We start from the raw sequence: 125,591 nt of genomic DNA on the forward strand, positions 1-125,591 counted from the left end.
TCTAGACATCTAACTTGTATTCTAGACATGTAACACTGCTGCCCTGGAATCCCTGCCCAGTGGTGGACAGTAACAAAGTAAATGTAATTGATTACAGTACTTAAGTAACTTTTTCACGTATACTTCACTGAAGTATTTCCATTTGGAGAGACTTTAACTTTACTACATTTGAAAGTCAAATATTTGACTTTTTACTTAAGTTTTTTCGAAATCAGTCATTCCTTTTTATTTATGTGGATAAAAACTTAACTAGTCAAACACGCAGCAATCCACCAATCAGGGTAACGCTAGCACTCTGCTTTGAACTTGTTTTAAATGCTGCTTGGTGTATCTTCGTATCACCAACATACAGTAGAGCAGAACATTTTGAGAGGAATAAATGATGGCCGAAACTCCTGACTTGCCACAACACCCTTACCAAAAACTTTACCTATGTTTTTGAACTAGTTAAAAAGAAGGTTTGACACATTAATACCATTCTATTAATAGAGAAACAGTTTTTGAAAGAGTCTTCTGACAAAAAATTTTATAGGAACATTATAACCATAATTAATCAAAGTACTTTGTAGTACAAAGTATCTCAATCTTCAAAGTATCTTGTACTTTTACTCAAGTAAAAATTTTAAGGGAGCTTTTTTATTCATAGTATCTCTACTTTAACTCAAGTACAAGGTTTGTGTACTTTATCCACCACTGTACCTGAGTACCTATAAAATGTTTGGACGGTTGTGGTTTTTTATAGTCCAAACCTACCAAAATAATTTACTGCGTATGGATTTGAAAGTTTTAACCTGTAAATCAAAGGGAAATTTAGCATGGTGAAGGTTTGGGGTTTCGTACAACATCTAATTGGTTCGGAAAAAATCATGTCACTATGAGCAATAGACCTTTCTACAATGTAAACCGAAAGAAATCCACCTCGAGATCCCTATTCAGTGAACCAGAGAAACTGCGGCATATTTCTTAACGAGACATAAAGCAGGAATGATGAGAGGATGTCGACTCGAAAGCCCAGCCCATCCTTTTGTCCGTGATGCCGTAGTGTAATCATTCCTATCAGATTTAAATGATTCTGTTCCAACCAGTTGTACATCCTGTGTGACAAATATGCCACGAATTTCCTACACGTTATCGAGTGCTTGTATATTGTTATTATTTATTCAGCGCTATTGTCCTAGCAGGGTTCTCCTGTGGATTAAGAATTGTCAAATCGACCTTCATTACATAACCTTTCCTTTTCAGCTGCTGCCAGAGCGCACAGGTAAAAAACACGAACACTAGCTTAAGGAAATCCAGTACAATGATGGCTTTATGTTGGAAACTTGTGCTCAAATGCGTAATTAGGAACACATTCATACACAGAGTGTGTTTGTGCGCTAAGAGGGAGGAGGCTCAGGGATCAACCAGGCTTTTTACCGGCTCGAGGGAGTTGTTAGATTTCCTCCTTAGATCCGCCTGCCAGTGATTGTGATACAACGACCGAATTTGTTTATCAAATTGCCAGATTAAGACACATTTTTTGCATCATATATTGGTTTCCTTTTATTGCCTTCTTAAAAAACTTCTTAAAGAAATTGAACTGGATGTGCCACATAACCATGGACACCTGCCCAAAAGTTTGGTGCATGCTTTTACAACATCCCATTCCACATTTCGTCCTGATTTGCTGTTAGAATAACATCCACTCTTTTTTGGAGGAGTTCTTTTGAACTTTTTTTGTATAGATTTGTGCTAATTCAGCAACAAGGTACTGATGTAGGTGAGGTAAAGAGGCCTGAGCTGCAGTTAGCATTCAAATTTATCTCAAATGTGTTTAATAGGGTTGAGGTCAGGGCTCTATAGCAGGCCACTCAAGATCTTCCATTCCAACCGATGTAAAGCATATCTTCATGGAGCTGTACACAGGGGTATTGTTAGACTGGAACAGGTTTGGGTCTCCTAGTTCCTAGGGAAAATTTAATGCTACCTCATCCGAAGACGTCCTATTCTTTGTGAAACAACCACATATGACGGGAAGCGTCAGGAGTCTCAATACTTTTTTTTCATTAAGTGTGTGTATTAAGTAAAAAGAAGAGTTGTCCAGAAATTCAGCTATAAGACAACAAAGTGGAATATTCAACCACCTCAGAACATCCTTGAAAGTAATCCCTCAGGCAAGTGTCCCAAAAATTCTGTTCATATGGTGTCTTTAAAACTAAAACATTTCTTAAATATATAAAAAAAAAACATCTCGTCTTGCAGTAACCTCTAGATCATTCAGTTAATCCACTTAATGCCTATAAAAAATATTATTACATTATAAATAATGCATGATTCTGATTGGTTAATCTTGTTGTTTATTATAGCTGCCAGTAACCAATAAAATGATTATTAATAAAGGTCACGGTGATCGTGCATTCAGGATTCTTTTGGAATAATCCACCTCTGCAGTTTTTTTCATTTTATTAACTTCGTTATTACTTTTATTACCTTTTCTGCACGTTCTTCTTTTTCTTCGTCTTTTCTTTTCTTTTATATATTCTGTTCATTACGTAAATGTTCTGGGACACTCGACTGTTTGAGCCGTATGTAGTTCTTTCAGAAACTGCTACCACAAATTTGGAGACACACAGTTGTACAGTTGTTTAGAATTTTCATTTCACTTGAACTTGGAAACACAAACCTGTTCCAGCATGACAATGTCCCTGTGCCCAAAAACAGCTCCATGAAGATATGCTTTACATGGTTTGGAGGGAAAGATCTTGAGTGGCCTGCTATAAAGCTCTGACCTTAACCCTAATGAACACTTGGGATCAATTTGAATGCCAATGGCTTCCTCAGTACCTGACTTTACTAAACCTTGCTGCTGAATGAGCACAAACCTCCACAAGCGCAATCCGAAATCTACTGGAGCATCATGGGAACTAAATATGGAATGGGATGTTCAAAAAGCACAGACCAATCTTATGGTCAGGTGTCCACAATGTCCACTATATATATATAGTATAATGTTGTGCTATATGATATGTTAAAAACTCAAGTAAACTTGTGGAACTTAAATGAAATATTAAATTAATCCCAGAATTCCCTTCTCAGGTTTATAGAACATGGTTACATGGCTTTGCATGTGTTTTTGTGTTTGCTGTTGTTTTGTTATTGTGCACTCAGGAACCACACACACACACACACACACACGCACACGCACACACACACGCACTTATACTTGTAATACCTGTTACCATTTTAGTTACTATAAATAACTTTTATAAGCAGCCACACCTACACCACATTCCTAATAACACCTCCCCCCCTTCTTAGCAGTGCTAATTATTCTCCATCACCTCTGCCTCTGCCTCTGCCTCTGCCGTGCCTTTCACATGCACTCGTTACGCATTCAGACCTTTAAAAACCACTAATCACTCTGAGCTCTCTTAATCGCTGACGTCAACTACCAATTAACCCACTCCTTTTTCTGTCACTGGCTGCAAACAATAGTATAAAAAAAGAAAAAAACAAGCTCTGGTTGTCCCGCATGACAACTGATTGCCATCCAAACAGCATCATGATCCAATAGCCACCGGCTGATAGAGGACACAAAGCCTGGGCCGTGAAAGTGAGCGTAAACAGTCGAGTGGGAGGGGGGGGATTACATGACCTCTCAGGTCAAACGAGACACTGGGGTGAAAGCCTTGCTACCAAGAACTCCTGAATACTCCAAAAGCTCCATGGTAATGTGTGAGTTTGGGAGCTTATAGAGGTCAAGGTTCAGCTGTGGTTTAGAGATGGAGAATAGAGCAGGAATTTCAGGGTCAGTTTTTTTCCACACTTTTTTTTTTACACATTCCCACACACATTTTTTCCCCTCCTCTTTTTCAAAGAACAGTAGCTAAAGACAACTCAAGGGATTATAAGGTCGGGTTTGAATCCTGAAGAATGCAATCACCATTTTAGTTTCTCCTCATCACACTTTAAATTGAAGTCCTGCCATTGATGTAAATAGAGTGAAATCAAACTATGTAACAGAAACTTGGGAATATTTTAACCTTATAGCTTTGGGTCAAGTCACAGGCATAAAACTATTACACACACTTTAAAAATCAGACAGGTATTCATTTACGTGCCCTAATTTAATTATTAGTTTTATTCCTAATCATATTGCGTTTTGTCTCTGCATGGCCATAAGCCTTATCTTTTATTAAAATCCACACAAACCATGTATTTCTGTTTTGTGTTGTAGAACTCCTACTTTAATTGGAAAATGAGTGCAAAAAACAAAAACTAAACAAAAAAAACCCTATTGGTCATTTTTCTTTTTTAAGGGGAAGTAGAAAATTACTGGTGACATTCAAATGTCTACTAACAGTTACCACACCGAGCCCTAAATCTAGTTCTTAACAGTTAATATTTTCTGCCTAATTTGTTAATAAGTTGCACTTTGTGAACATGCAACTAGTTTTTGTGAAAATGCAACTAGGACTTGGCAAATGTCCTTATAAGCACCAAATGTCCTTGTATTTTTTTGGTCTAATTGTGTTGTGGAGTTTCCACTAAAATCTTCTGCTTCTCTTTCTCTACCCATCCCAAAGCATCCAGGGATTGGGCCAGCTCCAGTGGTGAGACATCTTATTAAGATTTCGGACCTTCAAAGAAAAGATGCCGACCCCACAAGGATGCTGAGCCACCTAGAGATGTAGCAGCGCCACATGGATCCCACTTCATGAAGATTTTTACTTAATTGTAATATGCGGTTTCTCCATCATTTACCATTTAATCATCTTAGTGTTAAAACTATAATGATCTCAGATGTCGAGTTAATTTATGAGTTGCTCAGGAGCTCCTGGTTCCACAACTCCAACTGACTGTGTAAGACTATAGAAAAGACATTACTCATAAATCACACACTCCAGCGCTCACGAGTTCTCTCATTACACTCTCCGCTGTTTTTATAATTAATAATTACACATTTGTTGTTACCCAGATGACGAAGGTTCCCCTTTTGAGTCTGGGTCTTCTCAAGGTTTATTTCTCATGCTATCCAAGCGAGTTTTTCCTCGCCACAGTCACCCCATGCTTGCTCATCGGAGATAAATAAAACTGCTTTTAGACGTCCATTGTAAGCGTTATAAAAAAAAGAAAAGAAAAGTGAATTTCCCTGTGGGAACGTTTCGTTGTCCTGCGCACTGTACTGCCTATGGCTGAAATGACAGGAACAGTCACTCGTCTTGGCTCCTTTTATACTTCTCTCATTATAGTCTTCATAAAGAGCTTATCACACAATTGACACAATTTGGGGGGGGGAATTCCTTTCCTAGGAATACGCTCCAAAATCGTAATCTATACAAGAAACATAGTCGTCGCTCTGGATAAGGGCGTCTGCTAAATGCCGCAAATGTAAAAGCAAATGCAAACAGTGACGAAGCAACCAAAACGATTTCAGGGAATCTGAAATAATAATAACAGCGCCGATGCTTACGGAATAAAAACAGATGACTTGAGTGGGAGGTGTAAAGCGAATATACACCGCAAAGAACTGATATCACACATTTATTTCGAGCTTTTTTTTTCCAAAGTAGAAAAAGACATGAAAGAACATTAAATACCAAAAAAACACATTTCTATATATATATAAAAAAAACAAAAACAAAAAAATACAAGCCGAAACCCTTCATTTTGTACATATTTTTAAAAAAAAGAAACGACAAAACCAGATGAAAATAAATAAATAAATTATTTTCTTAAAAATTATGTACAAAAGAATGATTGCTTACAAAGTTATTGTGATCGCCAGGATTTTCCAAAAAAAAAAAAATGTAACCAGCACGGATTAAATGAGGTCTGAAAACAAGCAGACGCTTAACACGTTGTGGTCGCTTTGGTTTTTACGCACTGGGAGTTTTGGTCCCAATCACCTTTTTCTCCTTTTTTTTTTTTTTTTAAGTTCTGAATGTTTACTCTTTGAACGTTTTGCAGGTCTAAATGATCAGAGGATACGCCCAGGGTTCTTCATGATGTACAGGAAATAAGCTCAAAATGTCTGTATAAATACTATCAGGAATCGACCAGGTGAACAAAAGGAAATATAGATTCATAACACAGTTTTTCAACATTTCACAGTGAACAGTGGAATTAACTCCTGTCAGTGAAAAAGTTATGGCTTATTCACCAAATAGTTATACTGTAAGCACTCCCAACATTTGAAGCATTTTCTAATAACTGATGATTGGGATCAACAGATATGGCGTATCCCATTATGTTTTTGCATACACTCATTTTTGATTTGTTCATGGTTTGAAGGCATATTCCTGGCGTCTAGACTGCAGTCTTTGGATGTGCATGTTAGTCCGAGTCCTCATTTTGCCCTGAATAAATCACAGTTTGCTCTCCTCCTCCTCTAGAGCTCGGTTAAGACCCGGGATGTATTTGAGCAGCCTGCGTCTGATGCTTGTGCGTTTGGGTTTCCTCTGCAGCGAGCTGAACGCGCCGCACTGAGGCTTTTCTCCGCCAGGCACCGAGGAGGAGGAGGACGTCGTCGACGAAGACGTGGACCCCCTCAAGTAGCTGCGTGTGCTGGCGCTGCGGCTCAGTGACATCTTGGCCGAGGCAAATAACTCACTGGTGGGACGGAGCAAACGGTTACGTGTCCGCTGGGGCTTGTCCTCGAGGGTAACGGAGCAATCGCTGGCGTCCTCGCCGCCTTCTTTGCTGCTGTTGGGCTGGAAGAGGCAGGTTTGGTAGAGCGGGTCGTCCTCGCTCAGGTGACTCGCGCTGCTGTTGGTGCTGCCTGTGAGGCAAAGGGAGCGGGTGGTCATGGGGCTTGGAGCGCCCAGGCTACCGTACACGCCGGCCGACTCTAGAGACTCGTACACGGTCACGTCGCTCATCACGATGCCTGTGAGAAGAGAACAAAAAAAAGAACGGATTAAAATCGCGGTAAATTCTTAACGTAAATTCTTGTTTTGTAATTCTTAAAAACAGGAATAAACATGAAGAAAAGTGTTTTGAGGATATGAAGGATGTGAACATGGCAAACAATGTACATAAGTTGAGAGGTGTGATCTTAACACACACACACACACACAGCATGTGGCTGACTCACAGCACTTTTCTCATCAGCCCCAACAAGCCTGCGTGATATAAATACACACGAGTCTATGTACAGACCAGGCACCAACACAAGACGCCGTTTCGTGACCAGCACATGCTGAGGTAAACGCTACTGAAGTCTCACCGTGAACGAGCCTCTGCTCCTGCACCATCAGTGATCTGTACTCATCCCACTTCTCATGCAAGGTTTGCTGGGAAAACAGAATGACAAAGTGGTCAGAGTTAGAGCAGACATCTGCAGAAGCGCATTTTTAGCATGACGTCGAGAACTCATGGTTGCAACCACAAGGCTTTTGAAATACGGCAAAAAAAACAGAAGTGGCGAGTTTTTAGCTGAACACAATGTGAAATATGTCTTGCCGTGTCTTCCTCTTACTTAATCGGTTGAAAGTCGGTGCTTAGTTCGGAGGTCTAGTTTGCCCTAAAGACACATTCTCAAATCTGCTTATGATAAATAAATGAAAAAATTATAAAATTCGATAAAAAAAAAAAAAAGCAGGGCTCTACAAACTGAAATTAAAAGTAAAACCTGTATTCATCCTTTTGGTATGATCAGATCTTTAAGCACGAGGCAGGGCTTTGTGTCTTGGCGCTAAAGCAAAAAAACAACTCTGCATTTCCAAGATGGCCGCCTCGCACACTTACACCCGACCTTCTTTCCGTGTTAATAGAAATTCTGATAGTAGCACCTAAATCAGTCTTGTTTTTAAATAAATAGTCACTTTGACAGAGTTTAAGAACGTAGGCATGAATTACTGCTGTTGCTGAAACTAGTTAGTTTCCATCTTCAATTAGTTTAATGTTCCTGTAGCACCACATTCCGGTCCTTTATTCCTCTCAAACAGCATATGCTATTACAATATTGTATGACATTTGTATACTTTTTTGCATTTGAAATGTGAAATAAATATTGTTGAAACAACATTTACAAAAGAAATTCCTGGTTTTCAGTTGTTGTATCTCCGGATTGTATCTTCCCTCACAAAACTCTCAATTTCAGCTCTACCTTTTGAGTGCTAAACAAAATACGGACACTGGAGACTCTGAAAAAAAAATGCTACATAAACATCTCAGAAAACTTCACTAGTCCAAAGATTCCTCAGCTGAATCCGTGTGTGTTAGCATCTACCAAACAAGACATACGCCAAGTGGAAATGAATAATAATCATCTGCCTAATCATCAGTGACAAATCTAATATTTGTGTATATAAAATTAAATATAATTTCTACTCAAATAAAGTAGAAAAATTCTCGCCTTTGAATAGAATAAACGTAAAAGCAGCGACAATAGAAACTTCTGGATAATGGATGCAGGTCAGTGTTCCAGTCTTCTACACACCAGACCTTTTTTAATAAGAGTTTTCTCTATAGTTACAGACAGACTGTGACTGTGACTCACTCCAAACACACCCCGTCACCAGAACTGTGGGCTCTCACCACAGCTTCTTATTTAACACCATGTGCTCTCTTTGAAGTACTGAGGAACGGCACGTTTCTCTGAAATGTAGTGAAGTGTAAACAGCTTCCAAAAAAAACGTGAAAAATGTACTGACGTGCCTCCTTACTGCCATCACTGCCAATCATGTTTGAGAATTTATCAACGTGTGGTAGAAATAATTTTTTTTCTGAGGTGGTTTTTGCACACGGAGATCGCTATCGTCGACAACGTGCTAAACTTCTGCTTTAGCTTTCGCCAGAGCAGCTTGTGCTGAGAGGAATGAGTGTCTGAGCAGCACTTCTGTTCTAAAATGTGCTCCTTCAGCTGTGTGCCAGGATGCCGGGGGATTAAAAGGGTATAGGGACATGGCAACAGGTGGGGTGTGAGGTGGACGGGTGGGGCTGGCATGTGTGCATTTGTGTGTGTTGACCTCATGTGCATTGCAACAGACAGTCTCAGGCTTTTTTTATAAGCCTTGTGTATTTTGTGGGTTTGGTGTTTGGGTTTAATCAGAAATCGTGTGTGTTTGTTTTTATGTTACCTTTAAATACTGTAGACGAGCTTCAAGTTCTGCTTTCCTAATAGTGTTACTGTATATGGTCTCCAACCTGGAAAAAAAAAAAAAAAAAAGAGACAAATTACACACAAGTGCACACTGTGACAAATTGCTTTCCGTCTTCAAATTCATCTTTTTTTTTATTTTAATACAGCCGTGTTTGATTCCTCAGCTTTAACACCCCCGGCGTCTGAGCCCCGAGTCTGAGCTTAGCCATAGCCATTTACAAGCATCTACTTCACTCCTACACATGTATTTGATTTCAAGACACGGATATAATATTGGGGGACTTTTTTTTTTCTTTTTACTTCTTTCAACCGGGTTGATGACTTTCTACTTTACAACACCGCTGGGTGCCTTTATCAGCTGAGCAAATTGGGTTAACAATCACACGCAAAGGGAAGCCCTGCACGGGTTCTCGTTCATGTGGTCCGTCCAAAGTTCAGTTTCAGCTTCCAGTTTATAAAACACGGGATCGCTTATTTTCACAACTCTTTTATCTTTTATGACCCGGGGAGCATGTGTGTGTTTTTAATCAAGTCCTAATAAACCTACAGAGACTAAATAAAGTAACTTGGGGCTGAAAAAAAAACAAAAATAAAAACCATACGGTGCAGATTTTTGCCTTGCTTTATTTGAAAGAAAGAAAGAAAGAAAGAAAGAAAGAAAGATAGATAGATAGATAGATAGATAGATAGATAGATAGATAGATAGATAGATAGATAGATAGATAGATAGATAGATAGATAGATAGATAGATAGATAGATAGATAGATAGATAGATCTTACATAACGCTGTTGCCAGATGATCTGATGAGCTGGACAATGTCCTTATGGCGAAATCCTTCAACAGATGTTTCGTTGACGCTGGCGATGGTGTCACCTGTGAATCAATTAATCAGAAAACCAGTGTAAAAAAACCAAGCAATAACTTTTTATTCTCTATAACTATATTGCCAGAAGCTTGAATTCGGATGATGCTATAGCTAATCCATGACCAGGAGTCAGAACTAGCCATGTTGGGGAGATGGTATCTAAGTGGTTAAAGCTTTGCACATTTGGCTCTGAAGGTCACGATTAAAGTCCCAGCCACACCAGGCTGCCACTCCGGGACCCCTGAGCAAGGGCTTTAACCCCATAGCTGCTCAGAATGAGGTCTGGATAAGTGAGTCTTGCCAAATGCCATAAATCCAATCTCAATGCAAGTCTGAGAGGGGGAGGGACCCATTTTCATGTTGCCCTGTCAATCAGCTATGAGTGGTATGTGGAAGAGGGCAGATAGCCTTGGTGTTACCCTGCGCTGCCACAGCTGACTAGCCTCACATATCTTGAATTATGCATGTTATTATTTTTCACTCTCTTTGCTTGCAAATAAGGAATGGATACCTTGCAGATATGCATTTAATTTTACACAAAATTGTTCCCTTTTTCTTTCTTTTCTCGCATTTTTTTATGTTGCTTTTTTGTTTTTTATTTCTGTCGTTTTTTGTTTTCTCTCCAAGAGAATCAGCTCAACCCAAACTTTAGTTTGAGGTCTGGATATTTGGACAATAATTTAATTACTGCTTGTTTTGTAGGCATGTTAGATGAGAGTTTTCAATTTAATGTTACATGCCTGTTACATGCTGCCTAAACATGACTTACCCGCTCCCAGACACTAGTTTGCTTTGAAACTAGAACAAGATGGCAGATGAATTTACAAACATCATGACTGACAAGCAGGAAGCAGGAAGTGATAAAAGTGAATGTGGTGGCGGTTATTTTTTTAAGCTTTTTTTTTTTTTTTTTTTTTTTACTGGAGCCTGGAGTGTTTGAGAGACTGGAGTTTATTCCCTAAAAGTCGAGTTTCCCTAAATATCATGTTATCTATCTATCCATCCATTCATCCATCTATCCATTATAACTGCAGATTGTAGACAAAAACAATCTCAGCTGATTTGGTCAGTTGTGCAAGTAATAATTTAGAGGTATATGCCCCCTATCCCAACCATAAAAATAAAAAGTCACTTTGTACACTTCGTAAACATTTCAGAGCTGCAAGAAGTTGTAATGAAGCAGTGTTGACATGCGGTATTTGTCACGTGAGACTGTTTTATTCTCCTTATGGGAGTCTCTACAGTCAGTTTGCTTTTGTGTCTGTGAAGGCCCTGTTTTTTTTTTAGTAGACGTCTCTCACATACACACACGGTTGATTTCACCAAAGTTTCGAAGATTAAGATATAATGTCAGGCTGCCATTCACGCCTGAAGCCTTTCTTGCTGAACACGATGAGGTCATGAAGGTCCGAGAGGCGGGCCATGGAGGACAATAGCACGAAGCATGCAGAGAATGTAGGAAATGAAACTCTGCTTGGTGAGCTGCCTCACAGCTGAGCGCCGATCCTGTTTGCTTATAATGCGTCTAATGCGTGTCCACATGGAAGAACCAATCCCCCCCCCCCACCAAAAAAAAAAGCTGATTCTTCAAAAGCACAGACGCTGCACATATTAGATTTTTTTTTACCATGTCAGCACTCTGCACCAGCAGACTGACATCAAAACAAACTCTTGTCTCTAAGGGTTCACTCACTGGAACATGTTTATAGAAAATAAAAGTGAGCCTGTCTGCTGGGACAATGATAACAATAAGATAACAATACCTAGAGAATCACAATCATGATCAGACCTCCAAACAACCGAGATCATCTGAAGTGATTGGTATTAACAGCTGAAGCAAGAATCAGGTTTGCGTATAAATATGCGGTTAGCCAAAAGGGCTGTTTATTTTGAGTGCCCAAGTGACTCGACTCATTTCGATGCTCCACTTTTACTTAGAACAACTGAGCTGCATGAATTAAAGGATGGATAGAAGGACGAACGGTTGGATGGACAGACAAATGGATGAGTATATGGTTTGCACTGTACAAACCAATAAATCAATACTTTATATTATTTACATTGTAATAAACATATATTTAGAAAGCTACATAAATAAGGCTATTGGCGATTAATGCACATCATTGCTATTGAGAAAATATTGGAAGAAATTTGCTTTATATTAAAACAAAGGCACTAATGGGTATAAAAATCCAAGTCAAATCTATTTGTTCACCAAAAGGTGCTGCTTTTAACAAAACCTGAGCTTTACATAAACAAGCTGTTACACTGCAAGTGAAATAATCGGCAGATAACCGTGTTTGTGATGAATAAGATATAGATACGAGGATCTGTGCCTCATCCCTTCCCTTTGGAGATTTCCACAGACTAAAGGGTGAATGGAAATGGATTGCTCATTGTTAATAAACGAATGGGTACCTGCGTGCGCTAGTTTTACACATTTTTTTTTATAGTGAATGCATAATTATAAAGCAATAATTATACTTTTCTTTTATGAAATCACAATTACTAGTGGGAGGCTACAGGACAAAGTGTCTAACCTTCATCTAACTCTTACAGAAGGAAAATAAATCATGATGTCATGAAGATTCCAGGACACGAAAACCATGTAGATTTTACTTTCTGGGACGTGTTCAGAAGATGGCTCGAGCTGCCAGTGGCGCCTGGTTTAACTGCGTTACCGGGCGGTAAGGGGGGAGGTCCTGAACTTCATGTGGCATTACTACTACTACACTGCCGGAGGGCTTGTTGACCGAAAAACAGGTAGCACACGTTGGTGATATTTGCCTTTCCCTAAACAGTATGCTGACACGCATCTGCTCCAGTGTTGACACAGTCACATAAGGCCTCCGGGGAACAAAACAAGACGGGGTGGAGCACAACGTAAACCAGTATAAGTTCCCTCATGGTGCTGCCTTTAGCGATTCTGCGCTGGATCTCTACCAATTTGGCCGACAGAAACAAGTATCGGTGTAAAAGAGTGTCCGCTAATACGGGAAAGGGAAGTGGTTATTTGCATCAGCTTTTTAGATTGCCTTGCTTCTTATCACTGTTATTTTGAATCTTGGTGCCAAATACCAGATAAAAAAATTTCAAACCAAACACAAACAGTGCACGAGGTGTTAATGTCCTTTTCACACACACACCCATTTTGAGGCCGGCGAGTTTAGCCGGACTGTCTTCGTGGACTTTGCAGACAAATGTGCACATCTCTACAGAGTTCTCATCCTGGTGGTGCAGCCCGTATGTCTGTAACAAACAAACAAGAAATAGAGAAAAAAAAATGCATTAGGTTAACTCATGCGTGCCAAGAACATTCGCTATCCAGACAGGAATAAACGAATCAGGCATGTAAACACTGAGAAAAGAGTTTGAAAAGTACGAAGGGCCTGTCCACTGCATAGTTTTACCAACAAAACCATGACTCATACACACTTGCTGTAGTGCAGATATATCTACCGGCATGCTAACACCCTGTTTTTTTTTATATGCAAGAGCCACTTTCAGGACATGCTGCTGGTTATCAATGAAATTTGCACATTTTTCTTATTAGTCAACATTCTCTCACAGCAAAAAACAGGACTGTATGTCTGAAGTGTGCTTCTTTGCTTTTGCACTGGAGCTATGAGGATAATGTTGATCTATTAAAAAAAGGTGAAGTGGAAATTGTGAAGTGGAACACGACACAGCTGCATATATTTCATTCAAACCGTAATGTTATTGCCCGAGGTGACGATATGAGGAATATGAATATTGTTAAAGTGCGTTGCATATAAACAAAAAAACCGAGCATGCATAAGTCTCTCAAAAAATAATTTTATGGGTTTACAAACTTGACAGGAACTGAATATCTGGAAATAGGTTGGTTTTTTTTTCTGGTTTTCCATCAGAGTCCATTGAGGCAAGAGGCTAATAATTAATTATACTGACTTCATATCAAATGAATAGAGAACTTTTTTTTGGCTGATTGACTACATTTTCTGTAGAGAAAGAAGTGTTTCTTTACCAACACTAGAGCTCGAAACTTTGTCACATTTCCCACAGATTATCTAGTCAGAAATTTGTGTGACAGTTTCACCAGTATGTATGTTGTAAGTAACCTCAGGATCTGGGTCGAACAGAAAACATCCTCATTTAACAAGTCAACCTGAAACTTGTTCAGTCTTCTTTTCTTCTTCTTCTGTTCAGGGTAACAGGAGACAAAGTATTACAGTAATTTGACCCACACTGACAAACAGTCTGCAGTTTGTTGCTTAACTGGTGGAAGTTGTGGATTTGGTAAGGAACAGAAACAGGATACTGTTAAAACAGCAGATCCTGGGATCAGTGCTTGAAGCCATGTGATCAGATCAGAAAAGCAAACCAAGAAGGACCGAAACGTTCACCATGTCCCCATGAGTCACAGAGTTCTGCGTTGTTGTTTTTTTTGTTGAGGAAGCTGAACACACAGAGATAAAACTATCGCTACAGGAAGACATAGCAGAGTACTTCCATACGCAAATCAACAACGCTGCTTCAGAGCGGCTCTGGTGTGATGACACGCGCGTTAATGTCTCACCGAGGACTTCGCAGTTTTATCAGTGAGATGGTTGTTAGACTTATTTGCTTACCTTCCTGTTTGGTATCAGTAATATTTTACAATATTTTAAAAGCTTATTCAAATGACCGCCACATCTTTTAACGATCATTCACCTGACCTTTGACCTGGCTGTTTTGTTGAGCGACTACGACTACATTTTGCCGGTTATCATTGGTCTACTACAGTGAGTAGGTTATTTAGTAAGTAATATTCAGTATACTGAAATTAGTTCTGGGAATGCTTGTAACTATTTATTGCATGATGTATAAAATGTATTTCCGATACTAAGTTATTGTTACTTACTGAGTGCTGTAGTTACTGTAAGAGTGTCTCAGTCAAGATCCAAAACCCAGCCCAAACAAGACAAGTGCCACACCAACAAAGACTAAGACCAATCTAAAAGGCTCACCAATCAAGACAGTAACAGTAGTGTTACTCCGAGGTTTAAGCAACTGTGGGGATCTCCCTGCTTAAATATGTAATAAACAATAAGTTTCTATGATGCACAATAGTAAAACCACAATGGTATTACAGTTTGATCTACAGAGTCACCATATTACCAGAGAACAACAAACTATACAACTTGGAACGTTTCAGAAATACCCAGATAGTACATAAACCAGTTAAGTTGGAAATGGAGAACACGAACTATGTCAGAAAAAAAAACCCATGCCCTATCTGTCTGAGCTGTGAGTAAAAGTCTCATGTATCACTTCCTACACATAAACCCAGGCAATGCACTTGAGGTTAACACGTGTGGCAGCTGAGAGAGTCTTGAAAGTAAACTCAGTCATAGACAGAGGTAAAGCTGACTAACACCTTTATTTTGTTGCCTCGATTGCTCCGAATAAAAGGTAAAAATGTCACAGAAACACAAAAGGGAAAAGTCATTTTTCACTCACAAACGTCAGAGAACTGTAGTGAAATTCTTCACCTTCCAAACCAGAGTGTGTTGGCTGATGCAACATCTCAAAAGCCTAAACCATATTGACTAAAGATGCGCGGAAACATGGAGATCGTTATGAATTATAGCATGAAATTTAAAGCATTTCCAAATGTTACGACTGTTCTGACTCTCAACTTTCCTCTTTTACTGTGGAGGGGTTTCAGAGCAACGGATGCTTCACAGGATGTGAAAAACACCACTGCGTTTTTTTTTCCCCTCACAGACTGTGAAAACCAGCCTAATACTCGAGCTCACACGGTGTCCCGATGTCACGTCCTGAACCAAGCAGGAAAGGAGGGGTCCAACCTCCTACAATAGCCCGAGCCATCCACCACTAAATATAAACCAAATATCTGGCATACGCTCAATGAGACAGTGGTGTCATGACCGTGCTGGACAGACACAGGTCTCCATAAATGCTCTAAGGACAAGCCCTCACAGAGGTGGTATTGTTAGTGGAGAGGAGGAAACAGTAAAGGTAGCTACGGTTCCAAGGACCAGAGGTGAACACTGTGTGCCAGCAAGAAGAAATGAAAGAATTATGGTTAAGAAGCATGAATAAAGAACCTTCTCTGACTGTGTGCTCTTTCTCCAGAAACAAATCTTTCCTTAAATCTTTAACGGTTATATTTACAGGACATTGATATTACTAAATTGAAAAGAAACGATTGAAGCTAATACAAATCTGTCATTTACAACCTCAGATTACAAAGATGAGATTAAGCCCACCATTAGCTTTTCTTTTAAACAATTAACCCAACCAAGCCTTTTAGCATGCTAGTAAACATTAGGCTAACTGTCATTAAGCAGGCTACTAACACATCCTAGCCTAGCTATACTATTCATTTATTAGAAATATTAGCCTTTTAGCACAATAGTAAACATTAGGCTAAGTGTTTTATTAAGCAAGTTACCCACTATCCAACTTACACCCTCAAGCTAACCAGCATCATAAAACCAATATTAACTTTGCTATCAAACTAGCTAACTATTATTTCTTAACTGTTACCCACCTTTTCTAAATGTTCAATCCTAGCACTAAACTAACTGCTACTATATACCTTCATGGAGAACAGGGCAACTAAATCCAGTTTAAACACTCTCCAAACAAAACCCTCTTACCTGAAGCTCAAAGCCAAACGCTCCATCCTCGTTCTTCTCCAGGAGGACCGTCTTCCTGTAAAGAGAAGCTTTAGATTAGTTTTAAATTGTTAAACTGATAAAAAGGCTTAATTTGTAGATTAGGATTGAGATCTTTGCTGTCAATCACGAGATCAAATAAAGTCCCCCCCCCCCCCCCCCCCCCGGTCATATAACGTGCACTTCCTGCTAATTTACTGTAAGTCATGAGATCAAATCGAAAAAGTCTCTCGACTTGTTTCAGCTGATTTTAACAGATGAATGACTACAAAATATACAAATCAATGTCAAGGCATTGGTTCTTAGTCATACAAAAAAAATGTATAAGTCAATGAAAGACGCACAAACAGGACATAATGGTTTTGATTAGGACTAAACAATCATGGGTGTGCCTATGAAAAAGGTCGGCTCTCCTCACTGAACCACGTTTCCTCTTTCTCATAGCTTCAAAAGGCATCAGTGTCCATGGAGAGCATGGGGAACTGTGTAATATTCAAAAACTGTGTATATTTCCAATTTCATGTTCCTTTTCAAGCGAAGGCTGGGGACCAGGAACAATCAGGTGATTCATATGTGATTTACGATCCTCTAAAGTAAACGAGCGACAGAAGGGTCTCAGCATAGTTTATATGGGTTTATATAAGGAGGGTGCTAATCAATTAAAATCACATTCCGAGTAGTTTGTAGAAAAACTAATCATTTACTGGGAGGCGTACGGTGGACATTTAACTTCATTAACAGTGACAAACACTATGGTGTTTATTCACTACAGTTGAAATCTCTATGGAGACATTTATTTACTAATTATAAAACGAGTCTCCAGTGTCAGTGCTTTGTAAATCCCAGTATGTAAAACCTTAAATAAGGCTTTCTTGGGGTTTCTGCGCCATGACAAGCTGTGTTTTGTTGGCTTAACAACTTCAATAGAGGGAAAAAATGAGAAGCTGGTGAGAGAATGATTTTTTTTTTTATAGCTGCTCAAACATAATTAAAAACAGGAACTAAATTGCCTCATGAAAAGTTCCAAAACAATAAAATGTACTATAAACAGTGTTTTATTAAAAAGTCAGCAGTTTAATAGAAAATTTAATACTGTTGGAAAATGGGTGTGGTGTATAAGGAATTAAATGCTTTAGGACACGTTGTTGTGAGGAAATGATCCACTTTGGGTTGGAAATAATTTTGTGTCTGTACTCATCACATTATCATTATTTAGCCATAATGATATACAATGTTTACGGATAAGCGGAAGAAAATGAATGAATGAATGAATGATATACAATGTTGCGTGTTATTCCTGCCTTTGAGTGCCATGATGGCCTTACGATGAAATATTGTGGGGAATCTGACTCTACTGTCTGGGACGCATCCAGACAATAACGATGAGAACACAAAGTAAAAGCAAGAGCAGAGATGAGAAGATAGAAGAAGGTCGATGTACCTTTCTGGCTCTGGTGGTAGCGTGAGGGGCTTCCACTTCTGCAGCCCTGCATTCTGAGGAAGACAGAAAAAGAGAGAGATTATAGTCAGATCGAACTAAATTCTAACACAAAGCCTGTCTTTTGGGTCAACAGTTTCACCAGCGATAAAAAAAATTCATGACAAAAAAATTGAAATGCGTGTCTGCCTGCTTTCGCCGTTTCGTGAACTTCATGCTAGTTTCATTAGGTTTGAGATAAGTGTTATTTCTTCTTATTTTTTGCCCGAGCTGTCTGCGGCGATCTATCACTCTGAAGTGCGCTATATTGCAAGTGTGTGTAGGCAACGAGCCGTTCGCATCTCAGCACAATAACAGCATTGAGGTACGAGCCAAATCCACACGAGACCCACCCGGGCCTCCGCCGTGTCAAAAAGCTGGTAGTGTACACCCTTGTGTTTTGTCTGTTTGCACCAAGGTCAATTCACCCCTGTTTCACCTTCAATGGCCGAGAGGGCTGTTACCGTGAAAGTGTACGTTGTACCCTAAGCCCTTCTGGCCTAGTAAAACGGTGCCTTTCTTTATTTTCATACACTTGCAGAACGGCCTTCAATGACTTCATTTATTTCCAAGTGGCCCAGAGGCTCCCTTGGGGGTGGTTGTACGGGGGAGGCAAATCTGACGAACACACAATACGCTGTTGTGGCTTAGAGGGTGGTTTGGGTGTAGGAGGTGGATTACAGTAGACTCTTCATAACTGGCAACTGGTGGCTCTGTTCCTTCACATCAAGTCTTATAACAGACACACACAAGCACACACACACACACACACACACACACACACACAATTGGAGTTTGACCCTCCCCCAAGACGCTCTTGAAACTTAAAAATGGCACCTGTTGTGTAAATTTAATAGTAAACGCACTTTAAAACGCCATAAATAAACTTGCATGTACATACTAAGTAGAAAACGTATCACATATATAAAAATCAGTGATTTGTTGCCTAGTTTGCAGTAAGAAAAAGCAGAGTTTTGCAAGTTGTGTGGGTAAATGATTGCTATTACCAAGCAACTAAATTGTTTCTCTCAGTGTATTAGCACAATCATACAAGTACAAAAGCTTCTTGCTTTCTTTACTAGAAGTTGTTAGCTAGAACATAGCTAATTAGTTCAATTACTTAGCTAGAACGCTGCCAACTTCTTTAGTGTTGCTGGAACATGTGACTAGTTATTTGACTACATTAGCAACTTAAATGATATTCCTACCACTTTAAGTTATTTTGTTTTTGTTGGACTGTTTCTCCCAGGAAACTAGAACAATCAGTTAAATAAAGGGTTTGTGTCATTTACTGAGTAGTATCTGGTTACTATGACTTAACTCGAATACAGTCAAATAGATGTCTTTGTATAATTTACGTTCTCTGTGGTAAAATATGTACTGATGAAAGTGCAGCAAATTTGGATTCACTTTAATCCAGTTTAACTCTCAACTGCCACCGGATACAAAACACCTCAAGTATGATTTATGTAGAAATCCTTCACTGATTCACATCAAACCTTCTTTTGTACTGTGGGAGTCTCAGGCGTCGCAGTCACGCTTGCTCGAAATCGCGCAGCGTAATTGGGTGGATGGATTTAAACCTCTTTAAGGAAGTCATGGTCAATTGTCTGACAAATAATGAACCACTCTGGTTGGATAAGGCTGAAGATACCGATCAGGTCAGTGAGCCAGTGACTTGTGCAGCCATCTTGACCCGTGGTCACTCCAATGACGAACCAAACCGTACCAAATGACGCAAAAAAACTCAATTTCAGAAACAATACAGAATGCGGCTACTGTCAGTGAACAGCTTTGTAAAAAGGCTGAGCAGAGACACAGTGGGGGTCCATTGTACTACAGGCTTCTTTCTGCTTCCAGTGCATCAAATGAGCTTTCAAATGAGGGGGTCAATGCTTTGGTTAGGACAGTGTATGTGTGTGTGGGTGGTCTAAACAGGAGGCTGCAAGGACACCAACACTATGTCTGAGCATAAACACACTTCCGTATTTGTAGAGGCCAAATGAGCAACCTTCTAGCATTACAGGTTTGGAAAGGACACCAGTTTCTCTCATTTAATACGACAGAGAGCCGTTCGAACCAATCGAACCTCGCAAGTAAAAGATTTACCGGTGTCGAGTCGTGAAACTTGAGGCCTGTGATGCTCTGAGAATTTCTGACAGTGCAAACTTAAAAGATTTTAAAAGCGTATAGAAGGAGTGAAGCACTCAATTTATAAACCAGGTCAAATTTCCACTCCGATTCCTTCACCCCTCTGACCTGCTCCTCAACCTTTGCTACAGCTATAACTTGTTTTTGTTCACTTCCTGCTCTGAGGTTTTTCTTTAAGTCTTTCTGGTCTGGAACAGCAGCAGCAGACCTGTTCACTGTTCACTTTGTCAATGCATCATACATATGATGGGCCATATCCTTATTTCTAGTTGGGGAATACCAATTACGGGACCATGTCCTTCCAACCAGACAGTGCAGAACAAGACAAACTATTTCGAACCTTTTGCCTGGAAAGTAGTGGATTGTTCTAAATATTATGAATTTTGTTTGCATAATTGTATTGTGCCGCAAGAGGAACGCTTTAATTGTAGCCTTAAAACTTTCAACTACAACTTCTTTAGTTCTACTTGTTGCCTTGGAAGCGGTGACACTATATTGATAGCACAGGTTTCAAGTTGCACCAAATGCAAATGTGTGTCCTGAAAGTTTTCAATAAAAAAAAAAACATGCAACCATATTTCCACTCCATGACAAAGGTGACCAATAAATCATAATATATATTAAAAAAAAAATTATAATTAAAAAAAAAAATGAAAAATTGTCCTGTAAGACATTTTTTCCAGTTTGAGCCTTCATGCATAAAATGTAGGACTAAAGCATGCCTGAGTTATGTTTGTCTGGAGGGGGTTGTCAGGGTGGCGAACAAGCTGCCATGTGCTGCCAACGTATGCAAATAATCAAGCAGGTGTGAATGCCCCGGATGGAGGCGAGAAATAGTTTTCTGCTCTATGCAAATAAGACGGGACAAACAAAAAAAATAAAAACGAGTCATTTGATTCATTGATCTTATAAATGAAGTTTTTCCTCGGGGTTTTTATGTAAACTGAGAGCGCGCGCGCGCGCTGGCGGTTCTTGTGTTAATTGAGCAGGTCATTCGCACGCGCTCTAATTAAGCTACAAAATACACAATCTCAGGGTTTTGTTTCTACTGTTGCTTTTGATTATAATTATTATTGACTGATTATAACAACCACTTCATTGCGTAAACCAAGCCAAACTTTGAACACACACACACACACACACACACACACACACACACACACACACACAACCTAATGGCGGTTTGCGTCTTAATTTATAAGACATATAATAATAAATACATTAATTTCCCAACAAGGAAATGTTCAGTGGCATTGAAAGAATTGTTTATATTTTATTTTATTGCAATTTGAACAAAAAGTTTTTGTGCATTTTTTAAAACAAATGTTTCACTCTTAGAAATGGTTCGTCTGACTTTAAAAAAAAAAAGTTATAATAAAAAAGTGCTATATATTTTACAAGTTATGTAGAAGACTGTGTGCTACCTTCTTGAAGTTCCTGGGCAGGGTTCCTCCGGAGTACGCCAGGGTTTTATAATTGTAAACGTCCGAGGAGCCTGAGGGTAAATCCATGCTCCTACAGCTATCCGATTTGGAGGAGGTGAAGTAGATATCCTGGCCGCTGCCCGTGCCGCTGTCCTTAACACGCCGGAAAGTCATGTTCTTCATGATCCTATGCGGCCAACGCACGCGCTTCTGACTTTATTATGGACCACTGAGTGCTGATAATAGTGCCGCGCGCGCGCGCTCCTCGAAGAATTACGGATACACTACAAACACCAGACCAGCGCTGGAGAAACCAGAAGGGCTTGGGGGGGATATGCAAATAAGCAGCACGCACGGGGCGGGGCTTTGGTTAAGCAGAGACGTGATTGGACGGCGTGCTCGACAATCGTGTTTTTGTTTTCTTTCATGTTGGGTGAAGTGTAGTGTGACTCGGCGCACGCGCTGATTCAGAAAAGAGAAAGTGTTTGGAAGATTTCCTTCAGTTTTTATGATAATTATAAAAAAAAAAAAAAAAAATGCTATTATATGCTTTTCTATGTTTCTTTTATACTTATTAATGAACGTCTTTTATTATTTTATGCCTAATGAATTCAGTGAAAATCGAATTATTTAAAAGGGACCCCTGCCAATAGACACAATCAAACATAAAAAATGTAGAATTATATCTAAATACTCATAGTAATAATAATAATAAAGTAGTACTGATTATCACTATAATTATTTTTTTTCCTATTCATGTTCATATTGTCCTCATTTTGTTTATATGCCTTTTGCTTGACTGAATTATCTAATTACTTATATTTGAGTTTTCAGACTATATATTACAAATATAGATAAATAAATCTTTGACTCATAAACTTTTTTCCCCCCAGTTAAATTCAGTTCCAGATACTTACAAATAATCTACTTAATTCATATGTAATATAGGGATGTATATGAATATATGCTACTGGCATATGCTATACAGTACCATGTATTATATAGCAATAAAAATGCATAATAAAAAACACTATATGGAAAGTTTGTGGACACCGAACCATGAGTCGTGTGTGTGTGTGTGTGTGTGTGTGTGTGTGTGTGTGTGTGTGTGTGTGTGTGTGTATGTGAACATCCTATTCCACATTTAATCCCCATTTGCTGTTATAATAATCTCCGCTCTTCTGGGAAAATGTTTTACTAGACTTCAGAATGTGTTTGTAGAGATTTGTGTGAGATTCATTCATCTACAAAGTGATAGCTAAGTCAGGTAGTGATTGGTGAGGTGAGGAGGGCTGGGGTTCAGTCAGCATTTACATTCACCCCAAAAGTGTTCAATAGGGTTGATGTCAGAGCTCTATAGCAGTAGATCTTCCACACCAGGCCATTTAAAGCATATCTTCATGGAGCTGGCACTGTGCACAGGGTCATTGTCATGCTGGAACAGGAGACATTCTATACAATTGTATACCTCCAACAGTTTGGGGAAGAACCACATATGGCTGGAAAATTCAGGTGTCCCAATACTTTTGTCCAAATAATGTATCAATGAATAACAGAATAAATAGAAGTCTACTCTGATTCGGAGTGTGATTGTCGAATAGAAACAGTGCCATCTAGTGTGCAAGAGAATGAAATACACTTTCATGCTAATCTATTTCACAAAAAAAATCCTTAAAATGCAAGAAAAAAAACGCATTACACATTTTGTGCCATTTATTCAGTCATCTTTACAGGCAGTAATCTGAAAGCTCTACATTCTCAAGAAATAAGCAGGAGAAAATGGCAGAATGACATCAACTCTTAAAAGGCATGTGACTTCTCACAATCTACTTTTTTTTAAGCATGTGTGTGTTTGCAGGATTAAGATCTATGTTTTTAAGACATGCATCAACACAGTTAAGTTATAAACTTGAACATGACAAGCTGTTATAACGTACTAAATCGTATAATCAGATGATCAGCTCGAAGAGATTGTGTTATCTAAATACTACACCTCAAACTGTGGGTGTAAAGACGATCACAGGCTGCTTTGGCAATCTTCGCATGCTCAGATATTTGCTCTAATCCCTAAGGCCTAACACCTAACACAGCCAGTTTATACCTTGATGTTAATAGCGATTAGTATTTTTAGAAGAAGAAGATTTAAGCAGACCAAAAAACAAAAACCAAAGCCGTAATGTATATCCGCTGTGATCTTGACCTTCCGGTTACTGTGAAGGACGACTGAAACGGCACGACGTACGGGGATCAAGTTCAATTAACACTGCGTTCTTGATGCACCACTGAGGTAAATGAAAGTTTGAACAGTAAGGGTTTAAAATAAGAAACGAAGCATCATATTCTATGTATATTATCCTTTTCGATATATACACACACACACACACACACATACAGTTTGGCCACATTGTTTTCAGCATCCATATATAAATATAAATTGCTATATATGGACCACATATACACGTCAGGTTGCTGATACAGATGCAGGCGCAGAGGCGAACGCAGGCACAGACACTACTTCAGGTTGAAAAAGCCGGAGGATTTGGCTTGAGGAGCCATCAGCATACAGGCTTGGTTCTTGTGTGTGATATTAATCTAAGGAGAGAGAGAGAAAAAAAAAATATGACTTCAGAACACTGATCAAGAAGACATTTAGTATAATTTACATACATACATACATACAGTGAGGAAAATAAGTATTTGAACACCCTGCTATTTTGCAAGTTCTCCCACTTAGAAATCATGGACGGGTCTGAAATTGTCATCGTAGGTGCATGTCCACTGTGAGGGACATAATCTAAAAAAAAAAAATCCAGAAATCACAATATATGATTTTTAAACTATTTATTTGTATGATACAGCTGCAAATAAGTATTTGAACACCTGTCTATCAGCTAGAATTCTGACCCTCAAAGACCTGTTAGTCTGCCTTTAAAATGTCCACCTCCACTACATTTATTATTCTAAATTAGATGCACCTGTTTGAGGTCGTTAGCTGCATAAAGACACCTGTCCACCCCATACAATTAGTAAGAATCCAACTACTAACATGGCCAAGACCAAAGAGCTGTCCAAAGACACTAGAGACAAAATTGTACACCTCCACAAGGCTGGAAAGGGCTACGGGGAAATTGCCAAGCAGCTTGGTGAAAAAAGGTCCACTGTTGGAGCAATCATTAGAAAATGGAAGAAGCTAAACATGACCGTCAATCTCCCTCGGACTGGGGTTCCATGCAAGATCTCACCTCGTGGGGTCTCAATGATCCTAAGGAAGGTGAGAAATCAGCCCAGAACTACACGGGAGGAGCTGGTCAATGACCTGAAAAGAGCTGGGACCACCGTTTCCAAGGTTACTGTTGGTAATACACTAAGACGTCATGGTTTGAAATCATGCATGGCACGGAAGGTTCCCCTGCTTAAACCAGCACATGTCCAGGCACGTCTTAAGTTTGCCAATGACCATTTGGATGATCCAGAGGAGTCATGGGAGAAAGTCATGTGGTCAGATGAGACCAAAATAGAACTTTTGGGTCATAATTCCACAAAACGTGTTTGGAGGAAGAAGAATGATGAGTACCATTCGAAGAACACCATCCCTACTGTGAAGCATTGGGGTGGTAGCATCATGCTTTGGGGGTGTTTTTCTGCACATGGGACAGGGCGACTGCACTGTATTAAGGAGAGGATGACCAGGGCCATGTATTGCGAGATTTTGGGGAACAACCTCCTTCCCTCAGTTAGAGCATTGAAGATGGGTCAAGGCTGGGTCTTCCAACATGACAATGACCCGAAGCACACAGCCAGGATAACCAAGGAGTGGCTCTGTAAGAATCATATCAAGGTTCTGGCGTGGCCTAGCCAGTCTCCAGACCTAAACCCAATAGAGAATCTTTGGAGGGAGCTCAAACTCTGTGTTTCTCAGCGACAGGCCAGAAACCTGACTGATCTAGAGAAGATCTGTGTGGAGGAGTGGGCCAAAATCCCTCCTGCAGTGTGTGCAAACCTGGTGAAAAACTACAGGAAACGTTTGACCTCTGTAATTGCAAACAAAGGCTACTGTACCAAATATTAACATTGACTTTCTCAGGTGTTCAAATACTTATTTGCAGCTGTATCATACAAATAAATAGTTTAAAAATCATACATTGTGATTTCTGGATTTTATTTTTTAGATTATGTCTCTCACAGTGGACATGCACCTACGATGACAATTTCAGACCCCTCCATGATTTCTAAGTGGGAGAACTTGCAAAATAGCAGGGTGTTCAAATACTTATTTTCCTCACTGTATATACATACATACATGTTTGCAGACACCTGGCCATAAGATTGTAATGTGCTTCCAGAGCATCCCATTCAACATTTATTCCCTATTTGCTCTTTGCACTCTTCTGGGAACAGGTTTTATTATTTGCATGAGATAATCGGATTTAAATCGTTTTAAATGATTTCGTCTTCTGTGAAACATGCAAATATCTTTTACCAGGCTCTTACTGAGAATCAGTAAATATTTACACCTTACATAATCATTAGAATTAAATGTACAAGTCCCTCAGCTGTCCCAAGTGTAAAAAAACATGCGTCTCAAAATCACGTAGCTGCGGTTCGAAAGGGCTGAAACATGCAAAAGATGCTATTTTTTGTGTGTTATTTTTCTTTTTTATTATTGTGTTTATCTTTTATAAAAATATGTGCAACTTGAAGCTTCCTTCACCAAAACAAATTCCTTGTAAAAACCCTTGTAAATGCTCTTTCTGATACTGAAACACAAATATGCAACTCCTAGAAAATTTGTCTTATAAAGAATGTGCAGCTCAAAGCAAACGATGGAAATATAAACAGCCCAAAACCCTAATACAGCCGGGATCATCCAAGGTAACAACATACATGTGTGTATATATATTAACATCTGAAAAGGGTTATTCGGGGGCATAAGTCAATAAAATGCGATCGTTCAATCGTTATTAAATTTGGCAGATTTTGCAGGGCGTACGTAAACTTTTGACCCCAACTGTACAAACTTGGATGTAAAAGAAAGTTTTGTTTACTTTGCAAAAAAAAAAAAAAAAACTGTGAGTCATCCCGTGAATATTTAAATACCCCCAGGTCCATGTACACACCCCTCTAAAAGGACACTTAAGCATAGAAAAGCAGATTTATCACATTGATTGCGCTGTGGTTTATAGACTCTTTACTTTATAGTCCCTTCGGTTTATACAAAGACATTAACAAGTATAATGAGCAATTAAAAGCTACTGCACACTTACAGTACACGGCGGCTGCATCCACGGCTCTCCGTCGATCTGCATGGGCATAGGCTTCTTTGTCCTGTCAGCAAACAACACAATTTCAAATACAATTCAAATGTAATTATAGGAGACAACAGTCTTTTATTCTTCTCTAAATGAATCTACGCATGACAAAAAAAAACAGCACCATCTAAAAGTGTGAACTAACGACTATCCATTATATGTAGATGAAGAAGGTGGGGGTGAAGCTGACACCAACCTTCAGGGTGTCCACATCCTGGACATGTCACAACATGTGCCACAACATAAAGTAAAATACAAATAAAATAATATTATATATATATATATATATATATATATATATATATATATATATATATATATATATATATATATATATCTTCTATTTCTTTCGGGTTCTCCCATTAGGGGGCGCCACAGCAGATCCTCTGTCTCCATACCCTCCTGTCCTCTACATCTGCCTCTTTCAAACCCACTACCTGCATGTCCTCCCTTACCACATCCATAAACCTCCTCCTTGGCCTTCCTCTTTTCCTCCTTCCTGGTGGCTTCACTCTCAACATTCTTCTTTTATTTATTTATTTTCTAAATGTGATGGTTACGAACTTCACGGCAAAACTCGGCTGTAAATAAAACGATATCCTAAACAGTCAGCCATTTTGGAATTGCAGGATCACATGACGATCATATGGCAATGTTTCTTGCTTCATCAGTGCGAGACCGGGGTTTATTTCTTTGTCGTAATGCTACATCGTTACAGAGGGACTCAGACTCTTACGTCATCCTCATAATATTCACTACAATTGCTCTGAACCAGATTTCTTTTTTGCATCACTACATCCCGAAGCCATCAGCCAATACACAGAAAGATATCTACACTACTACATTTACTTTTGTACTCCACATACTATATTTTTATAATTATGACATATACAGTATATAATCTTTTTATTCACTTTGGAGAACAGATTTGAAAAGGATGAGTCTTCATGGCATAATAACACTGTTTTACTGTAAGTGTGTGGAAACGTAAACCTGATATGGAAGAATCTTTTAAATGTTGTGCCATTTTAGTGTGTACTAGACACCTGTGTGCATGTCTGTGTGTGTGTGTGTGTGTGTGTTAGTAGTGGACATACTCCTATACACAGGACTCCAGTAATATATTCCATAAATACAAACACAAACTTCAGTATGAAAAGTTAAAGTAGTGATAATAAGGAGAGAGTTTTCTACAGTTGAAGAGAATCGTTACGCTAAACAGTCTCTCACCAGCACCGTGAGCTTACGCTTGTGCTCCTGCCACAGCGTCTTATTTAACTCTAGGTATGAATACTTAAAATGCACCTAAGCACAATAATAAAGAACAAATATTTCTTTACTATCTACAATTTCTTTACTGTGTGTGTGTGTGTGTGTGTTTGTGTGTGTGTGTGTGTGTGTGTGTGTGTGCGTGTGTGATGGCTGACCTAATGGTGATCTGGGAGGTCTTGGCGAGCCGGACAGCACTCTTGAGCCCTGTGTAGATTTGTCCCATTTCCATGGCTCCTTCCAGACCCACCACCTCCAGACGCTTATCACTCATGTCTAAAGGCACATAAACATTGATGATCACGGTGCCTGATTCATAATCATTCCTTATTGAGATTCAGAACTGACCCTTGGCAATATATATATATATACATATATATATATATATATATATATATATATATATATATATTTATATATATACATACACAGTGGAACCCGGTTATGTCGATGTCCTAGGGGGTCGCCAAAAAGCATGGAGGTAACCGATGATCGAGATAAACGAAAATCAAAATGGCGGCAGTATATTAACGTGCTTGAAATTTCTTTATGTACATGATTTAATAAATGAGAATGTGCATGCACGTGTTTTTTGAGGGTTTTTTACACAGCAGCGTTGCTGCGATTTGTTTGATGAAGTCATGTTATAAAAACACATACAGTACATGTTTATCTGTCAGGAATCCACCTGCCACGCCCCCTTCAGCCCCCTTCAGCGTGTCAGGTGTTTTCTCGGCCGCTTTCTCTGAAGCTCCCGGCTTCAATTGCGCACATATGGTGCTCGTTTATCTTCATCACCAGCTCCTATTTAAACTTCCACACTCTCACTGTCCGTTATTGTTGGTATATGTTGGTTCACGGCGGTCGTTGTTATCGCGCATGCGTATCCCGGTACGTGTCTTCCCATCGGCACTCTCCCCCCCCGGCTTTTGCTGCTCATCCCACGTTCGGCCAAGCGCGGCTTTCGCCTCTCGTTCATCGCATAACATTTAACAACAAAAGGCATATGTGCACTAACTAACAGCAGAGATTCACCAGTATACAATACAACATCTGGAGCAGCTGTAAGGTTTGATTTTTCCGCCACTTCCGCGAGTTCTTCTGCGGCTGCACCGAGATAACCGACGTTAAATGGCAAATTTTTCGGCGACATAAAAAAAGTCGACATAACCGATAAAAAATGCTGAGAAAAAGCGAGAATTTGGCGGTTCCACCTCAAAAACGTCGACTTAATAGGGTTGTCGAGGTAACCGAGGGTGAGATAACCGGGTTCCACTGTATATATATGTATTTTGTATGTGGCCAAGGGTCAGTTTTGAATTTCAATAAGAATCACTTTACCCATCAAAGATAAAATGACGTGTGCCAGACTTATTAATCATGGCTTACTCAGCTCCTCAATATCTTTGAAAAAATATTTATTAGAACATCCTCCTGATTAAAACCGAAAAAACTGGCTAATAAGACATACTGGGAAAATTACAATTTTAGCATAAGGGAGAAAAACAAAATTCCAGTGCATATCGTGTATAATGCAATAATGTCCTTTCTACTACATCACAGCCATATTCAATTCTTTAATCTGATTGGTCAGAAAGTTTTGATTTCTATAACAGAAGCTCTGATATACATGAGACTTCATAGTAAATGACACAGGGTATATTTATCCTTATAGGAAATAGTCTCCATTGTCAGTTTTTCAGGAAATTCCCTCAGTTTCTGTCATTCATTTGAAATAGAAATAAAAAAAATGCAGTTTACGGTTGACGGCTAAAAAAGTATGACGTGCGACGATCCTCAGGAAAATTATTTTCTCCTGCTTTACATCACCACCATCACCAGCCTGTTCATTATCTTCCTATAATAGATGCTCTCGTACTGCATAACACTTCAGGTAGCTTTGGCTGCACTTCTGTCTCTTTAGATTGATGCAGTTGCGAGTGAAAATTTGTCCCTTAGAAAAAAATATATATAATTTGAAGGTTGTACAAAGTGACATTAACTTGTCGGAAGCACAAAAGTTGCAGTATTATGTCTTCCACCATCTTGGTTGTGTTGAGCTGAATAGGTCAATTGACCGTACAATTCAGCATGAACTTGATTTTCAGATGTATTTTCTTGGGAGATTGTTTTAAACAAGAACGCTGAAAAAAGATACGATTTTAAACGCATGATTAAAAAATAGTAATTGATAGTAACTGCAGTGATACGGTACGTTGGCCTCCATGTTTACGGACAGTCTGAGTAGAAACACTGAAAACAAAAATAAAATGTTCTACCTTGAGGGCTAACTTTAAGGTCTTCAGGATCTACGATAACCTCGGGCAAATCCTGGCTCGTCCGGTCGCTCTTTTTGGCTTCGCCCCACAAGTTCGAGCCACCATGCATGCTGGGAATGTTGAGGACAGCGATGCCTTCCAGGGAAAGGTTACTGAGGTCCAGGGGAATGCCACAACACTGTGTGGGAGAGAAGTAGTTACGAAAAAAGTATTAATATATAAACAACCACTTATAACTATTGACTGGTATGTTCAAGAGATCATTTGTATTTAGTTTGCTTTCCTTAACTGGGAAGGTTTCAGAGTAAATATTTTATAACCTCAAGGTAAATACTGTATGTGTCTAAATGATTGTTAAAGGTGTGCAAGCACTGCATATCCAGATAAAAGGTATATACTAAATAAACTAAATACACAATCCTGAGTAGGACATACTGCATACTAAACATGCATAAAGTATTCGGACCAATCTATTGGGACTTGACTTGACTTTTTCAGCCATATGTGGTTCTTCCCAAAATGTTGGAGGCACACAATTCTACAGGATGCCGATACTGGATTTTACTGACACCGATTGCTAGGTTGGATCGTACTTGCCGATAACCGATTAATCAACCAATATGGATACTGGATAAAAAAATAAATAAAAATAACACTCAAATGTGCTAAATTATTAATAAATAATGAGGAAAATAAAAGAGGTGCATTCAAACTGAAACAAAATGTAACACTCCAAATAAATAAAAACTTCCAAAATTAATTTAAAAAAAAGACACTTCAAATAAACAGCACATGGTGTCAGTGATTCACCTCTAGAGGCTGCTCTTGCACGGTATACTGCAACCCGGAAAAACTATCGGTAGATTTTTGACGATAGCCGATAGTTCCATCAATCAAAAGGCAAAAGTAATCAGTTGACCTCTGATAGGATGCCTTTGGGTGTGCATTACATTTTCCCTTTACTTGAACTAGGAGACCCAAACCTGTTCCAGCATGACAATGCCCCTGTGCACAAATCCAGCTCCATGAAGATAGTCTTTACATCGGGAGGAGTGAAAGATCTTATGCTATAGATCTCAAACCCTAATGAACACCTTTGGGATGAATGTGAATGCTGACTGCACACCAGGCCTCCTCACATCACCTACATCAGTACCTGACTTACTAACACTCCTTGTGGATAATTGAATCTCACACAAAGCTTCACAAATACACTTTAAAATTGAGTGGAACATCTTCCCAAAAGAGTGGCGGTTAATTAATACAGCAAATGGGGAGTAAATGTGGAATGTTTAAAAAGCACATCAAATGTTATGGTCATGTGTCCACAAACTTTGTGTATTTTCAAAGAAGTGCATTTCTATTAATAAGGTCTCAGCCTTACCTCTATAGTGAGGCACTCCTTGAGTTTCTTACAGGACGCTGAGATCGTCTCCGAGGTGGCAAACTCAAAGTACCACAGCTTGTTCTTCATTCTAAAAACAAACAGTGACGTTTACATATGAACAGAAGCCATTGAAACACGTTGAGAAGTAACGGGTCGTGCAGTTCACACTCTTAACAGCATGCAGCGCTATTAGTACCTCATTACCTCAGTACCCAGTACATCATGCTGCATCCTGGCAGGGAAGGCTGTAAACTAAACTGAAACATTAGATGAAATTTATATTTATATGTATTATTATATTAATTGAGAAGGAAGGGCAGTTCAGGTGCAGAATTTCGGCGCTTGCTATGTGACTGACATAGAAATAGTCTAATTGGTGGCTATATAAACAGACAAACAGACAGACAGACCTGTCTGTCTATATAGCCACCATTCTGTCTGTCTGTCTGTCTGTCTGTCTGTCTGTCTGTCTGTCTGTCTGTCTGTCTGTCTGTCTGTCTATCTATCTATCTATCTATCTATCTATCTATCTATCTATCTATCTATCTATCTATCTATCTATCTATCTATCTATCTATCTATCTATCTATCTATCTAATTTTACCCACAGAGCTACCACTTCCAAACATGACCAATCACTTGTATTCCTCAACTATAAGTTGCTTTTCAAAAAAGCATCTGGCAGATGAACAAAAATAAATGAAAATCTAAATAAAGACATGAATTGTGCAACACATAAGGACATGCTGTTACAGGAAAATACTCAAAAACAGGGGTGGACTGATGTTACCACCCTCAAGCTGACTGTTTTTATTCGTCTTAGACACAACTTCCCAATGCATGCAATTTTTTTTACTTATTAAAAAGTTTGCTCATGTCAATAAGCCCACAGTTACAACTGACACTAGAGACTCCTATAACGTTACAGGATCGCCAAGAAATCATTAACGCAAGTTAAGATACAAATCTCGGCAAACGAACTGTTGCATCAGAAACGTTAAATCAGATTTTGCAAACCTGTGATCTTGAATTTCTAAAGTCTAGAGTCAGAGCTGCTGTTATAAAAAAATATCACTTATTTTCCGAACAATGACAATCAGTAATGAAAGATTAATGATCTGATTTACTGCAGTGTCGTGATATTATCTGTTATTATAACAAGATTATCATTTTAGAATGATAGATCAATCATTTCTTCATCCCAGAGAGAAATTTATAGCAAGGCTTCAGCTTTGAACCATTGGAAGCAGGTCAGGTCACATTTTTCACCACACCAAATGAAGAGTCATTTCGGAATTAATCATTTTTAAAAGGGAATCGAGCAGAATTTGAGTACAATCCCACCTGCTGTTGAATTTCTGTGGATGTTTTTCACGCATGGTATGAAACCGGTGAGCAATCGACGCATCCTGCAAAAAAATAAAAAATACATTTAATGGCAACTTAATTGCACATTTTTTATAAATGTACCTTAAATTAATACTTTTCAAGTTTTTAATACTCGAATCAAAACGGACAAATATTGATGCTTTAAACAAATGTATGTTAATTATTAGTGAAACCAAACTCAACATGGAGCATGAAGACTAAATATTCTTGTAAATGTTTTAAAGTAATTCTGGTGTTTTCAATTAAAATCATCAGGACACCAAATGTTACTTCTGTTACAAATATTTCCAGACGGACGGATTTAATTGCCTCTCCAGCGTGTACCTCCACCTCTCAAGGCTCGTCTCAACCTGTTCCATGCGTGTACTGTCACCACAAATCACAATATCCCAAAGGCTTATAGAGTACATTACTGATTTGAATATTCATTAATGAAACGAATGAAAACCCTGGAGAGGAATACTGAGGATTTTTAATTCTTAGTTTCTCAGCTCTAAATACTACAAATCATAATCCTGCAATTAAATGCAGACCTAATTGATACGTTAACATCTAACATGTTTTGACTTCATTGTCGTGCTGTGCATTTAGGAATGCCATGAACAGTTTTAATGGGAGTATAGCCTCCTCCTTTCATAATGAATGTTTCCCTGACTTAATACATTTTTCAAGAAAGACGAACGGACAGACAGACAGACAGACAGACAGACAGACAGACAGACAGACAGACAGAGAATGGGTGAATAAGTTGATAGATAGATAGATAGATAGATAGATAGATAGATAGATAGATAGATAGATAGATAGATAGATAGATAGATAGATAGACAGACAGACAGACAGACAGACAGACAGACAGACAGACAGACAGACAGACAGACAGACAGACAGACAGAGAATGGGTGAATAAGTTGATAGATAGATAGATAGATAGATAGATAGATAGATAGATAGATAGATAGACAGACAGACAGACAGACAGACAGACAGACAGACAGACAGACAGACAGACAGACAGACAGACAGACAGACAGAGAATGGGTGAATAAGTTGATAGATAGATAGATAGATAGATAGATAGATAGATAGATAGATAGATAGATAGATAGATAGATAGATAGATAGATAGATAGATAGATAGATAGATAGATAGATAGATAGATAATGGGTGAATAAGTGGATAGATAGGGATTCTCTCGCTCACCACGCCGATGGAGAAGTAGTTATTGATGATCTCGTAAGGCACGGGGTCTCCTTTCTCCTGACTGTCTTCCATCACCACCTCCACACTCCAGCGGTCCATCATCACCGGAGCGCTGAACTCCAGCTCCTTCAGGATACGGGTCAGGTCCACGCCGTCATAACCTGCACGTACACACCGCAATTAATCCTTGTGCTGATATTCAATACACTGACATTCATTCCACTACTGTGTACCAGGGATGGTAAGAGTCAGCAATTCGGATCGGTGCATCGGCATATAAGTCAGCGATGTGATGCATCGATTATAGGTGTGCCATAGGATACAAGTTGCCACCAGTATCACAATGCATCCTTTTTGACGTATTTGCATCGGTAAAAAACTACTGATGCAGTAATTCACAAAAAAAAAAAAAAAAAAAGAGTACACCCCTCACATTTCAACAACCATTTTATTATATGTTCTGAAGGGACAATACTATAGAAATGAAACTTGAATATATTTTAGAGTAGTCAACGTGCAGTTTGCATACAGTACAGATTTACTGTCTTCTAAAAAGAACTTAACATACAGCCAATTATTGTCTAAATAACTGGCAACAAAAGTGAGTACACCCCAAGTGAACATGTCAAAACTGTCAAAAGTGTGAATATTTTGTTTGAGCACTGTGTTCTCTATCACTGCCTTAATCCTCCTGGGTATGGAATTCACCAGAGCTGCACAGGTTGTTGCTGGAAACCTCTTCCATTTCTCCATAATGACATCACAGAGCTGGTGAATGTTAGACACATGGTGCTTCACCACCTTCCGCTTAAGGACGTCCCACAGGTGTTCAACAGCGTTAACGTCTGGAGACATACTTGACCACTCAATCACCTTCACCTTCCTCAGCAAGGCATCTTGGGGGTGTATTTGGGGTCGTTATTATGTTGAAAAAGAGAGTTCATCATTGAGGGAAACATGGATTCCAACATGAACTGTGACATTCTAAAACAGTTTCCCCTCAATGAACCGCAGCTCCCCAGTACCAGCAGCACTCATGCAGCCCCAGACCATGATGCTACCACCACCATGCTTGACTGTAGGCAAGACACAATTTTCTTGGTACTACTTACTAGGACATCACCACAAATGCTGGAAACATCTGAGCCAAACCAGTATATCTCAGTGTCATCAGACCACAGGACATGGTTTCACTAATTTATGCACTTGGATAGGTTTTCTTTAGCAAACTGTTTGTGGGCTTTCTTCTGAGCAGCTTTAGAAGTGGCTTCCTTCTGGGATGGTGGCCATGCAAACCATGGGAGAGTGGTAGCTCAGTGATTAAGGTGCTGGATTTCTGATCAGAAGGTCAGGAGTTTAAGCCCCTGTATCGCTAAGATGCCACTCTTGGGCCCTTGAGCAAGGCTCCAGGGGCGCCCTATCATGGCTGACCCTGCGCTCTGACCCTAGCTTCCGAGCAAGCTGGGATGTGCGAAGAAAGAATTTCACGGTTTTCTAAAGTATATGTGACAAATAAAGGCTATTCTTTGCCAACCGGCTTGTTACAGTGTGCGGCGTCTGGTCTGAGCACTGACAAGTGGACCTAGTGTGAGGGGTGTACTCACTTTTGTGAGATACTATATATATATATTATTTGCTATACATTGATTATTTCGATATGAAGATAGATTTCTTTTCGCTAAACTGTTTCTCAAGCGCATGAATATGACATATCACCACACTACGGAGACCCAAAAGTGTCCTGAGAGTCACATAGAATATGGATTACCATGGCAGAGGTAGAGCTGCGTCCTCCTGGTACCTGAACAAAAACATCTGTTTTTTTGTTTATAATTTTTTCTCTCTTATTTTTTTAAGAAATAAAAGTGAACTATTTGTACCTTATGGCATAGCATCATATTTTTTTCAATTGCATCATATTGCATTGAATTGCATTGTGTTAAATCGAATCGAAATTGGATCGCACTGCATCATAACAGGGGTGAATCGTATCGGTAGCTGCTTCATATGTATCCTATTGTTGGCTATGCATCGAAATGTGAATCACATCGGTCTTAGTTATGGAGATCCCTCTACTGTATACTGTGTATTAAGTGACCAATTATGTCACGTGTTACTTTCTTTACTGTCTCAATCAGTCCAGTTCAGCTCTGAGCAGGAAGTCGCTCCATTAAATAAATCCCATGATGCCATGCAAAAAAACAGGGAGCCTCGGTTCTCATCACGTTCCTTGCATATGCAGACGTCAAATGACATATTCTCAGTTTGAAAGAACATAAAAAGTGAACTCTCAGCCATCTCGAGCTACAAGAGTAATTTACTTGTTAATGCTGATGTAGTTCTCTTATTTGACGAGATGGTGTTCTTACCTCCTCCCCAACGCAGACATCGTGCAAGGTCGTTTCCTGTGCCGAGAGGAAGCACGCCCACCGGGGGGCGCACTGGCAGGTTGGCCTTATCTACAAAATAAAAAAAAGATTATTTCATAAAGGGCTGCTACACTTTAATAGTGATTAGCTATATATTTAGCGCTTTACCTTCTGATTTTTTTTTTGCAAAAGGGGATGATTATATTAGTGATTACAAACTGAAGAAATGAGTGAAAGCGCCACCTTCAATTTTTTTTTTAATGCAGACTGCCCAAGAATTTACACCACCACCAAGCAGAACATAATACAACTACAGACTGGGAATAGGATTGTGCCATCTAGTGGACATGTCTAGATTTTTTATTTTTTTAAAGGAGTATACGGTATGTTTATTTCTAACCTATGGCGTCAAGGATCCAGCCAACGGTCCCGTCACCTCCACACACTAATATTCTGTAATCCTGAAGATCCCTGAAGAAGCTCAAGCTGGTGAGAAAAAAAATATTAAAATCAGCCAGATATTTATTAATTCAATGAAATGTAAATTTATTGATTACACCCAAAATCTACAAACTAGGAGAAAACACAACAGACTGCCCATGAAGAAAAAGGAAAATTCAAGAAGGGACATTTTAAGGGAAACAGGTCGAGAACTCTGTATAGATCAGACCAAAACAAGACGGTTATCAGAAATAGGCCAAAATACAATAGAACCCCTTTAGGGTTCCCCTATTTAGGCTAAATAGAGTGGTGGCATTGTACAATGGTCATTCATGGAAACTAAATTTTTGCGAATAATATTGTTATCTTAAGCTAAAGAAGATCCGAGTGTTATTTTAATATCTGGCTCAGCTCCTCATGGCTACATCTTGCAAAATTATCTATGGAACCAAACTGCGAGGAGCTAATCCAATGTCCTGATTGGTGGAAATGAGACCGGCAGCTACACCATTTTCTCAAAGTTTTTGTATTTGTTCTTTTAGTAGTCTTGTGTCGTATCTGGTCGGCGTTCTGGAACGCTTCCCTGTATGCAACGTTCAACTTGATGAGCTTGACCGATCTTGCAAAACGTCACAACTGAAAATGAAAGATACTCGGTTTTAGACTGGTGACCCCTTTAACTCGATAAAGGTTTAAAAATAGTTCGTTCGCTTTCTTTTTCTGGTAGAAAAATCTGCAGTGAGCTGGTTTGTTCTGCGTCAGTATGTTTTATATCTGCCACCGCTTGCACTTCCTCCTGCATTTCCAGCGGTTCCTCTTTACGAAATACTGCACCGAGAAATCCCTGTGTCTGCACTTTTATTAGCATCTCACGTAAAAATACTTTAAAATTTGGTCCGGCTTTTTCGCTGTAAAACCTTTTATAAGAATGACGATACTGTGAATTGTTGTCACCAAGGGAATTTTAGCGTTATTACCAGTTAGGACGTCGTTATTGTCCGATTACAACACTGGTGCGCAATTTCCACGAAGTCCCCAGGTGGCGATGGAACGGCCCACCAGAGAATATTTTGTCTATTCGAGCTGCCGTTGTGAGGGCGGAGCCCTCGCCGCCTCATTCCGCGACACGCATCGTCGATACATTCGGGTTGACGAATCGTGCAAAGAGTTGAATTCAATTAAATTTTATTTCTATTCCGCTTTTCAGAATGGACATTGTCTCATAGCAGCTTTACAGAATGTAAGAATTATAGAACAAAAATTCCAATAAGTGAATTGTGTGTAGTTAACCCATCCTTATGTGGGTGGAACCAAGAGTGTGATTATAAATCACGAATACAACAATACAAACACTAGAGAGTGAGAAATATCATGATCACTGGAGTTTAGATTTTGATTTAGATTCAATTTGTCAAAATTGATGACAATTTTGAGCTTCGCCTACATCCATCACTCAGCACTAAGGTTACAGTATGGTATATTATCATCACAGGGTTTCACAGGCGGTTACTTCTTTAAAAATTAACAACCGCTGTTACACTGTATGTTACTTTGCTTGAACCTTTTTTTGTGCGGATGTTGCAAAACTTCACACATCTGAATATTAAAAAACATGTGGTTCCAACATGAGCCACTTCGTCCAACAATCTATTGCAACGGTGACTTTTCATGGTTGCCGAGATCCCCGGATCTCCGTGTCTGCGATTTCTATCTGTGGAAACATCTTAAAAGCCAAGTGAATCGCACACGTCCTGCAACCACTGCTGAGGAGGATTGAAGTGGAAATCGCTGGCATTCCTACTGACGTCAAACAATACAGACTTTCCACAACAGGCTGTCAGAATGTAGAAAAACACCTTGTTTTCTTCAAGAAATTAAATAAATAATAATTAGGGGTGTAAAGGAGAACGTACACAATACACTTGATCGTACCAAACCATTTCGTTACAGAGCTTTCAGTACGATGCACGTGTACCGATTCTTCTTTTACATTCGGAACATCGTTGAAATCTGAGTTCCCTCACAAACATAATATGGGGCAGATAGCAAGTCTGTGTAGTCTCCGCCTCGCACTTTGAGCGCAGTGTTTCTGGAACTGAAACACTATTTGAACTGCGCACGTGAGAAACGCGCATGTCGATGACGTCCTGTCATTGTCAGCGTTTTTTATGACAGTCAAACATCATGGATTTGTTTGCGTTTTATGTACAGCTTTGAGAATGAATCTTAAAAATTTAATCCATTTATTTAATTGTATTCCAGCAATTTAATTTGTGGCAATTTAATCAATTACTTAATTAAATCAATATTAAAAAAAATATTTTGCCATTAATTTGATTTAATCTATTTTTTTTTTTATTTACAACAAGCCGGCGTTTTATTTTAGAATCTGAAAACAAAAATATAAGCCGTTGTTTACAAATATTCAAATGAACGAAGCATGAATTTATAGAACATTTTAATCAATATCACAACCCAATTTAATCAAAAACAAAAATGAATAAAGAAATAATTTAAATAGATGTAGCTATTATGATTATGAGGTCTTTTCCCCATTACCATGCTGGTAAATTCAACAAGCAGCTATGTGACGTATATCACATAGATGTGTAGAAGCAGGTATGGGTATCTGTAGGAGATCTTCGAATTAGCGCTAAATTACCCGAGAATTTCAGGTGGGACTACGTGCATTACCACGTCTCCGGTTTTATCACGGACAGCGAGTTAGAAGAAAAACGCAAACGTAAAATCCTGCATGAAACTGGCCAAATCTGCCACGGAGACGTTTGACGTGTATGGCGAGTCGTTGGAAGGTGTTTCGAGCGGCATGCGCGCTTTAAGAGCTTTGCTGAAAGACGACGAGAGATCAGGAAGACCTTCGACCTCTGAAAAAGTCAAAACCGTTCAGCAACTCGTGCATAAAGATCGTCGGGGAACAATTCACAAGTCCGCACGCACCCTACTGGCCAGATGTGGCTTCTGCGGTCTTCGCCCTCTTCCCGAAAATGAAGATCTGGCAAGAAGGTCACCGTATTTAATACCAATGCGGAGATCTCAGAAAGTGAAGGCTTCAAAAAGAAGACTTCCAGGACACATTCCAGACGTGGCAGGAACATTGGGAGCGCTGTATTGCTGTTCAAGTGGACTATTTTGAAGGTGATAGTGTGTAAACGTAGATAAATAAAGTACTCTCTTGTAAACTGGGAAAGTCTTAAAAATTCTTGATACCAAGAGTTTGAGAAAAAAATAAAAAACTTATAGTATCAGATTTGAAGCTATAAAAATAATGAAGGAGGTATGGACAGCAGGTCATATCTATGATAGGACAGCAGGTCATATCATATCATGGGAAAGTCTTAAAAATTCTTGATACCAAGAGTTTGAGAAAAAAATAAAAAACTTATAGTATCAGATTTGAAGGTTGTCCATTGTATGGACAGCAGGTCATATTTCATTAAGACTGTGTTGTTTATAAGCACATATGGAACAACAAACTTTTCAGTTCACCTGAAAAAGGGAATTAACTAGACAGATGTTGTAGGTGAGGAGGCCTGGAGTGAGTCACTTTCCAATTCATTCCAAAGGTTTTCAGTAGGGTTGAGGTCAGAGTTCTATAGCAGCCCACTCAAGATCTTCAACTTCACCTCATGTAAACCATTTCTTAATAGAGCTTGCTTTGTGGTTTGGGTCTCCTAGTTCAAGTGAAGGAAGAATTGAATGCTACTACATTCAAAGACATCCTACAGATTTGTGTGCCTCCACATGTTTGTGGCAAAAGTTTGAGAAACAACCACAAATATCTGGTGATGTCTGGTCCTAATCCTTTTGTACATATAGTGTAGATAGATGAATATAGATCGATAGGTAGACAGACAAACAGAATATAAAAATAAAGAAAAAGAACCGAATTTAAACATTTTCTCTCATGGAGAAGGAAAAGTCTTACCCTGGTCCTGGTCCACCATTGGAGAGGTTATAAACCTGTCGCGGGTTTAACAAGTACTGAAACTTGCGTAAAACTCTGTAAAACAAACAACAAAAAGTGCCCTTTATGAGTTTTTAATCATTACAATGTTTTATTGGATGAAACGATTTCCACTGGTGAACTGTGTATAAAATACCAAAAAAAAAAAAAAAAAAAAAAGACTTTTTTATAAATAAAAAATTAATTCAATAATAAAATTCAATCAATTTTATCATGACAAAGAATGTAGAAATTTTTTTCTTTAATCTAAACTCAATTCTACACTCATTGCGTGTGCCACAGTGGCTGGACTGAACCCTAAGGATTTCTAATCTAAGCTTTTCCCCTGAAATATTTGCATCTCATTCTAAAAACATTCAGCCTTCTCCCTCAGGAAGTATAATTCCATATCGCAAACCCTTTTTCTTTTAGGACTAAGATCCCTCACTGTTTCATTATAAACGAAACATGGCGTCAGGTTTCAGAGCCATACTCGTTAGATGCTCCTCGTGTTGCGCTTCTGCTTTTCCAATTGACACCTGACCGCAAAACAAAATGCAAATGGACAGGTGAAAGTAATAGTGTGGCCAAAATGCAATTTACATTTACACTGAACATTTACATTTTCCACCTGTCAGCCGTGACACGTTCGACGTCTCAAGTTTGATTAGTTTTTCGCTGGAGCTACGAGGTAAAGAAACACCCTGCGACCACTTTGATAGAAGCACTGTGATTATCCTGTAAGCAAAATGTGTGGCTGCTGTGCATCAAATCCTGTTTGTTTGCAATTCGCGCCACACACCAGAATGGGGAACAATGTAATCTTGGTGACTTTCGCTTGAGGATTGGTGCTGTATTTGAGTATATATCAGAAACTGGGATTTTCACAAACAGCCTTTAATTAATGAGAACTAAACACAATATGCTTCAAGTGGTAGCTTTCATTAGGAAGTGGCTATGATGGTCTATGATGTTGAACTTCATGAGTTCGAACCTTAGACTTATTTCAAATCTCCCATTTATGTCTAAGATTTTAGAAAAGATTGTGTTTGCCCAGTTTGTTCCTACTTACAAGAGAACAATATTTTTGAAGAGTTTCAGTCGGGTTTTAGGCCCCATCATACCACAAAAACTGCTATGTTAGTTAGTATGTCTAGTTAAAATCACTAATGACCTGGTTTTAGCTTCAGAGCAAGGCTACATCCCTCTGTTAGTTTTTCTTAGTGCTGCATTCAACACTATAGATCATAACCTTCTCCTAGATCGCTTACAAAATTACATCGGCATTCAGGGACAGGCATTAAGCTGGTTTAGATCCTACCTGTCTGAACGTCACCATTTTGTAGACTTAAATGGAGAGCTATCCAGGGTAGTACAAGTAAATTATGGGGTGCCACAAGGTTCAGTTCTAGGACCTCTGCTTTTCACAATATACATATACATATATAAATTCTGATAAGACAGAGATTTTGCTCATCGGCCCAAAAACCAGTACACAGAAGCTCCAGCATTTCAACCTGCATTTTAAAGGATGTAGTGTAACTACTAGTTCAACAGTAAAAAAAAAAAGTTATTTTTAGACAGCAAATTGTCCTAAAAAAAATATCACATCAACCATATTACAAAAACAGCTAAGCAAAGCCCTAAATGTTTTGGCTCCCATGTATATATCCAGTCTTCTTAAAAATCTCAAAACTCCAGACTTCTAGTAGTTTCTAGAATAGCAAAGTCCACTAAAGTCTATCACTGTAATCTGGACACCTTTAGGTCTGGTCACGATGGTCACAATGTTCACAAAGTTCCTAATTTGCTGACAAATTCAAACGGCATTCAGGCAACTGATCCATCTTTCATTCCTACTATAAATCTGAGTTCCCTCACAAATATATTAATATTATGCTAATTCTAGTGATACGGAGTCTTTTGCGTTTTATGTCCAGCTTCATGAATTTTTCTTTAAACGAGAAAATCCTCACAACTCAACACTTCAAGGGAGTGAATGAAAGAAGGATGGAAGGAATGCTGAAATAAGTAGAACAGTTGAGTAGGACATTTAAGAAAATTTGATAAGTTCATATGAATTTTTTTTTGTAACAAAGCAAACTTGGAAATTTCATTTGTATTATATTGATTTCAACGATTACTCAATATAATCAATATAATAAAACCGTGTATTTAATTTATTATTACATTTTTATATATTAGATTTTATAAATAAAATATAATGTTGTGAATGATTTAACCAAGGAGGCATTTTATTTCAAATTGTTTTGAAAATGTAAATTGATGATGTTCACAAATGTTAATAATAAGAAACTGCGATAATAAAAAAAAAAAAAGACAAGCAATTTTAGGTTTTGCATTTTTTCCGCCGAACTGTACCAAAATGAACCGAAGTGCGATTTAAAAACCGGGGTACGTACCGAACATTTAGTGTTATACAATTTTAAGGCTTGTGAAAGTTTTGAGATGGTGTCAGGAGTGGTCTCACCTCTCCCCCTGTTTGCCTCCACTTTTAGGGTTCACAAACACCAGAAGAGGATGAGTGTCACGGATTGGAATTACCTGTATAAAGACAGACACACAAACTCTAAATATATAGCACACACACATATTGGTACCTTACTTGCACTACGTATCTTTGCATACTTATGCACACCTACTCTAATAAATACACTTTCTTCTTGTTTTTTTTAGACAATAATGGCTCTAAGTTCGTTTTAGAGGACAGTAAATCCGACTGCTATACAAACTGCATATTGATCTAAAATATGTTTCATTTCTATAGTATTGTCCCTTGAGAACATATAATAAAACGGTTGCTAAAATGTGAGGGGTGCACTCACTTTTGTGAGATACTGTATGGTTTGTGTACTTTTGTCCACCATTGACGTTCAACACATACAGTGAATCATAGCGGTAAAGTAATCAGAGACTAATTTGTTTTTTAAACAGGCCAAACTTCACGTGAAAAAAGCAGCAACAGATGTGGGCTGGTCCAGCGACGCGAAATATGTTTAAATACATGCAAAAATTTTTTTTGCCAAACACTTACAGTTCCACCTGTTACTCCACAAACGTTACTATGGCAACCGGTAGCAGAAACGCCTAAAGCCGAAAACAATTTGTGCACTTCGAAATATAAAATCACAGCAATATCTGCATTTGATTCACAGATGCATTGCTCTTTATTTATTACACAGCTAGTGTTTATGAATTGCAGTGGTACAAAAGGGAAAAACATTTTGGAACATGTTGGGGGGGGGGGGATTCAGGAACTTCTGGGTGGTATTAGGAACCCTGCCTCAAACATCATCACCCTATCTGTCGTTAGTTATTCCTCTAGAACAGCAAGCGCTTCATTTCTTAGACGAAAATACAAATTTCGTGAACCCTGAAATGTTCAGCAGTGGAAAGGTGAAGGGTTATAAAACGTAATGAAGTGCAACTCACCTGCAGTACCTGTCCATCAGGTGTAGTGTAGTACTCGGTGTCATCTGCTGCACCGTTTTTCAAACAGTTCTGCCTCTCCTAATGAGCCCAAAGAGAGAATATTGGAAACAATAGATTCGAAGTTGTATGTTAAACTTTAAACTGTCCTGCAACAAGACCACTATTCAAGACTTTTCGACTTCTAATGCTAAAATAATAATATTAATAAAAAAAAAAAAAGCGATATGGAGAATTCAATGAAACGTGATAATTTACTGATACCTTAATGACGGGGTAAATGGCCCATGGGGGTAATATGTGGTCTTTCAGCGGGCCGCAGCTACACTCCAAGGGCTCCAGGTTTGCGCATTCGTTATGGCGCTGGAACGGGAAGCAATTAAATAAATCAGCTTTATATTGTCATGAAATCCTGAGGCAAGACATTCAGTAAACTCTGTCTAGAACTAAGGCTGTGTACTGGCAAAAATCTGGGGGTTGCGATACGATATGTTGCGATACACTGCGATATATTGGGATATTTCTTATTTTAGAAATTAGTATATAATTTTAGGACAAAGTACACAAACCACTCAAATGTGCAATAATAATAATATATATAATAATCCTATTATCATTTTTGTCACAGGACTTTTGCTTAATCAACTCAGTTTATGTGAAAAGACTCGAATGTTACTCTCTTAATAGAATGAAATTAATGAGTCAAACACTGATTGATATCTATTAAAATTATCATAAACCCAAATCCTTCTTTTGAAAACTACTTAAAAAAAAAAAGCACGTAAACAAGGCCAAGCGTGTTGTGGCGAGTTCGAGTCAGGGGTTTCTTCCATCAGTTATTTCTCTCTAAATGTTTTGCTTGCTGTTGAAATGATGCTGAACTGTATGTTGGTGATAAGTAGAAACCACGAATCGGCAAAACAAGATTAAAACAGAGCGCGCTCGACCCTGATTGATGACTTAAAGCGCGTTTGACCGGTTTTTATAATAAAAAAATGAACGACTGATTTTGCAAAATGAAGAGTAAAAGGTATGAAATTTGTATATTAAATGTAGTGAAGTTAAAGTAAAAGTCTCCCCAAATGAAAACACTTCAGTAACTTCGGATACGTGAAAAAGCTACTTAAGTACAGTAACGAATTACATTTACTTCGTTTCTTAAACCCTTAAACTAACCCATAATATGAAACCTGCGCCAGTTTCACACCTCAGTGTTTTGCAATACATGAAATTAGTATGCTTGTACCAAACATGATATTTCCTTTTTTTTGGTTCTTTAACATATGCATAGTCGTTGATGATTATTATTGTAGTGTATTATTATTATCACCATAAGCATTAGGCTAGTAGCGAAAGCATGATCTGAGCACTAACCAGTGTTTTATATATAAAAGTGACAATCCTACGGAGGAAAGAAAATAAAGGGTAAGAAAGACTATAAGACAGGCATGTCCTAAACCCTCGCAAGTGCAGTCAGCTTTAACTTTAAGTTTGTGTATATTGAGCCCGCCGGTTATAAGTGTGTACAAAGTGCAACCACCGACAGCACATGCTTCTCAGCTTTTTAATACCATTCTAAATTTTTTCCCGTCTGAACAAAAAAACGCACATAAACAAAACAAATCGCTGTGAGCGCAAGACACTGCTATTACTTCCGGCGAGTTCTTCCTATCAGTGTTGAAGTTGAGAGATAAGAAGACTGTTACATATCTAGCGGTTGAGATGTAAACTCAAAGCGAAACAACTGCCATGGATCTTTAGTATTGAACTTATTAGATATCAGAAAATTAACTGAATTAAACCCTATTTAGCCTACATCTAAAAACTCATGTAACCTATTTACTCCAAGTACAAAAAAATAATAATCTGATACTAATAATAGAGTAAAATAGGGCTTGACTGATGCTATGAAATGTGCAGGTGAATTTATGTTATGCATGTTATGAAGCTGAATAAGAAGAAACTCACAGTGACTAGATATAAATTTGGAAATCATAATGATTCTCTCTATGAGCTCATCACCCTGCTCTCAAGGCCTACGTGACACAGTCAGATCTAAAGTGTGTATGACCTAGATACTAACATGATTCAGTAGAACAATACAGTTAAGCATATATGCATATAGAATCTAAGGAAAAGGAATATTGGCTTGATTCAATAACAGTAGCATAGAGAACAGCATTAAAAATGAGAATTGGCTTTCCAAAGAAAAAACACATTTTCATGCAACTCACAAACTTTTTGATTCATTTCACAAACAATTACAGTTAGTCAGATTTCTTTCAGAAAGAAAGAAAGTCAGTCAGCAGATCATCTCTCTCCATAACCCCTTTTCTTCTTCACCTGCTACTTGGTTTGAAAAAGGCAGATGTAGAGGACAGGGGGGGTATGGAGACGGATGATCCGCTGTGGGGACCCCTAATGGGAGCAGCTGCAAGATGATGATAATTTTTAAAGAATGCATCAATCTCCTGGTATGGCTGCTAATTCAAGTTAATCATTTTTCATACAGCAAATTGATTATGAGAAAACCCTTTTGCAGTTGTGTTGTACAGCTGAGAACCGTTGTACCGATGGAGCAAACAAGAGAGCGTGGCGTTCTGTAGGTTACTTTAGTATCTGAACATCAGCAGTTGTTTGTTTGCTTGCAGGTTCAAAACGGCCAGAAAGAAAGAACTTTCATTGGAGACCAGTCAGTCTATTGTTGTCGTTAGAAAGGAAGCCTTCTCAGGTTTTCCTTTTTCATACTGTTCTTACCGTAGCATGGCACCACACACAGCTTTTTCCATGCACACCTTTGATCTTCTTCTGACATTTGTCACACTTCCCGGACTCACAGTTCCCAGTTATCCAGTCGTGGGTTGAAATCTGGGGGAACACACACACACACACACACACACACACACACACACACACACACACACACACACACACACACACACACACACACACACACACACACACACACACACACACACACACACACACAAAGAAATCAAATTGTGGACTTTCGGGAAAGACAAGAGCAGACAAGTGGTGATGTTTTGCTGGAATGCAGTCGCCCGGTCGTCCTAACAAACACTGCAAAACAGTGGAACTCTGCAAAGTATAGGAGTTTGGGAAATCAAATCTGCCTCGATTTCCCACGTTCTTCTGATGGAAAAATGCTTGGTTGTCACGAGAATCTCCCACCCACGTTCCCGTTCTAACAATGTAGCGTCTGTCTGTCAGTGTGGTGTCATGGAAAATCCCGTTTCTTAGTGGTTTCTGAACGTTTCGGTTTTATATACGCAAAATGAGTAATATGATCCGTCTGACAAAAAACAAAAGCTTGAAATTGCTGCTTTTTGCTCTTGCTTTTTTATGCCTTTGTGTCCGCAGTGGTGTCCTCCTGGGTCTCCTACCCTTTTCATTCAGATGGTGACGGAGAGTGCGAGCTGACACTGTTGCACCCTGTGTCTGCAGATCAGTTTGAATTTGTTTGGAAGTTAATCAGGGTTCTTTATCCACCATTCAAACAATCATTCGTTGTAATTTTTCATTAATTTTGCTCTTCCTTCCACATCCAGGGAGGTTCGCTACAGTGCCAGGGGCTGTAAACCTCTTGATGATATTGTGCACAATAGACACAGGAACATTAAGATCTCTGAAAATTGACTTTTCACTTTCAAATCCACAGACAACTCTTTACACTTCTTTCTTTTCTCCATCTTCAGTGTGACACACAACACAAAGGTTAAGTCAACATTTCTTCATTTTAATTGGTTGCAAGTGTGATTACTACATTGCCCACACCTGTTACTTGCCACAGGTGTGTCTAAATACAGATTTCACATGCTTAAAAAGCAGTACAGTTACAGTACACGCTACAATTTTGACAAGGTGCCAATAATTTTGTCCATTTCATTTTTGAGTTTTGTGTGAAATTTTTCACGGGAAAAATAACAGTATAACAATTACAAACATTTCCATATTTTTGATTGTATATAAGAATAAATGTATGTAATGAATGGACAATGATTTGGGACAAGTCTATTGTTAAATCTGCTATATGAACAAAACCAAATTAAATAGAATTTAAGGGTCGTTGTTTGTCGACTGTCAGGTGGTGTGTAAAGTAGACCAAGTTAATGCTAGTCTTATGGTTAATGCAGGTTAATGCTAGCAGGTTAATGCTAGTCTTCCACCAGAATGCTAACATTACTATGTATTATTATACTTAATTTCAGGTTGCCAAATCTTTCCGGACTATAAGCCACTACTTTTTCCCCACGCTTTGAACCCCGCGGCTTAAACAACGAAGCAGCTAATATGTGGATTTTTCCTGTTTTTTACCCAGTTTCACAAACTTCAAGCCGCCAAAAATCTGAACCCCATAACATTAGACCAATGAAATTGCTGAACGGGTTCAGGTGAACCGATTAAATTCTTTATATTAAATCAGATGCGCTCCCACTGAATCGGGCCGCACCACATCATAAATATGGATGATGTTCCTCTGACGTTTGACCTGCTGCTCACTCGGACTGTCTACAGGAAATGCGATTCATTCGTCACGCTGAAAACAACCGGGCATGAAAACACACTTCACCTGTGTTCTGAGCTGCACAGCACGGATGGTGATTTTTAAACGCATGACGATGCCAAAAGATAAACTCCCGAGAGAAATAGTTGTGAAAGGAAGGAGGAAGACAGTGAACAATAGCTTTCTTGGTAGGCTACTGTTTAGATACAAGCCGTGTTACAGACACTGTCTTTTATTAAAGCCTGTGTAAAGTTCATTAGTTTCAGTGTAGGTACGACTTATAGACAGGTGCGGCTTATTTATGTTCAAAATCAAAATCTTTGTCAAATTCAGTGGGTGCGGCTTATATTTGTGTGCGCTTAATAGTCCGGAAATTACGGTGTGTGTGTATATATATATATATATATATATATATACACACACATATATATACATATACACACACACTGATATTATGTTTCTACACCGCTATGTTCAACTGCTGTCTGATTTACCATGACCACATGACCAAGTCTAGAGCAACCGAGAGGTTCAAGTAATCTTACCCCAGCGTCCTTCTTGGATTTGACGTAGGTGCGAGTGCATGGAGCCGGATTCCTGTTGGCACAGCGCCCGTGGACTGTGTACCTGCAGCCTGCGGGGGAACAGAGAGCCGATGATGAAATGTACGCTTTATTTACCAGAATTAGCTGAGAAAAGGCGAGACTGCGAGATACTGACATGTGCAGCAGAGGCCCTGTTTGCGCAGGCCCAGGAGCATGCTCTGACACACGTTGCAATACGTCGGCTTGTTGAAATGCTTCATCCTCCACAGGTGCTGGCCGTCCGTCTGGGTCATCTGAGGAAAGAAAGAGAGAGAGGAAAAGTTGTGAAGACCATGACGGGGCACTTGCAAACCAGCGAGAGATTTTTTTTTTAATGAACTAATTCATTCATTTTCTTTTAATTCTTGATGACCTGCTTTACACTCACTAAACTGTCTCTTTCTGGTCTCCAGACATGCCAGCTAATTTCTGTTTTCCTTCCTCTGGATGGAGTTTTGGATGGCTTCTCATGAATAACTTCATAGATAATATAGAAGATGGATTTGGACTGTATTTAATATAAACAGTTTGCCTTAATGTCTGAGGGCTACAATTGCCAGAAACAGTTTTGCATTCCATCACTTGAGGAAAAGTGGTAGCTCAGTGATAAAGACTTTGGACTTTTGATAGGATGGCTGTGAATTCAAATCCCAGCGCATTCAAGCTACTGGGCCCTTGAGCGAGGCCCTTAAACCTTGATAATTGCTCAGTTGTATAAATGTGATGAGGGCATAAATGTAAACATAAATCCCATCAGTAACCAGTTGATCAGTAAACTATAATTAATAGGCATTCTGTTTTTACCCAGATGAGGAGGAACCTGGTCTGGTTCCTCTCAAGGATTCTTCCTCATATCATCTCAAGGGGGTTTCCTTGCCACTGGCACGAACATTAGGAACAAGCTCAGAGGAACAATCAATCATTTATTTAAACTGTATATCTGTAATCTACTGATTTCTCTGAAGATGTTTCAGGAACATGTTTACTGTCCACTGTCCACAAAGTGTCATTTAACTAAAGCTGTTACTTTTTTCCATCCAAAGCAACATCCACCCCAATTGTTGAGGTTTCTTGATCAAGAGCCCGGACAGTGACAGCATGTCGAGATTTGAACTCACAACCTTCTGAGCAGTCACCTGAAGCCTCTGACCCCAAAGCTACCACTTATTACTTATAGTGGATCTGGCATGAACATGGAGCTTCTCAAAAATATAGCTTTAATCTACAAGGTGGAAACAAAAAGCTTCGTTATTTATTTACGTTTACACACTATCACCTCCAAACTAGTCCCTTTACACTGCAATACAGCGCTCCCAGTGACCTTTGAGTAGGATCTTTATCTTCGGGAAGAGGGTAAAGTCCACAGGAGACAAATCTGGCGAGTAGGGTGGGTGTGGAAGTGAGATTATGTGAATTGTTCTGATGGTGACAATCATCATGCAGAAGTTGGCGAAACGATTTCGACTTTTTCGTTCACGTTGAAGGTCTTCCTGATCTCTCGTCCTCTTCCAGTGATGTTCTTAAACTTTTGAGATGTGACTGCCACTCAAAACACTCCTTAAACGGATCATGGCAGCATCGCCGTATATCAAATGTATGTCAACTCGAACGTAGTTTGAACTATGAGGTGGCATAAAAAAAAATCGTTTAGTAACACGCCAACAGATGGCAGCACAAGGCTGCAGGCACAGTCACAGGGAGCACCGACCTTCATAAGTCAGTGGGTCAAAAGACATCGTTCTGTTTACATCGGAAGCTGTGCAACTGGTGCTATTTAAACCTATTCAAATATCACTTGTCGCCAGATTTGGCTCCCGTGGACTTCGCCCTGTTCCTGAAGATGAAGAGTCAGCGGAAAGGTTGCTTCTGACACCATTGCGGAGATCCAGCGCAAACCGCAGGAGGTGCTTGCCACACTTCGAAAAGAAGACTTCCAGGACACATTCCAGAAGGTAAAGTTGGAAGGTGAAATTGATAGTCACAAAAATGTTTGATTCCACCTTGTATAACTTCCATGTCATCTACGACTTATAATAAACTTAGTATAGAAAAAAACAGTGGTGTTTTTGATAAAGTGTTTAACGTATAGAGTTCAGGAGTCTCTTCAGTGCTTTGTAACTGAGGTGGTAGCGCAGTGGTTCAGGCATTGGACTCTGGATCGGAAAGTCATGGGTTCAAATCACAGCACCATAAAGCTGGCACTGTTGGGCCCTTAAGAAAAGGCCCTTAACCCTCAACTGCTCAGTTGTAAGTTGCTCTGGATAAGGGCGTCGGCTAAATGCTGTAAATTTCAGGATGCCTGTGAAATTCTTCAGGATAAAAGTTTTGGTTTCTGGGTTGCAAGGTGTTTTTTTTAACCTGACCTTCAAAAGAACAACAACAACAACAACAAAAGAAAAAGAGGGTGGTGAGGGAAAGATGCATGGGTTAGAGAACACGAATGATAAAAGGAAGTAACTGGTCTAGTTTACAAAACACGCAACTATTTTTAGCATGAATTTGGGATGTGACGTTTTAGAAGACTAACAACAGGAAAGCAAACGGTAAATTCGCTCTTACACACGACACCAGCGGGTCTCGGCATATTTTCCTATCGCAGCACTTCCTGAATGGTTTTATTCTAAAAATATAAGCAAACCTTTGGTTTGTTTTTATCTGGAGATGGAAATCCAAACACGAACACAAAGCAATGTGTTACTAAATGGAAAAAAAAACTCTTTGTTTAAACACATTACTCATCGAGATCGTAATTTTTTCCCACTGGCCCACTGTTCCCTCCGCATACGTGGCAATTGTTCGTAAATGAGAACTCATCTTTGCACAAGAGATGTTACACACTGTTTATTGGAGCTCGGTTCTATTTATAGATCGTTAGTTACTAGAGACTGCCGATAGCTGTGACTCAGAGAGCTGGAAGCTTCAAAACACACCGGAGGAGATATGAAACTGTGAGCAGGCCTGCGAGGGCATGGTACACTGCCACGCTCAGGGCTGGAAATAGACTGAGGGGAAATCCCTGCACATGCTTCGCAGTATGCGGTAGAGATCTCAGTGCTATGTGCGACTTGAGAGCCCGTGTGTATCGCTCATATTTATAAATTGTCACACAGATAATTGTACGCATTTCGGCCAGCGGTAAAATTATTTAAACGACCGTAAAGGACTTGGGGGGGGGGGGGGGGGGGGGGGTTTGGTTTACAAAATATATAGCAATATAATAAATAAATAAATAAATAAATAAATAAATAAATGCATTAATAATATATAAAAATTAATTAAAGAAAAAATGTATTTAGTAATTATTTAAACACAAAAAATGGAAGTAAAAGAACAATTTTACAATGAAATAAACATAGAATCCTGACATATGTATATTTAACATAAATAAACAGCGTTTAAAGTCCAGAGGGCAGAAAACACAGACATTTCCGGACTGATAGATCGCAATTAGTTTCTTTCTAATTTGTTTCGGAATTCCTTTGGATTTCGGCATGATGTCTAGCTTTTGAGGATCTTTTGGTCTACTTCACTTTGTCAGCCAGGTCCTATTTAAAAGATTTCTTGATTGTGAACAGGTGTAGCAGTGATCTGATCTGGGGGTGTGGTGAGAAAAAATTCAACTGATAAACCACAGTTTTAACAGGGGGGCAAACACTTTTTCACACGGGGCCATGTAGTTTTGGATTTTGTTTTCCCTCAATAATAAAAACCTTCATTTAAAAACCGCATGTTGTGTTCACTTGTGTTATCTTTTACTAATATTTAAATTAGTTCGATGATCTTAGAAATTAAAGTGTGACAAACAAGCACAAAAATAAGAAATCAGAAATTCACACCAGTTTATATGATAGTCCTGTAATACACGAAAGATATGTTCAGTTGTCTCTTTCTTAGTCACTAAACCGCTAGGATTTGTTTTTATCAAACATGTCACCCCTTCGCTCAGAGTGTAGCTGCTTTTTAAACAGGAAAAAAAGGCCAGTTCTGACTGTTGGTAAAGAAGATTGTATGCATAAATTGTTTACTATAATCAGCTGAGCTTCGGTTGTATGTGGGTTTTTTTTTATATCCAGGCACAAAAAATATGGGGTTCACAGCCAAAATACAGCTTCCTAACCCACACACAGTAGTGTGACCTTTATGCGGTGTATGTGTGTGTAAATATATATATAACACACACACACACACACACACACACAGCAGGTAAAAATAAGTATTGAACACGTCACCATTTTTCTCAGTAAATATATTTCTAATTGAAATCACCAGATGTTGGTAAGAACCCATGCAATCCACACATACAGTACAAAGAAATCAAACCCTACATGTCCATAAATGAAGTTACCGGTATGTATAATAATGTGAAATAAGTCGGAGAACTGGACACATGAATAAAGGCAGGTGAAAAAAGGCATGGAAAGATAAGACACCAGCTGAAATCAGTCAGTAATTAGAAAGCAGTCCTGCCCAGTGTCAGTGCAAATGAATATCAGCTGCTTCAATCCCAACTAATGGCCTGTATTAAAGTATCCCATTACCAAGGTCTCACGCAAGAAACATCTAATGATGGGTAAAAGCAAAGAGCTCTTTCAGGACCTTTGCAACCTTGTTGTTGCAAAACATACTGATGACTTTGGTTGCAGAAGGATTTCTAAACTTCTGAATGTTCCAATGAGCACTGTTGGGGCCATAATCCAGAAGTGGGAAGAACATCATTTCACCATTAACCGGCCATGATCAGGTGCTGCTCGCAAGATTTCTAACAGAGGAGTGAAAAAATATCAGGAGCCAAGGACCACTTGTGGAGAGCTTTAAAAAGATTTGGAATTAGCAGCTACAATTGTTTCAAAGAAAACAATAAGTAATGCATTTTACCGCCATGGCCTGTGTGCACGCTCACCGAGCAAGACTCCGTTTCTGAAGATAAGGCTCGTTGAAGCGTGTTTAAAGTTTGTTTTAAGACAAGCTTCTGAAATACCGGGAGAATATAATCTGGTCAGATGAGACCAAAATCGAACTTTTTGGATGCCATAATACACACCATGTTTGGAGGACAAATGGCACTGCACATCACCCTTAAAAACACCATACCAACAGTTGGAGGTGGGAACATCATTGTGTGGGGCTGTTTTTCAGCATACAGTACTGGCAAACCATATAATTGAAGAAAGGATGAATGGAAAAATGTGCTGAGACATTCTTGATAAAAATCTGCTGCCAACTACCAGGATGATGAAGATGAAACGACGGTGGACATTTCAGCAAGACAACGATCTCAAACACACAGCCAAGGAAATTCGCAATTGGTTTCAGAGAAAGAAAATAAAGCTGCTCGAATGGTCCAGCCAATCACCTGACTTGAATCCAATTGAAAATCTATGGAAAGAACTAAAGATCAGAGTTCATAGTATAGGCAGAACCTTCAAGATTTGACAACTGTCTGTGTAGAAGAATGGGCCAAAATCACTCCTGAGCAATGCGTGCCAATAGTTTCTCCATACAGGAGGCGTATATATATATATATATATATATATATATATATATATATATATATATATATATATATATATATATATATATATATATATATATATATATAAAATATTGTATATTCAAAACTACACACATATCTATCTATCTATCTATCTATCTATCTATCTATCTATCTATCTATCTATCTATCTATCTATCTATCTATCTATCTATATATAGATACATATACGTAGATACGTGTGTAGTTTCGAATATATATATATACACACACACACACACACACACACACACAGTATATATATTTATATATAGTATATTAAAAACTACAATACACTGAAGTGTGACTTTTATACAGTGTATATATTTATATATGTGTATGTGTATTGTATATTTAAACCCACAATACTGTGTAAACGGCAAGTGCAATAACCCACAACTTCCTGAGTTTCCGATAGTGATATTGGGTGTTATGGTCTAGACGGGTGTGACTGCGCCTCGGACCTCCACTGAAGTTAGCTCAAAATCACCATTTACTTAAGCATTAGGTGGAAGAAGAAGGACAAGGAGGCATTAAAAAATTAGCAACGCTTTCCTGAAAAAAAAAAAACACACAAAACTGAACTCTGACCGTGTGTGTGTGTCTTACCTTCAACCCCAGTAAGACCAGTAGAGGCACATTGTTCATCCCTCCTTCCACCCACTCTTCCAGCGACACGGTTCCACTGCTGTCCGAGTCGATCGCCTTCATCATGTCCTTCAGCACCTAGAAGACATAACGTAAAAAAAATTGTGTAAATGCAAATAAAGCACAAAGTCTCCGAGCGTTCTGTTCTATTGTAGTGTGTAAGCCTTTTAAATTATCGATTCCAACACGTTGTTACAATCATTGTTTACACATCACACATCATGTCATATTTATCACTAGACATTAATACACTGAAGCCAGAATTATTACATGATTATTTAAACACTGTTACACTCTTCATTTTGAACCGCTTCTATTACTGGAGGCTTCATAGGCCATTGTGCAAAATCATATAAGCATCCATGAGTCTCAGAGCATGTCTGAGCTTGTCAAATACATTTCGAATAGAGAGGGGGTAAAACACTTTTTGCTTCCATCCTCAAGGGTAGATTTAGAGCAAGAAACCGATGTAAACTAGCACGCTACAAAGACACGTCACACTTGCTGCTAGCATAACACACACCCAATCACGCTTGACACACTCACACAGAAGATGAAACACTCACAGGTCTGAGCTCTGACACGTCCCAGCTAAGATAATCAGCTGCATGCATCATTTGAGCGATAATCCGGTCCACTTCCTGTGACAGGAAAAAAAATGGATACACGATTTAACAAGCTGAGTAGACCAGAACAAATACACAAAGAACTGATCAATTAAATCAGAGTAAATAAACAGATAGGTAGGCTCATAACAGACACAAACACACACACAAAGAGAGGCAGACAAAAAAACACAATACAGTCACAGAGACAGACAGACCAAATATTAACAGAGAGGCAGGGCATAAGGGCAGACAGACAGACACAAACAGATATAGAGGGAGGCAGACAGAAAGACACATAGACAGACATATAAACAGATACCGAGGCAGGCAAAACATTAGACAGACAGACAGACAGACAGACAGACAGACAGACAGACAGACAGACAGACAGACACAGTCACAAGAGAGGCAGACAGACAGAGACAGACAGGCACATAATCAGACACAGAAAGGCAGACAGACAGACATATAAACAGACACAAAGTGAGACAGACAGACAGAGAGAGACAGTCACAGACAGATACAAAGAGAGGCAGACAGGCATTTAGAAAAACAGACATACATATAAGCAAACAGAGACAGGTGGAGGCATAAACAGAAACAGAGAGAGACATTAAAAAACACAGAGACAGGCATGACATCAGGCAGACAGATAGACAAATAAGCAGACAGAAAGAGAGGTAGACAGACAGACAGACAAACAGAGAGACAGACACAAACATATAGAGACAGGCAGATAGACACATAAGCAAACACAAAGACAGGCAGAAAAACAAATACACAGACACAGAGACAGACAGGACATCAGGCAGAAAGACAGACACATTTTCAGACACAGAGAGAGGCAGACCGACAGAGAGAGACAGTCAGACAGACAAACACAAAAAAAGACAGACAGGACATCAAGCAGACAGACAGACAGACAGACAGAAGCAGGCAGACAGACAGACAGACAGACAGACAGACAGACAGACAGACAGACAGACAGAAGCAGGCAGACAGACAGAAGCAGGCAGACAGACAGACAGACAGACAGACAGACAGACAGACAGACAGACAGACAGACAGACAGACAGTCACAGAGACAGACATACAGACACAAACAGTCACAGAGAGAGACAGACAGACAGACAGACAGACAGACAGACAGACAGACAGACAGACAGACAGACAGACAGACAGAGTCACAGAGAAAAGCAGACAGAGAGACAGATACAAACAGTCACAAAGAGGTTGAGAGACAGAAAGACACTCAGACAGACACATAAACAGATACAGAGGCAGGCTGACCATCAGACTGACAGGACTTACTGAACTGTCCAGGACTCCGTTACCATCTCGGTCATAAAGTCTGAAAGCGACTGAGGAAAGAGATTTCAATATTTAGTCTCGTGTGAAGAGAAACAGTGGCGTGTAAAAGGTGCTGAAACTCACATTCTAGTTTGTCTCGAGGCGCCCCGTCCTCCAGCAGAGAGAAATAACACGACACGTCTTTAAGAAAGACCTCCCCTTAGAGACAGAACAAAACAAACAGCGTTCATCTCGTAGGTAATGAACAAAGTGTGGATGAAGATGCAGGACAGAGAACGATGCCAAGGGTCACAAATTCAGCAGGAGATTCAACAATCTTTCCTTTCATAGACACTAATTTGGAACTCATTTTGGAATATTGAAATGCTGGGTCAGAGGTCAAGGACCTTGGAGCGTTCTTAATACTAATATTTGGGAATTTTCAGATTTTTTTTCTCAGATAGAAGCAAAGTTAAACAGACACACACACTCCTGGTTTTTAATCAAAAAGTATGCAGGGTTAAAAACTTCTGCACACTTTTATCACTGATCACTTCATCACAGCAGAACATGGGGAAACAAAAGAGAGACAGAGGAGAGACAGACAGGAGACAGAGGAGAGACTGACAGGAGACAGAAGGGAGACAGAAGCGAGACAGAAGCGAGACAAAAGGGAGACTCACTGGCCTCGTCGGACGTCTTGAAGCTTTTGAAAAGACGCTCACAGAGATCCTGAGGAAACTCGTCCACCTCCAGATACGTGTTTAGGAAGAGACGGAAGCCTTCCTCATCAATACACTAAACAAGGGAGAAAAGAGAAAGTGTCCTCTGAGTAAGAAACGGCTACACAAACTCCCAAATTCACACACACACACACACACACACACACACACACACACACACACACACACATACACACATACACACATACACACACTCTTACACAAACATACACACACTCTTACACAAACATATATACACACACACACACACACACACACACTCATGCACTCTTACACACAAACAGAAATACACACACACACACACACACACAAAGACACACTCTTATGCACTAACGGGCACTTATATACACACACAGACACACACAATAATATGTTCACAATTTATGGAAGCCCTCCGTGATGACAAATCATTATAATATTTCCATTTAAATGCAGTCGCAGTCACACACACACACACACACACACACACACACACACACACACACACACACACACACACACACACACACACACATATATATACAAACTCACACGCACTTATACCATCTCTTACACATTCAAACAATCATAGACTCAAGCACACACACACACACACACACACACACACACACACACAAACACAAACACACAATTACATGTTCACAATTTTTGAAAGCCCTCAGTGATGACAAATCATTATAATGTTTATTATATTGCATACACAATTGTTGAGAAATGCTTAAGGTACAGTTGTTATAAGGGATAGTATAACTAATATAACTTATTTTAACTTATTATAAATAACTATTATAGTAAGTTATTAAAAGGAATAAAATCATGAGGAATTGAATCTCAAATGCATGTGCACAGGAATGGTTATAACTCGGTTACGAGCAGGTCACCAAAAACACAAAAAAAAGCAGCTGAAGCATAGCACCGTAACACAACAGCATCCCTCCTGAGGCAGCCTACGGATTCCTCCCACCGGTGCTGCACTACAAACCCAAACCCAGTTCCGTGTCTCGGTGATTACGCCGTCCTCTTTTCTGACAGACGCACTCGGAACTTTAAAGCCCCGAGGACACCTGTGCTCGTTTGGTATAAAAGTCGGAATAAATTATTGCGACGCTCCCGATGGCCACCATTCGCTGTTATAGTAACCTCCAGTCTTCTGGAAACATGTTCCACTAGATTTTGGAGTGTGCTTGTCTAAATCTGTGCTCCTTCAGCCACAAGGGTGTTAGTAAAGTAAAGTTAGTAAAGTCAGGAACTGATGGAAGTGAGGAGTCCTGGGGTGCTGTTTAATAGGCCTTAAAGGTTTTCAATAGGGTTCAAGCTCTATAGTGGCGTGTGCTCATCCTTCTTCATTTTGTGCCTCTCAATACTGTAATAATCTTTAATCTCACTATCTGGCAACATGTTTAATTCTGGTTTCGTCTGGTTGCGACTCGTCTTGGCTCAAGCGATCTCAACACTCTCTGGCTGCGTAGCCGAATGAAATCGATTAGGGTCTTCCGATTCAGCGTGTTTTTTTTAAGGAAAAGTGAAGCGTGTCGGAGAGTGGATTTGGTCAGGCCTCTGAAGCATATAAACAGGAAGTGAGCTGTAATGCACCGCTCAATAAGAGCATTACCTAATGAGCTCACTTCAGCGAAGCTCACCAGTTTTCACAGTCGATCGATTTGGGTTTAATAAATCGAGGACTGTAATGATAGAAAAATGGTGTGATGTAAGAGAGAGAGTGTGTGTGTGTGTGTGTGTGTGTGTGTGTGTGTGTGTGTGTGTGTGTGTGTGTGTGTGTGTGTGGACTGTACACACTGGTTACCTCTCCATGCCTGTACTGAGCCAACTGGCCATCTGCGTCAAATTCCCTCAGCACATCTTTCACCTTCAAACTGCAGTCTGGAGAGGCAAAAACACACACACACACACACACACACACACACACACACACACACACACACACACACACACACACACACACACACACAGAGAAAAAGAGCAAGACAAAAGTTTGAGATTCAAATCCGCTTTGAGATTCAAATATGCCACTTTTACACACAGGCACACACCCTGCACATGCCAACCACACACACACACACACACACACAAACAGTAGCCTGCACACATTCACATTAGTGGTGTGAAGTGAGAGAGTGAAGCAGGGATCAGTTTTCAGTGTGTGGGCGGCTCAGCACTCACAGTCCATGTACTGCTGCAGCTGGATGAAGTCCACTGGACTCAGCTCTTTCCCTTCCTCCTCCATTCTGCCCCAGGACAAGAGACCTCACTGCAGTCAGAGAGAGAGAGAAGAGAGAGAGAGAGAGAGAGAGAGAGAGAGAGAGAGAGAGAGAGAGAGAGAGAGAGAGAGAGAGAGAGAGAGAGAGAGAAGAAGAGAAAGAGGTAGACATTATTATTTCATTGTAGCGAGTTGCGGCTGTAATATCACTACATTCTCATACTACACTAAAGACATGGACAAGAAATCATGTGTTTGAAAGGAAGCATAGATTCTTTTTTTCTTTCTTTTAAAAAAGGAATAATAGAGCAGAAATGATAAATGGGTGGATAAATATCCAAAAAAGAAAGAAGCATGGGAAGAAATAAGGAAAACTACGGAAACAAGGATGCTTCCATACTTTCCTGTCCACACTTGCTTCTATGGAAGTAATGAGAAAAGATTCAAACTCGTAACCGATACCAGGGTCCATATTGATACGTCCCTAATCTCTATAGTGAATGTTTATTCTGAATATCAGATTAAAATAGATCAGTCTGCCAGGGATCAAGGTGTCACACTGAATCGTGTGATCCAGCAGCCTCTTTTCGGCGTTCCCTGGAAGAACGTGTAGGAAGTGAGTCTTTATCGCGCTGTCGCTCTGCCAGCTGTTTACAGAACTCTGTAGGTGCAAGACAGAATGACAGCGTGTTAAAGACACCCAAATATCCTCCTCACTCCTCCAGGGGAAGCCAAAAGAAGCATCTGGAGCTAATTGAGATTAAATTGGGTGACCCAGTTTAGAAACAGTCTGGACCGTCTCAGAGTCCTGGTCATATCATTTCCTCAACACAGAACCTTTAAAAAGAATCAAATATGAAAAAAAAAAAAACAGCATAATTTCTGACTTTACAATTTAAGATTCAAATGTCAGAGTCGATTAACGTTAGTGTGGAACAGGGACAGCTTCCTAAACTCTGAGCATGAATACAGCTGAAGAAAAGCAAGCAGAAGAAGAGGGAGAAGAAGTTAGAGGAGAAAAAGAAGAAGAAAAAGAAGCCAGGAGGAAGAGAAGAAAAGGAAAAAGTTGGGAGTAGAATATGAGGAATTAGTACAAGCTGATCAAGAAGGGGGAGAAGAAAAAGAATCATGGAGGAAGAGAAGAAGAATCAAGGAGAAATAGAAAAAGAAGAAAATAGAGTAGAAAATGGAGCAGAATACGGAGAAATATTGAAGATCGAAGAGGAGGAGGGGGAGGAGATTTCTATGATTTCCAATTCATCCCAAAGTGTTTTTTGGGGTTGAGATCTTCCTCCTCCAAACTTAACACACCATGGTGACCTTAGCGTGGCGTCACGCTGCCTGTAGCTGAGAGATCCGCGTAAAGAAATCATGGAACGATCGAACTGAGAGAAGAAAAGAACGTGGCGTGAGTGGTTTATTCCTCAATGAGCAAACTGAAAGGAAAATCGAAGATTATGACTCGTCTCCACCTTAAAAACGTTAGGAATTAGCGAGAGCGTGCCTTCCGAGGCGGTAATAAAGATTATAATGATGATGAGGTAGGAAACACTTGCACACACACCATACACTTACACACACTGTCTCTTAGGTTATGTAAGGAATGACAGGGCGTCACTCTCACCACCCTGAAGCTGTTTTGCATATAACAGCGTGCCCTGACGTGTGTCTTACGCCTCATATACCACATCACGTCATCCATTGTGCTCCTAATTTACCGGTTTTACCATCATGCTTTTCATCTGCCAGACTGTTTACTTCCTTTCTTCCTTCCTAGCAGTTAGAACAACTATGATAACATTTTGACAGCCCTAATTAATATATAATTATTATATTATAAATTGTAAATAGTATAAAACGCTCTCTGTGCAGCGGAGTTTTTACACGTCTCACGTGTAAAAACAAAACTGATTCGCCTCTAGAGGACGGTCTCGTAATGACATCGGACCTTCTCAGCCGCTCCAGCAACAAACACGAGCCGGAAAAACTATCTTTGGACTTGTCGGACTGTACGAACATGATGTCACACTGTAGGATCTCTGTAGATCTGTTGTCATAATGACAAACTGACCTAAGATAAAGACTTGTGCGATTGTAATCAATCCATGACGCGCTCAGACCCGCATTCTCTCGCTAACGGTAGCTAGCAGCAAATAAAAACAATCTGTAGTGTTTATTTTGTTCATGCTTTTCCCTCCGGAACTCTATAATGCCATGCTAATACGTTTCTTGTCTTGCTGTGCTGACCACCTGACTCGTTTCGGCATTTTCGCAGAGGTGGTTTGAAGCCGTCGCGCTAACTGCATCATCAGGTTCGGGGTTCCTATTGGCTCCATCATACCGAAGGAAAGTTTCTGAAATCTTCTTGCACTGCCAGAATTTCAATGTCGGTAAACATGTCAAACCTGCGAATAAAGACTACATATTTGAGCCTAGGATTATAGGAATCTTTTCGGATTTTAAAAATAAGTCACGGACGAAAAAATTGTGGCTTTTCACAAACAGCTACTACAAAGTTAAAGACAAACAAATTGTCTTTGGATGAAATCATATCAATACGCATTGCGATATGATATTTCTGCACTGATTGACCCAGCCGTACTTTACTCTACCTTCTGTGACAAAAGAAAAAATGTAAAGAAAGCAAGAAAAAAAGCAAGAAAGAAAGCAAGAAATAAAGCTATTCGAATGCTGTGGGCTTCTCAGAAACACTACATGTGTTTGGTTTGACATTTAGTGAAGGTTTCACACTTGTTCAAGTGATCTGCTGACTGGTGTGTGACAAAGTGTTGCAGAGCCGCTCTCGCTCTCTCACCGCTGTGTTCTTCTCGCTATTCATGCACTCTGACGCTGAATCGAGTCCATGGCGAAGATCTTTAAACCGAACCATAAAAAGACTCTGAGGAGATTCAGGAATTTACTGAGCTTCCTCTCTTCTACCGTAAATGGGGGTGTTTGAAATAAGCAGCGGAAATGACTGGCAATTAAGTGCTGAAATGATCGTCTGCAAATTATTATTTATATTCACTATATTGACAAACATTTTGGGACTTTTCCAGCCATATAGCGCTCTGACCTCAACCCTATTGAACACCTCTGGGATGAATGTAAACTGCACCCCAGGCCTCCTCACCTCATATATAAATATATATATAAAATGTGTGTGCTTGTGTGTGCATGTGCGTTTCATTACTTTTTTCTCGAAAAAACCTCAAGACTAGGAAGGTATTAGCCTTCTTTGGGCATTTCTGCAAAAAAAAAAAACTGGGGGAGTGTATAGACGTCTTTTTGTGGAGAGAGAAAAAAAAAAAAAACGCCACTCCACCTTGCAAGCAAAGACGCAACCGGTATCAAACATCCTGTATAAAAGTTGAAAGAAACTCCGTAGCTTGAAGATGCTTAAAAAACCAATAAAGGTTCTGTTCAGAACAGAGGTAAAGAGCTGAAAAGGAAACAGTTTAACAGCCTCTTTAGTGCCACTCAGTACAGGAAACCAGCTGATGGGCTGCTCTGAGCATCTTCGAGAACATGCACTGTGTCTGATGCAGTTCTCGCGGAATGTGACCCAAAACCTGCTGCTTTCACAGGAAATGGACACTCGAGTGTCAAACGGCAAACCGCAGTCACACCCTGAACAAAACTCTTGAACATGATGTCATTGCTGTCTTGTGAAGGTTTTCCAATGAATAGAGTGGTTCTGAAGAGGTTTCCCTGTATATGTAAGAGAAAAGATCCAATCAGATTGCGGACAAATTACATATTTCTATCATTTAAAGATTCTGCTCTAGTGGCTTATTAGTCACAGAGGCTTCCTGATTATGGAAGCTCCAAAACAGCGGGGACTCCGTTTGATTCTGACAGGAAGTGGACGAAAATGTATATTTCAGCAGTTTTGCGTTTGCTTGCAATACTTTTGCGTTCTGTCGTCGAGTTCGTACGAAATCTACACCCTTCCGACATCAGGGCAGCGGTTTAGATATTACGCATTAACATAGTGTTTTGAAAAGTAGACACGAGCTCCTGTCATGTCCACATATTTTACAGACGTTGCTCTAGGTAGGTTTTTTTTTCTTGAGACAGCACAACAGGTTTTACGTGAAGACGCAAAAACGATAGCGAAAGAATATCTGCAAATGTTTTGAAAGGGACCATATGGAAAAGAAAAAAAAAAAACAAGTTTTTTTTCCAGAGAACACAAGAAAGAGAATGTTTTTCAAAAAAACAAAAAACCCCACAAGAACATAGATGTCTTTGAAGAGAACGTAAAATAAAAACACCAAGAACGCAACCACGTTTTTAGATTGCAAAAATCTCTTTTCCGAAAAATAACGCAAAAAGATATATAATGTTTTTTTTTCACCAGGATGCAAAAAAAGAAATAATTGCAGGAGAGTGCAAAAGAACGCAATTTTTTTCCCCTTAAGAGCAAGAAAATCTAGCAAATCTAGTATTAGCTAGCTAAAAGTCTTTCAGCGTTCCCTCCAAAGCAACGCCCACAAAACCCATGTAGCCCCATTTGTCAAATCTGGACCATCTGACTGTTCCTTATTGACAGGTATTGAGGCGATTTTTATGCGATGCGACCACAAAACCAGCCCTTTAAACCCATAGTTCAAAGCCGCTAAAACCAGAGGACAATTTGAATACTGAATACAACATAATACACCGTTTTGTTTTTTTTTAACAAAAGATTGAAAACTGAGCGAAGGTGATGAGCTGCTGTAATGAAAGACAATGTGTGTGTGTGTGTGTGTGTGTGTGTGTGTGTGTGTGTGTGTGTGTGTGTGTGTGTGTGTGTGTGAAGAATGAGCTGATAGAGTATGTTAGTCAGTAAAAGGGAAATGTGATGACTGCTATGGAAAATTTAGTTGCTAGCGCGGTGGCGTGCTGCAGTGGTTAGCAGCAGGCTGCAAAAATGGGGGTTTCCTTGTGTTATGAGTTGCAACATACGTCGCTCCCCTGATGCGGTCACAGATACAGGTGGAGGTGTTGGTGTAAACAGGTAAAACAATCGAAAAACGAAAAAATGTTATCTACTCAACTGAAAGAAAAAAAATAGGTTAAATAGTGTAATCAATAAAAACTCAGACAATCCTAACAATAATCCCAGAGCTTTTACTCATTAAAATACAATCATTAAGAAACATGCTCATTTCTTCCTTCAAACAATACCACAATCTTTATTAAACAACAGCACACTCTTACTAAAAGCGGTTATATTTGGCGCACACACTCTACACCCCTTTACAATAGGAATAACAACATGGAAACACTCCATCAACCTCTGCAGGACTTTGCACATGGCTTTCTATGATATTAAATTAATGTTGTTTTTTTTGTTTTTTTATAAATATAAAGACAAAGCAAACCAGGAAAAGTGCTAGTTTAAGTGTTTCAGAGAGACGTAGGTCTTCAACCATTGCTTGAAGATAGCCAGTGACTCAGCTGTTCAGAGACCTAGGGGAAGTTCATTCCACCACCTCGGTGCCAGAACAAAGAAAAGCCTTGAAACTCTTGAATCTAACACACTTAATTAGCGATCCTTCAGAATCTCATGATCCTCTGATCATTGGTGTGTCATCTGTGATTGGTCCCAAACAGAGGTGGCAAAGGTACACACATCCTTTACTTAATCTGAAGTACAGATGTTTAAAAAGACACTGGTAAAAGCTTTAGCCTTTACTACTACCTGTTTTAGTGTCACGCTGGTAACTGGACCTTAAATTATATTAATATAATACAAAAGAATTTCAAATGTTGTTACCTAATAAATGCATCCAGGCTGAACATCCACCATATAGAACACAAGTAGAGATAAGATGATGATGATCAGGAAAGTCTCTGTTCTTAGTCATGTTAACATCACTGACTCCCTCTGTTTCATCCACGTTAACCCCAGACGTCTTGCTGCCTTCTGCCCGCTCATTGTTAGCTAAACTAGCCTACGTCTGTGGTGCGCGAGAGCCAGGAAATGATACACCAGTGGTATATGACAAGAAATAGGTTGATGGGCTAAAAAAGGCACACAATGAGAAGAAAAATATCTGTATCATGCAGTAACGGGCGGTCAGGGCCAGCAAAGCCTTCTCTGCTGGCCTAAACACTATTAGAACACTGACATACATTTACAACCTACATTCTAATATTTGTTCCATGAAATTGTATTAATTTATTCCCAACAGTTTATTCTCTTCATTTCGTAGTGTTTCTTTCTTTTCGTCACTGCTTCCAGTACGTGTATGTGGATGTTAGATTTTTTCGTACAATCAGATTTCAGCCTCTTTGTGCTGCCATGTCAATCTAATCTGCCCAGGGCCTTCAAAGTCAGTAGTGCTGGGTGATGTACCTTAGACTATATTAGCAATTGGTCTGTTTCTTTAATCAGTCAGATTTCAAATTCGCTTCACAGGGCAGCTCGCTGGCCCAGTATAGCGTCAGCATTTTTACGTCCTCTGATTGGCTGGTCAGAGGGAAATTGAAGGGTTTGTTCACCACTTCCAGACCCGTGAATACGAGCGGTACCACTGGATTACAGCCTCTGACGAACGATGCAAATTATGAGTCTGTATCTCTGGTGAGTAGGTTGTATTTTATTTACATTTAAAAAAATTTGTCATGTTATAACAAATATTGATTCTGAACTGCTCCAGATGTTGTAGGTGCACAGTTGTGGTTGTAGTGTGGAGGTTTGGAGTCTTAACTGGGTTTCTTGCTTTAGTAAAATGGTATTCACCTCCATATGTGAAATGCTTCTCTCTCTGTAATGCCACATGTTGTTATATTGCGTTTTTGTATTGAATTGATGGTTTCTATAATTGCGACGTGATAGTGGTGGTATTAAGAGGTGGATTAAGTCGGGTACGTCCCCACTGAAGGCCCAGGTACCAAATGCACAATATCATGTCCCAAATGCCACTGATATCATGACCCTAAATAGATTAAAATTAAAGTAACAAGCCTAAAAAATGTAAGAAGTAGAAAGTACAGATATGTGTACAAAAATGTAATGAGTAAATGTAAAAAATGTGTCAGAAAAATAAACAGTGAAGTAAAATACTGATACCAGAAAAATCTACTTAATTACAGTAACAAAGTATTTGTACTTCCCGTGGGCTCACCACCTGCTGTGAGGATTGGGCAGCAGTCGAAGGCGGGGGCCTGCTTAGACTGCTGCCCCCGCGACCTGAATTACGGATAAGCGGGAGAAAATGAATGAATGAATGAAAGTATTTGTATTTTGTACTTCCCACCTTTGGTCCTGAGCCCAAGTGACATCACAACCTAAGGCCCAGGATCGTTTTTCAGGAAAAATAAAACTGTCCATACTGCTGGACATGAAATTCTTACAGTTTTAAGCTGAGATACATAAAAAAAAAAAAAAAAAAAAAAACAGAAGTATTGGGACACCTGACTTTTCCAGCCATATGTGGTTCTTCCATAAAACTGTTACAACAAAGTTGGAGGTACACAATTATATAGTGTGTCTATGGATGTAGTAGCATGAAATATTCCAGACCTGTTCCAGCATGACAGTGCCCCTGTGCACAAAGCCAGCTCCATGAAGATATGCTTTCCATGGTTTGGAGAGGAAGATCTCTTGCTGTAGAGCTTGGACCTCAACCCTATTAAAGATCTTTAAATATGAATATGAACGGGGCTGACTACACCCCCGGGCCTCCTCACCTCACCTCCATCAGCACAAATCTCCACAAGCACACTCCAAAATCTGGTGGAACAAATTCCCATAAGAGTAAATGGGGGCTACACTAAATGTGGAATGGGATGTTCGAAATGAGGTGGTCAGGTGTATCAAGGAAAGGAAAAAGAAATCAACTGTGAGCTTTACAGCTCTTTATTCCCACCACGTTAGTTGAACAATAACTAAACCTCAAATATTTACAATTGAAGTTGTGGTCAGGTTCCAAGGTGCTCCTGCACATGTCCATTACCATCCAATCTGAGAAGGACAATCACACTATATTGCACTATATACACAATAGTATTGAGATCTGAGTTTTCCATGCAAATGTGTTTCTTCTCCAAACTGTTTTGACCAAGTTGTTTCCTGTTCCAGCATGACAATGCCCCATGCACAAAGCCAGCTCCATGACCATATGCTATAAACATGTTGGAGTGGAAGATCTCCCGCTATAGAGCTCTGAACAACTTTTTGAACACATTTGGAATAAATGTGAATGCTAAAGGCACCCCAGGCCTCCTCAGCTCACCCCTCGTCAGGGATCTTTCTACCACGCCTCCCTCCGTGGCTCTCTCTCAGGCTAATCACTCTCAGGCTAATCGCTAATCGCTGACACCTGTTCCACATTATTATTCCCCTTTATAAGTTACCGTTTCGACCTCACTCGCTGTCGGATCTACTCTATGGCTACAGTGATCTTCCTGACTCCTGACCACCAGCATTCCCCGCTGGTTCTTGCTCCTTGTTCCAAACTGTTGGATTATACTCGCTTTACGGATTATACCCGTGTTCTGGAATATTATCTCCGCGTCACGATTCGTAACTCTCCTGTTTGTGCTCTGAACTTTAATAAAGTATTATAGAGTTACTCCCGTTTCCTACGCGTGGTCACTGTCCTAACACCCCTACTTCAGTACCTGACTTTGCTAACACCCTTGTGGCCGAATGAGCACAAAACAAAATGTAGTGGAACTTCCCAAAAGAGTGATGGTTGTTAGAACAGTAAATGGAGACTAAATGGAGAATGGGAAGTTCAAAATAAGGTGGCCCACAAACTTTTCAATTTCATTTATTTTTATTTGTATAGCGCTTATAACAATGAATGTCTCAAAGCAGTTTCACACAGATAATGTGGCAATAACAATGAATAAGATGTTCGTTTTTGTTTATATAGTATACATCAAGAAAAAAAATGAAAGAAACTGTAAGCTGTACAGCACTTCTCATCATGTAAGGTGAACTGTATTAACTAGACCTCAATTTAACTAAATACAATTTAAGTTTTAAAAGAAATCGGCACTCAAAAACGTTGTTTTTTTTTTTTAAAGGAGACGATGTGAGAAAGTCGTGGTACACAAGTCGTCGAAACTAATGAAGTCGTCATCGGCTAAAACTCACACGCAGACTACTTTACTTGTCAAATTTACGATAATCGAGTCAAAAGTTCAACCTCGACCTTACTGTCTACTCCAATCTTCCCAAAAGAGTGGAGGATATTATAAACAGCAAATGGGGACTAAATGTGGAATAAAATGTCCAAAAATCACATAGGAATCTTTCTATCTTTATTGTGTATTATGTCAAATATTCATGATGCCAAGAGTTTTTCTAGTTTGTTTTTCTACAAACACATCATCATACTGTAATTGTGTAATTCTGGGATACTCCAATTTGGGTTTATGACCACTTAAGGATAAACTGTTACACCCTTTTTGCAGATCTTATCTCCCATAATCACCTGCACACCCTTCCAATAAAGCAGAGGACTTAGCCCTTTAACGATACTCTATCTATGTTCCACAGTGCATGTGAAAAGACCATAAGTTCATATTTGGCTGAATAAGAAAACAGTAATTGGACTGTAATTAATATAAACAGTTTGCTACAATGGTTTTCTGCAATTGCCATTAACAGTTTTGCATCCCTCAGTGCACATTGAACATTTCATAACCTTAACAATGATGGAACTATAAAATGAATGGATGCTCGGTTTCACCCAGATGAGCATCATGAGTTTCTGGTTTGCTTCGAGTTTTCTTCCTTAAATCGTCTCAAGGAGTTTTTTTCCCCCACCCACAGTCATCTTTTAATTTAAAAAGTAAAATTTTGTATTTGTAATCAGTTTATTTCTGTAATAAGCTGCTTTGGGACTGTGTTCATTGTTAAAAGCACTATACAAATCAAACTGAACTCGATGAAAAAGACTTGCCGCTCGACACTCGGGAATGAAGGCTTCCCCGTCAAGTTCACGCAGTAAAAAAAATGTTTTCTTCTCTCAGAATAATTGCTGTTTGCTTTGTCTTGCTGTGTTTTGATGAAGTCTCGCCCACATGATGATTGTGTCAAGCCTCCTTGCTCTTTTGTAATCGCTTGAGTTCATCTCCTGGCTTTTGAAAGAAAGAAAAAAAGAAAAGAATAGAAGAAAAAAAAACAGGCGTGGCTCTTTTGCTTCGGTTTATTGGGCTGTTTATTGAATTTTGTCGAAATCAGTACGCTCAGATAAAACCGTGTGTATCTGCGAGGGAGAGGCCGAGCTGCATCTGGTCAGTGGAGAAAGAGGAAAACCAGGCCTGGACTCTATGAAAGGAGGTTCACCCTTCTCGCACTGTGTTGCCAAGAGCGACTGCATAGCACGATGGTTTGAGAAAGAGAGTGAGAGAAAGATAGATAAAGAAAAAGAGGGTTGAATGGGTCTTCCCCTGGCCTCCACCCACACTGTAACTCTTGTGGCCTTCAAACAGCCTGGTTTGCATTCCACCTGCAGATATGAGTGTGATTCATCTTCCTCAATAAGGGGGTGCTCCATTTCTATAAATGGACAGTGGGCTTTTGAAACACACAGCATGTGTGTGTGTGGGGGGGGGGGGGGTGATTTTCCTGGGGACTATGGATAAAGAGAAAAACTGACAGGTCTGACATGACTATAAGAAAAGAAACTGTTATACAAAGTACTTTTATAAAACTGTTATACAATGGAGGTTATAGCAATTAATAGAAAATGTCCCCACAAAGATAGAAATAAACGTGTTTTTTTGTACAAAATGTCCCAGCAAGAATATGAATAACAAAATACCAGTTAAAGGGCAAAAACTATTCATATTCTTGCTGGGACATTTTGTGTATATATATATATATATATATATATATATATATATATATATATATATAAAAACTAAAAAAAACAGGTTTATATGTGCTTGTGAGGACATAGACAAAATACCAGATAATGGGCAAAAAGTCTTCAGAAGGCTAGAAAGTCAAAATGTGTGTGTGTGTGTGTGTGTGTGTGTGTGTGTGTTTGTGTGTGTTTGTGTGTGTTTGTGTGTGTTTGTGTGTGTTTGTGTGTGTTTGTGTTAATACCATTTAAAGTACAAAGCGGGCAAATATTTCTATCCTTGTGGGGACATTTTCTATTTATCGCTATAACATCCTTTGTATAATAGTTTTATACGAGTACTTTGTAAACCAGTTTCTTTTCTTCTAGTACTCTTACCTTTTCTTTTCTTCTGTCCCCGCAAAAATATGAATAACAAAAAAACAGTTAAAGGGCAAAAATTATTCATATCCTTGCGGGGACATTTTGTAAAAAAAAAAAACCAAAAAAAAATAAATAACTTTTTACTTTGACGTTCTTATGAAGACTTGGACAAAATACCAGATAATGGGCAAAAAGTCCTCAGAAGGCTAGAAATTAAAAACGTGTGTGTGTGTGTGTGTGTGTGTGTGTGTGTGTGTGTGTGCGCGTGCATGCATGAGTTCATGGCTTCTGGGACATTCTTTTGCATGTAAAATGAGGCCACTGCCTTGTTCAACCTCGTAAAAAATTCTATATTATGACCTGGACCATTTTACTTCAAAATCCCTATTTCGGGGGGGGGGGACACTACACTGCTGAAAGTGTAGCACGCAGACAGCCGGGATGACTCACATCTCTTTGAAGGTCTGCTGTTTGTTCGCTGCAGTGGCAGCCATGTGCTATGAGAACAGCAGATGCAGCGTGACAGGAGGAAACCCGTTTAGAGTCGCGCAAGCCGACCACAGGCACGTCTGAGCCTGTTCACACCACGCCTCAGCCTGCAACGATGCCTTTTCTGCATCTTTTCTTACCTGGAACAAGAGGAAGCATGCAAAGCAGAGAAGTGCCTTGACGCGCTCAAATGTTCTCTCTTTCTCTCTCTCTCTCTCTCTCTCTCTCTCTCTCTCTCTCTCTCTCTCTTTTCTCTCTCTGCTCACTCCTACACACATTGCAGCAGACTACAGAACGAACACAGCAGGATGCTTCACACTCTTCGTGTCCTCGGGTTCAGTCGAAACCACCGTGTCAATTCAGTTATATGCTTCCAAGCCAGGTGAACACGCTCTCCCTTTGGGGATGTGTACTTTAATGAGTTCAAGAAAGCAAAAATGCGTCAACATTCTGACTAAACGCCAGCGACTGCCGATCTTCCGATTTGCCTAGATTTACGTAAGCATATGAAAAAAGTTTAGACGTAAAACCAGAGCAAAGGCAACATCCATTTTTATTACGCACAAAAATACGTATCAATAATGAACTATCGGTTACTGTGAAATTGATTTTGTTGCCAAATCGCGAGAAGCAGCTTTTAAATAAATTACGCTAAATGATTATATTATTCGTCTTTTTTCTTTCTGTGATTAGTCTAAGCAGGACGTAATAAGCGACTGAGCGACTTTATATAACACCAGTTTGAAATGTCAGTCTGTCAGAGAAATCAGGGGTTAATTGAAGAGGCGGATGAAGCAGCCCGAGCTCCTGCAGCTCGATTGTGAGTGCGCGAATGGAGCCGAACTTCAGAGCCGGAACGAGATAGAAACGGAAATCACAACACGGCGTAACAACGTCAACAATCGCAACGTGCACGTAAAACTACACTGTAATGAATATCATCTTACTATTTACTCCACATTCGGTCTCAGAGATATTTTGGGTAAAAAAAAAAAATAATTAAGCTGTGGTGAAAACACGAGTGTAACCTCAAGGTTCTGCTGAAAGTGTGTGTGGAGAACGAGGGTTCTCTTACAGTGTGTCTGCCACTAAACTCTTTAAAAAGTCTGAGGTCCCGGACGATGAAACGCTGACATACACCAATTATTTACACAGAATTCTCATTCGTCATTACTGTTCATTTCCATACTGAAAGTCTGTTTAGAATTTTTGAACTTTTTCCTAAAGTAGACATGTAAGGAGTTTTACTTTTACTCGACTCACATTTAGGTAGGGGATTAGTACTTTTACTCTACAGGAAATCCATTTACTATATTTTTATTAGGGCTGTCAATCGATTAAAATATTTAATCGCAACTTAATCACACATTTTTATCTGTTCTAAATTTACCCTAAATTAATACTTTTTAAGTTTTTAATACTCTATTCAACATGGGCATGGACAAATATTGATGCTTTATGCAAATGTGTGTTTATTATTAGTAAAACTATATTCAACATTTAACATGAAGACAAAATATTCTTGTAAATGTTTTCAAGTAATGATGGTGTTTTACGTAAATCATCAGGACACCAAACTGAACTTTTACTATGTTTCTACACAGATGGTTCTAATGGCCAGATGTGTGATTTTGGTGCTTGATTTGAGACAAAAGAAACAATACTATAGAAATGACATTTCAGATATTTTAGAGTAGTACATGTGCAGCAGTATAGCAGTACAGATTTACTGTCCTCGGAAAATAACTCAACATACAGCCATTATTGTCTAAATAACTGCCAACAAAAATGAGTACACCCTAAGTGAACAAAAGGGTCTCCAAAGTGTAAATATTTTGTGTAAACACTCTGTTATAAATCACTGCCTTAATACTCCTGGGCATGAAATTCACCAGAGTTGCACAGGTTGTTGCTGGGATCCTCTTCCACTCTCCATAATGACATCCCAGAGCTGCTGGATGTTACACACATGGCGCTTCTACACATTCCGCAAGAGGGTTCAGGTCAGGAGACAAATTCAGCTACTTAATCACCTTCAGCTTCCTCAGCAAGGCAATGTGTTTGGGGTTGTTATTATGTTGGAAAACTGCCGTTCGGGCCAGTTTATGAAGGGAGGGCATTGTGTTCTGCTTCAAAATGTCACAGTACATGTTAGAATCCCCAGTGGCAGCACCACTCATGCAGCCCCAGACCATGATGCTACCACCACCATGCGTGACTGTAGGCAAGACACAGTTTTCTTGGTCCTCCTCACCAGGGTGTAGCCACACATGCTGGACACCATCTAAGCCAAACAAGTATATCTTAGTCTCATCAAACCACAGGACATGGTTCCAGTAATTCATTCTCTTGGACAGGTTGTGCGTCAGCAAACCGTTCGCAGGCTTTTTTGTGAGACAGCTTCAGAAAAGGCTTCCTTCTGGGATGATGTCCATGCAAACTGACATGTTGCAGTGTGCGGCATACAGTCTGAACACTGACACTAGGACCTTCCGCTTCTGCAACCTCTTAAGCAATGCTGAAGCATTAATGCGTTTGTTTTTTGAAACAGCTTCTGCACCTGACGCACAGCAGGAAGACTCAACTTCTTTGATGGACCCTTGTGAAGTCTGTTTTGAGTGGAACACGTCTTGGAAAACCTCTGTATGACCCTGGCCACTGTACTGTAACTCAGTCTCAGGGTGTTACTGATGATCTTATAGCCTGGGCATCTTTGTAGAGAGCAACAATTCTAATTCTCAAACCTTCAGAGAGTCTTTTGTTTGAGAATTGTACTCAAAGCACCACATTTTAACTGCTGTAATACCAGATACACAAATTTGTATGATCCTGTCAAGCAGACTAAAACATGAACATCATAAGATAGGACGTGTTGATTGACGACTTACAATTGTTATCACTTAGGGTGTACTCACTTTTGTTGGCAGCTATTTTGACAATAATGACTAAGTTATTATATAGTTATGTTCTTTAAAAGCTTTACAAGCTTGAAATGCTGTGCTGAAAAATCTGAGAAGTTTTGAGTTTTTCTATATCATCCACTATACTAGGAAATTGGACTTTCCAGGCATTTGTGGTTCTTCCTCAAACTGTTACCACAAAGTTGGAGGCACACAATTGTATAGAGCGTCTTTGGATGTGGTAGCTAAAAATGTTCCCTTTACATAAACCAAAGCTGCTCCATGAAAACATGATTTACATGGTTTGGAGTGAAGATCTTGAGTGGCCTGCAATAAAGCTCCGACTTCAATCCCATTGATAACCTGTGGGATAGATGTGAACGCTGACTGCACCCTAGACCTCCTCACATCCTCCTACATCAGTACCTCACACCCTTGTGGCTAAATGAGCACAAATGTCCACAAAATCTGGTTAAACATCTTCCCAGAAGAGTGGAGGTTATTAAAATAGCAAAGGGGTAATAATTGCGGATTAGGATGGTTGAAAAATTGCATAGAATCTTATGATCAGGTGTCCACAAACTTTTGCCCGAATATACACTATGAGACAGATGGCCATTTCTATGTAAACCTTTTCCTTTTTTCGAAGCCCCTGACATCCAGAAAACACACGACCCGCTCACATCCCCGAAGACATGACATTTAACGCTTCTTATAAATTACAGCCTGCTTTTTTTATACATCCAATGAATCATGTCCATAAAATGCAAAGGAAGAAGTAAAGCCAAGAAAGGAAACGAGCTCCTCGCATACACTATTATATAACTGTGCGCTGTAAGCTCCATACAAAGCCACAAAAAAGATTTTACGATAATTTTTTTACATGGTTAAGACCATAGCGCTGTTAAATGCTTGATTCTGATTGGTCAGAAGTTGATACTTGATCACCTATAATCATTTCAATTCTTTTTGAATGTAGTAACTGATTCACGGGGACTTGCAGGTTAAACGATTCACAGATCAAACCAGATTTTGTAGTTTTCTGTCAGGAGATTTAGAGGAGGGGTCTCAAACGTTAGCATTTTGTCAAACTGACATCTTCGGGTCTGAAGAGTTTGCGATTTGTGATTTATTTTTCTTGAACCGAAGCTGCAATTGTGACAATAGTATTGAGCGTAACTTTCCGAGAAACATACGTTGAAAAGGAAAAAAATCACAAACTGAAAACTATAAATTTAATAGCGAAAATTGCACAAGGTCCTCGAGTAAACAGCTATCTTCATTAATGGTCTGCTGAGGTTCCTTTTAGATAGTCACGGTTTCTAAATGCACTGCCCGAGTTTCCATTTAATCCTCGACCACAGAACCACATTCTAGCACAGACCTCCCTTATGGGGCGGGGCTAAACAATGCTTTCCTCTCATTGGCTAGGGGGACATTTCTCAACAGCTGCCTGTACCCAGACGTGAAGACTGGCACGAATTTCGTAGAACGTTCTGGTTACAGTTCGTTAAGTGATTCATTTAGTAATAAAACTCAAATGTTACCCAAACCCTCAATTATTAATGATGAACTAAAGTACTAAGTAATTAAGAACGGAAGGAATCCATTTTTATTCCAATGTACAAACACGAGGACTAAACAAAAAACTGCAAAACTCGATCCAAATGGAACTAGCCAATCACAGTAAGGCATTGCGTAGCCCCGATTAGCATGAGTTTATAGATTTCATTTACATTTTTCTTTGTATATGTGTTAATTTTTTTTTTTTTATTAGTTACGTTCAGTATTTTTTATACAAACATAATTCCATACGTAAATTTTTCTTAATTTTGAAATTAATCTTCATTTTAATTACAGCTGCTTTAGTAGAAATGCTAACAGGAACATTTGCAATTCGAAACATTTCACAACATCGAGATGTGAGTATAACTAGATGCCTATAAGTTCATGCTAACTAATGAACCAATTCTTACATTTGAGTGAAATAAGAGACAAAACCCTACACAATGTGCCAGAATGTGTTCCTGGTGGTAACAGTAATGCCGTTTTTTTGTCAATTGCCGAACTCAGAAACCAATAATAAACTGGTGTTCGAGTGTATACCTGTATTCAAATCATTCAGATTGTAATAACGGTGTTCAACAGGACTATAATTTACCTCAAAGCAAAAAACAGTAGTTGTATAGTCCAAGGCTGTGATTAGCCGAAGCTCCTGCAGTCTGGAGGGATTTGAAAAAACTCTTGGGGGTTTCTAAATCCAGAAACACTTCTCCCGTTTTAGAGCAATAATAAGATCATGTGCAGCCTCAAGCTAGCGAGAAGGATCTCTGGCATGGTGATTATCTCCCCAATAACTCCCACAAGGCCTGGGTTTTTCCACTCAGTCATTCGGTCGGACCGCGAGCTTCGTTTTAGGAAAACCTCAGCGTTGTTCTTACAGGACGATTTTGATTTCCGTGCGGTTATAAATATAGAAGCCGAGGGAATTTACCCCGAACCGACCGACCAGACTTGCGAGGGTCAGGATTTCCTCTGAGGGAGAACGAGAATGAGCAAGAGAGTGGAGGAAATGTATCATCCAGCCAATTTGTGTTTGTGACACACTCATGATAATGAAAGATTAAAATCGGAGGCAGAGCACAAGCATAAACAAGGCTGAAAAAAAATCAAGCGGGGCAGACTTACATTCTTTCCACTGTGTGGAAAATGTTTCAAATGAGAACTAAAACCAAAAACATGCCCAAGGTTTGAGTCAGGAGGTGAGAGAAGGAGAACTTTCACATTGTTTCAATGACTAATCCACATCCTGCAGATATAATCAGCTATACAAACTACACACTCAAACTATTTTTTTTATTTTTTTTTTTTGCTAAGTCTAACCTATCCGAGCGACGTCCTCTCTCTTCACAAACCGAATCGAAAAACCTGCAGAGTTTTGCCTGGTTTCGTTACCATACACACATGGAAATTTTTTGGGTCACGTGACCAATCAAACTTGACGCAACAACAAAACACGATTTACATTGAAACCAGAGAACTGCACGCGGCTTTTGGACGTGATAGGTGACACCCGTGCCGACGACGCGCATTAAAACTTGTTTATGTTTTGTTGTGGCTCAAAGAGTTTTCCATATAATGCAATATCAGGATGATGAGGAACGAGTTTGGCAGGAACGCCTCAGCCTTGGGAAAGCCGCCGCACCATGGTTTTATGGTTCCTACTGTTCACTTGTCAGCCACAAAAAGTAGCACAGAGTAGCGAACGGCTGAGTTGAGTCACGTAGAGCTGACGAGTTTTATGAAGGAGGTGAAGGCAGGCTGCAGGCAATATATATATATATATTCAGCACAGTGAAATTCTTTCTTCACATATTCCAGCAATGTTAGAAAGCTGAGGGTCAGCCATGATAGCAATGAGGCCTGGAGCACAGAAGGTTAAGAGCAAGAAGCTTGGTGATGTCAGGTCTTGAACCCCTGACCTTCTGATCTGTAACTCTTAAGCACTGACCTACCACTTGCCCATGGATGTGTAGACAGACAGACAGACAGACAGACAGACAGACAGACAGACAGACACACAGACAGATACACGATAGCTACATAAATACATCAGCGATAATCCAAAAAGTCGGTGTATATGTGTGTATAGGTGCGTGTGTATATATATATATATATATATATATATATATATATATATATATATATATATATATATATATATATATATATATATATATAATATAAAAACCATACATACACACATTATAATATTAAAAAACATACACAACTTATATAGATATAAAGTTGTATTATATTGTATATACACACTAAAACATCTTGGTTGCCAAAAAAAAATTTAATCCTCCAGATTTATTTTTTTTCCTATTTTTTTGTGTATCTACCAGAGAAAGGTCTTGGTGATCAGGTCCTGCCATAAGTGAGAACAGGAACTAACACGTTTTGTTGTCATTCCACATCATTACCCAGAACTACAAAACAAGAAATCGTCCTTTAACAGCGAACTGCTGTGGTTTAGGAGAAAGAAATTCACTGTTGGAAAGGAGTGAACTTCAGGGTGCAGGATGAGGATCTCGGAATCATCTTGGGTTCCCTCACGATCGTCCAGGATGTTGATTCAAATCGTTATATATTTGATTTTCGAGTTCAACTTCTTGTCAGGTTGAAGTGCATGGTTTGTTTAGTTTTTTTTTTTTTTTTAGGTTTTTAAGCATGCATATGTGATACTTTTATGTAGGTGCCAATTACACAAAATATATATTGTATATATGAGGTTGTGTGACGTTGTAGCGCAAAAGGATGTTTGTTTTGTCAGATTTTTTAAATGCATTATACAGTTGCAGAGTATATAATTTAAAAAAAAAAACATTTGTGCACATTTTTTTGCAGCTTGATCCCTTAGAAGTGATTGAGAAAGGTACTAGTGCATGTCACTGATTGTGTCAGGACTTCTTTAGTACCTTTATTATGAACAACAAGCAGGAGATCTATGCATGCTATAAACAAAGAAAAAAGTAGGAAAAGTACACGGGAATCTAATCTAATGCGAGTTGAAATTATTGAAAATTTTGACAATAATTAGTGTTGTTGTTGTTGTTGTTGTTGTTGTTGTTTTGCACATTGGGAAATTAGTCCAAAGAACAAATCAATACATCAGAGTCAGCTTTCAGGACTTCAGTAGCGCTCTGCACTTCTCCCGGACATTCCACACTATAGATAAACGATCGAAGTAATGCAAAATAAAGCTTGTTTTTTTCGTTACCTGGTGCAAATCCTCGGCAAATGTTGATGTCGTGGAGAAATCGCTGGAGCTCGCGCGCTGAAACGCTCCTGCACGCAGAAACACGCGGACACACACGCACGCACGCACGCACGCACACCGGAGCGCGCGCGCATTAGAGTTTGTTCCTTCCTCGAAACACCCGAGTTTAACGCCACGACATGGCTGAGAAAGTGTGTGTGTGTTGTGTGTGTGTGTTTGGGTTGCGCTCCCGGTTAGTTTAGTATGGCGCTCGAAACGGCCTGTCAAACCCGCCCTGATTGACTGACTCATCTGCCCGCCCACTCCGTGCCAAACCCCGCCCATTAAATATACAGCTCCGCCTACCGTGTACACCCCCGCCCACTGTGAGAGACGAAAAAGAGAGAGAGAGAGAGAGAGAGAGAGAGAGAGAGAGAGAGAGAGTGAGAGAGAGATAAAGGAGAGAGAGAGAGAGAGAGAGAGAAAGGAGAGAAAGAAAGAGAGAAAGAAAGAGAGAGGAAGAGAGAGAGATAAAGGAAAGAAAGAGAGAGAGAGAGAGGGAGAGATAAAGGAGAGAAATAGAGAGCGAGAGGAATAGAGAGAGAGAGAGAGAGAGAAAGAAGAGAAAGAGAGAGAGAGAGAGAGAGAGAGAGAGGGAGAGATAAAGGAGAGAAATAGAGAGCTGCTTTACAGAATATGAGTGAAGGTGAACGATGTGTGTTTATCCCTGATGAGCAGCCGTGGTGACTGTGAGAAGGAGAAACTCCCTTAGATGTTATGAGGAAGAAACCTTGAGAGGAACCAGACTCAAAAGCGGAACCTCATCATCATTTGGGTGAAATCAAGAGTGTGATTATAGACTTTAAACAATACAGAACACTGGAGAGTGAGAACTAACATGAGAGTGTAAGATTATGAGTAATGATTTTTCTACAGTCTTATACAGTCATTGTGGTTATAAAACTAGGAGCTACTGAGCAACTCATAAAATAGATCAACATTTGCGATCATCACAGATCCAACACCAGCTTCTCCATGCCAGAGCCTTCAAACAATCAAAGAGGAAGGCAGAGCGAGAGAGAGAGAGAGAGAGAGAGAGAGAGAGAGAGAGGGAGAAAGAAAGATGGAGAGGTAGAAGGAATTAGAGGGAGGGAGGGAGGGAGGGAGGGAGGGAGGGAGGGAGGGAGGGAGTGAGGGAGGGAGAGAAAGAAAGACTGAGAGAAAGAGGTGGAAGGAATTTGATGGAGGGAGAGAAGGGGGGATAGAAGGAGGGAGGTTGGAGAGAGGGAAATTGAAGCATTTGGAGCGAGGGAAGGTGTTAAAAATGGAAGGGGAGAGGAAGAGAGGAAAAGAGGCAACAATTACCACCATGACTGATCACAAATTCACACAGCCTCAATCTAAACTCTAGTGGGGAACCTTCCTGGAAGAGTGGGATTATTATTACAGAATAGAGGGATTCATCCGTAAAGGATGTTCAGTAAGTACATATGGGAATTTCATATGCCAGTAAAGCAACTTTTGATCGTAAATTTGAAAAGAGTGAGAGACAGACAGAGACAAAAAGAGAGAGAGAGAGAGAGAGAGAGAGAGAGAGAGAGAGAGAGAGAGAGAGAGAGAGAGAGAGAGAGAGAGAGAGAGAGAGAGAGAAAAACAAATAGAGGCATCTCCATTTTCCTCCATATGGATTACTGACTCTAATTTACCACAAGGTGTGACTGAGTGTGTGTGTTCGTGTGTGTGTGTGTGTGTGTGTGTGTGTGTGTGTGTGTGTGTGTGTGTGTGTGTGTGTGTGTGTGTGTGTGTGTGTGTGTGTGTTTGAATATAATGTCCTTGAATACCATCCAAGTATCCAGGATGTTTTCCCTCCTCACACCCAGTGTTCCTGGGGATAGACTACACATCCAACACCACCCTGAGCAGGATGGAGTGAAGATGAACAAATGAATGAAAAATACATCTTTTAATAAGAATATAAAAATTTTAAATGATTTGAAAATGTATTTATACTTAAAGGAAAAAAAGATTGCAAAGGCAAAAATATCAAAACAAAAAAATTACTCATATTATTGAAAAAAAAATGTCGTCATATAACATTCAATTCTACTGTCAATAATAATAATAATAATAATAATAATAATAATAATAATAATAATAATTATTATAATAATTATAATAATTATAATTATAATAATACAAAAATACAGAATGGGTTTCATCCATCAGCTAATGCTTCCTCTGTGTAACCCTAATTATTAATCATAATAATAAACAAATATAAAATTAACAAATAATATAAATATTAAATTATAAAACATATTATTGTATATTTGCATTTTGTATTCATTTTACAGTTTTTATTGTACAGGTCTTTTTTTAATCTATCTATCTATCTATCTACTTATTTTTACTGTGTGTGTGTGTGTGTGTGTGTGTGTGTGTGTGTGTGTGTGTGTGTGTGTGTGTGTGTGTGTGTGTGTGAGTGCGTGTGTGCATTCCATCACACAGTGATCCAACAAAAGAAGGATTTGAACAACTCACTGGAATGAACTGTAAGCAAATATTCAACGCAAGGGGATTAAACCTGTTTGCATGTGTGTGTGTGTGTGTGTGTGTGTGTGTGTGTGTGTGTGTGTGTGTGTGTGCATGTGAGATGAAACAATAACAGTAAAAAATAACAGTAGCAAAGTTTTTGTCTCTGTTTTGTCTTTTAGATAAAAAAAAAAACCCACACAAAATCTTTGTTTCCTCCGTGCAGTACAGTGGTGTTGGGACAAAACCGGGGACATCAGAAAACCAAGGACCAGGGAGGTCACACACAACATAATCCTCCCTAAAAAGTCTGTGTCTATTATTAACGGGAATAATTATGAATAATAATAATATAATATAAAGTTGTAAAGGGTGGAATATTATATACTGACAAAATACAAGTTACTGGAAAACAATTGACCGCTAACAATAGTAACATGTTAAGTACTAATTCAAGTACTAATTAAGTACTTATCCCTTTATTGTGTTTGTAATTAAGTACATTTCCCTCCATTTTGAATTTACATTACATTTACATTTGCGGCATTTAGCAGGCGCCCGTGTCCAGAGTGATGTTCGAAGGTGTTTTGAGTCTCTAGCAATAAATAAATCTACTTACTCAAACTGAAGAGAAATCAGCCTTTTTTTAACAAACTTGTTAAAGTGTTAGTTTAAGTTATGCAGGAAGAAGAAGGTCTTCACCCGTTGCTTAAATATAGCCAGGAACTCCACTGTTTGGATTCCACCACCTCGGTGCCAGAACAGAGAAGAGCCTTGAAATATGCTTGACCTCTTACCCTGAGAGAAGGTGGTACCAGTCGAGCAGTGCTGAAGGATCTCAGACAGCGTGGTGCAGTGCGAGGTGTGATGAGGTCTCTGAGGTAAGATGGTGTTGGGTTTATTTTTCTGACTTGTAGCCAAGAATCAGTGTTTTCAAGCTAATGCGTGCTGCTACTGGAATCTAGAGGAGGGGGCAGCAGTGGGGTGGTGTGGGAGAACTTTGGCAGATTGAACACAAGTCGCGCAAATGCGTTTTGGATCGAGTAGTCGAGTCTTGAAATGACAGGAGACTGAACAAGCACCTTGGCAGCCTGTGTGGTCGAATCTTTCAGGATGTTGTAGAGGAGGAATCGACAGGAACAAGCCACGTTAGCAACGTGTGAGGAGAAGGACAGTTGATTGTCCATAGTTACCCCAAGGTTACGAGCAGTGTCTGAAAGGGAGAGCAGAGAGTCATGAAGAGTTATTCTGAGAGCCTGATCTGGAGATTATTCACCTGGGATGACCAGCAGTTCTGTTTTGCTTTAGTTTCAGTTGATAAGCACTCAACCATGAAGATATGTCTGCCAAGCATGACGAAATCCGAGCAGAAGCTGTGGTATCTGAGGGAGGGAAAGAGAAGATGAGTTGAGTGTCATCAGCATAGCAGTGGTAAGAAACCCCATGTTCCAGGTAGGAAGAAAAACATTCCCAAGCTGCTCCACGGATACCAAAAAGGTAGACAAAAGAGTCTTGTGTCAGATGCTGCTGAAAGGTCTAGGAGGATGAGTACCAAATGTAATTAAATACTCATCCCTTCATTTAGAATGTTATTCTCATCCCTTCGCTTGTTTGTAATTTAGTATTCATCCCTTCATTTTGTGTGCAATTTAATACTCATCCCTTCATTTTAAATGCAATTAAATACTCATCCCTTCATTTTTGGTGTAATTAAATACTCATCCCTTCATTTTGTGTGTAATTAAATACTCATCTCTTCATTTTGTGTGTAATTAAATACTCATCTCTTCATTTTGTGTGTAATTAAATACTCATCCCTTCATTTTGTGTGTAATTAAATACTCATCCCTTCATTTTGTGTGTAATTCAGTACTCATCCCTTCATTTTGTGTGTAATTAAATACTCATCCCTTCATTTTAAATGTAATTAAATACTTATCCCCTCATTTTTGGTGTAATTAAATACTCATCCCTTCATTTTTTTATTCGTAATTAAACACTCATCCCTTCATTTTGTGTGTAATTCAGTACTCATGCCTTAATTTTTAAATGCAATTACCGGTAAGTACTCATCCCCTCATTTTTTGGTGTAATTAAGTACTCATCCCTTCATTTGGTGTGTAATTAAGTGAACTGCTTTTTCTGACCACCATTTTATAAAATAAATAAATAAAAACCCCATGGAATTTCCGTACCACTATAGACCGAGGTAAAAATGATCTGTAAATATTGGCACTCCTGCAAAAGTGACGATAAACACGATGTAGTGATGAGATCACTAAGAGACTCGTATCATGTTCGGAAATAAATATCTGTTTATTAATGTTGTCAAAAAAAAACACCACCACACAACACAAAGAGCGACAGAGGTAAACAGCGCCACATCCATAAAGACACTGCACAGCAAACAAAATCTAAATAAAAAATTTAACAGAAACTGAAGCAGTTTGGCCTCAACAGGACACGAGACGCGAACACGAGGCGGTAAAGCCTGCAGTAACACAAGGCTTCAGTCTCACATCACAACACATCTCATCATCACGGCTATACACCAGCTCCTTCTATTAAACCATGCTTCGGGGAAGAAAAGCGTACAAAAACGTGGTTACGGGGACAATTATATGACCGCAAACATTAATTATTCATCAAGATTGTTAGTCAGGATGTAGAATTCACAGTATGTCAGTATTCCTGACTCATCAAATCATTTCTGGGTAATGAGCATTGTGTGTGTGTGAAAGTGTATAAAGCAGAAAAACACAAGAATTTATTGATCATGTGATTGCGTTATTGCATCAGCCAATCAGATTGCAGATTATGGTCGAAAGCAAATCTGTAATTTACATGCAGTTTCTATATAAACAAATAAATATAGATTTTTTTTTATTTGTCATGTTTAACAGGGGCAATTGTAAAACACTGGGGAAGTTATTTTTCATTCAATCAATCATTATTATTTATTTATTCAAATTTGGGAGGTTTTGTTGAGTGGGGTTCACTAGAAAGGCATTACAATTTAAATGTATAAACAATTAAATAATGAAAAGTTAAATTTTAATTAAAGTGAAAATTCTTTTATTTTTAAATTAATTTATTAAAATTTTTAAACCAAATTCTGATAAACAAGAAATTTTTGCCAAGAGAAATAAAATAATCTGTTTTTTTTTAGGTTTCACTTATTTTGTTTTATAAATTTTTTATTTATTTAATTTTTTATCAGAATTATTTATTTTAAGAATAATTTTTTTATTAGAATTAATTTTATAATTTATCTTTAATTTCTGGTAATTTTCCCTTCAAATTCTGATCTTAGTTATTGCTATTTTCTGGTACTACAGTTTACTGTATGATCTTAATATTGGAAAAAAATGTTTTTCCTCATTCTGGGAACCGAAGCGTGTATGAGAAGTGCGAAAGGTCAACAAATTCAATTCATTTACTAATCTGAACACGTCAGATTTCTATAAAAAAATAAAAAAATCCTAAATGTGTTGGACATAAATATTAATTTGATTCAGCTTTAATTTATATGAATTTAACAGATTTTTATTTTCATTCATTTCATGGATTTACACAATGCAAAGGAGTTTATTTTTATTTTTTGATCATCTTTATATTTTCTTTCCTCCTAAGATTAAGATGCAGTGGTGCACGTGTCACACGTGGACGTGCAGCCCTCAAACATTACCCAAAATTCTGTTTTACAATAAAAAAATGGCACACTTGACCTTCGACTATAAAGAACTGGATTTTTGCAGACGAGGAAAATATTTTTTTAAATAAATAATAAAAAAAAGAAAACGCACACCAAGACACAAAAATATATGCAAAATAAATTCTCCAAGCAGGAAAACACAATGAGCACAAAAAAAATCCTCAGTCACAGAACACTTTGGTGGGTTGAATGAGACGGGTGCAGCACGAGGGTTACACCAGAGTTTTGTTTCAAATATACAGCAAAAAAAAAAAAAAAAAAAAAGACAAAAATATATGCAAAATAAATTCTCAAAGCGTCACTGTTATTATTTTTAAACAGACTGATCAATTCCACAAAATACAAAGAAGCGAAAAACACTAAGTGGCATCGAGGCAAAGGAAAATCAAGAGTGTCAGAATTTGATCGTCTTATTTTGCAGTCAGTAAAAAAAAAAAAAAAAAAAAAAAAAAAAAAAAAAAAAAAAAAAAAAAAAGGAAAAAATGTAATCGTGCAGGTCGTCCGTCCCGTCTGAGACCTCAGTCGTCTCTCGGTCATCAGCCGATGAAACAACGGACCACCTGGAGATGACTCGAGAGCGAATCTGCTAAATCTCCGCTGATGATGGAATTCTCTGACGGCGTGAGACCGGCACGTTCGCGAACCTCGAGAAAAACAAACATCAGTAGGGTGTAAAATAAAAAAGAAAAATGCTTCAGGATTGAGTGAGGGATGAATGGAAGTGTGCGCTGATCGATTATTGTGGAATTCTCTGGCGTCTCCTTCCTCTCGCTTAAGTGCTGGCGGATGTGGAAAGGTATAATGTTCTGAGGTCTGTGATGTACACGTGAGTTTTTTCGGCCTTAACGTGGGATTAAAGCTGGCGCAGAATATCACGGACATAAATCGCACGAAACGTCGGGTTTTTATACACTATAGGGGCAAAAGTATTGGGACACCTGACAGTTCGTATGGGGTTCTATTTCAAACTGTTACCTCCAAGTACATTATGTTGCCGTTTGGATGCATGGGCTTGAAATGTTCTACTTTCCAATGGGTTGGACTGGAAGATCTCCTGCTATAGAGCTTCTAAACCCTAATGAACACCTTCTGGACTTGCAGCCAGCCCAAGCCTCCTCACCACATCTCCACAAAACCTAGAGGATCATCTTCTCAAAAAAGTGGAGAGACAGAATCTTATGCTCGGGTGTCCACAAACTTTTGGCCATATAGTGTACGTTAAAGATGAGTCACGTCTAGGACGTAGCACACACGTAGGCGTGGATATTAAATAAACTGTTCCCCCGATCGGAGCGGATCTCGGAGGATTTACGATCCTCTTGTACTGGCACGTTTATCCTCGAGGGAATAAAAAAAAAAAAAAAGAAAAGAAAATCTTCGCTAGTCTACGATACCAAGAATAGATATGCATATATGTTTATATTTCTTCCATAAATCTGCCGTATTTACAAAGATGGGTTATATTACAGGATCGGAAGAATGTTTTTGCAAAACAGCGACAGCATTAAACAAACAAACAAACAAAAAGAGCTGGTACAGAGACTTCGCTCGGTTCAGTCAGTGGTGATTAATGATAAAGCTCCAGCATTTCTTCGTGGTTTATGTGCCCCCCCCCCCCCCCCCCAGGGTCTGCTTCTTCTTCTGCTTCTTTTAAGGCAACATGACGGCTGGAGGTTCTCGTCCCCGGGACACATGCAGTTCATTCTGTTCCTTCATACGTCGCTTCCTTCTCGGTTGGTACGCGTCCTTGATGAGGTAAAAAGATCTAAAAACTCTGGATTCTTTCCCCCCCAGGTCCCCTGACTATAAGATTTCCTCCACTCCGTGAGCGAAGATCATGACCAATCCCGGCTCCAGGATCATGTCCTCGCCCATGTGCTGGTTCTCGCAGGCCATCACCACGACCGCCTGCTTGCCCGGGATGCGCTTGGCCACGTAGTTCTCGTAGTAGCGGCGGTTCATTTGGCGCGTCTCCAGCGTGGCCAGGCCCTGGGGCCAGTTGCGCTCGTGGGCGTTTTCGATGAGCTCGTTGACGATGGACAGAGGACATCCGCTGTCGATTAGCGAGCGCTTGATGACGGCCTGCAGAACGGCATCGGGTGTCGAGATCATGCCTCCCCAGCGCGTCACGCGGGCGGGTTGCAGAGAGTTCACCCATCTGAGGAGGGAAAAGATAACGAGAACGTTTAGACATGTGTGACAAAGGGGTATATAAAAAAGAAAAATGTTGTTCTTCCTTTAAGCCTCAGGGGGTCAAGCTCAACAGGGCACAGCCACTACACATGGAGGGCAGGGGACCCCCAATAAAGCAAACCAATCAAATTAGTCAACCAAACAATCTATTCACCAATCCACCATCCATCCAATCAATCCACCAATCAACTTCTCCACAATTTGCCATGTTACAACCAGAAACTGAATCAGTTTTAACTGCTATTGTAATATTTAGCATTAAAACGCTCAGGTTTTCATCAAATTCGCTGTGAAATGCTTACGCTTATAAATCCTTCTGAAAACCGCCACAGAGTCTGTTGTTCAGCTCGCTAATGGAGAATCTCTCAGACCATTTTTGCAGTAGCCACCTTCACTGCTCTGTGCTGCCCCCTTGTGGAAATCCACGAGGTGACGGGGAACTATCACGAGCAAAACTAAACACGATAAAGCGTTTCTTTTTTTTAATATATATTTATATTATTACAGACCGCAAAAGAGTCGAAACAGTGGCAGTCTATTCCTTCTATGCGGTCAGGTTCCGGAACGATCCGACGCACGGTACAGGTTGCGGCCCAGTAGGTTTTCTACATTGGAGAAAAATTTGATTGGTCCGCAGGGTTTCTGCAGGATTCACTTTATCGAATATCTAAAATTTTAAGACCTTTTTAAGACCATTAACTATGCAGCCAATTATATTTGGACTAACGAACGAAAGATCTATGGCAACGGCAAATTCTAAAGTGCTGCAGGAGCATTTCAATGAGCATTAGAGGGAGCGTTACATGGGCATCAAAAAATAAATTAGCTAAAGTCTTTTCTTTCTGTGAAGCTTGGTACCAAATGTTCTAAGGGCTGGTACTGGTTCGTCTTGGTGATTTATCTCATTCGTACCACTGAGCAGCTACAGGTTTAAGGGCCTTACTCAGGGGCCCTGCTAGGTGTGGCTGGGATTTGAACGGATCAAAACAAAAAAACAAGGCCGTAACCACCGAGCTACAACCTCCCTCAGTCTTTCAGTCCTATCCTGGAAAACATCTTGTACCAAGAACACTCCTGGACACTGTATTTCTGTAAGAGTGTTCAGGACAGAGAAGGGAGAGAACGTGAAAGCGTGCACTCACTCCAGGATCTCGTTATACTCTATGCTCTCCTCCAGATTCTGCAGGTTGGGGTTTGCGCTTCGGATCGCCCTCATGTACGCCTTGAGGAGCTGGATGTCCCGTTTCTGCTCCGAACGAAACAAACAGAAGAGAGATGAGAAGAGCCTCCAGGGGTTTGTGCACTCTGAAAAAAAAGCAGCGTTAAGGGTCGAACCTGCTCCGCCAGCTGGTGTTTGTGTTCAGCTGCGGTTTTCTCCAAGTCTGCGATCTTCGTCTGCTGCTGCTGCACGACACTGCGCAGGTGCTTGATGCAGTTGTGGTTCGCCACCTCGTCTTTGGGCATCTCCAGCCTACGCGGGGGAACAGGAGGTGTATGTATGTATTAGAAAATGCGGTGAGACATGCTTGGTGTTATGTGGGCTGGAATTTTTCTCTTTTTGCGAAGAGAAACTCCAAAACTTTTCTCCTAATACATAAAAAACAATTTAGAAATAAACACTTTTTCTTCATTTGTTGTTGCTGTTGGGGAGCAGCTGTGAGACGCTTTAGTTTCACTTTGCACTTATGTTATAGCAGCTAAAAAAAAAAAAAAAAAAAAAAAAAAAAAAAAAAAAAAAAAAACCCAAACCATTACTCTTTTACTGCACCACTCATTTTCTCTCCATCTTTGTAGATTATCAGTCTCTTTACTGGGGGGGGGGGGGGGAAGGGTGTTACATACTATTACATACGATAACTAGCTATATTACATAAGTGTATTTATATACACGCCTGTTCTTATAGGGGACTAAAAGAAAACATAAGGGGGGGGGAAGGTGGAATTAAAGGGAGTAAGAGTAGAAGAAGGTGAAAAGGGCCGACAAGAATTAAAAGAAGAGAAGAAAACAGAGTTGAAGAAGTAAAGAAAGAGAAAAAGAAGTGGGAGGGGGAAAACCATTCATTAAAAAATGAAGATAAACAAAAAAATATAGAAGGTGGAAAGAAGTGTAGAACTGGTGGTGGAGGTGGAGAGGAAAGAAGGAGGTAATGGTAAAGGAGATGGGAAAAAGAAGTGAAAGAAGGAGGCGGTGGTGAAGGAGATGGAAAGAGGAAGAGTAGAACGAGAAAAGAAGTATGAAAAAGGAAAGAGTAGCAGAAGGAAATAAGAAAGGGAAGTAGAGGGAAGAGGGTCATGCATATGAAGGATGAGAGGAGGGAAGAATAGATGAAAGAAGTGGGGAAAAAGTAGAGAGGAAGGGTGGCAGCAGGAGGAAGTGGTGGTGAAGAAGAAGAAGGAATGAGGAAGAGTAGAAGGAGGAGGTAGTGGTGAAGAAGGAGAAGAAAAGATGAAGAATAGAAGGAGGATAAGGAGGGGGATGTAGTGGTAAAGAAGGAGAAGGAAACAGGAAAAGCAGAAGGAGGATGAAGAGATGATTAGGGAGAAGGAAGGAAGAAGAGTAGAGGGAGGAGGAAGAGGTGGTGAAGAAGGAGAAGGAAAGTGGAAAATTAGAAAGAGGAGAAGAAAAAGTTCTTTATTAAAGCAAAAGTCCTCGAATCATATCCACCTCAAACATCTTCACATGTTGTTTTATAATTTTTGAACCTTCTAAAATCATTCATTATTTCTCTGATCCATTCATAAAGATCAGATCTGTCCGTGGTGCTGATCGGTTCCGATTGGCACGTTGACCAGACCCGGGCGTGTGATCACGCTGCACTCTGACAGGTTTCCCGTTTCTACTTCCTAAAACACTTGTACAATGAGCATATTTTCCCCTTTCCTTTTGAATAAAGCTTTAAATCCCATGTTCCTTTAATTTCCTTAATAACCCCAGAGTGCAATGTGTGTGTGTGTGTGTGTGTGTGTGTGTGTGTGTGTGTGTGTGTGTGTGTGTGCACTCATAGTTCGGCCTCTTACTGACCCGCAGCCATCCTCGCAGACGACGGGTCGTTTAGGGTTGTGCTCGCAGTCTTTGAGGTGAGACTGGAGCTGGTCGAGGCGCAGCGTCGCCGTGCAGCCGAAGCCCGAGTTATCGCACGAGATCTGCAGCTTGGACAGCATGTTACGCATGATGCGCGGCACCGGCCGCAGGTGTGCCAGCGTCACCACGGTGCGGTCCACCGGGCAGATCTGCTGCTGCGCAAACCACTGCGTAATGCAGGCGTTACAGAAGGCATGCTCACAGTGGGGGGCCTGAAACACACACACACACACACACACACACACATCATGATTTTTACCCATTTGGAACTTTGAAAACCAGGTTACCATGACAACGCACCAGTAAACAGACTTAAACATGGGCGTGGAGGGGAAGAAGATGAAATCTGTCCTCATTTTTCCATCTACCCATCAAGCCGTTCTGTAATCCAACACCTCCCTCAGCCATCCATCAATCCACCTGTTTGTGCACATTTCCCTCGAGCACTGTAATCAAGCATCAGTTCATCCAGCCAGCCATCCATCCATCCCCTCTTTTGTCCATGGATCCATCCATTCATTCATTTATCCATCTGGTCATTTAATGATCTATTTATCAATTACTCATTTATTCTACAGATCAATCCATCCAATTTTACGCCACCTATCCATTTATCCCTCCAGCCATTCCTCCATTTATCCATCTAACTACAATTCCTCCCATTTAATTAATCGCTCATTTATCTACCTTTCAATCCATCTATTTATCCATCTATCGGTTCATCCGGATACCCTTTTGCCCATTTGTTTGTGAATTTATCCAGCCGTCGGTTATTCCGTTTATAAATCCACCTATTCATCAACCCATTCATACATTATTCATTTACCTCAATCTAATTATCCCTCCATTTCTCTCTCTCCACCCATCAATTTACCCAACTAACCACCAATCCATCCAATTATCTATATATCACAACATCCACCTAATTTATCAATATAGTAACTTAACTACTTATCAATCCATCTAACATTTTAAAACCTAATTCTGAATTAACAAAAGGTGATACAGAAAATTGCTTAAATTAAACATTAATTGAACAGCAAAAGCCTCCAATCAGTGCACTGGTTACCAGGTTTATGTTCCCGTGCCAACCTGAAGCCTAAACTACAGCTGGTTAAAGGCTCAATGACAATACAGCTCTAAAATGTTCTCCTCATTCTCTCTCCAATGGTTCTCCTCATTCTCCCCCCAATGGTTCTCCTCATTCTCCCCCCAAAGGTTCTCCTCATTCTCCCCCCAAAGGTTCTCCTCATTCTCCCCCCAAAGGTTCTCCTCATTCTCCCCCCAAAGGTTCTCCTCATTCTCCCCCCAAAGGCAGCATCTTATTTAACCAATGAAATATTTAAGGCTAGAATAAGAACGAATTAGAAGAATTTTAAGCCTGGTTATGCTCCAAGTTGACGTTTTTCCCCACACCGTTGGCTCTGGTCAGACAGCATCAGCTGTTTCCCGGCTGATTCTGCATGTCGAATCAGCGGCGGAGCTCGTTGGTGAATAAGAGAACTGGTTCCGATTGGTTTGGTGTGTCAGATGTGCCTGCCCGATAATCGGCCGTATTTGCATCACATTCGGCCGATGATGATTAATATCATCGGCCCAATTAATCGGCCGGCCAATAAATCGATCGACCTCTAATTATACGCCAATCTATCCATCACCAATCCATCTAACTACTTATCCATCCATTTATCATCCCATCCAAGCATTCACTTAATTTACCAATATATTCATTTACCTACCCATCAATCCATTTATCCATCCCTCCAACAATTAATCCATCTAATTATATATCCATCCATCCATCCATCCATCCATCCACCCACCCACCCATCTAAATACCTATCCTTCCATTTATCAACCCATCCTACAATCCACCTAGAATACAAATATAGTTTGTAACTTACCTATACATCAGTCCATCTAGTTATACTAATATCTACCCCAAAAATGTTTTATCCACCCTTTTGTCCATTTATCCATCCATTCATCCACCCACCCACCCACCCATCCATCCAGCCATCAACCACCTACCCATCCAACCACCTACCAACAAAATTATCCATTTATTTTACTACCATCTACTTATTTCACCCATCGGTCCATTTATCTATCCATCCATTCATTTTATTGTATCTTGACCAAATTAAATTTTTAATTTTGTAATTTTTACTGTCTGAACTTCAGGAATTTAGTTTTTAAAACAGTTGTACGCTGTGTGTGTGTGTGTGTGTGTGTGTGTGTGTGTATATATTTGTGAGTGCGTGCTGGTACAGTTCAAAAGTACCAACCTGCACTGGCTCCTCCAGCACTCCGCTGCAAATGGGACAAAGCAGATCCTCATCTACTTCCCCCTGGAACCTGGTGACGTCGTACCCCATGGCACATTACTGGAGCTCTCTCGTACCTGTAATGACAACCAAATCACGTCAGCCACGTGAGGGGTGAGCTACACACAATAAAGCCTTATACAAAAGCATGGACATGATCGTTTCCCTTGTGTGGGTTTCTCGGTTAGACGGAACACAGTTACGTGCGGAAATGCGTTTGAATAAGCAAACGAGGTGTGTACAGAGTTAAATGATCCTGACCAATGTTATGAAAACTCCAGCTGAGGTCTCATCAGCGTATCTGATGAAGCAGACGTTTCAGGTGGCAGAATCACCTTGTACACACACACACACACACACACACACACACACACACACACACACACAGGTAAGGTGATCACGGCTCCTGAATAAAGGTGACCTTTTCTATGTTCTGAATTGATATCCTGCCCTGGAGCCACACTGCCTGCCTTTTGCCACCATTGGATGTAGCTGTGTGTGTGTGTGTGTGTGTGTGTGTGTGTGTGTGTGTGTGTGTGTGTGTGTGTGTGTGTGTGTGTGTGTGTGTGTGTGTGTGAGAGAGAGAGAGAGAGAACTAGGGCTGCTAAGTATGAGATTACGGATATTCTGCTCTACCAATGTGTGAGCATTGTTCTGCACATTAGAGGAGCGTCAGTGTAAGTGGTGCTGGTTATATTTCAGATGCTGTCCATCCATCCATCCATCCATTCAGAATAATAGATAAATTAAAAGGATGTAAAATGGATCGGTGTAACGGTAAAATAATGGATTAACGAAAGGATGTAAAATGGATGGGAGGATAGATAGATTGCTTAAATAATGGATTGGTGAAAGGCTGTAATAACGGACGCGTGGAGGAATAAAGATAGAACAATAGATAAAAGAAAGGTTGTGTAAATGGATAGGTGGATAGATGGGAGGATGAATGGATAGATGGCTGGATGAATGGATGGATGGATGGATAGATAAGTAGAACAATGGATAAATGAAAGGCTGTGTAAATAGACGAGTGGGTAGAGGGAATGAAACGCTGTAAAATGAATGGGGATGGATGGATGGATGGATGGATGGATAGATAGATAACAGTGTGTGTAAATGGATGGTTAGATAGGTAGGTAGAGGGATGAAAGGCTATGCAAATGGATGGGTGGATAGATAGATAAGTGGCTGGATAGATGGGTAGAACAATGGATAAATGCAAAGGTGTATAAAATGGATAGATGGGTAGAATAATGGATAAATGAAGGTGTATAAATAAATGGTTAGACAGATAGGTAGGTAAGTAGGTAGATGAATGGATGGATGGATGGATGGATGAATATATACCTGGATAAATCTTAACCAGCAGCGGATTGAATATGGATTACGGATGTTGGTTAATTTTGTAGGTCCTCACAGCAAAGTGGAACAGTACAATACTGAATGTGAAAAGGAAGCAGCGTGGTCACGTTTTTTCCCTGCGTGTTGGACGATTCGTATAATTAATAAGTTATCATGAACATGTCCTGATGTGTTCGTGGTTCTTTCTGTTCCTCCTGCACTCCTTTCACCATCAGCCTCGTTTCTGACTCACCTGTAAATCACATCTGCTAAACAACAATCCGAGCATGAATAACGCAAACGGAATCATTATTGGCCAAATTTAGCTCGTGTTTGCTCCGAGTTCTCGCTCAGGTGCGTACGAGCTCTTATGAAACTGCTCTGATCCTACAGAAAATGCGTGTCTGACAAAAGGATACGCCAGAAAATGAAAAAGGGGCAAAAATAAATAAATAAAATCACTATTGTGCAAGTTCACATTCAAAAGCACCTCATCCATCTGGAAATTCGGGCTCCCTTTGTTTATTGGCTATTCAAATAGCTGTGTATCGGGCAGAACCAATCCAGCCATTATCTAAATAAATCAGTGATCAGAGCGAGCACGTAAAACGGCACATATCCGTAAACTTTTATGAGCCCCCGCCAACCTCCCCCCACACCATCAACTCCTTACAGATGTCGGGAAATACAACGCCGTCCACAGCATGACGGGGATCGGATCACCGCGGCGCTGCTAATTCACCCGAACAGGCTTTTATTGAATTATAGGATTCCCAGCAGACATCCGATGAAGGAGCTCATTTAGAGGGTTTGGAGAAAATGACACACCGAGAGGCACCGTCCAGGCGTTTTCCTCCTCGGCCTGCTATTCACCTCGTTCTGCTCACAACAAAAATGAAAGACGGTGGAGGAGAAATTAGACTCCAGGTCCATTCTGCAAAAGCGAGGACACGCCATTTTTCCCGTTATAATAATCTCCACTCCATTCGGGAAGGCCTTTCACCAAAGTTGGGGGGGTGTGGCTATTATAAGAGCATTAGCGAGATTCATTGATCAACCCATCAATCCATCTAATTGCCCCTCCATTAAAAAGACATCAAACCATCCATTTAACCGTCCATCAAATCATAAATGCACTAATGCAACAGTAAAAGATCTGACCACAAATATCCTGGTGTAGAACTGGACTTTTGGGTTACCGTATTTTCCGGACTATAAGCCGCTACTTTTTTCCCCACTCTTTGAACCCCGCGGCTTAAACAATGAAGCGACTAATGTATGGATTTTTCCTGGGTTTTTCCCGGTTTCACAAACTTCAAACCAAAAAACTGAACCCCATAACATTAGACCAATGAAATTGCAGAACGGGTTCAGGTGAACCAATGAAACTCTTTATATTAAATCAGATGCGCTCCCACTGAATCGGGCCGCACCACATCATAAATACGGATTATGTTCCTCCAACGTTTGACCTGCCGCTCACTCGGACTGTCTACAGGAAATATGAATCATTCGTCACGCTGAAAACAACCGGGTATGAAAACACACTTCACCTGTGTTCTGAGCTGCACGGCATCGGGAGAAAAGCTTCACCGATGGTGATTTTTAAACGCACGACGATGCCAAAAGAAAAACTCTCTAGAGAAATAGTTGTGAAAGGAAGGAGGAAGACAGTGAACAATGTCTTGGTAGGCTACTGTTTAGATACAAGCCGTGTAACAGACACTGTCTTTCATTAAAGCCTGTGTAAAGTTCATTGGTTTCAGTGTGGCGGCTTATTAAATCTGTGTCAAATTTAGTGGGTGCGGCTTATATTTGGGTGCGCTTAATAGTCCGGAAATTACGGTAAATCGATTCGAGTGTGAAGGTCGTCACACCCAAAGATCTGGGGTGCCATTGGTGTTTAGTGCGGCAAAAGTTTGGGGCAAAACTACAAACGGGAAATGTGGGTGTGGTTGGCGAATAGTTTTGACAGCTGTTTTCTACATTATCATTTGTTTATGTTCATGTTGATCAAAATATATTATACTGGTTTAAACGTTTGAACCTCCAAAACCTGTGGAGGTTTAAAAGGGTGTTAGTAAAGTAATGTAGGTGAGGTGAGGAGGCCTGGGGGTGCCGTTCCAATTCATCCCAAAGCTCCATATCAGTCCACTCAAGATCTTTCATTCCAAAACCACATGGAGAGCGTATGGTCATGTGCATGTTCATGCTCAAGTTTGGGTCTCCTAGTTCGAGAGAAGGGGACAAATTCAATACTAACTCACACCCAAAGACTTTGAGGCATCAGTTTAAAGGTATCATATGGCTGAAAAAGTCAGGCGTCCCAATACTTTTGTCCATATAATGTAGGAAAAGAGGAATTTTTTTTTAATTATATTCCAAAGGAATTCCCTTTATACCAAAAGGACAGATTGTGTGTGCCAATTATTGCATCATTCTTTTTTCAGTAGTGTATTATCCTGGTTCGGAAAAGTGTCTGGTCTTTTGTGTTCAGTGTCTGATCATCAACCGCAGCATTAAATCTGCCCGTCACACAAATCCCTATAAATTAGCAGTTACCATAGAAACAATGTCGGTAAGGTATTTCACGTCGTTCCGATGAATATGTATCCGTTACCTACAGGGGATTTGCAGCCTGTGCTGCACGAGCGCAGACAGGACGAGGCTTTCAGAGGAAGGATGAGTCACGCTGCGAAACGTGTTCACAATAACACTCGGACCGCACAGTTGACTCAAACTCACGCCACACAGAAAAGAAGGAGGGGAAAAAAAAAGAGAGAGAAAATAAAAAGTCCTACCTCACTCAGGCCTCATGTTTTCCTGCTGCTCAGTTTTCCTTGGGGTCAGATGGAGTGGGTGTCCTCCTACGAGAACCACATCACGCGTCACTGAAGACAAAGACAACAAAATGGCCATTATAGATAGATAGATGTGTAATAAACGAGTATTATGTGTGAAGAGGAAAGTCGTAACTCAGTGGTTAAGGCTCTGGGTTACTCATCAGAAGGTCAGGGGTTCAACCCCTGGTATCGCCACACTTGGGGCCCTTGAGCAAGGCCCTTAACCCTCTGTGCTCCAGGGGGCACTGTAACATCTTTGACCCCAGCCTCCAAACATTCCCAACAGAATTTCAGATGTGCTGTAAGCAAAGTTGCTTATCAGCTTATGACCAAGCAATATGTTAATATTTGTTTGTATGATACAGTTTATAAAACGCTCCCACATTTTCTAAATAATTCCTGTAAAGTCCCATAAATTCCATCTTGGAATATTTCCAAAATTCCCCAAATAAAGTTCCCATGGAAAGTTGCTGGAAATGTTTCACCCCTTTTGCAACCCTATTTGTAAGGTACATGTGATGGCTATGGGGTTAAGGGCCTTGCTCAGGGGCCCAGGAGTGGCAGCTTGGTGTGGCTGGAATTTGAACTCACAACCTTCGGATCCAAAGTTCAACACCTTAATAACCAAGCTGCCGTAGTTGGGTTCTTTTCGGATTCAGTCTTTTTACATCCGGGTTACCACACAAGCGGTTTTAAAAAAAATAAAAACAAACAAATTGAATTAAATTAAATTTTGACCAAAAAACGGTTTGTAAAATGTCATGATCTTGTTTTTCTCATTTTCAAAACAACAACAAAAAGACCCACCATTAAAAAAACCATACACGGGCCAAACATCCGCCTCAACAATTTTTACTCAGGAACGTGAGCTCCAGGTTTCCAGTTTCAAGGCAATTCGAATGTAGCCTTTTTAGAAATCCACTTCTGAAAACTGCTTTGTACCAAAACATGAAAGCTTATCACCATCATCATCATGGCTGTCAGCTGGATTTGGAAATCATGACTAAGGAGGACTGATATAATTTGTGTGATATAATTCTGATTGAGAACGGAAGTGTCTGTTAGATTGGCGTGACTTCCCTCACACGCAGCCATTACTGCATTACTGCTATTTATACAGCGGTACAGATTTCAGTCGATCAGTCGCTCGCAGTGGAGGAAACAAAAGATCACTTGAAGCTGGAGATGCAGAGAAAACAGGATCTGAGGAAGACGAGGCAGTGAAGCTGAAAGACTCCGATATAGAGACACAAGGAGACGCTCTGATCTCATACGGTCCTGCTGAAACCTCTTTCGCTTCTCATCCCCCTACTGAACACGAGTAGCAGAAGTGCCCAGAAACACAAATATAAATATAATTAAATTAATATGGTGCTAAATTCTCACAATTCACCTTTAATTTGTATTTTTTATTACAAATACAAACTGAAGCAACTGATACACAAAATCAACGGAACGCAAAATCAAGACTCACAACAAGACAGATGCAGGAATAGAAGTTAGACAACGAAAGACACACACACACACACACACACACCAGGTGGATCGAGAAATGGCTTAATCGCCAAACAACTAGAGGGATGAACAAAAAAAAAAAAAACAAAGAGACCGACAAATTGACAAGCAGATAGAGAGAAAAGAAAGAATGGCACAGAGAGACAGTGAAACAAGTGTACTGAAAGATAGAGAGAAATGGTATATGCAGAGAGAGAGAGAGAGAGAGAGAGAGAGAGAGAGAGAGAGAGAGAGAGAGAGAGAGAGAGAGAGAGAGAGAGAGAGAATGTGAGACGGGGGGAATACGGAGATGAAATGGGATACAGAGACCCGGGGGGGGCAGACAGATAGAAAGAATATGAGAAAGAGAGAGACAGAAGAAAAGGTGAGAACAGCGCGACAGAGAGAGGTGGACAGAGAGAGGGAGAGAGAGACACACAGATAGAGAGGGATAGAGAAAGAGAAGTGGACCCAGAAAGAGAGGGTCAGTGACAGAGAAAGAAGGACAAAGAGAAAGAAAGACAGACATGCAGGGGGGTGGGGGGTCCACTGAGAGAAAGAGGGAGGGAGAAAAAAAGATTAAGAAAGAAGTAGACAGAAATGTCAGGTGCCCCAATACTTTTGTATAAACATTGTATGTTATAGCAGCGATAAACAGTCTTTCCCAGGTTCAGTAAGAAAAACGCAGCTTGTCCTCGGAAAAAGGAAACCTCCGGCTGTTAGGAAAAGTAAACCTCCTCCGTCAATAAAAGCTTCTTGATTTGATTTGACTTGTTAGACTCCTTTTATAAAAGGTTAAATGACTCCTCGCTAAAAACAAAAAAAAAATTTTCAACGCGGGGAAACCATTTACGGTGGAACCTCTGTTTACGAGCGCCCTGGTGTACGCATGTTCAAAAGCCAAGAAGTTTCATTAGATTCTTTACAGTAGAAGTTAAAAAGAAGAAAGATTTGAGTCATTAAAAAAAAACAAAAAAAAAAACAGTCTAAGTGAAGATAGTGAAAGCCTTCGACATCATAACGGGAGGGGATTCCCCTCCTTTCCAGAGGTAACCCTCATCCTCCACTCCGCCTCGTCTCCCTCGCATGTTACAATAATACAACAAATATCACTTGTAGGTGTATTATTACTGTATATTGTGATGAATCTTTTATTTGATATGAATATTTTCTGGGTCCTGGAACACCAAATTTACATTATTTCTTATGCGGAGTTTTGAACAAATTTGCATTGTTTACAGCAATTACAAATCACCGGAAATCACTGAGGGGGAAAAACTACTATTCTAGTTGGAAGTTGCGATCGTGGGGTTGAAATCTCATTTTGATAAACTCATTTTGAAAATACAGCAATGACATGATCACAATAAGGGCTTTAAGTCTGTGCTGCACAATTGAGAAGAATGTGCTCTTTCAGGACCCAAGAAAAGCTTATTTGATCTTCGCGCCTTTAACGGATATATTGCAGAAAAGCTGCCGTTGTAACCAGATAGCATCGCTAAGCCTACATTCCGTTCTGGAAGATGCAAAGATAAACAACGGCACTCACAATCGTGTACAAAAGTAAGAAAAAAAACAAAAAAAAAAAACAATGAACGAAAGAAAAACAGGCAGGCAGAATGAAAGATGGAGAGATGGACAAAAAGGAAAGGCAGGCAAAAAGTTTGACATAAATAAAGAGACAGACAAAAAGAAAGGAAGATAAATAGAAAGAAAAGCATGCAGACTTCTAAATATTCCTTCAGGTATCCTGGTCAAAGACCTGAGGAGTAAATACAGCATGGATGGGTAACCAGGCCATAAACACTCAAGGGGCAATTTCGCCCAGTTTGTCTACTGCCTTGTAATTCAGAGGTGGAAGAAAACCAGAGAACCCCAAAGAACCCACACAGCCATTCGGAGAACATGCGAGACGCCACATACCCAGGAACACTCATGAAAGCACACTACACTAATTGATCCCTGATTTCCCAGACCCTGGGTGAGAGATTTAGTTGGTTAGTGTTTCTTCAAGAAGATTTTAAAAAATTTGCCAAGTTGCAAACCACGACATTCGAACCCATCCATGAACAATTTCTGTGCATTCAGAGCTCCGCCCCCAACATCCATTCACAATACCATCAGCCTAAAACTGAGGAGGAATTATAGTGCACTTTTTCTTTGATAAATACATCAAACAAACGGGTAAAACAACCCTAGTTAAAGTGTTTCAGGAAAGCGGTAGGTCTTCACCCGTCGAAAGATGATGACTCAGCTGTTCGGACATCTAGAGGAAGCCCATTCCACCACCTCGGTGCCAGAACAGAAAAGTGACTCGATGTATACCTATCTCCTATCCTGAGAGATGGTGGAACCAGTCAAAACATTGCTAGAAGATTTGAATGAGTGTGGTGCAGTGCGAGGAGTGATGAGGTAAGAGGGTGCTGGACCATTTTAAGCTTCGTAGGCAAGTATGGGTGTTGGTGCTGCGCTTTGGAACATGAGGTGCATTCAGAGGTGGACCTGCCAACAGAGTCGCTGTAGTCCAATCTCGAAAAAAAAACACACAGAACAATTTGAGCAGCCCGGGTGGATAAAAAAAATAGCTGAATCCTTCTGACGTTGTAGATAAGAAACGTCAGAAGATCGTCCAGGTTGCGCCAAGATTGCGAGCAGTGGCTGTACGAGAGATCAGAGAATCGTGTAGATGTCCAGTAATTCAACCCGGATGTCCGTAAAGCCACAACGATCCTGACAAGACTAGAATCTTCAGAAAACCTGCACAATTCTCTTCATAAAGATCTGAAATCGTTGTGAGGTCCTTGTGGTGGATCTCAACTTCCAGGAAGGAATTTCCAAACGGGTGGGGTTTTTTTTCAGCGACATAATCACATTTTTCAATCTTAAACTATTATTCAGCATCATTTCTTCATGTTTTTATGAAGATGAAAGGAAAATATTGACTGGTGCACCTAAGGAATCAAGGAGACATAGTGGGTCAGCTTAAACACCGTATTTAAATCCTGATCTAGGAAAGAAAACAATAATTATTTATATATAAATATAAACAAGTAAAAATCTGCTTAAAAGAGACCCAATAAACACAAAAGATCAGTATGACTACTGAGGACCTCTGCCAACCACGTGACCTTATCAGGTTTGCTAGGTACCTTGAACCAATGATGTATAAATATAAATATTACGTATTAGTATTAATATTCGTGTGAAGATGAAACTGAAATGCAATAGATCTATTAGGATTGATTTTATTTGTATTTTTATTATTATTTATAGCCGAGATCACGTTCTAACTTGGGCTCGCAGACGCGAGAGTATAACCCCCCCCCTCCCTACAAGTACTCCAAGTCCCGCCTTCTGCGTGATGATTGGCCGGATGCTCGAGAGACTCGCAGGCAATTGGATGGTTGAGGGGAGTGATGCGTCAAGCAGCCAATCGATTCGCGGGAAATCGCGGATGGTCGACATACCGAAATTGCGTGTCGGGTTATGGTGTAAAAACGACACATCAGTTTATAAATGTATACAAAAAAAACCCCCACGAATGACCAATTTGCCACCAGAGTAGGCAAAATAGGGAAAAATACGATGCCAGCAAAGCTTCTCATCATGAAGTAGGAGGAATGGGGGGAACGTCTTCCCAGCTAGCTCATATGGATAAACGCAATAAAAATTTTTACATACAAAATTGACCCAAGTACCTTTCAGTACCCGTTACAGAACCGGTTTCCTTCCCCAAGTCGGTCCGTTTGACTGCGCTTTTTTTTTGGTCCAATTTTGCTAATGTGTCTGGAAAACAGCACCTTCCTCTTCCTTAGCAAAAAAAAAAAAAAAACCGCGATGCGTGTGTCACTTATAAGCCCCTCCCACCGGATCCAGCCCAACTCGCATCCTATTGGCTACGTCGCGCACTACGTAGTGCGCACATCACGTGGTTAACCAGAAGCCGGAGTGCACTCATTTGAGGGTTGAAAGGAACTGATTGGGATGGAAGCATGGAGGACCTTGAGAACCAGGGGGAGATGGAGGAAAGAGTAGGAGGGGAGTAAGATGTCAGGGCAAACACAAACACAGCATCAGAGCAGAGAATAACATGATTATATCATTATGAAAGTAGAGATACGCTCGGTACACTCCAGTTGTGTCCCACCGTATGAAGATTATTGACCTTTAAAGAAGTAGATGCCCACAAACATCCCATTTTTATGTTGAGCTATTCAAGTTGTTCAGAAGCTCCTAGTTCCTCAATGTAAACTGACTGTATAAGACTGTAGAAAAGAACATTACTTCTAATCACACTCTTGATATCACCCAAATGAGGATGGGTTCCCCTTTTGAGTCTGGTTCCTCTCAAGGTTACTTCCTCATAACATCTAAGGGATACACAACTTCTTCTTCTTCTTCTTTCGGCTGCTTCCGTTAGGTGTCACCACAGCGGATCATCCGTCTCCATACCCCCCTGTCCTCTACATCTGTCTCTTTCAAACCAACAACCTGCATGTCTTCCTTTACCTCATCCATAAACCTCATCCTTGGCCTTCTCTTTTCCTCCTTCCTGGTGGCTCCATCCTCAGCATTTTCCAACCGATATACCCCATGTCCCTCCTCTGCACATGTCCAAACCATCTCAATCACACCTCCCTCACCTTGTCTCCAAAACGTCCTACATGCGCTGTCCCTCTAATAAACTCATTTCTAATTCTGTCTATCGTCATCACTCCCAACGAAAACCTCAACATCTTCATCTCTGCTACCTCCAGCTCCACCTCCTGTCTTTTACTCAATGCCACTGTCTCTAAACATTCACACATAATTCCCTTTAATTCTTAAATTCTGTAATTCTGAGACAATGTCTATTGTGAAAAGCTCTATAGAAATAAATTTTACTTGACTCTTATGGTACTCTCAGCACTCCAATCTATTAATATAATGATATAAATGAGTCAAACACTGATTGATATCTATTACAATTATCATGAGCCCCAAACCCTTTTAACTACTTCAGAAAATCCAAGGTGTTGTGGCAAAAGTAGACATTTCTGTACATGTATTTATTATGTATGTGAGGCAGGTAATCACTGAGATTCAAGTGTATCAGTGGAAAGTGATGAAGGAGAGACGGCAGAGAGCGCCCCCTGTCTGTTTTCTTTATTTCACAAAAGCACAGCGTGTTATTATGAGTGTACACAAATAAAAGTAGACCCTTTACAGATTCGAATGAAGAATTGCTCTTATCTGTACGATCTAAAAACACAGTAATTTAAGTTATTTTTCGGCGTTTTGAGGAACAAATGACAAAACGCGCCGAGGAGTTTGTCGACCCCAGAAGGTTGGCTGCTCTAAATCTCAACCTAAATCTCAGTGAATACTTTCCTCACGGACATGGTTAATATATGTATAGAAAGCTGGAAATGTCTACTTTTAAAGAAAAAAAAAAAAAATCACTGAAAACAAATATTCTCTGATTCTGTAATCCGTATGAAAGTTAGAAGATGTACAGTTTCTCCGGTATCACCTCATTAATAGTCCGTGTGGAAACATAGCAAAGGTTCCGGTTTGTTGTTTTAATGATTTGCTTTATTTTAATCATCATCACACCAGAATTTCTTTAAAACATTTACAAGTATATTTTGTCTTCATGCTCCATGTTGGGTTTGGTTTCACTCATAATAAACATATAATTGGATATAGCATCGATATTTGTCCATGGCCATGTTGATTGTATTAAAAACTTGAAAAGTATTAATTTAAGGTACATTTAGAACCGATATAAATGTAAATGTGCGATTGAGTTGCAGTTAATTGCTAGTTAGCTCACGACAATCATGTGATTAATCGTGATTAAATATCGATTGACAGCCCTAATTAATATACTAATATGATGTGAGGCCCAGTTACCAGCATTAAACTAAAACAGGTAGTAGAAAAAGGCTACTTTTTACTTAAATACATGTCAGAGCACAAACTTCTTTACTCTAACTTGAGTAAAATCAGTACTCTAACTTTAACCAGAGTCTTTAAAAACATGAGTGTATCTACTTATACTTAAGAATGTGTGTACCTTTGCCATGTCTAGACACAATGCACATGCAATCTGATTGTCATTGTTTACTTTAATGCTTGTTAATATGGACATCCCACAATAGAGCCATTTATGTTCATTTATGTATTACCTAATGATGGTAGATTTATGAATTTATGGATGTATTTATCTTTTTATATGATAAACCATATGTGAATGAACATATGCAGATCTCCATTGATTAAATAAGTATAACTGAAATTTCCTTTCTTGCTTCTCTTACCAGAAACACCCCCCTCCATCTTCGCTGTACGACACCTGAACCCAGTGAGGGTCCTCCACACTCGTACAACCAGTATTAGGCTAAAGCTTGTAAGAAACCCATAGATCTAGTTTGCTCAGCTGGGATGAATTCACATCAATTTAAAAATAATTGCACTTTGTTCTATAATTCATACATTCTGTAAAGCTGCTTTGAGACACTATCCATTGTTAAAAGTGCTTTTGAAATAAGTCCTGTCTTGCACTGAGACAGACACCAAATTCTAGAATTCCTTATGCCTGTGAGTTGTTCAAGTATGTCCTGATTCATCTTTTTTATCTTTTCTCCTCCTCCCAAAACATTCTCACCCTCTTCACCCCACTGATTACTTGAGAGGATCAACTTTACCTGATCAATACAGTGCAGCTGCTTAAGAAGTCCAGCAGTGACTCTTTTTTTTTAAAGGGGTAAATATTAACCAGAGCCTCCTCGACCTGCCCTGAGAGCTCAGGCTTTGAGGAAGCACAGCGTGAAATGTGAACACCAGAGCCATGAAGGAGCAGAATTTCAAGTAAGTGTTTTCCACACGAATCTCTGTAAACACACCAAACTAAAAGAAAACATGCCTAAACATTTTTCAAAGGTTTGAATGTATGTATGGTCGGATTTTTTAAATTCTCTACAAGATTTTTCCAGTAATTGATCAATGACCAATGTTTTTTCATCAGGGTTACATTTTTCTCCACTTCAGGACACCAAATCAATTCCTTTTAACTTGTGAGTTACACTTTTGCAAGTCCCGATTGTGTTGATTTGCTCTTTTTCTTGCTCGTCTTCAGGATGCCACTGGATGTCAAGCTCAGTGTTTACTTCTGTCTCGTTATCGTTTCGTCACTCGCTCATTCGCTGTACGGTGCAGTCGGATCGACAGAAGACACCGATCGGGTCACGCATACAGAGGAGCTTTTAGAGGAGGCTTTCGAAGAGCAAGTAAGAAACATTTGTTGAAAATACAAAACCGAACTTGTGCAAACACGCAAACACACAGACATCCACATGGCCTTATCTAGGACACGCTGACGCAATTAATCCAGCTCCATAAAGAGTTTTAGTGCCTTGCTTGAGAGTAATAAGGTTTAATGATATAATTAGAGCAAATGTTATACCTTGTGTAATCCATCATCAAAGCAGTGGTGGACAGTATGGAAGTAAATGTAATTTGCTTCTCTACTTAAGTAGCTTTTTCAAGTATTTCAATTTGGGCAGACTTTAACTTCACTACATTTCGAAATAAAATATCTTACTTTTTAGTACATTTTGAGAAATCAGTCATACTCTTTGATTTATGAGCGGATAAAATCTTCACTGGTTAAACATGCAGCAAGTGCAAAACTCAGAAGGCAAAATCTTACACTTCAAGTAGAGTCCTTGCCACAGTCGGCCCAGGCTGCTCATCAGGGATAAATACACATCATTAGAAGTATATAGTATACAGTAACCCCCCCCGCGAAAAACCACGATAAACGGACGCCACCCCAAAAATGCTATTTTATGTATACGGTACTGTACTGTATAAACGTTTGACTTCATTTTATAATTAATAATTATATTTTTTATTGATACATTTCATTATTTCAACATAAAACTCCATAAAAACAATTCCCTGTAAGTTTTTTGGTCTATCGTGTTATCTGCAAGAGACAAACTAATTAGTTATGTGGCAAATGCAGTTTGGGATAAACCCGGGGGCGCCAGATTCGAACCGCGGTAAAGCGGGGGGATTACTGTATATAGAAATAAACTTGAAACTTGAAAATCCAGACATGTCTGCATTAATCTCAGGGGACAAGGAAAGAATGCTTCAAGACTCTTCTTAAGATGGTAGAACTGAAATGGTGGAACAGACGTCCACTTGATGTCCAAATACCTGTGTCTTCAAATGGCGTCTAAACTCTACCCCTTCCAACAGTACCTAAAATAAACCAGTATCAGGATTTATTTTTTGACTTCAAAACGAAGGCTCTGGGATAAGGGCGTCTGCCAAATGCCATAAATGTTAATGTGATCATTTTTGAAACAAAATATCACACCTTCAAAATCTTGACATCTACCATCTTCTGTAAGGGCTACTACCTTCAGCGTCTCTTCTTGGAGTACGGCAGAAACGGAACTTTGACCTATGAAGGTCTGCAGAACTTACTGGGCAGCCTGGGACTGGGCGAGGTCAGCGTCCTGGAGATCAGACACGGCGTGGTCAAGCATTCCTTTCCGGGTTTGGCTCATATTCACCAGCACTTGAAAGAAGACCATCATCATCACCCTGTTCCTCATCAGCCTTCGAGCACAGCAGCGTTCAACAAGTAAGAGCTCCAAATTTTAGTCCGAAAATCATGTACAATTTTGTGGGTTTGAAGGTTTGAATTAAATCATGGCACAGCAGGTGGAATTGTTCGAAGTTAGAGGGGTTTGTGGTTAAATTTCCCAAAAAATTTATCTGCATTATTCAGATTTTGAGAGGTTTTTCTTCTATAAGGACTCTGATTTGTTGGCATTTGTGCTTGGAATTGTCTTGGTCTTGGGCATTGAACCAAGCGTGAAAGCTTGTCTTTTATTATACAGTTTTTCTCAGTTGCTTTGGAGTGTTTATCAGATCGGAAATGAAATTCTCAAAAGTGCTGTTTCCGACATTATCAATTGTTCATGTCATGTTCATCAAAATATATTATACTGTTTCACATGAATAGTCTGAACCCCTAAAACATCTAGGCATCAGTACATTAAATGCAAAATGGTTAAACCAGTTTTCATCTCTCAAACTTAAATTTCTATTACTTTTTTGTTGGTAAATGTGTCTTGATAAATTGTGCAGATGAATCTTGAATGTCACTAATGAAGGCGAGTGAACGGCACCAGAATCATCCTTAATATGTGCCAACCAGTAAGTGCTTTTCTGAAAACAATTTGTACAAACAGCACAACACATTGGATTTCTTGAAAAAAGCCTGTGCTTTTCTCAAAATACTCAATTCATCTCTCAAGTAAGTATTTGTGTCAGTGAACATCTCATTGGCATCAGAATGAAAAGTCCCTTTTGTCATTGTTCACAAACAAGATCATCAAAATGTTTATTTGTGTTGTCAGTATGATGCACAGTTTCAGGATTTCTTGATATAAATATGGTTTGAAATTTGACTTCCTTCTGTTTGGCATTTATGAATTTCAGCAGCACAAATTTATTTATTTGATTGTATATTTGATTTATATTGATTGTAAGAGACCTGACAGGATTCACACTTTTACTGTAATGTAAGTGTTCGTTTGTTTCTTAGTTGTTCATCAATTTTCAGAATGTATAATTCTGTGTTTTGCTCTGTCTGTATTCACTCTCCAACTGAAGGTTCACAAGATTCACCTTTGACCTGTTTTAGAGAACTTGTTGATCATCGGTTGATCTGATGCCGTTCACTCGCCTTCATTAGTGACGTTCAAGATTCATCTGCACAATTCATCACTTCAACACATTTACAAAAAAATAAAAGTTTAATAGAAATTTCAGATGACAGATGATGATAACTGGTTTAACAATTCTGCGTTCAATGACGTATACAATAAACTGATGCTGAGATGTTTTGGGGGTTAAAACGTTTCAGGTGAAACCAGTATCATATTTTGATCAACATGAACATAAACAACTGATGATGTAGGAAACAGCAGACACTCGTACACAATCGATTAAATGGATGTACAAAATCATTCGCAATTTGATCAAAGCAACAAGAAAAGTTCTTATGATGAGCACAAGTGACTAAAAGATGTGGAGGTTGAACAAGTAGTTTTGAGAATTTCATCTGCTCCAAAGCAGCTGAGAAAAGGTTTGCTTAATTGGTATCATCTATATCATACATATCATTGAAGTATAATTTTTTAACCTTTTTATAGGTTTATTGCAAACATTAGATTTCACATTGATTTCACACAGACTCTCTGAGCTGGAGACCAATCAAGCAAAACCAACAACAACCGCACCCACTGTCAAAGCTGTGATGCCTCCGTCTCCACATCTGGAAGCTGATTTACAACCTACTGTTTCTCTTGCTGGCGAAAAACCTTCTCACTTGTCCGATCATCCGACAAAGAACCACCTCCACGAGAACGTGAGTGCTAACTGTTTGAGTGTGCGCCATAAAATAACCCGAACGATCAAAGTTCACAACTGATAGCTGTGATCAAAGGTGTCACCTGATCAGAGAGAAATTCAAATTGCAGATTAGAAGAGATAGCAGCTGCCTGTAGGTCGTTTAAGCTTCATTATAGGTAGTCAATCATAGCCATGTGACCGAAGCGTTCGTCCTCTTGTCTCTTTCCTTCTGTACTCTGTTCAGTGTCTGAACGTCACGCAGCTGCTGTGGAACTTCGGTTTGGATCTAACGTCTCACATCACCCCGGCTCACTTCACCTTCCTCTGTCCTGCCCTGCTGTATCAGATAGACAGCGGCGTGTGTCTTCGCCACACAGATCTCCACAAAGATGAAGATGGAAATAGCGTGGCTTTTCTTAAAGGTGATCAGCCACTGCATGTACATGTCCTGAATAACCATGTCTCGCTCCCTGGAGGAGACTGATATAAAAAAGAATCAGATGGATCAGATTTACAGATTAAATGGATTCTACAATCCAAACAACATGAAATGATCGTAAAAATAAAGTCTGAAATGCTTTTACTGCTGCTGTGCAGGATTATTTCACTGATAAAATGAACAAAAACTGTAACTATCATTAATAATAATGAAATAAAATAAAACAGCGACTTGTGAAAAATCATGGCATAGAAGCAGGCAAGTAGTATCAAATACAAACATGTGTCTCTCTGAGAAAAGAATAACCAAATTTAACTAAAGGAAACCATAGATTTCAACAGATTTGAGCATAAATACAATAAGAAAGAAAGAAAGAAAGAAAGAAAGAAAGAAAGAAAGAAAGAAAGAAAGAAAGAAAGAAAGAAAGAAAGAAAGAAAGAAAGAAAGAAAGAAAAACAAAAACAAAGAAGGATTTATGGATGGAAGGAAGGAAGAAAGAAAGAAAGAAAGAAAGAAAGAAAGAAAGAAAGAAAGAAAGAAAGAAAGAAAGAAAGAAAGAAAGAAAGAAAGAAAGAAAGAAAGAAAGAAAGAAAGAAAGAAAGAAACTGAATAAAAGAACGAAATAATGTAAAACAAACATAGAAAGAAACAAATAAACAAACAAAGAAGAATGGATGGATAGATGGATGAAAGAAAGAAAGAAAGAAAGAAAGAAAGAAAGAAAGAAAGAAAGAAAGAAAGAAAGAAAGAAAGAAAGAAAGAAAGAAAGAAAGAAAGAAAGAAAGAAAGATGTAATGATGGATGGATGGATGGACGGACGGACGGACGGACGGATGTGAGAGTATGTTATTATGGTTTCAGGTGTCTGTAAGGAAGTACATGTATATGTATGTAGATCAGTGATTAATCTGACAGAAATACCCTGTGTCACAGTTTTCAGCCAATCAGAATGGAGGATTTAGACAGATCCTGCTATAAGCTGAAATACAGTAGTAGTTATACAGTGTATTATTAGGTATTTCAGGCCAAAGAGTTGTGACTGTGTATATATTTCCTCTTAGCTCTGGGTTGGGCTTCTGTGGCACTGCTAGTAATCAGTATGCCATCCCTCATGGCCCTCGGAATGACTCCCCTGATCCCAGCTGCAGCCCTCCGGACCTTCCTGTGCCCCATGGCGGCCATGGCAGTGGGCACTCTGTGTGGAGACGCTCTGCTGCACCTAATGCCTCATGTAAGTAATCATCTATCTATCTATCTATCTATCTATCTATCTATCTATCTATCTATCTATCTATCTATCTATCTGTCTGTCTGTCTGTCTGTCTGTCTGTCTGTCTGTCTGTCTGTCTGTCTGTCTGTCTGTCTGTCTGTCTGTCTGTCTGTCTATTTTTTTCTGGGACAAGGAAACAAATTTATTTTCTTTTTTGACATTTTATAACAAAATAATCGAGCTATTACATTTCTTAGAAGTCTATATATATCTAGTTATATCTATTTAGAGTTTGTGTGTGTGTGTGTGTGTGTGCTTGAGAGGCTAGAAGTGATTATAACACAACAGTAAGAGCATAAAGGCTGAAAGAGTTGAAATGGCAAACATTAACCTGTCGTTTTAATCCTATTTTCATGTTTCAGAAGTTTGATAAGTGGTGCATTAGAGCATGAATATGTAAATGGTATGTAAATTGTGTTTAACTCGTGTGTGTGTGTGTGTGTGTGTGTGTGTGTGTGTCAGGCGAACTCAGGGCCGCACATGGATCACCACGATGCAGTGTTAAAGGGACTAAGTGTGCTCGGTGGTCTCTACTTGCTCTTTGTTTTTGAGAGTGTGCTTGGTCTCAGGCACAGCTATAAGGTGAGCATCCTTCACTACACTACACAACAGAACACACACACACACACACACACACACACACACACACACACACACACACACACACACACACACACACACACACACACACACACACACACACACACATCAAACACTTCTTTTAATAAGTAAAGGAGGCTGTGAATTTGTTTGACATATTTAGAGGTTTGTTTTTCCCTTTTTTTTTTTTTTTTTTTTTTTTACAGAAATCAAAGAAAAGAAAGCAGCATTTAACTGAGGGCCGAGAGATGGAGGCGCTGGAGGGTAAGATTGGGGGAATTTAGGATAATCCAATTTTAAAACCTTGAAAACCTGCAAAATAAACACAACCCCAAATTCCACACAAATTTATGACATATATATATGTATATGTATATGTGTATACTCTTTATAAATATACAAGTAACATTATGTACTTGTGTCCAAAGTGTAAATATTTTGTGTAAACACTCTGTTATAAATCACTACCTTAATCCTCCTGGGCATGAAATTTACCAGAGCTGCACAGGTTGTTGCTGGGATCCTCTTTCACTCCTCCATAATGACATCACAGAGCTGCTGGATGTTAGACACATGTCGCTTCTCCACCTTCTGCTTGAGGAAGCAACACGTGTTCAATAGGGTTCAGGTCTGGGGATGTACTTGGCCACTTCATCACCTTCACCTTCAGCTTATTCAACAGGGCAGTTGTCATCTTGGCGGTGTGTTTGGGGTCGTTATTATGTTGAAAACCTACCGTTCAGCCCAGTTTCTGAACTGAGGGCATCATGTTCTGCTTCAGAATGCCCCAGTGCATGAAATCAATGTTTCCCTCAATTCCCTGCCCAGTACCAGCAGCACTCAGGCAGCCCCAGACCATGATGCTGCCACCACCATGCTTGACTGTAGGCAAGACGCATTTTTCTTGGTCATCCTCACCAGGACGTCACCACACATTCTGGACACCATCTGAGCCAAACAAGTTTATCTTAGTCTTATCAGACCACAGAACATTCAGTAATTCATGCTCTTGGACAGGTTGTTCTTCAGCAAACTGTTTGAAGGCTCTCTTGTGAGCAGCTTTAGAAGAGGCTTCATTCTGGGACGACGGCCTGCAGACCGACTTGCTGCAGTGTACGGCGTATTGTCTGAGCATTGACAAGAGGTCCTTCCGCTTCTGCAACCTCTAAAGCAACACTGCAGCATTCAGGCGTCTGTTTTTTGAAGCGGCTTCTGCACCTGACGCACTGCACGAGGAACCAACTTTTTTGATGAACCCTTGTGATGCTGTTGTGTTCGAGTGGAACCCGCCTTGGAAAACCTCTGTATGACCCTGACCACTGTACTGTAACTCAGCTTCAGGGTGATACTGATGATCTTATAGCCTCTGCATCATAGTGGAGAGCAGCCATTCAATTCCCAAATCCTCAGAGTCTCTTTAACATGAGGTGCCTCAAAGCTCAAAGCACCAAATTCTAACTGCTCTAATACAAGATACACACATTTGTATGGTCCTAACAACCAGACGAAAATATGAACATGATGATTTACCATCTTCAGTTTTCCCACTTCACTTACCTTTACAGCTACTTTGGAGTGAAATTTTCGGCATATCACATGGAAACTATTTTTCTTTGCACTGTGACAGGGTCTGGTAAATCACATTTTTGATAAAGAAATGAAAAAGAAAAAGAAAAGTACATCGTTAATCTTCTCTCTAATCTTTTTTACTTCCTTGTGGTGTCCTACAGTCCAAATGTATAAAAACGATGCTATGTAAAAATCTATTTGTTCAAATGACAGCTGGAGTAATTTGTTTGTTTGAGCACGCGGTAATGATCTAACAATGATTTTTTTTACATTTCATTTAAATTGTAAAAAAAATTAAATCAGATGTTGGTGAAAAAGCTGGAGCTCTCAATGCCAGGTGCTAAACTGGGTGGTTCTAAATAATTCAAACACGATCAATACAAGAGACTGTTACAAAAGAGTGTAAAGGCTTTTCATATATAATACATTAGAGGGCGAGTTCAGCACTGGGGGGGATTCGAAAAACGTTTTTGTGTACATTTGTTGTCAATAGATGTTCAAAAATGTATTCAAAATCAAATGTTTGCATCAAAGTGCATTGTGTCCTGATGTAGCCTTTGTGAAAGTAAAGTCATAAAACCTCTTGTTGTGTTCTCCAGGTTCCTCGGCTCCTGAGCACTCCGGAATCCCAGAGTCAGGTCACGGTCATTCCCACACACCGCCAAATCGAAGCTTGTCAGACCTCAGGACCATCGCTTGGATGGTCGTCATGGGAGACGGAATCCACAACCTTACTGATGGACTAGCAATTGGTGTGTATGTCTAAAAAGGTTACAATGAAGAGACATGGTTCTTAAATAAGGAGTGAGGTGGTATGATGCATAAAGGGAAGTGATAGCTCAGTGGATAAGATGTCTGTTTGACCAGAATGTTATGAGTTCAAATCCCAGCAGGTTGCTACTGTTGGACCCTTGAGGAAGGCCCTTAATGCTGTAGGCTTAAACATTTTATAAATTAGATCATTGAAATTGAGTTACAATCCAGAGGTGGATTATTTTCTAATGCAACACCATAAGTGTTTTATTTTACTTGTAACACAGTAATGTAATGAATTTGTTTAGTACATTTAATATTAATAGTAATTGATTTTTTAAAAATAATTGTTTGCTGTTTTACTGTTATTTTATTATTATTATTATTATTATTATTATTATTATTATTATTATTACTCTAATTACTATTATTATTATTGTTATTATTATTATTATTATTATAATTACTACTCTAATTACTATTATTGTTATTGTTATTATTTTTATTATTATTATTATTATTATTATTAATATTATTAATTTATTCATATATGAATAAAAAAAAAAAGAGACCTTATACTTTTTTTTTTTTTTATCCATTTGTTGTTCAATTTTAAGGGACATCTGCAGAAACAAGTTCCCTCAAGTTATTTAAACCTCGAAACTGACCTGAAGACTTTCCCATGTTGACTCCTTCCAAAAATGCTTTTCTAAATGTGTCCTCACAGAAAAATTCACTATCAGCAGCTAAACTCTAAATGTGGTTTCCGCCTATACGAGTCACTGTGTGGGGGAGTAGTAGCTCAGTGGTAGCTGTGTTTAAGGTGCCATGGTATTATCAAGCTGCCACTATTAGGCCCTTGAGCAAGGCCCTAACACTTATGTGCTCCAGGGGGCACTGTATCATGGCTGACCCTGTGCTCTGACCCCAGTTTCCTAAAATCTCTGGGATATAAATAATTTTGCTCTAAAGTACATGTGGGAGGTGGAAGCTTAGTTGGTTAAGGCATTGGACTTTGGATCTGAAGGTCATGAAGGTTAAAATCTGAGCCACACCAAGCTGCCACTCCTGGGCCCCTGAGCAAGGCCCTTAAGCTGCTTTTAATGTGAAATCATCCTGCTGTCTTTTCCCTTTGTTTTATAGAGAGAAAGAGGGAGGAAGAGTTCATCACTGTCTTACTCTTCATTATTCATTAAACCACATCATGTTTACGTCTTCGTATTTTTGATCTGTCTCTCTTGCAGGTGTGGCGTTTTCTCAGAGCCTGACTGGAGGACTCAGTACCACTATCGCTGTCTTCTGCCATGAGCTTCCTCACGAGCTGGGTAAGAATATCACTCTCTAGGGGTCTTTCCTCAGACTGAGGCGCTCATATAGTCCCAAAATTATCTCGCATATTCCAATTATTTCCATGAAATGGGTTCTGTGAGTAAAGTGCAGTGCTGGTTCAGTGATCATAAGGTCGGGGGTTCAAGCCCCAGCACTGTGAAACTACTACTGTTAGACTCTTTAACCCTATGTGCTCCAGAGGGGTGGTACCACGGCTGCCCCTGCGCTCTGACCACAGCTTTCTGACAAGCTTTTTGGAAGTGGGAGCTCAGCGGTTAAGGCTCTGGGTTACTGATCGAAAGGTCAGGGATTTAAAATCCAGGTATTGCCAAGCTGCCACTTTTGGGGCCCTTGAGCAAGGCCCTTAACTCTCTGAGCTCCAGGGGGTGCGCTGTATCATGTCTGACCCCAGTTCTTCCAATTGTCTTTATCCAACCATGGAACAGTTAATATCATAATGTAGGTGTGGTCTCTTCCAGGAAGACTCCGCCCACTCGTGCACAACGAACTAGTTTGATAAGTATGGAAATAATGTAAATCAAATGTTATGCCTTTTTCACTCGCCAGATCAGAAACAAATTAAGCACTTATGAAGCTCTGTCATCAAAACACCACCTGAAGGGAAATCTTTCAAAGAACGTTTTCCACTTGGTGTATGTGTACAATAGTTAATCATTAGCATAATATTTACGATCGTGACACGACGTAGTCATCAGCAGGACTAACCCTTTCCGCGTGGGTCTTCAGGTGATCTGGCCGTGTTGCTGGCAGCAGGTTGGCCTGTTCGCAGACTGGCGCTCTTCAGCTTGCTCTCGGCCTTGCTGGGGTACATCGGCGTTCTGACCGGGACTGTATTAGGACACCACTGGGCACAGCACTCACCCTGGATCCTCACCCTCACCGCTGGCGTCTTCCTCTACGTCGCCCTGACCGACATGGTGAGAACAGTAGCTCCAGCTACGACTCGTAACATATCATCCATATATTCAAGCAAAAAAGTAGGTGCTTGTTGGCATGGCAACACTATTTCTGGACACCCCATTTGAAATAACGTTAAAGGAGCATCCGCATTATGCGTCGTGATAATTCGTATTAAGCAGACAAAGAAAGGTGTAGCAATGTTCTTAAGCCATGTCCTTAGGTTCGTTCCTTTGACATTTTATACAGTATATATACAAACTATATTTTCAAAAGTATTGGGACACCTGCCCTTTCCTGCTACATGTGGTTCTATTCCAAACTGTTACCACAATTCTGGAGGCGCTCAATTGTCTTTAGATGCGCTCTAATAAAATTTTGCATTCACTTGAACTTGGAAACCCAAAACCTGTTCCAGCATGGTGATGCCCCTGTGCACAAAGTGAGCTCCTTGAAGATCTGGTTTACATGCTTTGGAGAGGAAGATCTTGCTGCTAAAGAGCTCTGATCTCATCCCTACTGAACACCTTTGGGATAAATGTGAACCCTGACTGCACTCCAGGTCTCCTCACATAAATCAATACCTGCCTTTCATAACACCCTTGTGGCTGATGAACACAAATATCCATTAGCACACTCCAAAATCTAGTGGAACATCTTCCCAGAAGAGTGGAGGGAATTATAAAATGTGTATAAAATCACATGCCATACTTATGACCAGGTGACCCAATATTCCCTCCCCAGTATTTTTTTCCCCCTTTTTGATGGTAAGATTCACCAATCTGCATATAATTATTAGTAGACGCTACTAGACTTTTATTATTTAAAAAGTAACCAATAATTTGTGACAAATATTTAATATGACGATTGATTTCTCTTCGATAACTGTTTCTCAAGCACGTTCTCTCAGCACCGCTGCCGCTACGTTAATATGATGCATCACAACATTACAGAGTCACATAGAATACAGATTACCATGGCAGAGGTAGAGCTTTGTTTTCCAGTAGACACAACAGAAAAAAAACGTCTGGTTTTATTTTATCTTGATATGATCTTGAGATGATTGAATCGTATCGTTGGCTATGAAACGCATCTGCCTCAGTTATGGAGATGCACATCACGTTTCTCTTGTGATTCCAGATGCCCGAGATGCTGCATGGAGATCAGGGATCAGCGAGTCCTCTCGGCCGTTTCCTCCTGCAGGGCATCGGCTTACTTGCCGGAGGCGCCATCATGCTGTGCATCGCTCTCTTCGAGGAGAACCTCAGCGTTAACTTGGGGGACGGATGAAAGACAGGAGATAGAGGGTGTGGAATCGTGACGCAGCAGCGAACCTCCTTAACCCAGACGTTTGTCTGATGGCTCCTTAAATGTGCTTTAAGAGCTGAAAACACAGTACAGGAAGGAAACAAGCTGCTTCCGAAAGACTGGACTAATTTTTGGAGTTTTTTATTTTATATACAGAAAACCTGTCGAATTGTTGTGGGGATTTTTCACTTCAGGACTTAAGATCTAATCGTGATGAATTCCATTTGTCGTTTATTAGTAAGTGATATTGACTATTCTTTGTATTTCTTTTGTAACAGATTCTACATTTTATCACTGTATATTACAATCAATCTGATACATGATGTTTTTTAATGGAATTAAGTGGAATGGCTCACGCTGACAAGATGCCCAAATGAAGGGTCCTATGTTCATAATTCACACACACACACACAGTATATATATATCTCATCTCAAGTGCGTACACCTCTCACATTTCAGCAAACATTTTAGTATCTTCTCAAGGGACAATACTAAACAAAACTTGGATATGTTTAGAGTAGTTTAAGTGCAGTTTGTATATCAGTCCTGTCCTGTTTATCATGTTTTTGTCTGCTTGCCACTGGATTTTCACTGTGGTACCTCATGGTAAAGACTCTCTGAGGATCTTAGACTTGTTGCTCTACACAAACATGGACCAAGCTATAAGATCATCAGTAACTGAGTTACAGTACAGGGTCATACAGGGGTTTTTCAAGACTGGTTCCACTGCAACAAGTTGTTTAACATGGCCTTAATCCCACAAGGAGCCTCTTCAGTTGGCTGAAGAACAACCTGTCCAAGAGCATGAATTACTGGAACCATGTCCTGTGGTCTGATGAGAAGATAAAATGGTTTGGTTTAGATGGTGTCCAGCATGTGTGATGACACCCTGCTGAGGAGGACCAAGAAAATTGTCTTGCCTACAGTGAAGCATGGTGGTGGCAGCATCATGGTCTGGGGCTGCAGGAGTGCTGGTGGTACTGGGGAGATTCGGTTCATTGAGGGAAGCATGGATTTCAACATGTACTGTGACATTCTGAAGCAGAACATGATGCCCTCGCTTCAGAAACTGTCCCGAACAGCAGTTTTCAACCAAAATCCAAAAACACACCTCTGAGATGACAACTGCCCTGGTGAGGAAGCTGAAGGTGATGAAGTGGTCAAGTATGTCTCCAGACCTGAACTCTATTGAACACCTGTGGGACGTCCTCAAGCGGAAGGTGGTGAAGCGCCATGTGTCTAACATTCACCAGCTCCGTGATGTCATTATGGAGGAGTGGAAAAGGATCCCAGCAACAACCTGTGCAGCTCTGGTGAATTCCATACCCAGGAGGATTAAGACAGTGATCGATAACAGTGTGTTTACACAAAATATTCACACTGTTACCAGTTGTTTTGACAATAAAGGCTGTATGTTGAGTTCTTTTCAGAAAACAGTAAATCTGTACTGCTATTCAAGCTGCACATTAACTATAAAATATATGCAAGTTTCATTTCTATTGTATTGTCCTTTGAGAACATAATACGGTCACTGAAAGGCGAGGGGGTGCTACTGTATTTCACCCTCATGGACAAAAGCAGAATTACAGCTGTAGCAAATCAAAACAAATTCTGTAGCAACAGCGCCCCTTAGCCACCAAACACAAAAAACAAAACAAAAACAAAAGACAAACATTGTTTATTTAGCAATAGCACTTTATTTCAAACATAACCAAACCTAAGCCACAATACTGAATGACAAGACCTACTGGCTGCAGCATATTATGAAACTGGCAAACAAAAAAAAAAATATATAAAATAAAAACAAACCAAAAAAAAAGAAAGAAAAGAAAACACATTACAGGATTTTCTTTTTTCCGTACTTTAAAGTCAGAGAGACTGAGTTCCTATAATACCAAATTCAAAACAATGATAAAATGTTCCTTCTTAGTTAAATACATGGTACAGATGTTCACATCTGTTAGTAACAATTAACCATTTACAAGCTCGTACTAGGAATTAACAAGGCAAAGTGCTTTCAGGATTGCATCGTCACACAAAGACATGAATGGCTTGAGGTGTTTTCTTTTTGTTGTTTTTTTTTTTAATATAGAGGGTCAGGGCACAGCTGGGGGTGTGAGAGGGTGTGAAGCGGGAGGGGGTTTCTTCCGTAACGACTTGTACTTTAAGGACACTACTAAACTGAGGGTGGCTACAGAGGTCTAAAGGCTAAAATGGTTCAATTCGATTTTGGAACGGTGTAAGGCACGGGGGACTGGATGTACCCCCGTTAGTAACGTCGACCATATATTTTTTACAACCCCCCCCCCCCTTTTTTTGTCTTCCAAACACCCCAATATAACCTCCAGTAGAAAACTGATTTGTTGCTTAGGTACCAAAGTCATGCACCCACCCGCACAATGCCCCAAAACTCACCCGGGATCTCACGCACACTCCACGAAGAGTTGTAAACTTGAATTCAGAGGGCTCACAGTGAACATTGAGAGGTGATTAAAGCGGGCGAGGGAACTGAAGAAAGAATTCAAAAATGAAGAGAAGAGAAAAAAAAAAGAAAAAGAAAAAAAAAGAGATACAGCAGGTATAATATACAACCAGTATACAAGCTGTAATAGGCTGATAGGCTTCCCTGTTTATAGCAAACATCAGAAACACATGACATCATCAGAATTATGGAAGGAAAGCATGGAGGAGAAACGGAAAGAAAGAAAGAAAGAAAGAAAGAAAGAAAGAAAGAAAGAAAGAAAGAAAGAAAGAAAGAAAACAACAACGCATTTTTCTAATACAGTCTGGCTTCACATTCCAGTGGTACTCTGCTGTGTATACACTCTCATGTTACACCGACAGACACACAATCAAGCACTTGTTTTTTTTTTTATCATATATTACCGCTTGTCGACGATAAAATTACTTGCACATCTGTTCTGTATACATAGTTTCCCGTCTCGCCATTGCAGGGTAGCAATGTGTGTGTAATATATATATATATATATAAAAAATACACACACGTGCTGTGCTGCAACACGCAGAGGTAGGAATAATGCTACTACTCCTTAGAACGCTGCTAACAGTAAATTAACAGATAATAAAAAAAATAAAAAATAAAAATCTACTCTGGTTTGGATCATGCTTTAAGCAAAAGGCAGTAGATGTGAGTGCGATGTGGTTTTGGCTGACGCAGGGGTTCGAGCGATGGTACACGCCCCCCGCTGTGGTCCCAGGTTTTGAGCACATGCTGGTGATGGCGTCTATTTCCTAATTTTAAATTACACACACACAAAAAAAAAAATGTAATAACGACACGTATTTGCAGATATGCTGATGAGGTATACAAGGTTTGATATGACCCCATACTATATTCACACACACACACTTACAAGTGCACACTACAGCATACATACTGGGTGCTGCCTGACACGATCAGAGCATAGTATTTTTGCGTCTCTTGTAACAGCAATCTTTTTGGAACTAGGAACCCAAAAAAAAAAAAAAAGTCTCATAGACTTCAGGTCTTTTGTGAAACCAGGTTCGGGTACGAGACCCGAGCAGAACGCAGCCAGTCCATTCAAAATGGCCTGAAATCTTATACACAGCAAATTCACATTCAGTCTGACTGAAGTAAGGCTCTCTCAGTGCTGAAATCGGGCATTTCAAACACAAGGAGAGGGTGTAAAGGTGCCACAGAAACCGAAATAAATATATATATATAATAATACAATTGTCTCTTTATTATATTGCTTGTTTTAGGACAAGAGTGATGTCATTAGCCGGCTCTACGCTATCATAGATTGGTCCTTGGCCATTAAATACTCGGCTGCTTGAAAGTGAAAAGAAATATTTAGGTATATAAGAAACGGAGGCGGCATTCTGAAAGCGATGCGCTCGCTGTGGGAAAACTTCCCCACTCGAGGAAAGAATCCGACGTAAGACGTAATATCAGGGGTGGACAAATCGCCTGCGCTCCCGGCTTCCCGCACTATTAGCGTTTTATTATTTATAACCGTCTGCAATCCAACAACCCGACTCACTGTTAACTTCGCTCTAAAGCAGGCTGCTAGATCACACCTCACGCCGCACCACAAACATCAGCTCGCGTGCCGCATGAAGCCGTTTGACAACTGATATTTTTTATCCAATAGGTGGATTCAGGGGGGGGGGGGGGGGGATGGTGCAAAGAGAACATGTATTTGAGGAATCTGATCCAATGAAGTCTAAAGAAATTCGCCTCTCCAGACCGTACGCTACAGAGGCTACTAACAATTTTTTGTCGTAATAAACCGAATGATTTGTCCACCACTGAATAGAATTTGGTCTGAACAAGAAGCGACAGGCGATTTGGCAAAAAAAACATCCGTCCCCTTTAAAGATGGAGGCTTCTTGATTTTCAGTCATGGAGGAAAGGGGGGAAAATAAAAAAATAAAAGAGTGCCAACATATCACTGGAGTGATACTGGAGATATCAAATGGGAGTTTTGAATGAGGGGAGAATATTTGTAGAATATTTTTGGATTGTAGGCCCAAATCAGTGCGTAACAACAGCTATAAAAAGCACCAACGACCTGACGATAAACACGATACACAGAAAAGCATTTCATGATTGCAAGATTTGTCCCCCCCAATCATATCGCCCCAGCCCTGGTTTCAGAAATCTTTCAATATCGGAAAACTGAAAGCTACAGTGAAGTGCAGATTGCTTTTAAAAATCGCACGGAATGTTATTATTATTTTTTTTTATTCGGGATCTGCTCTGCGAATGTGTCGCCTGGGAACAGCCAGTAAAGAGACACTGTGTGTAGTAACAAGGCATATGGACCAAAAGACAAACGTTAGAATTCAATAGCTCTTAGCCCAAGACCCATCGACTCAATCATACTCTAACAGGCCGAATCAGTATGCAAAATCTTAGGCAATTTTTGGTTAGAAAAAAAACAAAAAAACATCAAGAGCAAACCCACACAAAGTGGCTGAACAGTCCCGAGTCAAGCTTGTGAGTCACGAATGCTAACTTAGCGGCAAACTGCTTTGGAAAAACAAAGGAATCGGAAGGAAGATTTACGCTAGCGCACCCACGAAAAAAAAAAAAAAATATCTTTTCTGAACGCTAGTAGTATTGACGTGGTCTGATGCCCATCACAGTCTCCAGCAAGTCTTATACATTCCACAAAAAAGTGCATGTTATATATTTAATGAAGGCAAAGCCAGATGGTATTAAAAAAAAAAAAAAAAAAAAGACCTCACAAAAACATACAAAAACAAAGTGGTTGGTTTACGAGGACACGGTCCTCCAGTCAGAATGCTGTGGTGCATTTCGAATTATTGCACTTCAGTCTAATCCGTTTCTGTGGGGTTGAGGGGGAGTTTTATTCTAAGACTCTATCACGACAGAAGACGATTCATGCTTGACGTTCTACGAGACAAGGTTTTACGAGACCCGACTTCAAAATGCACAACCACACGGAAAAACACGGCACACGATTATGTCTAAAAGTTCACTAAGGAATCCACACTTCGGGAAACTGAACACCCCCCCCCACCCCCCAAAAACCGACCCTCCCACCCTTTATACACACCCCTCCTCCCTTTCCCCATCTTTCAGAATTGAATACTAGCTAGCACAGATACATTGTTGAATTTGATATACAAAGATTATTCGCTCCTTCGTGAGGACGCAATGCGACTTGGTATGTCGTCGTTTATTTTTTATTATTTTCGCGGCTCCTGATTGTTCACGACACAATACTCACGTAGAAACTCGGCGTTGATCGATGGATTCGTGAAATTTACACCAATTTGATCATTCGTAAGGCTCACTAAAAAAAGGTATCAATGGAAGACCGTACCCTGTGGCATGTACTTAAGAACAAAAGGCACAATCCCACATAATCACCACAAGGTGGAGGAACTTTTTATTCATATAGTTTTTTTATTTTATTTGTACATTTTATTTTTTTTTTTAAAGACGGTTTCACAGACTCGTACAGACTCATACGTAATAGCAGCATGCCACATATAGCGCTAATATGGACTAGCTGAGATGCGTGGTAGGTTTTTATAGGTTGGATACGAAATCATAGCTTTTCTGATTTGCTTTTTTTGTCGCTTCTTTTATTGTACAGAAGAAGAAAAAAATAAATAATATAAAAAAAAAAACAAGAAAGATTCCTGCATAGCTTTCGTCACGTATGATCGGATGGAGTTTAAAGGGATCCCCGTATGCCTCGTATAAAGACTAGTCTAGTCAGGCGATGCGTCGTTAAGGGCGTTAATCGATTCAACGAGCTGCCGATGAAAGAAAGCAGCTCTTTTTTTTTTTTTTTTTAAACAACATTCATTCGCATATTAATATTAAACAGCACTGAAATTTTCTTTTTTTTTTTTTATTCGAATCTCAGGACAAAGTGATGACAGTGTAGTTGATTGGATTTCACCCTTGGTTAAGGGAAAAGGACATCAATTGAAGTTTTCAAAGCACCTACAGACTAAAAATCTTTACTTCTCAAAAAGGCCTCGGAGCGCCAACTTACTAAAGAAAGTTAACGGAATCTTAGTGTACACGCGTGCGACACAAACACTAGCACAGTTTTTATTTATATATAGATCGTTTTTTTTTTTTGTTTGTTTTATTTTTTTCTTAAGTTTTGAGGTAAGATCACAAGCTAAACACAACTCAAATCCTTACAGCATGTTTCAGTGCATGGCCCTCTTCCACGTAACCCGTCCGTTCCAGACTACCGCGAACAAAATGAATGCTATTTCCTGCATTAAGTAACAAGCAATATATATCTATATTTTTCTTACAACGCAAGAAATAAAATTTTTTAAAAGACTGGTTTCTTTTCGAAGCTTTCTAGAACAAGTGTTTTTTTTTTTTTTTTTGGTCTTGATGCCATTTGGCTCAAAAACATCTACTTATCAAAATGAGGTGACACAGGTGCCAACAATGAGAAAACGCCAGCAGACGGCCAGACGAGGGATTGTTGTGGCGAGACGCCATTATTACAAACGTTTTCTTCCGAGCAGCGGGGAGAGAACGTTCATGAATTTCTAAACCCGACCAAAATACACCAGAGCTCCGCCTTCTCGTTTACACCATTAGCATCAATCATAATCGCTCATGTCCTTTCCCCTTCAGTAAACCGGCTTTTCCCCTCTGGCTGCTGTCTAATTCTCACATTACACCAAAACTCCACATGTTGGCACCTCTGTTAATACTACATACTATAAGAATGTTAAAGGTTTTGGGTTTTAAAGGGTTAAA

General features: G+C 39.7%; 4 protein-coding genes and 1 long non-coding RNA gene across 7 annotated transcripts; 2 read left to right on the forward strand and 3 right to left on the reverse strand.

Moving 5' to 3' along the window:
- Positions 1-5,898: 5,898 nt before the first annotated feature.
- Positions 5,899-21,989, reverse strand: tamalin (trafficking regulator and scaffold protein tamalin). The gene is made up of 8 exons (XM_083520980.1): positions 21,670-21,989; positions 18,059-18,111; positions 16,600-16,654; positions 13,099-13,201; positions 9,867-9,960; positions 9,063-9,129; positions 7,208-7,274; positions 5,899-6,868 (listed from the first exon to the last, which is right to left on the reverse strand). Exons 1-8 carry the CDS (start codon positions 21,850-21,852, stop codon positions 6,348-6,350), a joined length of 1,143 nt encoding a protein of 380 aa, XP_083377106.1. The 5' UTR covers positions 21,853-21,989; the 3' UTR covers positions 5,899-6,347.
- Positions 21,990-23,364: 1,375 nt separating this feature from the next.
- dgkaa (diacylglycerol kinase, alpha a) lies at positions 23,365-80,538 on the reverse strand. Of its 2 annotated transcripts, none has more exons than XM_083520902.1 (24): positions 80,226-80,538; positions 60,840-60,927; positions 60,463-60,539; positions 58,599-58,713; positions 58,060-58,134; positions 57,937-57,986; positions 56,584-56,658; positions 55,979-56,095; positions 49,976-50,093; positions 49,801-49,889; positions 47,488-47,598; positions 44,995-45,093; positions 44,734-44,811; positions 43,772-43,845; positions 41,263-41,337; positions 37,276-37,361; positions 36,876-36,965; positions 34,507-34,667; positions 33,258-33,322; positions 31,911-32,001; positions 30,527-30,704; positions 28,406-28,523; positions 26,934-26,994; positions 23,365-24,261 (listed from the first exon to the last, which is right to left on the reverse strand). In XM_083520902.1, the coding sequence occupies exons 2-24, from the start codon at positions 60,901-60,903 to the stop codon at positions 24,181-24,183; spliced, it is 2,148 nt and encodes a 715-aa protein (XP_083377028.1). In that variant the 5' UTR covers positions 60,904-60,927; positions 80,226-80,538; the 3' UTR covers positions 23,365-24,180. The 2 variants fall into 2 exon arrangements, with proteins under 2 accessions (XP_083377028.1, XP_083377029.1); XM_083520903.1 differs by lacking the exon at positions 80,226-80,538 and adding an exon at positions 72,504-72,743.
- On the forward strand, positions 45,309-46,130 carry LOC310714968. Its single transcript, XR_014530199.1, has 2 exons — positions 45,309-45,699; positions 45,761-46,130. It is a non-coding gene; the product is annotated as an uncharacterized lncRNA (long non-coding RNA).
- Positions 80,539-86,884: 6,346 nt separating the features above from the next.
- On the reverse strand, positions 86,885-103,563 carry rnf41 (ring finger protein 41). Its single transcript, XM_083521002.1, has 7 exons — positions 103,430-103,563; positions 98,196-98,285; positions 94,015-94,130; positions 91,667-91,938; positions 89,980-90,115; positions 89,787-89,890; positions 86,885-88,609 (listed from the first exon to the last, which is right to left on the reverse strand). Exons 3-7 carry the CDS (start codon positions 94,102-94,104, stop codon positions 88,255-88,257), a joined length of 957 nt encoding a protein of 318 aa, XP_083377128.1. The 5' UTR covers positions 94,105-94,130; positions 98,196-98,285; positions 103,430-103,563; the 3' UTR covers positions 86,885-88,254.
- Positions 103,564-104,986: 1,423 nt separating this feature from the next.
- On the forward strand, positions 104,987-118,456 carry slc39a5 (solute carrier family 39 member 5). 2 transcript variants are annotated; one of them, XM_083520942.1, is made up of 14 exons: positions 104,987-105,113; positions 106,037-106,122; positions 106,409-106,583; positions 106,852-107,002; positions 108,137-108,372; positions 109,992-110,166; positions 110,395-110,572; positions 111,651-111,820; positions 112,322-112,441; positions 112,666-112,723; positions 114,628-114,780; positions 116,026-116,106; positions 116,858-117,048; positions 118,169-118,456. In XM_083520942.1, exons 3-14 carry the CDS (start codon positions 106,564-106,566, stop codon positions 118,316-118,318), a joined length of 1,683 nt encoding a protein of 560 aa, XP_083377068.1. In that variant the 5' UTR covers positions 104,987-105,113; positions 106,037-106,122; positions 106,409-106,563; the 3' UTR covers positions 118,319-118,456. The 2 variants fall into 2 exon arrangements, with proteins under 2 accessions (XP_083377068.1, XP_083377067.1); XM_083520941.1 differs by having other exon boundaries at positions 106,434-106,583.
- Positions 118,457-125,591: the final 7,135 nt, after the last annotated feature.

This window comes from Silurus aristotelis, assembly GCF_946808225.1.
Source record: "Silurus aristotelis genome assembly, chromosome: 19".
NCBI lineage: Eukaryota > Metazoa > Chordata > Actinopteri > Siluriformes > Siluridae > Silurus > Silurus aristotelis.

Bases quoted from the DNA above. Each gene is read 5' to 3' on its own strand.
- tamalin (XM_083520980.1), bottom strand. From the start codon at position 21,852: ATGAAGAACATGACTTTCCGGCGTGTTAAGGACAGCGGCACGGGCAGC. The intron at 18,112-21,669 runs GTAGCACACAGT...TGTCTTCCTCAG, and splicing joins TGCCCAGGAACTTCAAGAAG to AATGCAGGGCTGCAGAAGTG. The intron at 9,130-9,866 runs GTAAGATCTATC...TTTTTTTTCCAG, and splicing joins TCATCTGGCAACAGCGTTAT to GTTGGAGACCATATACAGTA.
- dgkaa (XM_083520902.1), bottom strand. From the start codon at position 60,903: ATGGAGGAGGAAGGGAAAGAGCTGAGTCCAGTGGACTTCATCCAGCTG. The intron at 36,966-37,275 runs GTTAGAAATAAA...TTTATTTTGTAG, and splicing joins CTGGATCCTTGACGCCATAG to ATAAGGCCAACCTGCCAGTG. The intron at 34,668-36,875 runs GTAAGAACACCA...GTGTACGTGCAG, and splicing joins ATGTCTGCGTTGGGGAGGAG to GTTATGACGGCGTGGACCTG.
- rnf41 (XM_083521002.1), bottom strand. From the start codon at position 94,104: ATGGGGTACGACGTCACCAGGTTCCAGGGGGAAGTAGATGAGGATCTG. The intron at 89,891-89,979 runs GTTCGACCCTTA...CGTTCGGAGCAG, and splicing joins AACACCAGCTGGCGGAGCAG to AAACGGGACATCCAGCTCCT. The intron at 88,610-89,786 runs GTGAGTGCACGC...TTCCCTCCTCAG, and splicing joins GAGTATAACGAGATCCTGGA to ATGGGTGAACTCTCTGCAAC.
- slc39a5 (XM_083520942.1), top strand. From the start codon at position 106,564: ATGAAGGAGCAGAATTTCAA. The intron at 106,584-106,851 runs GTAAGTGTTTTC...GCTCGTCTTCAG, and splicing joins ATGAAGGAGCAGAATTTCAA to GATGCCACTGGATGTCAAGC. The intron at 117,049-118,168 runs GTGAGAACAGTA...TTGTGATTCCAG, and splicing joins ACGTCGCCCTGACCGACATG to ATGCCCGAGATGCTGCATGG.